General features: G+C 36.6%; 20 protein-coding genes and 3 long non-coding RNA genes across 31 annotated transcripts in view; 8 read left to right on the forward strand and 15 right to left on the reverse strand.

Annotated features, from left to right (window-relative positions):
* Window positions 1-1,080: 1,080 nt before the first annotated feature.
* On the reverse strand, window positions 1,081-2,091 carry LOC109149227 (aspartic proteinase CDR1-like). The gene has a single exon (XM_019296887.1). It carries the CDS (start codon window positions 2,089-2,091, stop codon window positions 1,081-1,083), a length of 1,011 nt encoding a protein of 336 aa, XP_019152432.1.
* Window positions 2,092-7,573: 5,482 nt separating this feature from the next.
* Window positions 7,574-9,014, reverse strand: LOC109149354 (aspartic proteinase CDR1-like). Its single transcript, XM_019297077.1, has one exon. It carries the CDS (start codon window positions 9,011-9,013, stop codon window positions 7,706-7,708), a length of 1,308 nt encoding a protein of 435 aa, XP_019152622.1. The 5' UTR covers window position 9,014; the 3' UTR covers window positions 7,574-7,705.
* Window positions 9,015-11,515: 2,501 nt separating this feature from the next.
* LOC109149228 (aspartic proteinase CDR1-like) lies at window positions 11,516-12,847 on the reverse strand. Its single transcript, XM_019296888.1, has one exon. The coding sequence runs from the start codon at window positions 12,845-12,847 to the stop codon at window positions 11,516-11,518; it is 1,332 nt and encodes a 443-aa protein (XP_019152433.1).
* A 3,218-nt stretch (window positions 12,848-16,065) lies between these two features.
* LOC109149230 (aspartic proteinase CDR1-like) lies at window positions 16,066-17,412 on the reverse strand. The gene has a single exon (XM_019296889.1). It carries the CDS (start codon window positions 17,410-17,412, stop codon window positions 16,066-16,068), a length of 1,347 nt encoding a protein of 448 aa, XP_019152434.1.
* A 2,747-nt stretch (window positions 17,413-20,159) lies between these two features.
* On the reverse strand, window positions 20,160-21,458 carry LOC109149231 (aspartic proteinase CDR1-like). Its single transcript, XM_019296890.1, has one exon. The coding sequence runs from the start codon at window positions 21,456-21,458 to the stop codon at window positions 20,160-20,162; it is 1,299 nt and encodes a 432-aa protein (XP_019152435.1).
* A 1,095-nt stretch (window positions 21,459-22,553) lies between these two features.
* Window positions 22,554-32,035, reverse strand: LOC109149331 (CO(2)-response secreted protease-like). 2 transcript variants are annotated; one of them, XM_019297049.1, is made up of 5 exons: window positions 31,919-32,035; window positions 31,503-31,762; window positions 31,291-31,402; window positions 30,990-31,182; window positions 22,554-22,626 (listed from the first exon to the last, which is right to left on the reverse strand). In XM_019297049.1, exons 1-5 carry the CDS (start codon window positions 31,960-31,962, stop codon window positions 22,579-22,581), a joined length of 657 nt encoding a protein of 218 aa, XP_019152594.1. In that variant the 5' UTR covers window positions 31,963-32,035; the 3' UTR covers window positions 22,554-22,578. The 2 variants fall into 2 exon arrangements, with proteins under 2 accessions (XP_019152594.1, XP_019152593.1); XM_019297048.1 differs by lacking the exon at window positions 22,554-22,626 and having other exon boundaries at window positions 30,634-31,182.
* Window positions 24,998-25,461, forward strand: LOC109149333 (AAA-ATPase At5g57480-like). Its single transcript, XM_019297050.1, has one exon. The coding sequence runs from the start codon at window positions 25,026-25,028 to the stop codon at window positions 25,323-25,325; it is 300 nt and encodes a 99-aa protein (XP_019152595.1). The 5' UTR covers window positions 24,998-25,025; the 3' UTR covers window positions 25,326-25,461.
* Window positions 32,036-40,221: 8,186 nt separating the features above from the next.
* LOC109149232 lies at window positions 40,222-40,899 on the reverse strand. Its single transcript, XM_019296892.1, has one exon. It carries the CDS (start codon window positions 40,897-40,899, stop codon window positions 40,222-40,224), a length of 678 nt encoding a protein of 225 aa, XP_019152437.1.
* A 161-nt stretch (window positions 40,900-41,060) lies between these two features.
* On the reverse strand, window positions 41,061-41,615 carry LOC109149233 (probable aspartic protease At2g35615). Its single transcript, XM_019296893.1, has one exon. It carries the CDS (start codon window positions 41,613-41,615, stop codon window positions 41,145-41,147), a length of 471 nt encoding a protein of 156 aa, XP_019152438.1. The 3' UTR covers window positions 41,061-41,144.
* Window positions 41,616-42,365: 750 nt separating this feature from the next.
* Window positions 42,366-43,394, reverse strand: LOC109149234 (aspartic proteinase CDR1-like). The gene has a single exon (XM_019296894.1). The coding sequence runs from the start codon at window positions 43,392-43,394 to the stop codon at window positions 42,366-42,368; it is 1,029 nt and encodes a 342-aa protein (XP_019152439.1).
* Window positions 43,395-48,142: 4,748 nt separating this feature from the next.
* LOC109149350 lies at window positions 48,143-49,875 on the forward strand. Its single transcript, XR_002048952.1, has 2 exons — window positions 48,143-49,464; window positions 49,583-49,875. It is a non-coding gene; the product is annotated as an uncharacterized LOC109149350 (long non-coding RNA).
* A 3,071-nt stretch (window positions 49,876-52,946) lies between these two features.
* LOC109149118 lies at window positions 52,947-54,573 on the forward strand. The gene has a single exon (XM_019296765.1). The coding sequence runs from the start codon at window positions 52,991-52,993 to the stop codon at window positions 54,443-54,445; it is 1,455 nt and encodes a 484-aa protein (XP_019152310.1). The 5' UTR covers window positions 52,947-52,990; the 3' UTR covers window positions 54,446-54,573.
* Window positions 54,574-62,797: 8,224 nt separating this feature from the next.
* LOC109149165 (CO(2)-response secreted protease-like) lies at window positions 62,798-66,064 on the forward strand. The gene is made up of 9 exons (XM_019296824.1): window positions 62,798-63,032; window positions 63,111-63,391; window positions 63,493-63,604; window positions 63,694-64,198; window positions 64,286-64,386; window positions 64,463-64,705; window positions 64,798-64,912; window positions 65,021-65,231; window positions 65,326-66,064. Exons 1-9 carry the CDS (start codon window positions 62,833-62,835, stop codon window positions 65,880-65,882), a joined length of 2,325 nt encoding a protein of 774 aa, XP_019152369.1. The 5' UTR covers window positions 62,798-62,832; the 3' UTR covers window positions 65,883-66,064.
* Window positions 66,065-67,073: 1,009 nt separating this feature from the next.
* LOC109149792 lies at window positions 67,074-78,818 on the forward strand. The gene is made up of 3 exons (XR_002049006.1): window positions 67,074-67,173; window positions 71,463-71,466; window positions 78,807-78,818. It is a non-coding gene; the product is annotated as an uncharacterized LOC109149792 (long non-coding RNA).
* LOC109149791 (pectin acetylesterase 8-like) lies at window positions 73,149-76,575 on the forward strand. 3 transcript variants are annotated; one of them, XM_019297789.1, is made up of 13 exons: window positions 73,149-73,628; window positions 73,731-73,855; window positions 73,968-74,050; window positions 74,433-74,562; window positions 74,636-74,715; window positions 74,829-74,915; window positions 74,985-75,109; window positions 75,191-75,251; window positions 75,343-75,396; window positions 75,475-75,552; window positions 75,680-75,785; window positions 75,893-76,038; window positions 76,153-76,575. In XM_019297789.1, the coding sequence occupies exons 2-13, from the start codon at window positions 73,732-73,734 to the stop codon at window positions 76,258-76,260; spliced, it is 1,182 nt and encodes a 393-aa protein (XP_019153334.1). In that variant the 5' UTR covers window positions 73,149-73,628; window position 73,731; the 3' UTR covers window positions 76,261-76,575. The 3 variants fall into 3 exon arrangements, with proteins under 3 accessions (XP_019153334.1, XP_019153335.1, XP_019153336.1); XM_019297790.1 differs by having other exon boundaries at window positions 73,232-73,628; window positions 73,721-73,855; XM_019297791.1 differs by having other exon boundaries at window positions 73,232-73,626; window positions 73,728-73,855.
* A 162-nt stretch (window positions 78,819-78,980) lies between the features above and the next one.
* On the forward strand, window positions 78,981-85,904 carry LOC109149822 (pectin acetylesterase 8-like). Of its 2 annotated transcripts, none has more exons than XM_019297830.1 (13): window positions 78,981-79,295; window positions 81,977-82,145; window positions 82,363-82,445; window positions 82,573-82,702; window positions 82,818-82,897; window positions 83,584-83,670; window positions 83,781-83,905; window positions 84,014-84,074; window positions 84,168-84,221; window positions 85,071-85,148; window positions 85,274-85,379; window positions 85,467-85,612; window positions 85,706-85,904. In XM_019297830.1, the coding sequence occupies exons 2-13, from the start codon at window positions 82,022-82,024 to the stop codon at window positions 85,832-85,834; spliced, it is 1,203 nt and encodes a 400-aa protein (XP_019153375.1). In that variant the 5' UTR covers window positions 78,981-79,295; window positions 81,977-82,021; the 3' UTR covers window positions 85,835-85,904. The 2 variants fall into 2 exon arrangements, with proteins under 2 accessions (XP_019153375.1, XP_019153374.1); XM_019297829.1 differs by having other exon boundaries at window positions 81,985-82,145.
* A 602-nt stretch (window positions 85,905-86,506) lies between these two features.
* Window positions 86,507-87,900, reverse strand: LOC109149235 (transcription factor bHLH52-like). Its single transcript, XM_019296895.1, has 3 exons — window positions 87,731-87,900; window positions 86,827-87,622; window positions 86,507-86,674 (listed from the first exon to the last, which is right to left on the reverse strand). The coding sequence occupies exons 2-3, from the start codon at window positions 87,598-87,600 to the stop codon at window positions 86,507-86,509; spliced, it is 942 nt and encodes a 313-aa protein (XP_019152440.1). The 5' UTR covers window positions 87,601-87,622; window positions 87,731-87,900.
* An 11,664-nt stretch (window positions 87,901-99,564) lies between these two features.
* LOC109149821 (rop guanine nucleotide exchange factor 14-like) lies at window positions 99,565-104,100 on the reverse strand. 4 transcript variants are annotated; one of them, XM_019297828.1, is made up of 9 exons: window positions 103,885-104,100; window positions 103,028-103,065; window positions 102,584-102,694; window positions 101,621-102,022; window positions 101,392-101,546; window positions 101,228-101,302; window positions 100,865-101,140; window positions 100,423-100,770; window positions 99,565-100,172 (listed from the first exon to the last, which is right to left on the reverse strand). In XM_019297828.1, the coding sequence occupies exons 3-9, from the start codon at window positions 102,657-102,659 to the stop codon at window positions 99,933-99,935; spliced, it is 1,572 nt and encodes a 523-aa protein (XP_019153373.1). In that variant the 5' UTR covers window positions 102,660-102,694; window positions 103,028-103,065; window positions 103,885-104,100; the 3' UTR covers window positions 99,565-99,932. The 4 variants fall into 4 exon arrangements, with proteins under 4 accessions (XP_019153373.1, XP_019153371.1, XP_019153372.1 ...); XM_019297826.1 differs by having other exon boundaries at window positions 102,963-103,065; XM_019297827.1 differs by having other exon boundaries at window positions 102,584-102,685; window positions 102,945-103,065.
* A 5,704-nt stretch (window positions 104,101-109,804) lies between these two features.
* Window positions 109,805-111,789, reverse strand: LOC109149825. Its single transcript, XR_002049012.1, has 2 exons — window positions 111,027-111,789; window positions 109,805-110,991 (listed from the first exon to the last, which is right to left on the reverse strand). It is a non-coding gene; the product is annotated as an uncharacterized LOC109149825 (long non-coding RNA).
* An 8,858-nt stretch (window positions 111,790-120,647) lies between these two features.
* Window positions 120,648-123,881, reverse strand: LOC109149832 (tryptophan synthase beta chain 2). The gene is made up of 6 exons (XM_019297840.1): window positions 123,669-123,881; window positions 123,002-123,305; window positions 122,700-122,916; window positions 121,707-122,244; window positions 121,503-121,601; window positions 120,648-121,255 (listed from the first exon to the last, which is right to left on the reverse strand). Exons 1-6 carry the CDS (start codon window positions 123,727-123,729, stop codon window positions 120,999-121,001), a joined length of 1,476 nt encoding a protein of 491 aa, XP_019153385.1. The 5' UTR covers window positions 123,730-123,881; the 3' UTR covers window positions 120,648-120,998.
* Window positions 123,882-124,420: 539 nt separating this feature from the next.
* On the reverse strand, window positions 124,421-127,469 carry LOC109149135. 2 transcript variants are annotated; one of them, XM_019296786.1, is made up of 4 exons: window positions 127,207-127,469; window positions 125,722-126,134; window positions 125,413-125,592; window positions 124,421-125,176 (listed from the first exon to the last, which is right to left on the reverse strand). In XM_019296786.1, the coding sequence occupies exons 2-4, from the start codon at window positions 125,965-125,967 to the stop codon at window positions 124,553-124,555; spliced, it is 1,050 nt and encodes a 349-aa protein (XP_019152331.1). In that variant the 5' UTR covers window positions 125,968-126,134; window positions 127,207-127,469; the 3' UTR covers window positions 124,421-124,552. The 2 variants fall into 2 exon arrangements, with proteins under 2 accessions (XP_019152331.1, XP_019152330.1); XM_019296785.1 differs by having other exon boundaries at window positions 125,722-126,005; window positions 127,207-127,468.
* A 6,370-nt stretch (window positions 127,470-133,839) lies between these two features.
* Window positions 133,840-134,736, reverse strand: LOC109149820 (NDR1/HIN1-like protein 12). The gene has a single exon (XM_019297824.1). It carries the CDS (start codon window positions 134,648-134,650, stop codon window positions 134,054-134,056), a length of 597 nt encoding a protein of 198 aa, XP_019153369.1. The 5' UTR covers window positions 134,651-134,736; the 3' UTR covers window positions 133,840-134,053.
* A 5,482-nt stretch (window positions 134,737-140,218) lies between these two features.
* LOC109149819 (long-chain-alcohol oxidase FAO4A) overlaps window positions 140,219-142,733 on the forward strand; it is a 2,783-nt gene continuing 268 nt past the window's right edge. Inside the window, exons 1-4 of the mRNA XM_019297822.1 lie at window positions 140,219-140,441; window positions 140,676-140,945; window positions 141,046-142,494; window positions 142,604-142,733. The exon at window positions 142,604-142,733 is cut by the window's right edge and continues 268 nt beyond it. Coding sequence (XP_019153367.1) covers window positions 140,271-140,441; window positions 140,676-140,945; window positions 141,046-142,494; window positions 142,604-142,733 — 2,020 coding nt within the window. The 5' untranslated portion in view covers window positions 140,219-140,270. The remainder of the gene's footprint in view (window positions 140,442-140,675; window positions 140,946-141,045; window positions 142,495-142,603) is intronic.

Consider the following 142,733-nt stretch of genomic DNA (forward strand, 5'->3'; position numbering starts at 1 on the left):
TGGAAGATGGCTGAAAGATGAAGGAGGGAAAAGAGGTTATGAAAATAACCAACTAACTACTACTTGTGGCTAACTACTTCTTGTGCAAGCATCCATATCATTTAACAATTTCTAAATTGATTATTTAAAAGAGGGAATAAATTCAATCTCATTTAGTGAATTCGTTCCATATATACTAGGTTTTGTAATTTGTAACGACATTCATAAGGCCATTATGGTTGATTCAATAATTTATATATATATATAGAGTTATCAAAACAGGCAATTCAAACTTATTGAGAAGGCCTCGATATGTTTAATCAGTTTTAAGACATGTTGAGTTAGTGTTATATATTCTCTGCTTGGTCCGTTTAATCCATGAGTTACATGGACTAACCCATGTAACCCACGGATTGGCTTATATAACACATCACCTCCTAAATTTTTAAATTTTAATTTTAATATGCAAAATTTTTCTTAAAGTACAAATTTCAAACTCTAACCTCAAGGTTAACTCATCCATATTATAACGAATTCTTCAAACAATACTGGTTAGTTTCATTTTGTATTTTTTTTTTTTCATATATAACTTTTTGACAAACATTATACACACACAATTTATATATAATTAAAATAATCAATTATATATGTTTAAAAATATTAGTTAATGTGATTAATATTACTTTATCTAATTATGAATTAATATAATTGTATAATTAATATATATTACATGAACTACATATTAGATTATATAAAGTCTGTTATATATAATCTGATCTGTATAAACTTATAAACTATATATGTAATAAAATTTAAAAGCCTACAAATCATAAAATTTACATAGCAAAATTCATTGACTAGAATAATTTTTTTTTTTTTCCATTATGGGTTAATTTTACAACATCAATACAATAATATAGCATTAATCTCAATTAAAATGATGTTATAAAACTTGTATAATTAAGGATTACCGTCCAAAACACTATAGGTATTAAAATGTAAACTGAAACAATGCTAAATAGATCAAACTAGCCGAGGCTGCCGAGCTAGATTAGAGCTTAATTAATATTTGGAGCAATCAGTAGGTTTGAAGGTGACCGTCTATGCCTTTAAATCATATCCAACAAGGTAATCTACCTCGGACAGGTTGCCGAAGATGGAGATACTACCTGGAATTATAGTGAAACAAGATATACCTTCTTCTACTTCAAGAAATGATCCTCGAGGTGACAACTCTAAATCGGTGCCGGAGAAATGTGCAACGATTTTTGGCACCTCAATTTTGTCACTAGTCGAGTAGCATAGACCGAATTGGCCTTGAGGATCGTCTATCGGAGTTTTCGGGATCTGTTTCGTCAACTCCGATTTTAAACTTTCGAACGTGTCGGACGGGACCATTGTCAGCGTGGTTCCTGAATCAATGATAATGTTGCCATTGGCCGAGGTTTTTTTAATGCCGGCGCGCCGACCACCAACGTTAGAAGAGACAGATTGCTTCAATGGGAAGCTTTGGTCGCCGACGCTGATGCTTTCTAAGGAGAGATAGTAAAATGTAGATTGCTCAGGATTTATGTCGAAGGGAGTTGAAACGGCACCAGTACCCTTAACAATGGCGTCTTTGCCGAAACTTATATGGCTTTTGGAATCAGGCTGAGAAGACAGACAGTAAGCGAATTTTCCGCCGACATCTTTATCCAATTGTTTAACGATCGAGATGTTGGAGTTTCCGAGACCGACAATGCCGGAGACGTTGCCGGAAAAAGTAACGCTATTTTGGTGGCCGCACCCGAACACCACGTTCTTAAACGAGGAATCGCCGATGGTGAGAGTATCAGTCGCCACGTCACCGACACTTTGAGAATTGTCGCCGTAGGTTAACTGGTACTGGCAAACGTTTCGGTTGGAACATTCGCCGGCGCTAGAGCCGACAAGGGCACAGGCATCTGAGTCACACGAGGCCGTCTTGTACGATTTGCTGTGCTTCGGATCAAACACCGGCAAGCTTTGCGGGAAGCAATCAGTGCATGGTTCGCACTGAGTCCAGGTGACGTCACTGCCGGTATCGGCGATGCCGTAGGTTTCAAACGGCGGCGTACCTATGGAGTACTTCATGATGTATGCTCCCCCATCCGACTTTATATCGGTCTTGAATTTGGCTGAACCGCCGCCGCTGAGGCGACTTTGGATAGAGGCGGCGCGTGATCGAGTGTGGTTATACGCCAGCCGGATCCAATGGAACTGACTGTTGGAAGGGTTGCGATTAGGGTTTGAAAGAGAGTTAGGGTGGATGAGTTCAACCGTGAAACCATTAATGGTTTGAGCATAAAGCAAAGCAAAAACAAACAACACAGCTAAACCCATGGATTTCAACGCCATCGCCAACTAAAGTCTGAAGATTGGGATAGCAAATTAAAGATATTAGTACTACTGTGTTCATTTTATACACGGACATTCAAGCAAGAATTTGGAAAGCAATCTCAGATATTTAGAAATTTACAACATTTTCTAGTAATTTCTCTCTTCAGCTTTAACCATTTTTCAATTATAAAATATGGAATTATTGGAAATTTAATTATTTTCTTGTATTAAAACAACAATGTTGACATCACGAGCAACGATAATATTCTTATTATTTTCTTGTATTAAAACACAAATGTTGACATCACGAGCAACGATAATATTCTTCCAAAAGGAACCCCTCACTTGGTGAGACTGTGACCAGTTGAGCTGCCCATACGGGTCAGCAACAATAATATTGAGTGGGGTGAACATGGGTACGTCTAACAATTATATAAATTAATGAAATTGAAAATACCCGTTGACCTAGTAATTTTAAGAGTAAATACTTAAAATGGTCTCTCGAATATAGCTAAATTCACAAATTGGTCATCGACTTTTAATTTCAACCAATTAAGTCCTTAACTTTGTAATTTTAACACAATTTGGTCATTTGTCTATTTGACCGTTTGTTGACTGCGCATTTTTATGATATATATGTAATTTCATGGTCCATCATCGGTTTTTTAAGGTTCCGGATGCATTTCTAGACCGCACTGTTACATTTGAATCCACTGCCGGTGCTACACCCCATGCCGGAGAGATTATAGCTTTTGATAGATAGATCGCCGAAGTCCCTGGAGTGGCTCTTTGAGAAAGCCGTGACTCCAAGCGATGTAGGCAAGCTAAATCGGCTCGGGATCCCCAAGCAGCAAGCAGAGAAGCACTTCCCCCCTCCGAAACGGCGCTGTCACCTCTAGGAGCGCTTAGGGGTGACCACAGTTCGGTTCGAACCGAACCATGCACTGTTGAACCATAACCGAAATCGAACGGTCCGTACGGTTCTGGTTCCGGTTAAGATTCGAGATGACAAGGAACCGGAACCGCCGGTTCCTGTTCCAAATCGGAAAAAATTAAAAAATTAAAGCTTTTTTTTTTTTTTTAATAAATCTGGTTAGAACCGACGGTTCCAACCGGAACCGGAACCTTTCGATTTGGCCATTTGCAGAACCGGAACCGAACCCGAACCGGAACCGGAACCGCGGTCATGTCTAAGAGCGCTCTCTAAGTTGAACCAACTCGTGATCCCCAAGCAGCAAGCGAAGAAGCACTTCCAGTCCGAAACAACGATGTCACCTCTAAGAGCGTTCTCTTGAGCTTTGCACGTGAAACTACATATATATCCTCAAAGATTGCGGTCAACAAAAGGTCAAATAGATGGAGGACCAAATCGTGACAATATTCCAAAGTTAAGGACTTAATTGGTTGAAATTGAAAGTCGATGACCAATTTGTGAATTTTAGCTATAGTCGATGGACCATTTTGGGTATTTACTCTAATTTTAACTTGGATTGTTTTTATTTATTTATTTATTTTTATTTTCTTTTAACCTGGATTGTTAATGAGTTAAATAACTAAAATGGTCAATAAACAAAAATTAATGGGTTTAAATTGATCAACCCATGTATGAATTGATCAACCTGATAATAATGATGTAAGCTGCATAAATCCTCTCTTTATGTCGCTATATTCAATAAAAGAGCACAATAAGATAAATCAATGGGTCGAGTACAAATTCACTCAAACCAAAAAGGTTAACTTTTGTAACCGTGTAATTGCAAAGTCAACAATCTAACCAATTTGATTATGACTGGCGCAATACTTCTATTACCAATTTGCAAAATATGATTATTGCACCATACATGGTATATGTTAGGTGCATTAAATAATACTGATCTATATATATTTAATACGAGTATCAATGCATAAAATATTAAAATTATTCACAATTAGATATTCTCCAAATTTGCCTTTATTGCTTTGAGTATTAAAAAAAACTATTTAATGGCGTGGAATATATATATATATATATATATATATATATATATATATATATATATATATATATATATATAACGCTATTACGGATTACATCTTAATATTTTTTTTTCATTTGAATCAATTTAAAACTTTTTAAAAAAAATAAAAAGCCTCACATTTATAACACTAAATTTATTAATATTATTCATGTTAGTATTAAAATTATACCTAGGATTTATACCACAGTACAAGATGTCAATGACCATATTAGATGGGTTGCTCCCATTTTTCTTTTTCAAATTTCTTTTATTCATTAGCTACCCTGACTAAGCGGACCCCATATAGCATTAAAAAAAAATCTATATATTAATCAAATATTGTCTCATAAAAAGTTAAAACGAGAAGAGGAATGTAGCATTACTATCATAGATATAAAGCAATTTTTTTTTTTTAGTGTACCTAAAGTTTCCACAATTAACTTAGAGGTTTAAGGATGCTCAATACACAAAGTCAAGGATAGATGACGTTTGAATTTTTTTATTCAAGATCAAAAAGTCAATACCACCACTGAGGATGAATCTCATAATCTCCCATTTAGAAGACCAACTTCATACCACTAGACCACAAAATCATTGATTAATACTAATTTAGTTGACTATTACTTTCAAAATTAATTAATTGGAGAAGGGAATAAAACCAGTCCCACTAATCAATTCATTCGATACATTAGAATTTGAAATTTGCCTTTTCTGCTTTGCGTGACGCCGTTAATGGTTTGAGCAGATAGCAAAGCAAAAACAGACGTCAAAACCACAATTAATTAAATCCATGGATTTAGACGACATCGCCAGGGGAGCTGAAGAAGAATGAATTGAAGATCGATTACTTACAACTCTGTCCAATTTATATATGGACATTCATGCAAGAATTTGGAAAACAATCTCGGCAATTAAACTAATTGTCAATTTAGAATATTTTCTATTATTTTCCTGTTGAGCTTTAACTAATTTCCAATTATAAAACATGGTACGGAGTTTTAAAAATTATATCTAAATATTAACTCATTATCTTCATATATGATTTCTTGTATTAAATATTTTGAATTGGATTCTACCAATTATACAGTCGATTTACCACGCTTTGCCTAGGGCAGCTGGCTCTCTGATCTCATCTGAGTTGATATACTCCTGTATTCGCTCTTTCATACATAATATATTTTGAGTTTTTGACTTTCAAAAAAAAAAAAAAAAAGAACCTTTTTATAAAAAGTTTCACAACTTAATTGAGTATTTATTTCAGAACTAGTATTTATCTCGTGCGATGCACGGGAAATATGTTATAAAAATATACCCTATATGAAGTTTATTCATATGTAAATATTTTATTATTTAATAATTATGTGTGAATTGCTATGATAAAATTATGAACATATATAAATATATTTACAATTAAAATAAGAATTGATATTTAAGGTGGGGGATTACTACAAATCTTAAACTATATTAAAAATTCAGTACATAGTATTTAATATTACAAATTTTTAAGGACTTAGTAAACTACAATAGTACTCTAGAAATCTCAAAGGTCGAAAAAATTTTATCTCTGAAAATTGTAATTCAATTATTACTGTAGTTTACTAAGTTCTTAAAAATTTGTAATATTAAATACTATGTACTAAATTTATAAGATTGACCTCATTAGAATAATCTCAATTGAAGTTTATTTGTGAGTTTTTGAATGGATTGGATAAGGCAAGAGAGATGAAAATGAATTAAGGTTAATTTGAATTTTTATGCACCATGTAATAAGTAAATAAATAAATCTTAACTATTATATAACTATATGGTTTCTTAACTATAATATAACCATATGGTTTGGTGAGCAATTATTGATACAATAATTGCTCACCAAACCATATAGCTATATTATAGTTAAGATTGATTATTTAGAAGAGGGAATAAATTCAGTTTCACTAGTTAATTCATTCCATACTAGGTTTTGTAATTTGTAACGACATTCATAAGGCCATTATTGTTGATTCAAAAATTTATATATCTATATAGAGTTATCAAAACAGGCAATTCAAAGTTATTGAGAAGGGTTCGATATGTTTAATCAGTTTTAAAACATGTTAGGGTAGTGTTATATATTATCTGCTTAGCCCGTTTAATACATGAGTTACATGGACTAACCCATGTAACCCACGAATTGGCGGCAATTTATATCCAACACCACGGCGCGCGTTGCACTATGCGCCCAGATGCAAAACGACGTCGTTTTAATTTTTTTTTTTTTGAAATTTCCCGCCCCAGTGAGTGGCAGTAGTTTTTTCTTTAAAAAAAAAAAAAAACCCCTGTTCAAGAATGTACATAATGTTATACTAGAATACACATAATTGTATACATGAATGTACATAATTATATAACAAAATATACATATTCTTTTTAAAAGATAACACACATAATCTAACATAATACATAATAAACATAAACTTTTAACATAATACACTCAACTATTAACATAATACACACAAATTTTCTGATTCGGATGTACATAATTGTATAAAAAGAATGTACATAATTGTATAAAAAATGTACATAACTGTATGAACCAATACACATAACTGTATGAACAAATACACATAACTGTGTGAACAAATACACATAATCCCAGCAACTTCCTACCGCGCCTCCCAAAACGACCCCAAAACGACGTCGTTTTGGGAGGCGCGCGGCGCACCGTGCTATGTGCGCCGTGGTGTAGGGTATAACGATTGCGAATTGGCTTATATAACACATCACCTCCTAAATTTTTAAATTTTAATATGTAAAATTTCCCTTAAAGTACAAATTTGAACCTCTAACCTCAAGGTTAACTCATCCATATTATAACAAATTCTTCAAACAATACTGGTCAGTTTCATTTTGTATATTTTTTTTGTTCATATATAACTTTAAGACAAATATTATACACACACAATTTATATATAATTAAAATAATCAATTATATATGTTTAAAAATATTAGTTAATGTGATTAATATTACTTTATCTAATTATGAATTAATATATATTACATGAACTACATATTAGATTATATAAAGTCTGTTATATATAATCTGATCTGTATAAACTTATAAACTATATATGTAATAAAATTTAAAAGCCTACAAATCATACAATTTACATAGCAAAATTCATTGACTAGAACTAATTATTATTTTTTCATTATTGGTTAATTTTACAACATCAATACAATAATATAGCATTACTCTCAATTAAAATGATGTTATAAAACTTGTAGAATTAAAGATTACCGTCCAAAACACTATATGTATTAAAATGTAAACTGAAACAATGCTAAATAGATCAAACTAGCCGAGGCTGTCCAGCTATATTAAAGCTTAATTATTAATATTTGGAGCAATCGGTAGGCTTGAAGGTGACAGTCTGCGCCTCTAAATCGTATCCAACAAGGTAATCTACCTCGGACAGGTTACCGAAGATAGAAAGGTCGAAATCTGAGTTTTGAACTAAAGTGAAACAAGAGATACCTTCTTCTATTTCAAGAAATGATCCTCGAGGTGACAACTCTACATCAGCGCCAGAAAAATGTGCAACAATTTTTGGCACCTCAATTTTGTCACTTGTCGAGTAACATAGACCGAATGCGCCTTGAGGATCGTCTATGGGAGTCTCCGGGATCTGTTTCATCAATTCCGATTTCAAACTATCGAACGTATCGGACGGGATGATTGTCAGCGTGGTTCCTGAATCAATGATAATGTTGCCATTCACCGAGGTTTCTTTAATGCCGGCGCGCCGACCACCAACGTTAGAAGAGACAGATTTCTTCAATGGGAAGCTTTGGCCGCCGACGCTGATGCTTTCTAAGGAGAGATAGTAAAATGTAGATTGCGCAGGGCTTACGGAGAAGGGAGTTGAAACGGCACCGGTACCCTTAACAATGGCGTCTTTGCCGAAACTTATATGGCTTTTGGAATCAGGCTGAGAAGACAGACAGTAAGCGAATTTTCCGCCGACATCTTTATCCAATTGTTTAACGATCGAGATGTCGGAGTTTCCGAGACCGACAATGCCGGAGGCGTTGCCGGAGAAAGTACCGCTATTTTGGTGGCCGCACCCGATCACCACGTTCTTAAATGAGGAATCGCCGATGGTGAGAGTATCAGTCGCCACGTCACCGACACTTTGAGAATTGTCGCCGTAGGTTAACTGGTACTGGCAAACGTTTCCGTTGGAACATTCGCCGGCGCTAGAGCCGACAAGTGCACAGGCATCTGAGTCACACGAGGCCGCCTTGTACGATTTGCTGTGCTTCGGATCAAACACCGGCAAGCTTTGCGGGAAGCAATCAGTGCAAGGTTGGCACTGAGTCCAGGTGACGTCACTGCCGGTATCGGCGATGCCGTAGGTTTCAAACGGCGGCGTACCTATGGAGTACTTCATGATGTATCCTCCCCCATCCGATTTTATATCGGTCTTGAATTTGGCTGAACCGCCGCCGCTGAGGCGCCTTTGGATAGAGGCGGCGCGTGAGCGAGTGTGGTTATACGCCAGCCGGATCCAATGGAACTGACTGTTGGAAGGGTTGCGATTAGGGTTTGAAAGAGAGTTAGGGTGGATGAGTTCAACCGTGAAACCATTAATGGTTTGAGCATAAAGCAAAGCAAAAACAAACAACACAGCTAAACCCATGGATTTCAACGCCATCACCAACTGAAGTCTGAAGATTGGGATAGCAAATTAAAGATCTTAGTACTACTGTGTTCATTTTATACACGGACATTCATGCAAGAATTTGGAAAGCAATCTCAGATATTTAGAAATTTACTATATTTTCTATTAATTTCTCTCTTCAGCTTTAACCATTTTTCAATTATAAAATATGGAATTATTAGAAATTTAATTATTTTCTTGTATTAAAACAATAATGTTGACATCACGAGCAACGATAATATTGAGTGGGGTAGACGTGGGTCCGTGTAACAATTATGAAAATTAATGAAATTGAAAATACGTTGACCTAGTAATTTTAACCTGGATTGTTAATGAGTTAAACACGGCTAGAAATTCTGAAATTTACGACCATTTAAAAGTGATCTTAAATCAAATTGAAAGTAAAAAGTGATCGGAAATAGCAATAAAGATTATTCCGAATACTAAAAGTGGTCGAAACAAGACTTTCGACTTGATTAAAGATTACTTTCAGGTGGTCAGAAATTTTATAGTTTTCCGTAGTGGAAATAACTAAAATGGTCAATAAGCAAAAATTAATATAATGGGTTTAAATTGATTAACCCATGTATGAATTGTTCAACCTGACAATAATGATGTACGCTGCATAAATCCTTTTCTTATGTCCCTATTTTCTTATGTCCCTATATTTAATAAAAGAGCACAATGAGGTAAACCAATGGATCAAGTAAAAATTCGCTCAAACTAAGAAGATTAACTTGTAACCGTGTAATTGAAAAGTCAACAATTCTATTACCAAATTGCAAAATATGATAACCATACATGGTATATGTTAGGTGCATTAAATAATATTGATCTATATATTTTTAATACGAGTATGAATGCATAAAATATTAAAATTATTCACAATTAGATATTCTCCAAATTTGCCTTTACTGCTTTGAGTATTAAAAAGAAAAAAACTATTAATGATACGCGGAATATATATAACGCTATTACGGATTACATTTTAATTTTTGGCAAACGTGCATTTCTAGCTGTACTGGTCCATTCTTAATCATGATCAATTGTAAATTATAATAATGCTATTACATCTAAAAATGCTATTGCCGTAATTTTGTTATTTAGTTTAATGCTAGTTTTTTTTTTTTTTTTTTTTTTTTTCATTTACATATTAACAGGCACACCGCTGGCTCTCAGTTTGGCTCTCTCATCTGAGTTGATATACTCGTTGTATTCGCTCTTTCATACATAATATATTTTGAATTTTTGACTTTAAAAAAAAAAAGAACCTTTTTATAAAAAGTCTCACAAATTAATTGAGTATTTATTTCAGAATTGATTATTTAGAAGTTGGGAATAAATTCAGTCTCACTAGTCAATTCATTCCATACTAGGTTTTGTAATTTGTAACGACATTCATAAGGCCATTATTGTTGATTCAAAAATTTATATATTTATATAGAGTTATCAAAACAGGCGATTCAAACTTATTGAGAAGGGCTTAATCAATCATTATTGTGTGGACTCCTCACAACTTGTATGGACCATATTTTGTATATTGTAAAATAATGTACATTGAATATAAAAATAATGTACATTTAGTACAAAAATAATGTACATTGTATTCAGGGGATGTACATTATTTTTATACTGAGTGTACATTATATTGTATAATGTACATTCAGTACAAAAATAATATATATTTAGTATATTAAAAATGTATTTTTTATTATGGTTCACATAACATTGTGTGAACCATGGTCCACACAATAATTTGCCGGGCTCAATATGTTTAATCAGTTTTAAGACATGTTGGGTTAGTGTTATATATTCGCTGCTTGGTCCATTTAACCCATGAGTTACATGGACTAACCCATGTAACCCACGGATTGGCTTATATAACACATCACCTCTTAAATTTTTAAATTTTAATTTTAATATGTAAAATTTTCATTAAAGTACAAATTTGAATCTCTAACCTCTAAGGTTAACTCATCTATATTGTCAGTTTCATTTTGTATTTTTTTTTGTTCATATATACTACGTAACATTTAGACAAACATTAATCACACACAATTTATATATAATTAAAATAGTCAATTATATATGTTTACAAATATTAATTCATATGATTAATATTACTTTACCTAATCATGAATTAATATAATTATATAATTAAAATATATTACATGAACTACATATTAGATTATAATCTGATCTATATAATGTTATAAGCTATATATGTAATAAATTTAAAAGCCTATAAATAATAAAATTTACATAGCAAATTCATTGACTAGAATAATAATTTTTTTTCCATTATGGGTTAATTTTACAACATCAAATCATCAATACAATAGTATAATATAGCATTACTCTCAATTAAAATGACGTTATAAAACTTATAGAGTTAGGGATTACTGTCCAAAATACTATGAGTATTAAAATGTAAACTAAAATAATGCTAAATAGATCAAACTAGCCGAGCTAGATTAAAACTTAATATTTGGAGCAATCAGTAGGCTTGAAAGTAACAGTTTGTGCCGCTAAATCATATCCAACAAGGTAATCTACTTCTGATAGGTTGCCGAAGATGGAGATACCCAACTTTATATCTGAAATTATAGTGAAACAAGAGATACCTTCTTCTACTTCTATAAATAATCCTCGAGGTGACAACTCTACATCGGCGCCAGAGAAATGTGCAACTATTTTTGGCACCTGAATTTTGTCACTTGTCGAGTAGCATAGACCGTATGAGCCTTGAGGATCATCTATCGGAGTTTCCGGGATCTGTTTGGTCAACTCCGATTTCAAACTATCGAACAAATCCGACGGGATGATTGTCAGCGTGGTTCCAGAATCAATGATAATGTTGCCATAGGCCGAGGTTTTCTTAATGCCGGCGCGCCGACGACCACCAACGTTAGAAGAGATAGATTGCTTCAATGGGAAGTTTTTGTCGCCGACGCTGATGCTTTCTAAGGAGAGATGGTAAAATGTAGATTGCGCAGGGCTTATGGAGAAGGGAGTTGAAACGGCACCGGAACCCTTAACTATGGCGTCTTTGCCGAAACTTATATGGCTTTTGGAATCAGGATGATGAGAAGACAGACAGTAAGCGAATTTTCCGCCGATCTCTTTATCCAATTGTTTGACGATCGAGATGTCGGAGTTTCCGAGACCGACAATGCCGGAGGTGTTGCCGAAGAAAGTACCGCTATTTTGGTGGCCGCACCCGAACACCACGTTCTTAAACGAGGCATCGCCGAGGGTGAGAGTATCGGTCGCCACGTTGCCGTCGCTTTGGGAATGGTCGCCGTAGGTTATCTGGTACTGGCAAACGTTTCGGTCGGAACATTTGCCGGCGCTATAGCCGACAAGAGCACAGGCATCTGAGTCGCACGAGACCGTCTTGTACGATTTGCTGTGCTTCGGATCAAATACCGGCAAGCTTTGCGGGAAGCAATCTATGCATGGCTCGCACTGAGTCCAGGTGACGTCACTGCCGGTATCGGCGATGCCGTAGGTTTCAATCGGCGGCGTACCTATGGAGTATTTCATGACGTATCCTCCCCCAGACTCCGACTCTATATCGGCCTTGAATTTAGCTGAACCGCCGCCGCCGAGGCGACTTTGGATAGAGGCGGCGCGTGATCGAGTGTGGTTATACGCCCGCCGGATCCAATGGAACTGACTGTTGAAAGGGTTGCGATTAGGGTTTGAAAGAGAGTTAGGGTGGATGAGTTCTACCGTGAAACCATTAATGGTTTGAGCACAAAGCAAAGCAAAAACAGACAACACAGCTAAACCCATGGATTTCAACGCCATCGCCAACTGAAGTGTGAAGATTGGGATAACAAAGATCTTAGTACTACATACTATATATATGTTACCAGGACTATGTGGTCTAATGGTACCGGGGTTAGACTTCCAAGTGGAAGATTATGAGTTCGAGCCTCAGTGAAAGCGTTATTAGCGAAACATACTATATATGTTCATTTTATACACGGACTTTCATGCAAGAATTTGGAAAGCAATCTCAGATTTCTATAAATTTACAACATTTTCTATTTTATCTATTCAACTTTAATTATTTTTCAATTATAAAAGATGGAATTATTAGAAATTTAATGGGTTTAAATTGATCAACCTGTTAATAATGATGTACATTGCGTAAACCCTCTCTTTATGCCCCTATCCAACAAAAGAGCACAAGTATGCAAACCAATGGGTTGAGTAAAAACCTGCTAAAACCCAAAAAGGTTAACTTGTAATTTTGTGAATTCTGATTGCAAAGTAAATAACCTAACCAACTTGACTATGGTTGACTCATTTCTATTACCAATTTGCCAAATATGATTATTACACCATACATGGTATATGTTAGGTGCATTAAATATTATATTGATCCATTTTTAATACGAGTATCAATGCATAAAATATTAAAATTATTCACAATTAGATATTCTCCAAATTTGCCTTTTCTGCTTTGTGTATTAAAAACAAAACTATTAATGGCGTGGAATATATATATATATATATATATATATATATATATATATATATATATATATATATATATATAAAAGAACAGTTTTAAAGTTGATTCCTTAAATATTTAAATGAAAAACAAAACTAGCATTAAACTAATTAAAAAAATTACGGCAATAACATTTTTAGTTAGATGTAATAGCATTATTATAATTGACCACGATTAAGAATGGACCAGTACGGCTAGAAATTCACGTTTGTCAAAAATTAAGATGTAATCTGTAATAGCGTTATATATATATATATATATATATATATATATATATATATATATATATATATATATATATATATATATATATAAAATAAAAAGTCTCACAATAACACTAAAAATTAGAGTTAATTACACCAGAGATTCCTTGTCTTTTCTGGCAATTCTAAATTTAGTTTCAGACTATTGTTTTTTGCACACTTTTAGTCCTTCTAATGACTATTCCTACTTTTAGCAAAGGTATTTTTGTCTTTTCATATTTTTATTTTGTTATTTTTCGGGTTTCAACCGGTTTAATCAGTTTAGAACTTTAGGTAACCTTTGATTTTTAGTAACTATATTTTTCAACCGGTTTTTAGTAAAGTTCTAAACCAATTAAACCGGTTGAAATAAGAAAAAATAATAAATGAAAAAATATGAATAGACAAAAATGCCCTTACTAAAAATAGAAAAAATTATGAATAGGACTAAAAGTGTCCAGAAAATAATAGTCTGGGATGTTAAATGGCAAAAACGATAGTCTGAGACTAAATTTGGAATTGTCACCAAATACAAGGGATCTATGGTGGAATTAACCCCTAAAAATTATGATGTTATAAACAATTTAGTTAATTGAGTATTATTTTCATAATTAAATCATGGATTAATATTTGATGCACCGTCGATGTATAGATGCTATACACTGGCGGTGAATGAGGAGATAACGCATCATTAAAAATATAAAATCAATATTAACCGGGTCCTTTTTTACAAAATATCTAAGACTTGTAATTTTTTTAGAAAACTCTTTTATTTCTAATTAATAAAATATATCTACTTTTCTAAGCATATTTATTACTTAATTATATATATATATATATATATATATATATATATATATATATATATATATATATATATATATATATCTAATTATTAATCTACATCAGTTTTCCGCCCAAATTTTGTTCTAAATTAATTAAATATTTTATAATTTTTTGTCAAGTAATTAATAAATCTTATTTGGTAAGTAAATGTTTAATGGAAATTAATTAAAAGGTATTAATTGATAATATTGCATGATTATGGTATATACTGTAAATGTATTAATTGGTAATCAGTTTATTGTAGCGTGAATATTATGTATATGGTAATAAGTACTAACAGATGGAAGACGGATTGCAAATGAATATTATGTATGCTATTGCAAATTTATTAATATTCGAAATGTATTGCTTACTTATTTAAGACCAATTATACTAAACATAAATTTACCGTTTCACACCTTTTAATACTACAGATTACTATTCGAAATGGTACAAACTTTTTTAATTTTACCAATTACACTTGATGGTATTGCAAATGTAATTGGTACTGATGGGGTGTGAATCCCGTGGGCTCAGGGCTCAAGAAAAAAAGAGATCAAGTCCAGAAGAAGAAGAGAAGTCCAAGAATAGATATGGGCCAAACCGAGGGGTCGGCTCGACCCAGGAGTCGGCTCGATTCGGAGGTCAGCACGGGTGGACGGTCCGTTTAAACTAGCTGTTAACCCATTTACTACCCAACTAAAAGCCATTAAACTCCATTTATTCCTCATAAGGAACCCTTTAAACACTCTTCCGCCAAGTCAAAATGCAACCCCCACTACACATTATCATTCTTAATGACCCATTTACTTGGCTATTATTCCTCCACCATCAACCTATTTATTATTCCATTGAATCACCCAACGGCTAGCTCTCATTCTTCAAGCTATAAAAAGGAAGAAAGGGAACAAGAGTGGGGATCCATACTCATTCATCTACATGTGGGAGGACTCTCCCAAATACTATTTCTCCCACTCACTATTCTTTCTCCTCTAAGAAGACATATCATTCATACATACAAGCACTCTTCCTACACCACTTTCCCAAGAGAAGGCAATTCACATACACAACAAGAAGACTATCAAGAAGGCTCCATTCGACCACAAAGAAGCATACTCCATCTCTCGGTATCATAAATAGTTTTATTCTTATACAATATCTCTAGATACAAAATAGCCATACAACATGTACGAAGACACCTACAAAATACATAGTGGAGTTAGGCTTGGCACCGCCCAAAAAGGCCTGTGGTTTTCCTTTCGGTTTCCACGTACAAAAAGCATTGAGTTATATTTGTTATACTTATTTTTCTATATAAGCCGCATGTGAAAGGTGAATCCACCGACCAAGGTTGTGTTGGACCTCCCTGGGCCCAAAAACCCTAAAACCAACAAGTACCATCAAGTAGTCTAGCCGAGCTAGATCAGATCAGAGCTTAATTAATATTTGGAGCAATCAGTAGACTTGAAGGTGACAGTCTGTGCCTCTAAATCATATCCAATAAGGTAATCTACCACGGACAGACTGCCAAAGATGAAGGTTTCAAAACCTATATCTGGAATTATAGTGAAACAAGATATACCTTCTTCTACTTCAATATATGATCCTCTAGGCGACAACTCTACATCAGCGCCAGAAAAATGTGCAACTATTTTTGGCACCTCAATTTTGTCAATTGTCGAGTAGCATAGACTGTATTGGCCTTGAGGATCGTCTATCGGAGTCGCCGGGATCTGTTTCGTCAACTCCGATTTCAAATTATCAAATTCATTGGGTGGGATGATTGTTACTCCGGTTCCTGAGTCAATGACAATGTTGCCATTGGCCGAGGTCTTCTTAATGCCGGCGCGCCGACCACCAACGTTAGAAGAGACAGATTTCTTAAATGGGATGCTTTGGTTGCCGATGCTGATGCTTTCTAAGGAGAGATAGTAAAGTGTAGAATTGTAAGGGCCTGCGTCGAAGGGAGTTGAAACGGCACCGGTACCATTAACAATGGCGTCTTTGCCGAAACTTATATGGCTTTTGGAATCAGGCTGGGAAGACAGACAGTACGCGAATTTTCCACCGAAATCTTTATCCAATTGTGTGACGATCGAGCCGTTGGAGTATCCGAGACCGACAACGCCGGTGGCGTTGTGGGTGGCGTTGCCGTAGGAAGTCGCTCTATTTTTGTGGCCGCACCCGAACACCACGTTCTTAAACGAGGCACCGCCGATGGTGAGAGTATCGGTCGCCACGTCGCCGATGCTTTGGGTATTGTCGCCGTAGGTTAACTGGTACTGGCAAACGTTTTCGCCGGAACATTCGCCGGCGCCGGGGCCGCCGTTGGACTTGACAAGAGTACAAGCATCTGAGTCGCACGAGACCGTCTTGTACGATTTGCTGTGCTTCGGGTCAAACAACGGCAAGCTTTGCGAGAAGCAATTAATGCATGGTTCGCACTGAGTCCAGGTGACGTCACTGCCGGTATCGGCGATGCCGTAGATTTCAAACGGCGGCGTACCTAGGGAGTACTTCATCGCGTATCCTCCCCCATACGACTCTATATCGGTCTTGAATTTGGCTGAACCGCCGCCGCCGAGGCTACTTTGGATAGAGGCGGCGCGTGATCGAGTGTGGTTATACGCCTGCCGGATCCAATGGAACTGACTGTTGGAAGGGTTGCGATTAGGGTTTGAAAGAGAGTTAGGGTGGATGAGTTCAACCGTGAAACCATTAATGGTTTGAGCATAAAGCAAAGCAAAAACAGACAACACAGTTAAACCCATGGATTTCAACGCCATCGCCAACTGAAGTGTGAAGATTGGGATAACAATGCAAAGATCTTAGTACTACTATGTTCATTTTATACACGGACATTCATGCAAGAATTTGGAAAGCAATCTCAGATATTTAGAAATTTACAACATTTTAACCAACATGGTTGGCGTGGTGGTTCAGCACCTCGTCCCTTAAACATGAGATTGGGGGTTCGATCCCCATCCATGTGAATGGAGCAAACCATTTGGCTAGTCCCCTACCACTTGGTGTGCTGACCGTAAGGGACGGGGGATTAGTCTTCTGGCTTTCGGCTGGAGGGATACCTTTGAGCAACCAAAAAAAAATTTACAACATTTTCTATTAATTTCTCTCTTAACTTTAACTATTTTTCAATTATTATAAAATATGGAATTATATATTTTTTGAAAGCGATTATTAGAAATTTAATGGGTTTAAAATTAAATTGATCAACTCATGTATAAATTGATCAACCTGGCATGTTAATAATGATGTACATTGCGTAAACCCTCTCTTTATGCCCCAAGTAGGCAAACCAATGGGTAGAGTAAAAATCAGTTCAAAATCAATAAGGTTAACTTGTAACTTTGTGAATTGTGATTGCAAAATCAACAACCTAACCAATTTGATTATGGTTGACCTAATTCTATTACCAATTTGCCAAATATATGATTATTACACCATACATGGTATATTTAGGTGCATTAAATATTGATCCATTTTTAATACGAGTTTCAATGCATTAAATATTAAAATTATTCACAATTAGATCATATTCTCTTTACCTAGACTATGCGATCTAATGGTATTCGGGTTGGACTTTCATTTGGAAGATTATGAGTTTGAACCTCAGTGGACGCGTTATTGGTTCTTTGTGTTTCAGTAGGTTGAGAAAGTATATGAACAGATACTACAATGTTTCAGTAGGTTGAGAAAGTATATGAACAGATACTACAATGTAATAGAGCCAGTAACTTTCAAAAAAAAAAAGATAATATTCTCTTTCCTTTCAAAAAAAATATTCTCCAAATTTGTCTTTTCTGCTTTGCGTATTAAAAAAATTAAATTTATTAATGGCGTGGACTATCCCTATCTCTATCTCTATAACTCCCCCCCCCCCCCCCCCCCCCAACCCAAATTTTCATCCCAAAAATTTAAATTAGTTCAATTCTTTCAATTATGCTATGTTGGTTTTTGGGCCCAGGAAGGTCCAACACAACCGTGGTTGGTAGATTCACCTTTCAAAAATAGAAGGAAAACAATAGCTCTTATCCGTGTGTGTATACTCTTGGCCTGAACTTGCCGTCTCCCTTACATTCTTGAGGAGTCCCCTTTTATAGTGGGTTTCCTCTGATTCATTCAAAAATATACATTTAAGGCCATAAATCGGCTTATTAACTCTAAGGGCCGTTGGGCTGCCGTTACTGGGCCTCCCAACGGCTTGCTGACCGAACTCCTTATTTACAAACAAAGATTCATACATATTTACAAAAATATTTACAAAAATACTAAATCAATTATACAAAATCATTGCCAATTTATCAAATATAATATTATAATAATTAATTTATTTTACATATCCTTTATATACATTATATACATAATACATAATTACAAAAATGCTAAATCAATTATACAAAAATCATTGTCAATTTACCAAATATAATATTATAATAATTAATTTCATCAAATTTTCTAACTTCAATTATGCTACCACTACCACTATATAAATCAAGCATTTCAAGAAACATATTACTACTACTACCAATTTCATATATTTCATTGTATCTCACTGGTTCAGATACATATTCTCCATATAAAATAATCTACATATAATATAATGGCCGGCTCCTACTTTTGTTCCTGATGGCCGTGGGAATGCATCGTTCCAATTATGGGATCGTGAATGCACTGAGTTGTTTGAAAAATCTGCATCAAAATTAAAAAAAAAAAAATTATGTGGGGGTTAGAAATAATTTTTTTATTATATTATGCTTCTTTTAATATATATATATATATATATATATATATATATATATATATATATATATATATATATATATGTATGTATGTATGTATGTATGTATGTATGTATACTATTTTTTTTGATTCATTTTGTACTAATTGAATACTCTTTATTGTTTAGGACGAAATGAATTCATTCCCACCTGAAATGGATGCTATAGTTGACCAACACGTTCTATTTAAGATTCAAGTAAAGTCAGAGAACATATTAAATATGTATGAATCTTTGTTCGTGATGAAACTTTGTTGTGAACAAGGACTTATTTCAAAAGTTCGTGATAGTATGTTGCTAGAGAACCAATTTGAATATCTAAAAATTTAAATTATTATAATTTTAATAGTTTATAGTTTATTACTTTTAAATAATATATGTACTTTTATTCTATAGGGTTCAGATGCATTTTTCACATTACAATTTGGAGTTGAGGTAATTTATCTTTGTAATTTAATAAATTATTTTTATATTTATTCTTCTAACTTCGTAAATATTAGTCAATAAAGAATTATGTACATTTTTTTTAAGGAATTATCTTATGGGGTGAGGTCACCACACCGGTAAAAGAACAACCCCAACAAGATGCTGAAATTGAAATAATTAAAAATTTAAACTTTTTTTTTTCCAACATCAATAGTATATAGCATTACCCTTGATGCTATAAAACTTATTGAATTAGCGACTACATTATTCTAAAACACCAAAGGATTCAAAATGCAAATTAAGTGAGGCTTAAAATTTGGAGCAATCCGCAGGCTTGAAGGTAACCATCATCTCTTCCAAATTATATCCTATATGGTAGTCTACTTGGGATGGACAGCCGAAGATGGATGTTTCCATGTATGTGAATGAAGTTATTGTGAAACAAGAGATACCTTCTTCTACTTCTTCAAACAACCCCCGAGGTGACAATTCTACATGAGCCCCTGAGAAATGTGCAATAATTTTTGGTACTTTAATTTTTTTACTTGTCGAGTAGCATAGCCCGAATAAGCCTTGAGGATCATCTATCGGAGTCTTTCCGGGGATCTGTTTCATCATTTCGGATTTCATACTATCGAACACATCGGGCGGGAGGGTTGTCATCGTCATCCCTGAATCAATGATAATGTTGCCGGGGGTTTCAGGTGGAGATTGCTTGACCGGGAAGTTTTTATCACCGACGCTCATGCTTTCTAAGGAGAGCCAGTAAAATGGAGGTTCTTCGGGGCGTATGGAGATATGAGTTGAAACAGAATCAGGACCGGTAACTATGGCGTCTGGGCCGAAACTTATATAGCTTTTAGAATCAGACTGAGAAGATAGACAGTGAGCGAATTTTCCGCCGATTTCTTCGCTCAAATGCTTCACGATCGAGACGTTAGAGTATCCGAGGCCAACAATGCCGGAGGCGATGCCGTTGGAGAACGTGACGTCATTCCGGTGGCCGCACCCCAGCACCACGTTCTTAAACGAAGCGTCGCCGATGGTGAGAGTATCGGTAACCACGTCGCCGGCGCTTTGGGACTCGTCGCCGTAGCTGACGTCATACTGGCAAACGTTGTCGTCGGAACAATAATGGAAGTCATCGAGATAACACGCATCTGAGTCACACGTGGCCGTCTTGTACGATTTGCTGTGCTTCGGATCAAATATGGGTAGGCTTTGCGGGAAGCAATGGATGCATGGTTCGCACTGAGTCCAGGTGACGTCACTGCCGGTATCGGCGACGCCGTAGGTTTCAAACGGCGGCGTTCCGATGGAGTACTTCATGACGTATCCTCCATCCAAGGGCTTTACGTCAGTCTTGAATTTGAAAGAAGCGTCAACGTTAACTCTGAGGCGACTTTGGATTGAGGCGGCGCGTGGGCGAGTGTTGCTATACGCTTGCCGGATCGGATCAAATTTGTTGTTGGAAGGGTTGCGGTAAGGGTTTGACGGAGAGTTAGGGTGGATGAGTTCAATAGTGAAGCCGTTAATAATTTTTGTAGAAATCAAGGCAAAAACAGACAACATAAAAATCACAGTTAAATCCATGGATTTATACGACATTGCCAAATGAAGTATATATGAAGATTGGAATGACAAAGATATTACAACTTTATACCCATTTTAATTCAGACAATCCTGCAAGAATTTGGAAAATAATGTCGGCCGAATTTAAAATGATTATTAATGGATCAAAAAATCATTTGGCCAAGACACAAAAATTAATGAGTTTTAACCTGTGAACTATATATCTTTCTCAATTCTCACCCCAAAGATCAATGCTCCTAATTGAATCCTATTATCACTCATTTGAAATGGTAACAGATGTGTTACAAACTGCATAGCTAGAATTGAGAATGTTAATTTTATTAATTTTTTTTTTAATAATGCTATTTTACCTTCCTAATTTTATGGCATTATATTGATCTTTTGTCAAGACAATAAATTTTTTATTCAAAATCGTTGTTTTTCTATCCATCTCTCTCCAAAATTATTTCTTTTTTAGTAAATTTTTGTCTACACTTCCGAAAAAAGTCGAAGTGCTCTCCGTTTGTTTTAGTTCATCATAGACTTATTTGTTTGAGTGTTCAAACATTAAGTCGTGAACCATTTTATAAAAATATGTATGTCTATAATTTGAAAACGATTAAAACATATCATTAATGAGTCAAACAAATTAACTTGATCACCTAGACACAAAAATTATAGCTGTAAGCTAAGTGCTCCAGAGTTTTTTTTTTAAAAAAAAAAAAAAAAAGAAAATGTTCCAATTTTTAATCATGGTCAATTATAATTTTTATTTTGGTATTACATCCTAAAAGAAAAAATAATAATACTATTAATGTTAATATTAAATTTTATACCTAGGATTTACCACAGTACAAGAAGTCAATAACCGTATTAATTAGATGAGGATGCTCCCATTTTCGTTCATCCAATTTCTTTTATTCATTAGCTACCCTGAACAAACTGAACCCATATAGCATTAAAAAAAAAGCTACATATTAATCAAATATTGTCTCATAAAAAGTTAAAACCGGAAGAGGAATGTAGCATTACTATCTTAGATATAAAGATTTTTTTTTTTTTGGGTGTACTCAAAGTTTCCACAATTGTTCTGGAGATTTAAGGATGCTCAATCATTGATGTTTAGTTAAGGATGGACGAATTTTTTCACTCAAGATCAGACCAAAGAATCAACACCGTCTTCATTGTGGATCGAATCCATAACCTGCAATTTGAAAGAGTGACTTCGTACCACTAGAACACAAGGCCATTGACTAGTACTAATTTAGTTAAGTATTAATTTCAAAATTAATTAATTTAAAATTAAAAAGGGAATAAAACCAGTCCCACTAATCAATTCGTTCGATACATTAGAATTTGAAATATGAAAAATATTTCTTAAAATTATTAAAATCACTATCTAATGCTCATTCACGGATTGATATTATCTAACTGCCTTTAGAAAGGGGACATTTTTATTTCAATGAACTTTTAATAAATTTATCAGCCCTACCATAAATTATATTATTACGGAGTACAATTTTTGTAAATAGAATTGTATTGCTTTATTACCACTTTGACTAAAGGACTATCATTAAATTTGTATTTGCACCGAAAAGCAATCGCCTCTCAGATTGCTTCGAGAGTTAAAGTTGATTTAACCCCACCAGCATCTGATGCCCTCTCATCAAATTAACGAAGTATTCACATTAATTTAGCACATTTTACAATGAGTTGACTTTAAAATATCATTACAATATTATTATTATTATATTTTGTATAGGGATACTTCCCTAGCACAAAAAATTCTATTAATGTCAGATATTTTTCGATGTAGTTCTAACTAACGTAATAAATAAATGATACGATATCGGTTTTTTAATTTGAATTCTAGAGGCGGCAAGTAGCTCACCTATATGAGAGGTTGTGAGTTCAAGTCTCCGTGAAGATGGTATTGACTCTTTGTATTTCAGTAACTTGAGATGGACATATACATATTGGCATACTGCATTGTAACAGAGTTTGATAGTACTAAAAAAAATTCTAGAAGCGCCTTGATTACAAGCCAGAAACTTGTCCGAGATCACTACGTACCACACATAACAAAATCCCTTCATTATTAGTACAAAGCCATATTTTCCTATTATTTCACTTACTTATATATGCATTAATTTTACAACACCAGTACAATAATAAAATGTTGTAAAACTTATTGAATTAACTAGTACTATATATATATATTCCAACACATGCTCAAACAAATTATGCATGGCTTAAAGGAAGAGGTGTGCAAGTGGTGACTCAATCCCCACCTCAACGACTCTACATGTCCACTCCTTATTCCTTGTCACAAACTTACAATTCACTCAGTTTTCAAGATTTGGCAATACACTGCTGAAATTTTGTGATTTTCCGACCACTCGAAAAATTGGCCACAAAAAGTGATTTTTTTCATTTTTTCGATGGGAGGTCAAAGTGGTCGGCATTTCCGACCACTTTTAATAAGTGGTCGGAAACATTTTGCCAAATTTAATTTTTTAAATTAGAGTTTATTTGCGACCACCTTAGTGGTCGGACTTTCCAACCACGTTTTGGAAGATGGTCGGAAATATTATTTTGGAAGTTTAAATTTGTATACTAATCTTGGAGCAAATTACCAAAATGGTCCCTCGACTATGTCGATTTCACTAATTTCGTTCTACTCATTTTAACTTCGCTAATTGCATCCTTCGACTATCAATTTTTTAACCATTTCGGTTCTCCGGTGACTTAAGGCACCAAACTTCCGGCAAGTATAAGGGTAATGAAGTAATTTGAGTATAATATGTGCTTCTTCTTTCAACATACCTCTGGTGACTTAAGGCACGACCTTCACATGGCGCCCGCTACTGGAGGAGAAGCACGAGTTTCTCCTCCACACCCACCTTCATCGGCTCCTACCTTGATTTTATTAAAAAAGGCCATCGAGATTCCCCGAAAAAATCAAGATCGCCTACGGTGAACCAACTCACGTAGCAGATCTCTGGACTCCCGCGGCTATCCCTGGGAAGCAGTTCCGTTCAAACACCACAGCACATTTGAGACACTTGCCATGGACCTCCCAAAGAAAGGAAGAAATCATGGCTGATATAAAGGATTTTGTAAATGGTGAAGCTTTTTACCAGAGGAAGGAATGAGTTTGAAAAAGGGGTTGCCTTCTGTATAGCCCACCCGACACTACAAAGTCCCGTATGATCGCTGCCATGGCCAATTTCTTGGTCTATGACATCTACGACCTGGAACTCGCCGAGATCCACACCAATTGCGAGCTCCGAAAGCTGATTATGAAGACAAGCTCCAAATCCATCATAGTAATTGAGGATATCGACTGCTCCATCAACCTCGCCAACAAAAACAAAACCAATAATTATGGTAAGACAGGCCAGAACAACACCACTGCCTGCTTCTACTCCTCCACTCCCGATATCAATAACGCCTGTGAGGACTGAGCCACTAACACCATAACTCTCTCCAACATCTTGAACTTCACAGACAGATTGTGGTCTTGCTACGACAACGAGAGGATTTTCGTATTCACCACCAATCATGTCGAGAAACTCGATCCCGCATTGCTGTGCAAGGTGAATGAACAAGCACATCCACATGAGCTACTGTACTTTTCCAGCCCTCAAAATCCTCCTCAAGAACTACCTAGGCTACGACGACGCCAATGTAGAGAACAACCTCTCCAGCGAACTAGAGGATGTGATTGAGGCGGTGGAGATGACGCCGGCGGACATCAACGAGGTGCTGATAAAGAACAGGAGAAACAAGAAGGCAACAATGGGGGAATTAGTGAAGATTTTGAGAGGGAGAGCAGAGATGAACAAGGCAAAGTCCGGGGAGAAGATGAGCGATCATGAAGAAGAGCAAGAGAAGTGTTAACAGTGAACTTCCAATAATATCCCTAAAAAATTGCCGTCTAAGTTGCCTGGGGACCAAAATGGTTAAAAAATTAATAGTCAAAGGGTGTAATTAGCCAAATCAAAATAACTAGGACCAAAAAGGTGAAATCGACATAGTCGAGGGACCATTTTGGTAATTTACTCACTAATCTTGTTTCCCACCACCTCGGTGGTCGGAATCCTTTATTATTATTATTTTTTTATTTTTTTATTGTTGTGGTTCAATGGTATGAAGGTCACATGATTTTTTTATAATTGATTATTTTACTCATACATTTTTTTTAACCGACCACGACGCAGAGAGTTTACTGGTAGATACCAACTCACCATTCTTTCTATGAAAAATAAGATCATGCTGCTCATTCCATATAGATACATGAAATTATTTGTACTGCACGTATTATTTTTATCACAGAATACAAACATTCACATGATATCAGTAGTCTAGGTTTTCTCATGGCGTCCATTCCTGATGGTTGTGCAGCTATTTCGTCTGAGGGAACCGTCTCTAACACTGCTACGGTGTGGTGGATCCCATACTCCCTAAGCTTGTCAGTTGTGGGACTGTAGTGGTCAATGCTTTTCATCAAACATGAAACAAGTGGATATTATAGACCCCAAAACGAAGGGCAAAGGTATGAGAATTATGGTCAACAAGGAAGCCATGAATCAATTCAATTTGGTTCTTCTTGGGAACCCACCTCTGAGTTTTCAAGGGAATCAAGGAAATAGAGGTGGAAACCAAAGGAACCAACCATGGAGAGAAAATTAAGGACAAGGGCAATACAATTAAGGTCATGGGACTAATCAAAATCAACAAGGATCTTTCCAATAATCTTCTCAAGATGTAAGCGTGAAAACTTTCATGAATATGATGATGTCTCAACTCTCAAATGAACATGTTGCAATTTCAAATGGAGGATCTGCAAGCTCAAAGCCAAGGGATAGGGACTCAAGGCTCTCCAAAAGTTTCATCTTCTAGTGGTAGGCTTCACGCTAGCATCGAGAATTCTAGAAATCATGTCAATGCCATCACCACTAGAAGTGAGAATGAAGTCGTTGAAAGGCCCATCTCTACCTACTAATGATCTTGCTTTTGAAGAAGATGTTGAGAAAGATAAAGAAGGGGATTCTAAGGTTGAGGAAGAAGTTGAGAAATTTTTTTAGAGTGAAAATGAAAATGAGCCTCTTATTCATAGAAGCAACTCAAAAGGAAAAGAGCCAATTCAAAAGGGAAGCAATTTAAGCAAGAAGAAAAGGGGCAATGACAAGCAAATAGATGACTCCGTTATTCCCAACAATTTGTTGCTATAGTCCAAAACACAAAACCAATTGAAATGCTTAAAATTTGGAACAATCAGCAGGCTTAAAGGCGACTGCATTCATTTCCAAATCAAAGCCAACAAGGTAGTCTACCTGGGACTTACAACCGAAGACGGATACACCCTCCATATAACTTGGAACTATTGTGAGACAAGAGATACCTTCTTCTACTTGTTTGAATAATCCCCTAGGTGACAACTCTACATCGCCTCCCACGAAATGTGCTACAATTTTCGGCGCATTAATTTTTACACTTGAGAAGCACAACTCGAAAAAGTCTTGAGGATCATCTATCGGAGTCTCCTGGATCTGTTTCATCAATTCCGATTTCATACTATCGAACACATCAGATGGGAGGTGTGTCACTGTCATCCCTGAATCAATTATAATGTTGCCATAGCCGTAGAATTCAAGGGAAGATCGCTGGAGCGGGAAAGTTTTGTTGCCGACGCTCACGCTGTCTAAGACGAGCCAGTAAAATGGTTTCATAGGGGATATGAGGAAGGGAATTGAAACGACATCAGGACCCTTAACTATGGCGTCAGTGCCGAAACTTATATAGCTTTTGGAATCAGATTGAGGAGACAGGCAATGGGCAAATTTTCCACCGATTTCTTTACGCAACTGCTTGATGATCGAGACGTTGGAGTAGCCGAGACCAACAGTGCCAGAAGCCGTGGTATTCGAGATGTAGACTTTATTCCGGTGGCCGCACCCCAGTACAACGTTGTTGAATGAAACATCACCGGTGGTGAGAGTATCAGTAGCAACGTCGCTGACAGTTTGGAAATAGTCGCCGTAGGTCAGATAATACTGGCAAACGTTGTCATTGGAACAGTAAAAGCCGGCATCGAGAGAACAGGTGGTATCCGAATTGTTTCACATGGCCGTCTTGTAGGAATTGCTGTTCTTCGGATCAAATATGGGCAAGCTTTGTGGGAAGCAATCGATGCATGGTTGGCACTGAGTCCAGGTGACGTCGTTGCCGGTATCAACAACGCCATAGGTTTCAAACGGCGGCGTACCGATAGAGTACTTCATCACGTATCCTCCTCCATCCAAGGGTCTGTTAGTCTTGAATTTGGAAGAACCGTCAACTCCTCCGAGGTGACTCTGGATAGAGGCGGCGCGTGATCGACTGTTGTTATACGCCTGCCGGGTCCAATCAAACCTATTGTTGGAAGGGTTGCGATAAGGGTTTGAAGGAGAATTAGGGTGGATGAGTTCAACAGTAAAGCCATTAATGATTTGAGTAGAAAGCAAAGCAAAAACAAACAATTTAAAAAATAAGGTTATTAAATCCATGGATTTAGAAGCTGATGAAGTTTGGAATGACAAACATCTTACAACTATGTCCATTTTATATACCGAATTTAATTATTTTCCTGTATTAATATTAATATAAACATGATGGCATCATGAGTGATGATAATATTCAGTGGTGCAGATGTGAACATGATAAAATTTGTCGAAATTAAATATGCAATGTCTGTCTATAATTTTGAAAGGATTACAACATCTCATTAATGGGTCAAACCAATTAACTCACCAAGGCACAAAAGTTATAGATGTAAATGCTCCATTTTTTAATAATGATCAATTGTAATTTTTATTTTGGCATTACACCCTAATGACAAAAATAATATGAATAAGGGTCAAATAGGCTACTGAACTGCACACCAAAGTGCAATTAAGTCATCGAATTGAACTAAAAAAATGCAATTGGGTCTCTGAACAACACAAAATCATACAATTAGTTCTAAAATGACTTGTTGACCTGGAATTGTGCTAACGTGGCGGTTACCAATTTAAAAAAAATTAAAATATAATTTTAAATAAAATAATTAATTAAAATTTATAATTAAAAACAAAAAAAAAAAAAACAAAAACTACAACTCGTCTACGGCAGTTCCGTCTCCATGGCCAGGAGACGAAGTTTCATATCCCTGGCCATGGAGACGAAGCCTTCGCCTCCGGCCATGGAGACGAAACTGCCGGAGACGATTCGTCTCCATGGCCGGAGACGAAGAGATGGTCTCCTGGCCATGGAGACGAACGTCTTCGTCTCCGGTAGTTCTAGGTTTTTTTTTTTAAAAAAAAAATTAAAATTTTAATTAATTATTTTATTTAAAATAGTATTTAAAAATTATTTTTAAAATTGACAACCGCCATTTCTGGTAAACAAGTTATTTTGAACCTAATTGCATAATTTTGTATTGTTCAATGACCCAATTGCATTGTTTTTTAGTTTGATGGCCTAATTGCACATTGTTGTGCAGTTCAGTGGCCTATTTGACCCTATGTTATTAATAATAATATTAAATTTTATACCTAGGATTTACGACAATACAAGAAGTCACTGACCATATTAAATGGGGTTGCTCCCATTTTTCTTTTTTTAATTTTTGTATGCAGTAGCTATCATGAATAAGCCGACCTTATATAGCATTAAAAAAATTATATATTAATCAAATATAAAATAAATTAATCAAATTAAATATTGTGACATAAAAAGTTAAAATAAGTACAAAGAAATTTGATTTCAATTTTTTAAAATAAAAATCCACGTACAAACTTCACTAGTAGATTACACAGTTTTAAGCAATTTAATACGGAGTACCAATTTATTTGAGTATTAATTTCAGAATTAATTAATTAATTGGAAGAGGGAATAAAATCAGTCCCATTACTCAATTCATTCTATACATTAGAATTTGAAATTTGAAAAATATTTTTTTAAAAGAATGAATTCCATTTTTGGTCTTACTGTTAAAGGGATCATTCTAATTTTAGTCCATCATAATTATTTTTGTCACATTGCGTCCACTATTATTAAAAGTGTTCCAATTTTAGTCCACAAAAAATCTTAAAATGGACTAAAATTGGTACATTTTTAATAAAAGTGGATGCAATGTGACAAAAATAATTATGATGGATTAAAATTGAAAAAGTACCTATAACAATATGACCAAAAATGGAATTCACTCTTTTTAAAATTATTAAAATCACTATCTACTTCTCATTCACAGATTAATATGATCTAAATGCCTTTAGAAAGGGGACATCTTTATTTTAATGAACTTTCAATAAATTTATCAACTCTACTATAAATTATCACAAATTTTTTTATCCTTCCAAATGCTCTGTCGGGTCGGGGTGTGGAGGCCCTTAGGGTTGGGGTTCAGCATTTTTTTGGAAGAATAGAATTGTATTACTTTATTGCCACTTTGCAGATTATCATTAAATTTGGATTTAAACTATCATTTAACTCCACCACTACCTCGTGCGGTCTTATCAAATTAACGAATTATATTTATATAAATATTAGCACATTTTACAATAATAAGTTGACTTTAGGTGTTATTATTTCCTTAAGATATCATTACAATAATTGTCTTGATTTTTTATTTTTGTATTTCTAAAACATTTATTTCCATTATAGAGTCATACATAACCAAACATCAATATTGGTAATCATTCCATTTTCACCTTACTACCAAACATGCAAAATACTTTCACCAAAACTCATACAATTACCAAGTATTTGATTCTCATTCTGATTCCTATTCTCATGTATGTGCGAACCAAACACACCCTAAATTAGTTATTAGTCCGTGTTAATTACTATATATTGTTCCACTAATAAGGAACAAATTAAAATTGAATTAGTTATTAGTCATTGTTAATTACTATTGTTCTACTAAGAAATAATGGGACTGAATTAGTTATTAGTCTATTGAATTAGTTATAAGTCCTTGTTAATTACTATTGTTCTACTAATAAATAATGGGACTGAATTAGTTATTAGTCCTTGTTAAATGTTAATTACTATTGTTCCATTAAAATAAGATCAGACAACCGATTGATCTGAATGACTGATGGAGATATTGCCATGCTATATATATCGGACAAAACAACACTAACAAATTTGTTAAAACAAATTAAAACATATATATAGGCTAATTTTCAGGTGCACTCCATTCTTAAAGTGTGAACGTGTGCACTCATCCGGTGCATTAATTGCGTGCATCCAACTGTCTTAAATAAACGTACATCCTCTTACGACGCACCGGCACACATGTTGCTCGCGGGGCAGTTGCGGGTCTGGGCCGTTGTTTCCGGCAGCACAGACAACGGCAATGCCTTTTTCGGTTGCATGGAAAGATTCAATTGCAATTGGATCGTTTGAAAAATTTGCATAAATGCCTTGGGAGTTTTTCAGCATTAGTAAGGAGATGGATAATATATCCACTCCATCACTAATTGAATCTTCAAAGCTTTTAAGTATTGAAGATCCAGGACACCCGAGGTAATTACATACCTTGTATACAGAGATCCGTGAACTAGGGGACCCACCCCTGGCAGTCCCTGTAGCTTGACCATAGTATGAAATATTTTCAACTCTGGAGCCAGAGGCCGTGGATGCAACATGGCTTCCATGGCCCAAGTTATCCCTTCCCGACAAAAATGGTCTTCCAAAGACATCCTTGTAAAATCTAACTCCTATAATTTTCCTAATAAGAGTCACAAAAAAAGTTTTATGTAAGTTGATACAATATAATGCTAGTTACTCAAATGCAGCCAACCTTGGACATGAAATTAGTTGTCTTCTGGCTTATTACCTATTACAATTGGTATAACTGAAATCAAACCCTTCCTGACATTTTCCCTTCCACCGGGTCGGGATGGGTCCCATTCCATTGTCATTGAAGCTAGGAGATTCAGGCCAGATTCCTAATTAACATACATAGTTTGTAAATCAGCAACGTAACATTATTATTATTATTTAGTAAGGAGTATTAACATTATATATAAAATTCCTGTAATCAAAAACCTGAGTCTATGAATCCAATTATGGTATCTGCTTCATTGGAAGATGATGATTGTTTATCCGTGGTAGAAGGAGAGATTTTTTTATAAGACATAGAATCCAAGAAATCCCAGGAGCGGGTTGTTTGGAGCTGTAAAATTGGATCAGGAAAAACAGATACCACTCCGGGGCTTTGAGCAATTGATCGAGCTTCTTCCGCCGTCAACCTGGCTGAAAACCCACAGAACCCATTTGTGTAGGTGTACACCAATGCTTTACTATTCCTGCAGATCAGATACACATATGTTATTAATATCAGTGAACATGCATAACCATGACAAATTGACAATATATATATATATATATATATATATATATATATATATATATATATATATATATATATATATATATATATATATATTTTAGATTGACCATACCTTTTAAGCAATGAGGTGATGAGTTGAGCTTGATCCTTTCGCATGGCACCATTGCTGGATGGGGCCGCAGCGCCAATATAGACGATGTAAACTTTATTACCATTTTTTTGTAGCGTAGGAGGCTTTGGCTCAGATTCTCCCACACAAGAGCAAAAGAAGATGGCAGACACACACAAAAAGTACCAGGCCCGGATTTTGGGCCGTGCAAGCTGGGCTACTGCACAGGGCCTCAAATTTTAGAGGGGTCCCAAATTTTAGAAGCTCAATATTTTATTTTTACCTAGTTAGTTTAGAAATAAAAATTAAAAGTTTTTAATTAAACCTAAAAGGCTTTATAAAAAAAAAAAAATGATAGGAACATGTATTTATTGAGTTAATACCCAAAATCGTCCTCGACTATAGTGGTTTTTCTCAATTTCGTCCTAAACGACTTTGGTGACCTAATATCATCCCAAACTTTTGTGTTTCGCTCAATTTAGTCCTCCATTTGTTATTCCGTCAAATTGGTGTTAAATTTAGGGACATTTCAGTAATGTCAATATTGATCTCTCTTTACTTTCAACTTGTGAAGTGCGAAATTCCTCTTTCTTGTACGAATTACAGCCAGAATTACTCCCGGACCTGCAAATCAAATTTTATATTCGCAGTTTTAGGAGTAATTCTGGGACTAATTCGTAAAAAAAAAAAGGGATTTCGCAGTTCACATGTCTATGCGTAAAGAGATGCCAATATTAACATTACTTAATTGTCTATTTATTTAACACCAAATGGATAGAATAACAAAGGAGGGACTAAATTGAGCAAAAACACAAAAGTATGGGACGAAATTGAGCGAAACATAAAAGTTTGGGACGATATTAGGTCACCAAAGTCGTTTAGGACGAAATTGAGAAAAACCACTATAGTCGAGGACGATTTTGGGTATTAACTCTGTATTTATTGTATTTTAACTTTGAGGTTAAGGTTCAAAACTTGTGCACACTATTATTATTATTCCATAATATGTCTATTTTTACTTGTGCGTTGCACAGAAAAGATTTGTTATAATCTTTAAATTATAACAACGAATATTATATATATAGTGCAATTAGTGAAATGAGTTGTATCGATTATGTTTTTTTTTTATGTTATCCTTGAATGAATTCGAGCAAATAATTGCCCAATTATCCGTGCAGTGTGCGTGCAATGTGCGTGCGATGCACGAATAATTTTTTTTTGTGTTATATATTTTGATAATAAAATTACGGTATTAATTTTAAATATTTTAATTTTGGTAGGGCCATATTTATTTACTCGAACAGGGCCACAAAAATTTAAATATCGGCCCTACAAAAACACAAACAATAATATCTTCTTCATAGTGTTCTAGCTTGGTACTGCTGCTGACAGATGGTGATAAATTGAGAATGGTTATGAATTTATGATGATGATGATGAGGGAGGAGCTTGAACCAAACAAGTATCCCTATATATAGTCATGAGCTGAGTGTTGAATGAGCTAGGATAACAGAAGGCCAAGAGGTCAGGCATCCACCCCAACACTCCATTCATGCAACAGTAGTGATACCGATTGGTAACGGCGAGATGAATGAGCGACGTCTAATTAAGCAATGAACTGATTTTATGTTAAAACGTGTATCACATATATGGCTTGGGTTGTTAGTGTTGTTTTCTCCAGATTTAGAAATACCATCATCGTAGTGTACACGTACACTCTCGCATAAAATATGGTAGGGATGGCGCAGCTGGATTCCCGGAGGTGGTTGTAAGCGATGGTGGTCCTCCTCCGTTGTATCCGGTGGCGTCTCTCTTTCTCGGGGTTTGCAGCGATAACTCGGTATATCTACTATACGACCATTCGTTAAAATATGTCGATGATTCACTAATTGACGGGTTGCAGGAATAGTCGAATTGAAGCCATACCCAATCGAAAAAGGATGTTATCGAAACGCATTTCAAGTAATTGTAGTAAAACTTGACCTGTTGACCCCTTGGCTTTTCTGGCAATCCGAACATATTGAATTAACTGTCGTTCTGTAAGACCATAATGAAAATGCAATTTTTGTTTTTCTTCTAGGCAAATACAATATTGAGATTTTTTCCCGGAACGCGATTGGTTTCTAAGATCACTTTCAGTCCTAGGCCTTTTAATTATTAGTTAGTCCTAGTAAAGCCCTTAGGCGACCTATTTTTTTGAAACGAGGTCCTCGGTAACGCGACATAAAGACTCCTTAATTCTGATATTCTTATTGAGTAAAGCCCCTTTAACGACGTACATTATTTATATACGTAAGATACATTTTTTAAAAGTACATTTTGAATATACTAAAGGTACATTATTTTATATAATGTATCTTCAGTACAAAAATAATGTATTTTTAATATATTAAAAATATATCTGATGTTCATAGTCCACACAATTATGTGGACCATAGTCCATGCAATAATTTGACCAGTTCTTCTTTTCTCAAAAAGGCGGCATGCTGGTTTATATTTTAATTTGGACTCAAATTTCCCATTTTGGGCCAACCCAGTTTTTTAAAATCTCTTCTTCCAATTTTTATAAAATCTCCTTTCACCATTTTGTATTGGGGCTTCATATTTTTAATTTGAGATGGGTTTTATGCATATAATCAAATTAACTGCATAATATTATAAATTTAATTAAGGCCAAAATCATCATTTAATATTACCGTAGACCTAAATTGACACAACCATCCTCAAAGAAGACCAATCTCAATATTAACTCATGTGAATAGCAAACAAATTAAGCTTCAATCCCAACTGAAGGTCCAAATTACGGCTAAAAAAATTGTACTTAGAATTATCATAACACTTTGATTTTTAATATTTTTTTTTATACATAACAATACATGAAACTTTGAGTTGATGTATTATTGATCCATACAAAATTTTCTAGCTAAACTCACTGTATGTATAAAGTATCACCTTGTTTTTACTAGGCCACAAAGTGATGAAGGTCACGTCCTAATATAATCTTTTAATTTTTGAATTCGAAGAAATAAAATTATTGAAGAATTAGCTATCCATAAGGCCAAAACTACGTTTTAGTTGTAATGATTTTTTTTTTTTTTTGTTAATTAGCTAGGAAAGAACTCTAATTTATTTATTTTTTTGAAAATAAAGTAGAAGATCTCGAAAGGAAAATTTGTAGAGTGCAAATCAGTAAATTTAGCTTGAATACAGTCAGGAGTGTCTAGAGAGTTCTTAGTTTGTGACTTTGAGAAAGGCAAGATGTAGAGCTACCGTGTGAGTGAAGAGTGGATATGATTCTGGAAACTTAGCTATATTATAATGTGTATGTCAAATTTCTTGAACATATATATATATATATATATATATATATATATATATATATATATATATATATATATATATATATATATATATATATATATATATATATATATATATATATATATATATATAGTTTCGTTCTGGTGCAAATGGCGCGCCCAAGTGCGAAAATCTAAGTGCATATATAGTTATAACTAGGTGCATCTAGGTGAAAGTAGGTACACCTGATCAATGAATGTTAACAAGACAAAATTACATGCACTTGTATGTGAAGTAGGTACACTTGTAATTGAGAGTCGAACTTTTGACATTTTAATCTAATGTTAAAATAAATGACTAAAAGGGTAAAACATGATTCTTGTACTTAAAGTGTAACACCTCACTTTTCTTAATCTAGATTCTCGAACACTTAGCTTAATAAGATAAGCTAAGCACGAAATAAACAAAAGATTCAAGGACTTAAAGCTAATTTAAACCAACCAATGGGTGTTACCGCCACAATCAGCACTCGAGGTGACTGCACTGGCTAAAAAAGAAAGAAAACTAACAGTCAAACTTCATTGAAAATTTAAACATGGGGTACGACCCCGGTGTTCAACACCAACAAAACGGAAATCTAAGAATCCATAAGTAACAAAGTCTAACAACAATACAACACTAGTCAAAACATCAAAAGAAGATAACTAGGCCCTAAAAGCTCATCTGTGCACTAATTACTCTCGTGCGCGCTCAACAACTGGGCCCACCTGAAAGGGGTTACAAAACAATTTGAGAATAAACCAGTTAGCAAATTAATTCTAAGTATAAACCACTCATGTAAAGTACTATAGAATATAGATTTTGAAAAGCATTTGGCAAGCACACATAACTCAAGTACTTTCAACACTTGGACAATAACTCAACAACTCAAAATCAAATATATATGCTTGCAACCTAGTCAACATATAAATCAACGTACACAATAGTCATGCTTAACAAACACGAGTAAACATAGCTCAATATATACTCAAGCCTTCAAGCCCATCAATGAACAATAACAAGGTATATAACTCAACATGATCTAGATGCAACACATGTAAAACAGGTGAAAGGAAAAGCCAAAAAGAAATAAGCTCGTCGGGTAGTATCCAACATTCCAACTTAGTAACGCATGAATATCGATCAAGTTACTCACAATGGACCGCAATGTCCAAATCTTTCTCAAACTTTCATTCTTTCACTTTTCCTTCCGAAATGACATAGTCCTAACGGGCCTCCAAAATCAATTTACCTCACTATATATATATATATATATATATATATATATATATATATATATATATATATATATATATATATATATATATATATGCCTCATGCCACAACTTTTCTTATGCATACTCATGCACAAATAATCTCAATCAACTCCTCTTTCTCACAACTTTGGAAATCAAATATCATGCAACTCTCAATGCAAAATAAATAATGATTTTTCAAAATAGATATAGGGTTTGAAAATAGTTTAAGGCTTCACTTGAGCGTTTACTGTACTCGATCTTTAAAAGTGGCAAAATGCACTTCTCAAATGCAAAGTTTGTAAAACAGTGACTTATGCAAAAACTCTCAATAATCTCAACAATTCTACTATTTATGAGCCAAGCAATTGTATATATGTGTATTCATTAAATATATTAGAACCCTTTGCAACAAAAATACTTGGTTACTATTTAAAAAAGGTTTAGTAACAATTATAATAAATCACTTATATTACATTGTATTCATATACTGTGAGATACATAGTTAAATTTAACTTATGTATGAACTTCTCATATATAATCTTAAATTGATATATTTTCAAATATTTATTTAATTATAAACATTGGGCATTAACTTATTCGCGCAATGCGCGTGTAGAACTAGTAATATATATAAGAGGCAATTGCATATACTACAAGTCATTTCGATTAATATATTATTACAAGATTTTATGTAAAATATTTAATATAAATAGCATTCTCTTATATCATTGGAGATGTTCATGCATTCAATTTTCAATTTATTTAATTTTTATATTTGATAAAATTAATTATTGAATTGAAATGCCTACATATAATTTAATTTGGTAAAATTAATTAATCGACTTGATTAACTAAAATTCACAAAGAAGTATGGTGGTTTGGGTTTTAAGGAGCTTAGGGCTTTTAATCTTGCTATGTTGGGAAAACAGGCATAGCGTTTTCTAACAAATCCAGGAATGCTTGCAGCAAAAATTTATAAAGCAAGGTATTACCCTACAACTAGTTTGACTGATGCTACTATTGGGAATTGCCCAAGTTATTGTTGGAGGAGTATTATGGCGGCACATGCAGTGGTAGTCTCTGGGGTGCGTAGGAGAATTGGAAATGGACAAACAACTTTGGTATGGGGACACCCGTGGCTACCAGATAACCCAAACCCTTTAATCCAAACAGAGATGCCAGAAGAATTAAGAGAGGCACGGGTCGCGGGTTTGATTGATTTACAAACACATACATGGAATTCACATATTTTAACTGGTCTGTTTATTCCTGAAGATGTGAACCGGATAAGTATGATCCCTATTAGTCCTGACTATGAGATCATACACTGTGAAGAATGCCTATAGGCGTATTGTTGGGGACTATGAGAATAATCTAGCTGTGTTTGATAAATGGATTTTAATGTGGAAATTAAAAGTCTCTCCCAAGTGGAAGATGTTTTTGTGGAGAGCCATTTGTGATATTCTACCCACAACCACTAATTTGATTATTAAAAGGGTTGAAGTGGATCCAATATGCCCAATGTGTGCTTTAGATCATGAAGTTGTGTTACATGCTTTAGTGCTCTATGAATATTCTACACTTGTTTGGAATATAACACAATTGCCTATCACTAATATTATTGCAGATTCTTTTACAACATGGCTAAAAGGGGCTTTGGCGGTCTTAACGGATGAGCAAACCCGGTTGATGGTAGCCGTGTTATATCATATTTGGAGGACCCGCAACTCAGCCGTATGGAAGGGGTCTATGATGTGGCCTGCCGATGTTGGCAGAGTGGCAGCCGCAACTTTCCAGGCCTACGGCACTGCCCAGTACCGCCAGACACAGCCGGCTCCGGCTTCGGCGCCACCCACCAAAACGGATGGCGGAAGACCATGACACGGGCGAGGCCACGTACGGTATAATACTTGTTGCGCCGAACGGCTCTTTTGTGGTAGCAAAGAATGGCAAATTACCCGTTTGTTTCTAACCACTTATGGCTGAGGCACAAGTATATAAGGAGGCACTATCTTGGCAGCTTGAACAGAACGACACATCAGTAAGTCTACTCACTGATTGCATGGTATTGGCTACAACTATGCGGCACCATGACACACCAATTCATTCGTATGTTGGGGTCACAATTGATCAATGCAGAACACTTACGTCTTTGTTTAGTCGTATTTCGTTAAATTATGTTTCTAGACAGGTTAATTTACATGCGCATACTTTAACTTCGTTAGCTTTTACACAGGATTAAGCTATGTACTGTGATTCTATCCCTCCTAACGCTATTACGACTTTGATTCATTAATACAATCGCCAGATTGGCTTTCAAAAAAAAACTAAAATTCACATAAAAAGTAGTTGATTGATGTAACATAGAGTGCATGTGTGTTTTGTCTTCTTAGAATTGAGGGTTGTGATACGCATTATATAATAACTAGTATTTTTTTATGCGCGATGCGCAAAAAATAGGTGCACAATATTAATACATTACATTAAAATTTTAGAATTTATTTAGATTTTAGATATTTAAGTTATTCTAAATAATAATAATAATAATAATGTAAATCATTTTTATAAATTTGATACTTATATTTTATGTAATAATTAACATATAACTCAAATATACAATGTTTATATATTATTATTAATGAAGAAAATAAGAAAATATATGGTGGATGCATGTGCATGGTAAGAATAGTGGAAAAGATAACGGAAGTTATAACGGTAGGGGTATGTTTGTCCAAAATATCATCCGCGAACAGTAAGTGAGTTATTGGTGGTGCATGACGGACTACACGCACCCCATGCAACATCCCCATTCCCATGTACTTCTCTATTAGAATACTCAGGCCTTCCACAACTAAAAGAAAAAGATAAGGGGACAACGGGTCCCCTTGCCTCAATCCCCGTCCCGGATTAATAGGCCCTAGCTGCCGCTGCTTGTATAAGACATGATACTTTACTGTTCTGACTATTCCCATTATTATATCAATCCAACGCCTGGCAAACCCCAACTTATCCATCATCGCATCCAGAAAGCCCCACTCAACACGGTCGTAGGCTTTACTCATATCCACTTTCAGCACCACTACTCCTTCCTTCCCCTGCTGCATCTTCCTCCTTAAATAGTGATTGGCATCATACGCTAACATAATGTTGTCTGTTATTAGCCGCCCTGGCACAAAGGCACTCTGAGCTGGCGAGATAATACCATCCAAGAGATGTTTCATCCTATTCGCGCACACCTTCGCGGCAATCTTGTACACCACATTACATAACGCTATTGGTCTTAGATCCTTCATAGTTTCCGGAACGTGTTTCTTCGGGACTAGCACTATGTAAGTATCATTCACTGATGGGAGTTCTACTGTGGTTATAAACCCCTTGCAAAAAGCTGTTACTGCCTCCCCCACAATATCCCAATAATGCTGAAAAAATCCAGGCCCCAACCCATCTGGTCCCGGAGACTTGTCTGGGTGCATCTGAAACACCGCTTTTCGCACCTCCTCTGCTGTCACCTGGCGCAAAAGCTTTGCATTATCCTGTGCTCCAATTTTGACCCCCACACGGTCCAAAATTTCATTCATATCCCCTTGGTCTGCCTCAAACAATGTCTAAAAATAACCTTGCATTACCCGGCCTATTTCATCCGTACCCTCCACCCAGTTCCCATCTTCATCCTTCAGCCTGGTTACCCTATTCCTTCTCCTCCTTGATTTTACTGAATTATGGAAATACCTACTATTGCAATCTCCCCCTTGTACCAGTGTTCTTTCGCTCTCTGTTTCCAAAAATAATGCTGCTGCTCTAACACAGCTATATAATCCCTTTCGGCTTGCTCATATGCTGCCACACTACCTTGGTCATACCGTGATTGCAACCTCTCCAACCTTAACTTGCACTGGTCTATTCGTCTCTTGAAGTCCCTGTTATAAGACTTCCCCCATCTCCAGATGTCACGGCCACAGATTTCAATTCTATGTAACACATCCTGCCCTCTAGTTCGTTCCCAGCTGTGAGCTACAATTTCACGACACCTATCCTCCCTGAGCCACATATTATCAAAGAGAAACCGTTTCCGACGCACACCATTTACCGCAACTATCGGAGTTAGAAGCAACGGAATGTGATCACTATAAACACAAGGTAAGGAACACGACGTAGTCTCTGCAAACATAGTCCTCCAGTCCTCAGTCACGAGAATCCGGTCTAGCTTTTCCTCCGCCATATTACTCCTTCCCCGTGAGCGGACCCATGTATACTGGTATCCAGAAAACGGCATATCCTGAAGCCCACAATCCGCCACTGCATCCCCAAACCCCGTAATACACCAGGGCGGGTGGGGTGCTCGGCTCCTCTTTTCACTTTGATGCAATAAATCGTTGAAGTCACCCATTATAACCCACGGCTCTGTACTTTGCCCAGCCAAATTCCGCAACATCTGCCAGGCCTCTCTCCTCTGTGCCCTTCCAGAAAACCCATAATACCCCGTAAACTGCCACCCCGGACCTCCCGCCTCAAGCTCTAGCCTAATTGATAATATAGCGCAACATTACTACTCTTAATTAAAATGATGTTATAAAACTTATTCAATTAATGACTACTATAGTCCAAAACACAAAACCAACTGAATTGAAATGCTCAAAATTTGGAACAATCAGCAGGCTTAAAGGCGACTGCATTCATTTCCAAATCAAGGCCAACAAGGTAGTCTACCTGGGACTTAATACCGAAGACGGATACACCCTCCATATAACTTGGAACTATTGTGAGACAAGAGATACCTTCTTCTACTTGTTCGAATAATCTCCGAGGTGACAACTCTACATCCCCTCCCACGAAATGTGCTACAATTTTGGGCACTTTAATTTTTACACTTGAGAAGCACAACCCGAAAAAGCCTTGAGGATCATCTATCGGAGTCTCCTGGATCTGTTTCATCAATTCCGATTTCATACTATCGAACACATCAGATGGGAGGTGTGTCACTGTCATCCCTGAATCAATTATAATGTTGCCATAGCTGTAGAATTCAAGGGAAGATCGCTGGAGCGGGAAAGTTTTGTTGCCGACGCTCACGCTGTCTAAGACGAGCCAGTAAAATGGTTTCATAGGGGATATGAGGAAGGGAATTGAAACGACATCAGGACCCTTAACTATGGCGTCAATGCCGAAACTTATATAGGGATATTAGGTTTGGTTAGTTCAAGCCTCTCATCATCATTATCAATTTATCATCAGCAATACCAATTAAGAACAATATGAAGTAGATATTCTTTGTGTTTTTTTTTTTTTTTTTTTTTTTTTGTGTATCTGTTTTCTTTATTTATTATAAATCAAAGTATATATATATATATATATATATATATATATATATATATATATATATATATATATATATACTTTGTAATCTTGTACAGAAGGTGTGAAATGAAATAAAGCAATATACATTCCTCATTTCATCATTTTCTTCTCTCTATTTTGTTGTTCTTCGCGAGCTAAAGGTCTGCAAATAAACTTGCAACACAACATAAATAATTTTTTTAATCATTATTTATTGTTCATTTACGGATTAATATTATATATGTGTCATTAAAAAAAGAAATTATTTGCCAAGGATCTTGTGGTACCAAGTTGCTTCTCTATGTGGGAGGTATTGGGGTGGTGACATTTGACAAAATAGCTTGTATATGTGGGTATTCTCTTCCTTTATAATAAAGCAAAAGGAAATTATTCCAAACTCAAATTTTAATTTGCAAAGGGTTTAATTCGGCCAAAATTGAACAAACATGCATCAAATATTTTCTGTAAGACTTATTAAATTAAAGCTACAGTCCAGTTATAACACAAGGAATTGAAATGTTAAAATTTGGAGCAATCAGCTGCAGGCTTGAAGCTGACTGCATTTATTTCCAAATCAAATCCAACTAGGTAGTCTACCTGAGATGGAGAGCCTAAGATGGATGTACCCATCGAATAATATGGAACTATAGTGAGACAAGATACACCTTCTTCTACTTCTTCGAATAATCCCCGAGGAGATAATTCTACATCGCCTCCCGAAAAATGTGCAACAACTTTTGGCAACTTAATACCACTTTTCATTGCCGTGGCCGAGTAACATAACTGGAAAAAGCCTTGAGGATCATCTATCGGAGTGTGATCGATGTGTTTCATAAATTCCGATTTCATACCATCGAACACATTGGGCGGCAGGAATGTCACTGTCGTCCCTGAATCAATGATAATGTTGCCGGCATCTTCCGGACGAACCTCGAGCGGAAAGTTTTTATTGCCCACACTCATGCTGTCTAAAACGAGCCAGTAAAATGGATCTCCGGTGGTTATGGTCAAGGGAATTATAACAGTATCAGGACCCGTAACTATGGCGTCAGTGCCGAAACTTATATAGCTTTTAGAATCGGATTGAGGAGAGAAGCAGTGAGCAAATTTTCCACCAATTTGTTCACGCAATTGCTTGATGATCGAGGCGTTAGAGTAGCCGAGACCAACAATGCCAGAGGCAGTGGTGTTTGAGAATTTGGCTTTATTCTGGTGGCCGCACCCCAGCAAAACGTTCTTGAAGGAAGCGTCGCCGATGGTGAGAGTATCAGTAGCAACGTCGCCGAGGGTTCGGGAATAGTCGTTGTAGATCACGTCGTACCGGCAAACATTGTCGTTAGAACAGTAAAAGACGTAATCGAGAGAACAGTTGATACTCGAATCATTGCACATGGCCGTCTTGTACGATTTGCTGTGTTTCGGATCAAATATGGGCAAGCTTTGTGGGAAGCAATGGATGCATGGTTCGCACTGAGTCCAGGTGACGTCGCTGCCGGTATCGATAAGGCCGTAGGTTTCAAACGGCGGCGTACCAATGGCGTACTCCATTCAAGGGTTTTATGAAAGTCTTGAATTTGGAAGAACCGTCGATAGAGGCGGCGCGTGGGTTATGCGTTTGCCGGATCCAATCAAACCGGTTGTTGGAAGGGTTGCGATATGGGTTTGAAGGAGAATTAGGGTGGATGAGTTCAACAGTGAAGCCATCAATGGTTTGAGTAGAAAGCAAAGCAAAAACAAACAGCGTAAAAAATAAGGTTAAATCCATGGATTTAGAAGCTGATGAAGTTTGGAATGACAAACATCTTACAACTATGTCCATTTTATATAAACATGATGGCATCATGAGTGGTGATAATATTGAGTGGTACAGATGTTAACATGATAAAGTTTGTCCAAATTAAATATGCAATATCTGTCTATAATTTTTAAAGGATTACAATAGATCATTAATGGGTCAAACAAATTAACTCACCAAAACACAAAATTATAGATGTAAATGCTCCATTTTTTAATAATGGTCAATTAAATCATTTTTATTTTGGTATTACACCCTAATGACAAAATAATAATACTATTAATGATTATATTAAATTTTATACCTAGAATTTACAGTACAAGAAGTCAATGACCATATTAGACTATCATTTAACTCAGCCAGGCCACTACCTCGTGCGGTCTCATCAAATTAACGAATTATATTTACATAAATATTAGCACATTTTAAATAAGTTGACTTTAGGTGTTATTATTTGCTTAAGATATCATTACAAATTTACAATTTAAAAGGTGATTGCATATACTATGATCGAGTTCCATTGATATAATATAATAATAAGAGTTAAACAACGATTTGGTCCCTCAATTATTAGCGAATTGTCAATGTAGTCTCTCAATCGCTTATTTATCGATTTGACCCCCGAAAATAATTGTTTTTAGTTGATTTAGTCCCTTCGACCGTAGTCCGTCAACAAGCCGGCAATAGCTCCGATATACCATGGACAATTTGGTCTTTTCACTTCTATTTGGAACAAAAACACCTCCGGTGTGTATTATATTTCTTGATTTGAGTCTGGTACACATATTATATATGTACCGTATACTATATTATATAATAATATTTTTTTTGCTTTTTTAAAAATGAATGAGAAATCCTGAGGTCCATCATTTTCTTCCTTTCGGCGGCGATGTTTGATGGCGAACATCGGCGACGTTGAGGGGCATCGTGCGGCGCCTTTAGGCCGCTAATGGCGGAGTTGTTGTCGAATCGGCGGCAGACCGTTTCATCGGCGTTATAGTACTTTGACCGGCGATTGAGTAGTTTTGACTGGCAGATTTGGCACATTGGACGCGATTCCCATAGAGTGTGTTTTTTTAAACTTTTTTTTTGAGAACTTACATATCAATAAGTATCGCATTTTGATGGGAAAATATTCACTTAACATCTCAAATTGAAAATATGAAGGCCCAATACAAAATGGTGGGAGGAAATTTTAAAGAAACTGGGTCGACCCAAAATGAGAAATTTAAGCTTAAATTAAAATATAAACCAGCAGGCCAATCGTTATACCCTACACCACGGCGCATATAGCACTGTGCGCCGCGCGCCTTCCAAAACGACATCGTTTTGGGAGGCGCGGTAGAAAGTTGCTGGGATTATGTGTATTTGTTCACACAGTTATGTGTATTTGTTCATACAGTTATGTGTATTGGTTCATACAGTTATGTACATTTTTTATACAATTATGTACATTCTTTTTATACAATTATGTACATCCGAATCAGAAAATTTATGTGTATTATGTTAATAATTGATGTGTTTTATGTTAAAAGTTTATGTTTATTATGTATTATGTTAGATTATGTGTATTATCTTTTAAAAAGAGTATGTATATTTTGTTATATAATTATGTACATTCATGTATACAATTATGTGTATTCTAGTATAACATTATGTACATTCTTGAACAACGGGTTTTTTTTAAAGAAAAAACTACTGCCATTCACTGGGGCGGGAAATTTCAAAAAATAAATAAATAAATAAAACGACGTCGTTTTGCATCTGAGCGCATAGTGCAACGTGCGCCGTGGTGTAGGATATAAATTGCCCCAGCAGGCCCTTTTTTGAAAAAGAACTGGGTCTGGGCCATTTTTTCAGACCCGGCCCAGATTTACCCCTTATCAGCTTCATCTCCATTAAGCTGCGGCACCGAGAAAGAGAGAGACGCCGCCGGATCCGACGGTGCACCATCGCTTACAAGTTACAACAACCGCCGGGAATCCAGCTGCGCCACCCCTACCATATTTTATGCCAGAATGTGTGTAAACTACAATACGATGATGGCATTTCTAAATCTGGAGAAAACAACACTAACAACACAAACCATATCTGTGCTAACACGTTTTACCATATGGAATTAGCAACCAAAATCAGTTGCTTGCTTAATGGCTTAATGCAAAAGCTCTTATCCATCCGGCTGTTGCGCTTCTTCACGGTTATACGTCGCTCATTCCGTCGTTATCCATCGGTATAGGTAATAGAGACAGCAACTCGATCACACAATACAAATCCTCAGGCCATGATTTTGACATGAAAGAATATAAATTTTACCTTTAAATATTGTATAATAGCCCACAAACCACGTAAAAAGAGTCAACCACAAATAATAGAATGTTGACAAGAATTGAATTCATAACCTCTAGGGTGGTGTTTGGTTCACGGAATGTTAGATTACCTTAGGGAATGTTAGATTACTGGGGATGTTAGATTCCTGTGTTTGGTTTAAAACTAAGATATGTAAATAAGACAACGGTAATAAGATAAATTGATTAAAACGTCCAAAGCCCAACATTAGTAATAAGACAAGGGAATGTGAGATTACCTAATAAATTGGAGGGTATCTCACATTCCCTTCCAATCGCTAAAAACTTAATGCGGAGGTTATCTGACATTACCTGGAAAAGTTACATAACGTGAACCAAACATGAGAATATTATATTATCAAGCAAATATAACCTTGGTTATCTTATATAACCTGAACCAAACGCTCCCTAAGTACGTGAATCATATTCCACATACTTGATTTTCTATGTTTTTTACATCAAATTAGAATGTTAGACGGACTCATTGATATGAATTTATATAGATACTAGTTGCCACACGTGCGTTGCGCGAATAATCTGATGCTCGATGTGTATTTTTAAATTAAATAGGACCAAATCCTCGTAATCCAAAAAGACTCATTCTAACCCAAAAAGACAATGATAACATGCATATATAGTTTATCATCTACATTGAATATATATTGTAAATTAAGTGTATCATTTCATTAATGTCAATGCGTGATTCTAATTAATTGACCAAAGTTAATATTAAATTTTATATTAATTTTTTAATACATTCTAACATATTCATAGTATAAAAATGAAGATAAAATTATTAGATTGACATAAAGGTAAAATTACATAAGTCTTATATAAAGCAATTATTTTATAGTGTAAGGGGATATTATATTTACATGTAAACCTTCAAAAAGTGAATCAAACTTGATTGACCAATTATATGATTATTTATATACATTGACTATAAGTATTAAGTCAGTACATAAAATTTTTATTGACATACTGACAATTTTAATTAGTTTTACAACAATGATACCTAATAACTTTCTTAAATAATGTAAATCTATTTTTATGATAATTCACAAATTAACAATAAATTCAATTTCATTTCTTACTTTAATATAAACTCATAAAATTACCAAATATTTAGAGAATATAAATAATAATTGCAATGTTCAACAAAAAAAATAATAATAAATAATAAATAATAATAATAATAATAATAACAATAACAATAACAATAACAATAACGGGCATGCATCTAGGTGGAGAGTTGAAAGTCAAATAATAAATTAGAAATTAATTGTCTTTAACTCCCAAATTTGCCCTTATGCTTGTAAAAGAAATTTGTGATGGTATATATATTGATTTCATGTTACTCCCTCTGTTAGAGTATTAACAAGGTTGAGGATAAATTGGAAAAATAAAATGTAAAAGAATAAGAGCATAATTGAAAAAGATTTTATGATTAAAAAGAAAAAGAAGAAGGTATAACTAATTACAACAAACAAATACACCAACACATATTTTCAAAAAAAAAAAATACACCAACACATTTTAATTCCGGTTATAACCTTATATTATTACTAACATTGGCTCTTATATAATTTATATTTATTATTTATATATTATTAGTAGATAGTGAAATTATTATTATTATTATTAAGACAATCATCTCATTACAAATAAAAAAATAAAAAATAAAAAAATATCAACAAATTTAGCATCAGATAGATCAATATTAAATATGTACAAATTTCATTGTTTTACTAACATAAATTTATTGAAATGAAGTATGAAAACAATAGGTAAATGACACAAGAATTTTTACTTAGAAATTGGCTTGAAAGGGAAATACACCAGGATTTGATATGGTATTACCTAAATTACACATCTTTATTGCCATTCTTTCATCAATGATATATAAGATTAAAAAAAAAAAAAAAAAACTAATAAGTTCAAACTTTGTTACATAAAATTACAAATCTTCTTGTTATTCTTCCATCTTTGATATGAATTTCGACACAACAAGCCACCACCACCACTGCTGCATCAATGGAGTGTTGGGATAAGCTAAGCAATTTCCAACTTTGGGTCGCCCTCTTGGCCCTCTGCTATATTCTACCTCAGCTCATTCAACAAACTTGTTCAGCTATATATAGGGATGCTTCTTTGGTTGAATTGAAGCCCCTCATCATCATCATCATCATCCTAATCACTATGAAGATGATAAAGTTTACATGGTCGCGCTGCGGCCCCATCCGCCAATGGCGCCATGCCAAAGGATCAAGCTCAGCTCATCACCACATTTCTCGCCGTCGAAAGAGGGATTGCCGTAGTTTGCGCAGCAGCAAACGCTGGCCCATCCCCCGTACCCTGTGGAACGAGACACCGTGGATATTCACCGTCTGGTTGCCGCCTCCACCATCCACCGCTATTTCCAGTCGCAAGTCATCTTTGGCGACAACACAGTCATCAAGGTATGTAGTCAACACAAACAACCTTAAACCAAATTCTGCGAAACAATGTATGTATTTCAATGGTTATAGCTAAAAGTCAGTGAAAATTTGCAGTACTATATATATATATGTTAATGTGGTGTTAATTTGTTTCAGGGATTGTTTGCCTGAGACGTTAAACCCTGTTAAGGCTAGTGGGAAAATTATTCTGAGCCAAACTAATATGTATGAGTCTAAGTATTCCTTAATTAAATGTATGTTGAGAATTCATAATAGAATTATATTAAAAAAAAAAAAAAAAAGTAATTTTAAATGGCAAATGCATGATGTTTACCGGGTTGAATATAGATAACTGAAGATTTGGTGGCCTCCTCTTCAGTAATAGTTGATCCAAGAAATTCACCGAAATTTAGGGAAATCATTCTTTTTTATTTGGACACTATGAAAATTATACCTAAGCCGCCTGTGCGTATGACTTCTGTTTGTCTAACCAATAAGGGTATCCTCAATAGTTGAATTTTACCCCAAATTTTTGTGGGTTTCAACATCCACCTCAAAATCTCCCCTTCCCATTTGTGAAAAACTTGACAAAGAAAATTATACTATTTCAAAATCTTCCTAAATTTTTGGAGTAAAATCCCCAACTATTGATGATGCCCTTATTGGTTAGACAAACAGAAGTCATACGCGCAGATGGTTTAGATATAATTTTCATAGTCTCCAGACAAAAAAGACTGATTTTCTTAAATTTGGGTGAATTTCTTGGATCAACTATTACTGAAGAGGAGGCCACCCAAATCTTCAGTTATCTATATTCAACCCGGTAAACATCATGCATTTGCCATTTAAAATTACTTTTTTTTTTTTTTAATATAATTCTATTATGAATTCTCAACATACATTTAATTAATTTTTGTGAATTAAGGAATCTTGTTGCAAGAACTCTCCCCACAATAACAGTAATCGGGTCTAAACCAGCCCCGGTACTAATAGACTTCTCATCGCGGGGACCCTCTCTTGCTAGCGTAAATCTTCTTAAAGTATGTTAATTATCTCCAGTTTATGCATGACACCTACGGGCAAACAAACAACATTGGATGCATGGATGATTTTTTTTATTTTTTATTTTTTATTTTTTGGTTTTTTGGCGTATTGCAGCCAGACATTTCTGCACCCGGCGTTGATATTTTGACTGAAACTCAAGTTTCAGTGTTTCTGTCATCAGATCTGCACTTATGACCACAGATAACAACCACAACGTACAATTTTTTTTTTTCTTTTAATTTTTCTGTGTATAACACCCTGTATGTGGACTAGTGGAAAGTATAGAGTTAGAAGCCCAATTGTTATGGCTGTGTAAGGGAGTTAGATTGCTAGACATGTGAACTGATTCAAAACGTACGTCCAAAAGACATGTTAAACATCAATGAATATATCTTTGTTGAAAGATGTATGGATCATCATATGTACCGTTAAAATGCATTAATAAATCAATAAGAAAACAAACTGCAATTAACCACGTTAAATTTCTTTATTTTGTAACCTTGAGTATTAGAAATTAAAAGGAAAAGCCGCACACATGAAACAAGAGAAAATTTCAATTTTGGTCACATGACTATAGGGGCATTGTTAATTTCGGCACCTGACTTTCAAAAGTGTCAATTTAGTATCTTGACTATGTAATTTTTGTCAATTTTGGACACTCCGGTCGAATTGGCGGTCAAATTTGGCCGGAAAAATTTAATCAAACATTTAGTATATAAACTGAGGGGCAAAATTGTCTTTTGATCCTTTCTAGACTAAATGTTGGATTAAATTTTTCCGGCCAAATTTGACCGTCAATTTGGCCAAAGTGATCAAAATTGACAAAAATTACATAGTCAAGGTACTAAATTGACACTTTTAAAAGAAGTGTTGAAATTAACAATGCCCCTATAATCATGTGACCAAAATTGAAATTTTCTCTATGAAACAATTATGAGCAAGGAACACTTATATATACTATATAAAATAGAAGAGCTCATAAGTGAATTAATAGATTCCATAATTAGTAGCAAATTGTCTAACACTAGGATTATTCAATTAGCAATCAACAGTAAATTAAATTAAACTATTGCATGATTGATAAGAGAAAACTTTAAGAAAGAGATCAGAAAAGTGTTCACATTCTTTCCCACCATATATAAACCACGGCGCAACACAATTCTCTCAGTGGAGTGCAAGGATAAGCCCTTTCCCATTTTGGGTATTGAATAAAAATTATATGCAGATCAGAGAGCACTTGCATGCCAGAAAGAAATGCACCAAAATAGTAACTTTAGGGTGTGTTTGGAAACCCGGAACCATATTTCTGCCCACGTCTTAATTTATGTATGCAAGAAGCTAAGCTATGCAACAAAATCAGTTCCTTTGATTATATTAAGGCTTTGAGTACGGTTCTGATCAAAATAATCGCTCACCACGGTTATATGTCGCTCGCTAATTTCCAACTTTGGGCGGATTCCCTCTTGGCCCCAACTGGTAGCTCATTTAACAAAAACTTGTGCACTTTCATCACTTCACCTCACTATATATACCATCAGAGAGTTGCTCATTTAACCACCCAAGACGTCTGATTATAAGAGCTTCTTCATATATACCATCAGAGAGTTGCTTTAGCACCACAGTCTCTCAACTCATTATTCTTTGTCGGCCCAAAATTAATCAAGTAGTCTGATTTACATATTTGTTCCAATCTTTTTAAATGTAAAAACACATTAAAATGAAGGAAATTTAAATTAAATTTCTTAAAATTACGGAGGGACATGGTGCTGAATTAAAGTGAAAGCAAAGGGCAGCTGCAAATTAAGACAATGGCATGCAGGCATGCAGCATATAACGATTTAACTTGTAAAATTTTTATTTTTTTTTTAAATACATATATATAGACTCTATGCAAGTCCAGGACGCCACCCCCACGTTCAAACGCGTCTGCTTCGCCAACCTTAATGGTTGACTTTTATATGCTACTCTACCTCCATTCATTTCAATTCTTTCAAACTTTCAACCAAATTTAACTAATTTAAAATGAATTTTTCCTTTAAAATTATTATTTTTTAAAAATATTATATGCACAATATCTTTGATTTGCCAAAGTGTTCAGTGTATTGTTAAAATCACTATCTACTGCTCATTCACGGATTGATATTATATATTGAGAGACTCACTTTTTTTTTTTTTTTTTTTTTTTTTGCGAGTGGAGTCAGAATTATATTGCTGTGAATTCAGATATATGAGAATCTGAACCTTCTGTTATTATTTTATTGATGGAGAATTGGAGATGCCTGCCACTTTAGCATTTAAAATTGCCCAATCAGCGCATTCCAATATTGTTTGGGTTTTTTAGTGTCTGACTTATATATTCTATTGAGCACTGCCAGTCTGAAGATGTGTAAATCGAGGGCATCCATACTACAATATTAGTATATGAATACACTTGTATTTCTGCACTCCAATAAATAAATTGTTGGATTTTTGGTTGAAAGGTAAAAGCCTCGAAACCACAAGCTTCAATTTCTGTGCATATGCAGGATTTGTTTGCTAACCACGAGGCTTCGTGACCTGTATATATTCAATCTTATAATGTGCTGTCTTTCATCATCCCACAAATGCCGCCGTCTTGAAAGGACAGAGAGTAAATATACACTCAGTACTTTAAAAGATGCTTTTACCTTTTAAATTGACCACATTTTAATTATAGATTTAGGGGTTCGAGTAAAATTTAATTTGAAAAAATATGTGTACGGACTACTAAAAGGAATCACAGATTGTTTAAAATGGGAGTATAAAATTTAAATTTTCAGTTTTACTCATCATTTTAACATCAATTTAATATCAAAGCTAACGGATGACCACTTTAGAAAAATTAAAAGTCAAATGACCAATTTGAGAAAAATACATAGTCGAAGGATCATTTTGAAAATTAACTCTAATAATAATAATAATAAGTATGCGCATTTTAGACTTTATACTACTTATTCCCTTTCAATTCACATGTATACCAAACATTGGAATTAAAATTCCTAGTAATTCTATTCCTGTAAATTAAACACTGAAATTTAAAATCTCACTTTATTCCCAGTAATTATTCATCACCCATAAAATTGTAATTTCTTTCCCACATAATTCCATCATTCTAAGGCTCTAACCAAGCACCCCGTTATATGTGATGCAAAGCAATTTAGTATAAGTAATATTATCTTTATTTTTAGATACATGATATAGAATGAGGTAGCATTATTAGCATTAGCATGGTTGGGTTAAAGTCACATTATATTAACTATATCTTGAAAGTCTAAATTGTATGGAAAGCTCACGCCAAAGTGTTAAGTGTATTGTTCAAAGAAACGTGGGGAACGCACTAAAAGCGTCGCAGTTTGCTTCAGTGCGTGCCTAATTTCCCCCACTTTCCGTAGCTTTTCAACTTTGAATAAAATATATTACCAACAAAACAACGTCTTATGATCTTATCACCTTTGTACTATTCTGAAACTCATCGAATTGTTTTGTTTTGTGACAAACAATACAATGGCCTTTAACAATGCCAAGCTCGCCAAGAAGCCACTTCTCTCTTTACATTCCGGCCTCTCCACCACCCTTTTCTTCGTCGTCCTTTTCACCGTCCCGGCGCTTTTCCTCCTCCGCACCCCCACCATCTCCTTCTGCACCGGCAACTCTTCTTCCAAAACCACGCCCTGGTCCGGCGATCTCCGCGCCGTTGACTTCTCATGGAACCGCCTAGAATTCTCCGGCGGGAAACCCCCATTGAAGGCTCTCAAGATCGCGGTTTTCTCTAGGAAGTGGCCGACCAGTGCCACGCCGGGCGGCATGGAGCGTCACGCTCACACGCTGCATACGGCGCTAGCCCGCCGCGGCCACGAGGTGCACGTCTTCAGTTCTCCACCGCTGGAAACCGGCACGCCGCCGGCCACAACCAGCCCTTCTCCGGTCATTCACTGGCACGACGGGGAACCGGGGCGGTGGCGATACAACAAAGCGTGGGAACAGTTTGAGGAAGAGAACCGGAAGGCGGCGTTCGACGTAATCCACTCGGAAAGCGTGGCGTTGCCCCACCACGTCGCCGCCGGCATCCCCAATCTCGCCGTGTCGTGGCACGGAATCGCCTTAGAGAGCGTCCAGTCCGCCATTTTTCAAGATTTAATTCGCCCCCAGAACGAACCAATCTCCCCTGCTTTTAACCAAACCCTTCAAACCATGATCCCCAAAGTCCTCAACGAAATCAGATTCTTCAACAATTACGCCCACCATATCGCCATCAGCGACAGCTGCGGCGAAATGCTCAGAGACGTGTACCAAATCCCGACCAAAAGAGTCCACGTCATCGTCAACGGAGTCAACGAGGATGATTTCCGTACTGACCCAACGTTAGGCCGCGAATTCCGGTCCAAGATCGGAATCCCAAAAGATTCAAATTTGGTCCTCGGAATCGCCGGCAGACTAGTCAAAGACAAAGGCCACCCCATTCTTTACGAGGCCTTCTCCAAACTAATCCAAAAACACCCCGACATATACCTCGTCGTCGCAGGTTCAGGGCCATGGGAACAGAGATACAAGGAATTGGGGCCGCAGGTGGTCGTTCTAGGCTCAATGCACCCATCGGAGCTGCGCGCATTCTACAACGGAATCGATATCTTTGTCAACCCAACGCTCAGGCCACAGGGGCTCGATCTTACGTTAATGGAGGCGATGATGAGCGGAAAACCGGTAATGGCGTCGAGGTTTCCTAGTATCAAAGGTACAATCGTTGTTGAAGATGAGTTTGGGTTCATGTTTTCTCCGAATGTGGAGTCGTTGGTGGAGGCGCTGGAAACGGCGGTGGCTGAAGGTCCGGCGAGGCTAGCGAGGAGAGGAAAGGCGTGCAAGGAATATGCATCTTCCATGTTCACTGCCACTAAAATGGCTTTGGCTTATGAGAGATTGTTTATTTGTATCAAGAATCAGACATTTTGTAACTATCCTTAGATAATTCTTTCTTTATATTCTTCTCATTTTCCTTTTGATTTCAAAGATGGAATTGCATAATCAGTAACAATTTAGGGGTCAAAATTAAGATTTTTCCTTGTAATTATTAGTAAAATTGAGTTTGGTGATGTTTGTCACGTACTGAAATTAGTATATAAAACTTTTAAAGTATTACCATTCTCTTAAAATATTATCATATAAAATATTGTCAACTCAAAGTTTCAGGTAATATTATGTATATAAAGAACAATATTAAAAATCAAAGTATTATGATTGATGGGGTACGGGCCTAATGGGCCTAGGGCCTGAAGAAGAAGGAAGATAGGAAGGGGCGAAGAATGGGCCCACAAAAGATCGGCCCCAACAAAAGGAAATGAAAGTCCAGAGATAGCCATAAACGTATCCAGGAGGCTGGCGCGAGCAGACAGTCGGTACGAGCAAGAGGTCGGCTCAGCAAGATAGCTGTTGGCATTCAAGAAGTCCCTTTAAGGCTCGGTCAAACAGGCCGTTGGGAGGCCCAGTAACAGCTGCCCAACGGCCTCTAGGTTTAATAAGCCACATTATGACACTTGAATATGTACATTTGAATTAACAAGGGTGACCACCTAAAAAAAGGGGCCCTTGAAGAATGCAAAGAGGCCAGCCAAGTGAGACTGCTCAAAGAATATACAAGAAATATACAGAACATTATAGCCATTTCCTTTGCAAGTCCCATAGCTTTGTTTGAAAGGTGAATCCACCAATCACAGTTGTGTTGGACCTTCCTGAGACCAAAAATCCTAAAACCAACAATGATAATGTTACAATTTTTTAGAGGTAGTTTTGACCTTCAATAGAGATTGAAGGTTATTTATTTTGCTATTCAAATAAAACTTTTTAACATCGGTTATTTAAGACATATAGCATCGGTCTTTAATGCATATAATCAACTGTGTGAGAAATAACTTAAAATTACAAATTCAAACATTATCTAAATGATAAAATATGACATCACTTGTAACTTAAATTCTCACCAAATTAAATTACATAATTTAGATCATAATATTGTACAGTTAATTTGATTATACGTATAAAAAACCATCTCAAATTTAAAATACAAAGCCCAATACAAAATGGTGGAACGAGATTTTCAGAAACTGAGTCGGCCCAAAATGAAAAAATTAAGCACAAATTAAAATATAAACCAACAACCGCCCGCCTGGAACCCATCCGGCAAATTATGCTGTGCATCCGTATGCACCATGCATGGTGCATACGGATGCAAAAACAACGTCGTTTTATTAAAAACGCGCGTCTCTTCTTTAAAAAAAAAATTCATGTTTGATTCCCAGCAACAACATATGAACTAAAATTCCATAATCGATGAACTATAATTCCAAAATTTATGAACTAAAATTCCAGAATCTAATCTATAAACTAAAAATTTCAGAATGAATGAACTAAAATTCCAGAATCTATAACTAAAATTTCAGAATTGATGAATTATAATTCCAGAATCAATGAACTAAAATTCTATAATCTATGAACTAAAATTCCAGAATGAATGAACAATATAATGTTGTTGCTGGGAATCCAACTTGATTTTTTTTTTTTTAAGGGAAGATGCGCGTTTTTAATAAAACGACGTCATTTTTGCATCCGTATGCACCATGCATAGTGCATACAAATGCACAGCATAACTACTCAACCCATCCCTACCATATTTTATGCCAGAGTGTGTGCAAACTACAGTCATGGTATTTCCAAAACTGGAGAAAACAACACTAACAACATAAACCATATCTCTTCTACACGTTTTAACATATGGAATTAGCAACCAAATGAATTGCTTGCTTAATGCAAAAGCTCTTATCCATCCGGTTGATGCGCATCTTCACCGCAAATTATGCTGTACATGGTGCACACGGTTGCAAAAACGACGTCGTTTTGACTAAAAACGCGCGTCCCACTTAAAAAAAAAAAAATTCATGTTCGATTTCCGGCAATTGTATTTTTTGTGCATAATTTGAATTATATATCCACAAATTCATAACTATATATCCACAAATTTATAACTATATATCCACAGTAAATGAATAATACAAAATTCAGAATGAATGAACTAAATATCCACAATGAATAAACTAAAAATCCACAATGAATGAACTAAATATCCACAATGAATGAACTAAAAATTTACAATGAATGAACAACATAATGTTGTGGAGGGAAATCGAAATTGAATTTTTTAAAAAAAAAAATGAGACGCGCGTTTTTAGTCAAAACGACATCGTTTTGCAACCGTATGCACCATACATGGTGCACACCACGGTTGCACAACATAACTATTGCATCTTCGCGGTTATACGTCGCTCATTAATCATTTAGTCGTTATCGATCGGTGTAGGTAATAGAGACAGCACCTCGATCACACAATACAAAACCTCAGGCCATCATATTCATGATGAGAACTGATTGTATTATATTTTCTGAACTTGATTACAATGAGATCAGATGATGTGAATATATAGAATAGAGAGTCACAGTGTGACAATGATAAGAAGTAGAGAGTCACAGTGTGACAAGGATAAGAAGTTCTAAACAGACTCATATACATAGAGTCCTAATACTCCCCCTCAAGCACAGTGTATACTAGTAACCTGTAGCTTGTCCCTTAAGGAAGAAAATCTAGGTCCAGGCAGAGCTTTGGTGAAGATATCAGCAAGTTGATCTTTTGTGGAGATGAAGTTGACTTGGATATCGCCCGAAGCTACTCGATCACGAACAAAATGATAATCAATCTCCACATGCTTGGTGCGCGCATGAAAGATTGGATTGGCACTCATATATGTAGCTCCTAGATTATCACACCATAATTTTGGAATGGAAATACCCGGAATCTGTATCTCACGCAATAATGACATAATCCATAGAACCTCAGCACAAACATCTGCAAGAGCTTTGTATTCAGCCTCAGTGGATGACCTGGCAACAGTTCTCTGTTTCTTGCAAACCCATGATATAAGATTACTCCCCAAGAAAACAGCAAAACCACTCGTGGATTTTCGATCGTCAGGACAACCAGCCCAATCAGAATCAGAGAAAGCATGAATGTCTCTAGATGAGCACCGTCGTATGCGTAAACCATGATAAACTGTTCCCTTAACATACCTGAGTACCCGTTTGAGCTGCTCCCAGTGTGATATGGTGGGGGCATGCATATGCTGTCATAACTAATTAACTGCAAAGGATAGGTCAGGCCGTGCGACAGTGAGATATTGCAGTGCTCCAGCTAGACTCCTATACTGTGTGGGATCATCATATAGATCTGAATTGAAGGGGACAGTTTTCGAGACAGAGATAGGTGTAGAAAGGGGTTTGCATTCAGACATTCCAGCCCGTTTTAAAATATCATTCATATACCGTTGTTGAGATAAAATAATTCCATTGTCACTCTTAACTGTTTCAATACCCAGAAAAAAATTTGGTTCACCAAGATCTCTGATTTTGAATGTAGCAGACAGTTTGGACAAGAGCTGAGACATAATACCTTGATCACTTCCCATTACAAGAATGTCATCCACGTACACCAATAGATAAACCAAATCAGAGTCTTTAGAGTAATAGAACAGAGAGACATCTGTCTTGGATGCTTGAAAGCCAACCGATAGTAAGAACGTATGTAGTCGATTAAACCAAGCTCTGGGAGCTTGTTTTAACCCATACAGAGATCTTTTTAACAAACAAACATGATTCGGGAAGTTAGCATCAATATAACCAGGGGGTTGCTTCATATAAACTGTTTCAGCCAGATTACCATTCAGAAAAGCATTATGAACATCTAGCTGTTTGATAGACCACCCAGATGATAAAGCTAGAGATAGAAGGAGTCTTACAGTCGTAGGCTTTACCACTGGACTAAAAGTGTCGAAGAAGTCCTGACCTGGAACCTGATTAAAACCTTTCGCAGCCAGCCTGGCTTTATGCCTTTCAATAGCACCATCAGCCTTTCTCTTCGTACGAAACACCCATTTACAGCCAATAATATTCATACCTGCAGTGGGTGGAACTAGAGACCATGTGTGGTTATGCAGGAGAGCATTGAATTCTTGGTCCATGGCTTCACGCCACTCAGGATATTTGACAGCTTGAGAGTAACATGTGGGTTCCGTGGGATGCACTTGAGCTGCTAGAGCAAAAAGAGGAGCATCTGCGTTGCTGCGAGTGGCCATAGAGTGAGTACGGACATTGGGCCTGATGGACCGCCCACGTGGACGGCCTCGCCGGCGAGCAACAGGCTCCACAGGATCACCCGACGAGGCAGCCTGTCCAGGAACCACGGCTGGTTCGAATGAAGCAGGTAGCGGCGGTTCTGGCAGCTCATCATTGGACACGGCAGGAATAGGTGTGCTGTGACTGAGAACAGATTCCGCCCAAGGTCCAGAAAACGGAGTAGATAGATCCTGCAAAGAAGTTTTAGTAGCAAAGGGGAAAACTTCTTCATCAAATCTGACATGCCTGCATGTGTAAATCTTATTAGTATGTAAGTCCATGCATCTGTACCCCCTAAAGGACTCAGGATAACCTAGGAAGACACATGGAGAAGACCTGTATGACATCTTATGACGATTATATGGTCGAAGATGAGGGTAGCATAAACACCCAAAGACACGAAGAAAAAGATAGGAAGGAGGGGATTTATGTAACAGGAGATGAGGACTGGAGTTATTTAATACAGAAGATGGCATTCTGTTAATTAAATAGACAGCAGTCTCAAAGGCAAAATCCCAAAATTTCAAAGGAACAGAGGCATGAGCTAGAAGAGTCAGACCAGTTTCAACAATGTGACGATGTTTTCGTTCAACACGACCATTCTGTTCATGTGTATAGGCACAGGATTGTCTATGTTGAATTCCTAATTGAACAAACAAAGAATGCAACTTTTTGTACTCAGCACCTAAATCAGACTGAATGGCCTTTATTTTGCAATTAAAGGACCGTTCAACAAGAGTACGAAATTTATCAAAGATGACATAAAGATCAGACTTTAATTTCATAGGAAAGAACCATGTATAACGGGAATAGTCATCCACAAAGATCACAAAATAATGGAAGCCAGAAGTAGATAAAGTGGGCGCAGGACCCCAAATGTCTGTGTAAATAAGATCTAGGACTTGAGAACTAGAGGAAGCAACACGGGGGAGGGGAAAACGGGCAGATTTGCCTAATTGACACGCATTGCATAAAGAATTATGACAACGAATATTATCACGAGACCCACTAACCAAACAAGAACGAAGTATATGGCTAAGAACACGGTTATGAGGATGACCTAGACGATTGTGCCAAGTGGAAGCCGAGGCACGAGCGGAAATAAACGCTGACGGAGACGAATTAGGTAATGAAAGTGTGTATAGTCCCCCCGAACTATTGCCCCGAAGAAGTATTTCCTTGGTATTGATATCTTTTACAACAAAAAATGAGGGGTGAAACTCAAAAAAGACTTTATTATCGGATGCAAACTTCTGAACAGATAATAAAGAATTAGACAAACGCGGAACGTGAAGTATATCAGACAATGTAAATGATCTAGAAGGGGTATTAAAAGAGGCATGGCCAACATGACTAATAGATAAACCCATACCGTCACCGACACGTAAAGTGTCATTACCAGTGTACTTCTCCGATGTAGAAAGAGCAGCGACGTTCGGAGTTGCATGATTTGTGGCTCCAGTGTCCGGAACCCAAGTATGAGAATTTAACGAGGTTTTAGCAACTAAACCATTCTGAAACACCAAATTAGCCTGAGAACCCGGAGCCCCTGAATATCGCCGAAAACAGTTGACTCCCGTGTGACCGAAACTTTTGCAGATTTGACACGGATCATTATAGCGCCAAAAACAATTGGCTCCCGTGTGACCAAAACGTTTACAAATTTGACACGGATCATCATAGCGCCAAAAACAATTGGCTCCCGTGTGACCAAAACGTTTACAAATTTGACACGGATCATCATAGCGCCAAAAACAATTGACTCCTGTGTGGCCGAAACCTTTACAGATTTGACACGGATCATCGAAGCCACGTTGTTGACCTCCACGGTAATTAAGGTTGCCATCGCAGCGCTGCATCTTCTTAATTTTATGAATCACAAAACCCTAGCTAACTGATACCAGATGAGAACTGATTGTATTATATTTTCTGAACTTGATTACAATGAGATCAGATGATGTGAATATATAGAATAAAGAGTCACAGTGTGACAATGATAAGAAGTAGAGAGTCACAGTGTGACAAGGATAAGAAGTTCTAAACAGACTCATATACATAGAGTCCTAATATTCATATACACACCTTTCTACTAACTTGACCCAAAAAATAACGACGACTATGAAAATCAAACATGTTTTGATATTAATCCATGTTAAAAAAGCATTTTTTTTTATGGTTGCATTTACTTCATTTTTAACATATTTGCTACATGTTTTCATTTCTTATATTCACATCAATCGATTTATGTAATTAGCTGTCACTTTTTAGTAGTTATTAAGATGTGTTTATATCAATTGAAGGAGATCAGATAATATATATGACTGTTATTAACATTATATATTAACAAAACAAAACATAATAATTTTGAATTAAAAATAAATATTAATAAAGTTACATCCTTCAAAATTTGAACTTTAAATATGGGAGATCATGAGATCGAACCTCAATCGAGGCGTTGTTGACTCTTTGTGCTTCATTAGGGTGAGAAAGTATGTTTGAACATATACTACTGTTGGTTTTAGGGTTTTTGGGCTCATGGAAGTCCAACACAACCTTAGTTGGTGGATTATATTCACCTTTCAAAAATAGAAGTAGAAGAATGATAGTCTGCAAGACATATACTTGGCCTGTTCTCACCGTCCCCCTTTACATTCTTGAGGAGCCCCTTTTATAGTGGGTCACCTTGGAATCATTTAAAAGTTTACATTTAAGGCGATAAATTGACTCATTAACTCTAAGGGCCGTTGGGCTGCCGTTACTGAGCCTCCCAACGGCTTGTTGACCGGACCTCTTAATAGGCATTTTAAATGCTAACGGCTACCCTCGGGCTGACCTCGTACTCGTGTCGACCTCTCGCTCGCGCTGACCCCTCGGTTTGGCCCATATCTCTTTTGTGCCTCTCTTCTTCTGGGCTTGATCCCTTCTCTTCTTGGGCCCTAAGCCCACGGGGTTCACACCCCATCAACTACAATGTAATAGAGTCAGTAGCTTTCAAAAAGAGGAAAAAAAAACACATTGTTCAAAATTTGACATGGAAGAATATAAATTTTACCTTTAAATCTTATGTAATAGCCCACAAACCACAAATCAAATAATGTTAACAATAATTGAATTTGTTACCTTTAGTTAAGAGAATCATGTTCCACCTTTTTTTTTTGAATGCTACTAGCTTTATTACATTGTAGTATCTGTTCATATACTTTCTCAACCTACTGAAACACAAAGAGCTAATAACACCTCCATTGAGGCTCGAACTCACAACCTTCCAAATGGAAGTCCAACCCGGGTACCATTGGACCACATAGTCCTGGTGAATCATGTTCCACCTAATTGATTATCTTTTTTTTTTTTTAAATAAAAATTAAATTAGAATGTTAGGCAGACTCATTGTTCTGAATATATATATATATATATATATATATATATATATATATATATATATATATATATATATATATGGAATTATTATTATTATTATTATTAAGACAAACATCTAATTACCAAAAAAAAAAAAAAATCAACAAATTTAGCATTAGATCGATCAATATAAAATATCTACAAATTTCATTGTTTTACTAACATAAATTTATTGAAATGAAGTATGAAAACAATAGGTAAATGACACAATTGAATTTTTACTTAGAAATTGGCTTGAAAGGGACATACATACACCAGGATTTGATAATGTATTACCTAAATTACAAATCTTTATTGACATTCTTTGATCAATGATATATAAGAATTCTTTATTGATTCTTTATGTTTCAGTAGGTTAAGAAAGTATATGAGCAGATATTACATTGTAATAGAGCCAGTAACATTCAAAAAAAATATATAAGATCATAATTAAACAAAAAAAAAAAAAGAAATAAGTTCACAATTTGTTACATTAAATTACAAATATGTTTGTTATTCTTCCATCTATGATACGAATTTTGACACTACAAACCACCACCACCACTGCTGCATCATATCAATGGAGTGTTGGGATAAGCTTAAGCAATTTCCTCTTGCCCCTCAGCTCATTCAACAAACCTCACCTCACTATATATAGGGATGCTTCTTCAATCCCCTCCCTCATCATCATCATCATAATCATTATCAATTTATCATCGATCATCAATAGCTAGAACACTATGAAGAAGATATTATTGTTTGTGTTTTTGTGTGTGTCTGCCGTCTTGTTTTGCTCTTGTGTCGGAGAATCTGAGCCAGAGCCTCCTACGCAAAAACAAAATGGTAAAGTTTACATTGTCTATATGGGCGCTGCAGCCCCATCCAGCAATGGCGCCATGCGAAAGGATCAAGCTCAGCTCATCACCTCATTGACGAAAAGGTCAATCTAAAAACTATATATATTGTCATCATTAATTATGTTCACTGATATTAATAACATATGTGTATCTATCTGCAGGAATAGGAAGGCATTGGTGTACACCTACACAAATGGGTTCTGTGGGTTTTCAGCCCGGTTGACGGCGGAAGAAGCTACATCAATCGCTCAACACCCCGGAGTGGTGTCTGTGTTTCCTGATCCCATTTTGCACCTCCAAACAACCCGCTCCTGGGATTTCCTGGATTCCATTTCTTATAAAAAAATCTCTCCCACTAGCCTCCCCAGATCAACATCAACTAGAGCCGCTCAACCATTGTCTTCCAGTGAAACAGATACCATAATAGGCATCTTGGACACAGGTTTTTCATTTCATTTCATTTCTTCGTCCAATAAATTTTTTTTTATCACAATATACAATACTAAATAACAATGTTGTTGATGTATAAACTATATATGTTAGGAATATGGCCTGAATCTCATAGCTTCAATGACGACGGCATGGGACCCATCCCGGCCCGATGGAAGGGAGAGTGCCAGAAAAGCGATGATTTCAACTCTTCCAACTGCAACAGGTAATTAATACGGAGTAATTTAAAGCCCTCCGAATGGTTTCACTCATCTTGTCCCATAAAAAATAAACTTTTGTTGTGACCCTTATCAGGAAAATAATTGGGGCACGATATTACCCGGATGCTTTGGACGTCCCGTCATGCAGAGACAATGTAGGACATGGAAGCCACGTGGCATCCACAGCAGCAGGATCGCTAGTTGATGACGCGTCATACTACGGTCATGCCAGAGGAACAGCCAGGGGTGGGTCCCCTACTTCGCGAATTGCCATGTACCGAGTTTGCGACTTTTTCGGATGCGAAGGATCTGCGATCTTGAAAGCCTTCGACGATGGTATTAAGGATGGCGTGGACGTGTTGTCGCTGTCGTTGGGCGGACGTAGTGGACTCAAACCCGATTTCTCCACCGATGTTATCGCCATCGGCGCGTTCCACGCCGTCGAGAGAGGCATCGTCGTTGTCTGCGCCGCCGGAAACTCTGGACCAGACCGCGGTAGTGTCGTCAACGAAGCTCCCTGGATTTTCACCGTCGCCGCCTCCACCATCGACCGCGATTTCCAGTCACAAATCGTCTTGGGTGACACCACAGTCATCAAGGTACTCATACTCAACACTTACAACAACCTTAAACCAAATCATACATGTCGTATCCTAATTGCCTTAGCTTGTCTGTGTGGAGTACAGGGCGGGGGAATTTATATCGGAAAACTGAAGAAAAGGCCAGTGCATCCATTGGCGACTGGGGCATTGGTTAAATCGGAGAATGCTACTGAAAGCGAAGCCAGGTAATATAATAGTGAAATTGGTAGTACTATATATATGTATATACATTACTGACAGATTAAGGTTGGTTAATTTCAGGGATTGTTTACCACTCTCATTAGACCCTAAGAAGGCAAAGGGGAAGATTATTCTGTGTGAAACCCAGGACCGGACTTCTTACATTAGCGATAGGATAAATGAGGTGAAAAATGCGGGCGGGGTTGCAATAATACTCATATTGGATAACCCCTTTCCTTTCGCGTTGAAATTTGGTGGTTTTCCCGGATCCATAATCCTACAAAAGGAAGCCAATCAAATTTTTAGCTACATCAGCTCAACCAAGTAAAACATGCTATCATTTAACATTTAACATTAAATTCTTTGTATTTGGATACTAGCTTGATCAATATTTAATTTAATTTTTGTGAATTAAGGAATCCCATGGCGACCATCCTCCCAACAGTGACAGTGACAGGAAGTAAACCCGCACCCACAGTAGCAATCTTCTCATCAAGAGGACCATCGCTTTCAAGCGTGAATCTCCTCAAGGTATGTTACTTAGTTTCCTTTGGTACGGTGCCAATAGACAAACAAATTAAACAACATAGAATGCATATATGATGTTTTTTTTTTTTTTGTTGAATTGGGGAATGGCAGCCGGACATTTGTGCCCCTGGGGTTGACATTCTGGCAACGTGGCCTGACATTGATGGGGAAGAAATTATTCCTGTCAAGAGTCATCCAGGTTACAACCTAGAATCTGGGACTTCCATGGCTTGTCCGCATATCTCAGGTATTGTTGCTACAGTGAAAGCACAAAACCCAAATTTCAGTGTTTCTGCGATCAGATCAGCTGTTATGACCACAGGTAACGTAACAACCACAATGTACTATATTTGCTTTTTATTTTAATTTGTCTGTGTATATATAACACCTTGTATGTGTCCCCACTTCCGATCCAGCCACCCAGACAAACAATTTGAATGCGCCTATAACGACAACAGATGGAGAAATTGCCACGCCGTATGACATTGGCGCCGGAGAATTAAACCCCACAGCAGCATTAAATCCAGGGCTGGTGTACGAAACTGAGATTGCAGATTACCTGCACTTCCTTTGTGCAACAGGCTACAATACATCTCAAATTCGGCTCATCTCCTCAACTGTCCCCAAGGGCTTCAAGTGCCCCAAGAAGTTGACACAAGACGTGATCTCCGCCATGAACTACCCATCCATTGCAGTCTCCAATCTAAAGAAAGGTGAGGCTAAGACAATTACAAGAACTGTAAGCAATGTCGGGCCCGAAGAATCAGTGTACACTGCAACAATTGAAGCAATGGCAGACTTTAAGGTCACTGTAACACCAAATAAGTTGGTGTTTACAAAACAAGAAAAGAAGCTAAGCTATACTGTGAACTTTACAGCTTCATCATCCCTTGAGACAGACACATTTGGGTCAATTACATGGACTAGTGGAAAGTATAGGGTTAGAAGTCCAATCGTTATAAGTGTTGAGTAAGGCCGGGAGTACATGTATCAGTTAAGGGACATATTATTGCTAAACATGTGAACTGATTCCTAAAGTTCAAATTAAAAGACATGTTACATATCAATGAATAGATCTTTGTTGAAAGATGTATGGATCATAATATGTCAAAATACATGAATAATCAATAAGAAAAAACTATCCAAGTTTCTTTATTTTGTAACCTTGAGTATTAAAAAGGAAAAGAAGCACACATGAAACAATTATGAGCAAGGGACACTTATATACTATAAAATAGAATAGCTCATAAGTGAATTAATGAATTCCATATAAATCATCCGAGATAGAGATGACAATATGAACTAGATCCATATGTTATTGTGCTTGAAATAACATTGTATGATCTTATATAAGGGGATGTACCCGATCACCTTCCATGTAATGTAGTGGGCTGGGTTGAGCTGACACATGCCCATATTATTAGCTTTTATGTCATTTTTTAAAATTTTATTATTTTGTATTAAGGAGTATTACTTTTTAGTTAGAAAGCTGGCACATGCCCATATTAGTAGCTTTTATCTCATTTTTAAAATTTTTATTATTTTGTATTATTACTTTTTATTTACACTTGTAACATAAAAATGTATTTGTTTCTTTTAATTTATATAGAAGATAAATAACATGATTAGCAGCAAATTGTCAAACACCAACATTATTCAATTAACAATTAACAATCAACAATAAACTATTACATTATTGCCTCAGATCAATGGTCCTCTGCTAGATGATTCAACTAACACAAACTTAATTATTGAAAAGATTTAATTGTAGGTCTAATACAAAACGATTTAATGCATATAGTCAACTGTGTGAGAAATAGCTTAAAATTGCAAATTCAAATATGATCCAAACTATAAGGTATGTCATCACTTGTAAATTAAATCCTCACAAAAACTAAATTGCATTTTTTAAATCATAATATTATGCAATTAACTTGATTATCTCAAATTAAAATACGGAGTATGAAGGCCCAATACAAAATGATGGAAGGAGATTTGAAGAAACTGGATTGGGCCCAAATTAGAAAATTGAGCCCAGATTAAAATATAAACCAGCAAAAAAGAACTGGGTCTGGACCATATTTCAGACCCGGCCCATCTTTACCCCTTATCACTTATCAGCTTCATCTCCATTCAACTAAACAATTACGGAGTAAAACCTATCTACTGCGGCACCGAGTGAGACGCCGCCGGATCCGACGGAGGAGGAGCACCATCGGTTATACGTCGCGGTCGCTCATTTCGTCGTTAACGGTAGGTGTAGGGTTGCGTGGGGTGTTGGGATAAGATACGCAATTTCCATCTTTGCGTGGATACCCGGCCCCTTGAATTGGCCTCTGCTATCCTAGCTCATTCAACAAACCTCAGCTCATTACTATATATAGGGACACTTCTTTGCTTCAATTCAAGCCCCTCACTCATCATCATCATCATTATTATTATCAATTTATCATCATCAGCAGCAATACCAAGTTGTGTACATGAAAATTATTAAAGAAATGAAAAACATGTATGTGTCTAGGAGCCCTATTATGGTATCTGCGTCATTGGTTCTTTCCATGCTGTGGACAGAGGCATCGCGGTTGTCTAAGCCACCGAAAATACTTTTGTGAGACAAATGATACCTTCTTCTACTTGTTTGAATAATCTCCGAGGTGATAACACTATTTCGCCTCCTAAAAAATGTGTAATAATTATTAGTACTTTAACTTTTACCCCATGATTTGCAACAATATGAAGATATTCTTTGTGTTTTTCTGTGTCTACTCTTCTTTTACTCTTGTCTCGCAGAATCTGAGCTACGAATGAAAAAAATATAATGATAAAGTTTACATCGTCTATATGGAATCCACTAATGGTGCCAGGCCAAAGGATCAAGCAAACACAATTGCTTTGTAATGGGCCAACAATAACTCATAAGCCAAGACCCAAATTGGTCCATACGGCCCAATTAATGCAATTTTAAAAGGCCACACCATTCAGCCCATTCAAAATTCTGAACAAGGCAAGCCCAAGTTCAAATATTAATATAAGTTAAAAATTTAAATATTAAAAGTTTAATTTAAACTATCAAATTCTAGTTTAGTATTAAGTATTAAAATTTTTATAAGGTCATCAATTTTTTATAATCTTAAACGAGCATGTTCGTAAACATTATTAAAATGAACATTAATAAGTTTGTTTAATACTAATAAACAAACGCTTATCGAATATGAACACAAATAGTACAGTTTACCCAAATTTGCTAACATCCCATATAATATATTATATGCATAAAAACCATCTCAAATTATAAATATTAAGGCCCAATACAAAATGATGGAAGGAGATTTTAAGAAACTGGGTCGGCCCAAAATTGAAAAACTGAGCCCAGATTAAAATATAAACCAGCAGGCCCTTTAAAATAAAAAGAACTGGGTCTGGACCATTTTCCAGACCCAGCCCATATATATGAAATTGTAATTCAAAATATATAATTGTTTCAATAAATGTTATTCCTTATATCATTATTGGATTTATTGCCACAGAAAAAAAAAAAAAAAAAAAAAAAAAAAAAAAAACAAAACAAAAACAAAAAATATATGACAGAGTACTGTACTATATTGTAATTTGTAAATGTATCTTGTTGTAGTCCAGGCACTGTATGGGATAATATGCATGCATCATTTTCAATTATATATTATATTATTCATCCTAAAATCAACAATGTTTTGGAATTACTATGTTATTTAAGTGTAAAAAGTTCTATTTAGGCAATCCTAATTAAGTTTGTTAGACTATTGATTTGTACACACAAGATTCCAACTTTCAAGTCTCACTCCTATAAGATTGGTATATTGATTTTATTAATTGTCCCCGATCAGTTATGAAAAACTTAACTTAGACTGATTTACCTCATTATGGTGATCAAACTTCCCTGGTTCATGTGTTCTGTTATCTATGTATAGGAGTTTGAAAGTTCTAAGCCAATATAAATGGTTCGGGTGTGGAAAGACTTCTAATTCTTAAGTGAACATTCTAGACGGTCTCAAACATAATGCACTACTATGAATAATTTCACACATAAAATTCAACTTAACAAGAAATTATTATAATTCCTAACTTATGCAATTCTAAAGGCGTAAATTCGCGTAACTATAAAATATAATGCTATGCTAGTGAACAACCATGCATAATATTCAATTAAAATGAGCCATAAATATAATCCAATTATTATTCAAACTAATATTTGTCTCGTGCGATGCACGAAAAATATATTATAAAAATATACCCTATATGAGGTTTATTCATATATAAAAATTTTGTTATTTAATAATTATTATGTGTGAATTCCTATGATAAAATTATGAACATAAATATATTTACAATTAAAATAATATTTAAGGTGGGTGATTACTACAAATCTTAAACTATATTACAAATTTAGTACATAGTATTTATTATTACAAATTTTTAAAAACTTAATAAACTACAATAGTAATTGAATTACAATTTTAGAGTCACCACGGATTAAAATTTTTAAACCTTTGAGATTTCTAACTTTAGATGTAGCAACATATAATTGACATTTAAATCCCAAACAATTGAGCACAAATTAAAATATAAACCAACAACCGCCCGCCTGGAACCCATCCCTACCATATTTTATGCAAACTACAATCATGGTATTTCTAAATCTGGAGAAAACAACACTAACAACATAAACCATATCTCTTCTACACGTCTTAACATATGGAATTAGCAACCAAAATCAGTTCCTTAATGCAAAAGCTCTTATCCATCCGGCTGTTGCGCATCTTCACGGTTATACGTCGCTCATTAATCAACAAACTTGTTCAGCTATATATAGGGATGCTTCTTTGGTTGAATTGAAGCCCCTCATCATCATCCTAATCATTATATTATCAATTTATCATCATCACCATTCAGCAGCAATACCAAGCTGTTTTTCCTGATCCAATTTTGCACCTCCAAACAACCCGCTCTTGGGATTTTCTGAATTCCATTTCTTATTAAAAAATCTCTCCTTTCGTCGGACTACACTCAACCATTATCTTTCAATGAAGCAGATAGGGAGGGATTAGAAATCTGGCCTTATAGATAATGGTCGATGGATACTTGAGGTGTGGCCGGGAAGGGAAAGTGGAGGAGCTCTACCAACTGTAACACGTAATAAGCGGAAGGTGAGCTAGTTTCATGCCCAAGGTTACATTTGAGTAGCTAGCAGTTTATCAATTTACATTAATTTTTGTTGTGACTCTTAGGAAATTAATTGGGACTAGATTTTATTATGACGTATTTGGAGTGACATTTTTGTTGACTAGGGACACGTTAGGCCACGGAAGCCACGTTGTGTCCATGACCGCTGGTTCAGTAGTTAAAAACGTGCCACAATGTTATTTCACCATAACGTTGCACCATAGTATGACACTATTTTTTTTTTTTTTTTTGAAACGATAGTATGACACGATTTTAATTACTGAAATAGCCGTCGTTGACACAACATGACTTCCATGGCCTAACGTGTCCCTTGTTGACAAAAATGGCACTCCAAGGCATCGTAGTAAAATCTAGCCCCAATTAATTTCCTAATAAGAGTCCCAACAAAGATTTATATAAGTTGCTAGCTAAGCTACTCAAATACACTGAACCTTGGACATGAAACTAGCTTGTCTTCTCGCTTATTACCTGTTACAATTGGTAGAGTTCAAATCATACCCTTCCTCGCACTTTCCTTCCCGGCCACATATCAACTACTCATCAACCATTAAATATATGCTATTGATGAGCTTGCAAGATATACATGTATTTTTCAATTGTTAGATATCAATACGTACGTGAAATTAGTAGAATATTATACATTGTTGACCAGATGGAAGTGGTGTGAATTTGTTTCGATCAGTGACGATCTACCATGGCCATTAGACCCTTGGAAGGCATGAGGTAAAATTATTATATGCAAAACTCGCACTCCATGTTATTACTTTAGTCAAAGACAATAGAAAATTGTGCTAGCGGCTGACAATTAATACTATACCTTTAGCACCCATTAGCACCTCTCATTGTCTCTGACTAAAGTAATAATCTGGAATGCGGATTTCGCAAACAATAATTTTATCCTATGCCTTCCAAGTGTACTAGTGGGTACCAAAGATATAGTATTAATTGTCAAATGATGTTTTATCTAGTTAAGTTGAGGTAACTAAAAATCTAGTTACCTTCCTGTTCTGTTATTGTGGAGCTTGGAAACACACCAAAGCTGTAGATAAATAGCCTATAGGAGTGGGTGCCAAAAGTATAGTATTCATCACTGTCAACCAAGAAGATAGGCTATTTGCCTACAACTTTGATGTGTTTCCAGGCTCCACAGATTTGGCATTTAACATATATATGAAATTGTAATTCAAAATATATAATTGTTTCAATAAATGTTATTCCAATTCCTTATATCATTATTGTCCAGGCACTGTATGGGATAATATGCATGCATCATTTTCAATTATATATTATATTATTCATCCTAAAATCAACAATGTTTTGGAATTATTGAGAGTAATGTGGATGAGATGTTCACATGACATTTCTTATGTATGTCTTGTAATGTTTGTTTTCTTTTTCGACCGTAATTAAGAGTGAATAGATGGGCCAACAGAAATTTAATAATGCTATGATATACACATATAACATGCATGGGTCCAACACGCCATTATCCAGTTCCAGACTCACAAAATACTTTTTATTTTTTTTTTAATAACTATTGGTTGAAAAGTTGATTATATATAGCAATTATTTATGATTAATTATAAGCTATTGATGTTACAAGAAAAATCAAATTATTAAAATTCTTGTGTATTTAAGTTGTAATTAATTATTAGTTTATTACATTGTTAAATCTGTTGAAAGTATTTTTTTAAAATTTTATTGTAGTATAATAAATAATGTATAAATTTGTTTAAAATAGAATAGTAGCAAATTTGAAATTAAATATATAAATAGATATATGTTGAAGCTAATAAACACTAATATAAACTATTAAATACATAATTTTTATTATTAATTTGAACTTTTAAATTGATAGATTGATGTATAAATTAAAATAGGAGAAGTAATAACCATTTGGGACAATCCACCCAACCCCAACAGTTATGCATGGTTTAGGGGGGTGTTATGCAGTGGAACTGTGCCCACCTTGCAAAATAGACACAGTTATAAACAGTAGATTAATAATTTAAATATAGTAAATTTATAATTTTTAAACTGTACGATTGCAAAGAGAGAAATGTCATTAACAACCAGTAAAAAATAAAAATAATAAAAATTAATTAGAACGGCAACAAAAACGACACCGTTGTGCAATTGTGCCACCTTGTAAGTGGGCACGTGTTCACAGCATAATTTGCGTGGTTTAGGTGGGCATGTGCTTCGTACTGTTGCGTGTAGTGCGGGGATAAGAAAAGAAATTAAGAAATACAACTATCTATCTATGAAGAAATGTAGAATGAAACATCTAACCTACAAAACTAGTGTCTCAAATGGATCCACTCAGACACTTGACCAGTTGACCATTGTCTACTCGGTGGCTCACAGCTCACTTCACTACTCATGGTACTAAATTACTTGTGTGCCCCTGATTGTGATTGGTAAGGTTCACTTAACGGCACAATTCTAACAAAGTGGGTTGGATAGTTGGTTATGTAATTATAAAATTTTATATTTAATTTATATATAGTGAGAGATGTTTTATTTATTTATTTATTTTAGCTTGAAACAATTAGCTATTGTATTTTAAGTTAGTTAATCTCAAACTAGTTAGAGCTACTTTGAATAGTGACTGTGTGCTATCTCATTGAAAAAAAAATGTGGTGAGCAGCTTGAATAATTTTCAATCTTATTTTTACATAATAGCAGGCATATCATTCATAAAATATAAATTCGCACTAAACAATCTCGCACAATAAATTTAATAAAAAATGTATTGACAAAAATTAAACTCTTAATCTTCAAGTATGATAATATAGTGTGATTAGTGGCCAGATAACTGAGAGAATTCACATTAATTCATTACACTAATACTATTATTGTGACCGATCACAAATTGTGAGATTAGAAAACGGAATAAATTTGAAATCATTGACTGATTAATTAAGCATGTGTGATTGTAATACGGTCCGACCAACCACCTAAATCCTAATCCTCCTTAAATTTAATGCACAACGCGTAGAACGATAAGATTCAAAATGGGGTTGTACAGGCTTCCAGCTAATACCACCCGGGTCGGGTCTCATCATATCCAACATCCTAGATTCCCAGCATGTCTGTTCTGCTCTTCACTTCATTCAACTTTTAAAAAAATAAAACGAATCGGTGCTTGAATTTATCTATCCGCCATCCCAAAAAAGTCAAAAAATTTTGTCGGTTGCCCTTAAAGTTTCCATCTTTTGAAAGAAAAAAAAAGTTGTGTCACTATACGTGTGCATTCTTTTACATGTATTACTTCATTATTATTAACTTTAAGCTAAATTTCACGAGAGAATGCAATCCTCTTTTCCGTTAATAAAAAGTGATTCTTGAAAGCACTTTGTCCTCGTCACTTCTCACAGAAGAAAAGCTGGTTCAGTGGTTCGTATCCTGCTGGAAACCTCCAAGACTAAGGATACTAAACCCGAGTAACTAAGTTTCCCCAGAATTTAGCTTCCGTGTCTTTATTGCCATCATACAGGTAATGTGTTACTCTCTGCTCTCTCTTCTCCTTCCTATTTAATTCAAAAAAAAAAAAAAAAATTATTGGGTTGATTGAGTTTGGTATGTTAGAAAATTGCAGTATGGAGAATTTGGGAGTGCAAAAATGGGTGGTGTATGGGTTGGCGTTTTTCATGATTCTTTTGAGAACAGAAGGCTTCTTTGTCGATATCACTTATGTTCAGAGTGCTGTGGCAAAAGGAGCAGGTCAAACTCAAACTCTCTACTCAAACAATTACAGATTTTATTATTTTTTTAAAACTTATTTATTTATTCAAGAAAAAAGTTTTAATCTTTTGATGCAATGATGGTTTTGCAGTATGTCTGGATGGAAGTCCACCAGCCTACCATTTTGACAGAGGATCTGGAGAAGGAATTAACAATTGGTTAATCCATTTTGAGGTTTACACTCACTTTCTTATTAATATCTTTACACTCATATTCTCAGGACTTGTAAGATTGAGTAGGGGTAATTGTTTATATTATATGCAGATTAGATTAAAGTTTCTTGGAAGTGCTATGAAACTATGGGATTCTTTTGGTTTTGGATATATATTCCATTTTCAAAATCTTTACTGTTCTTTAGGATTATGAAAATTAGAGCTAAATTTCCTTTACAGAAATTGTGATATTGAAAAGATTAGGCATTTATAAGACAGAAACAAACAAAGAACTTAGCTTGCTCAGTTCTTTGAATGTGTCACAACTAACAGTGTTCATTAAGTACTGGAGCTTTCCCACTTTACACTCAAAACAAGTTTTCATGTTTGGTTTCGGGTTTCAGGGAGGAGCGTGGTGCAATAATGTCACTACTTGCCTTGCTCGTAAGGATACTCGGTTGGGGTCTTCAACGAAAATGGTAAAGCAGGTTGCTTTTTCAGGGCTCCTGGGTAACCATCCCAAGAGAAATCCGGGTAATTTTTCATTCTTCATCTACACACTTCTTCTTATGGTGTTGTCCTAATTCATCATATTCCAAACTTTCAGACTTCTACACCTGGAACCGAATCAAGGTTAGGTATTGTGATGGATCATCGTTTACTGGCGATGTTGAGGCAGTAAACCCGGTATGCATTTGTGCAATAAATGATACTTCTAGCAATCGTCTTTCTTTTGATGAGTTAGAATTCAAGATAGTTACAGATTCCTACCGATAATTTATGATATATTATACTGCCAGAAAACCAATCTTCACTTCAGAGGTGCAAGAGTGTTTGTCGCTGTTATAGAAGACTTATTAGCCAAAGGAATGAAGAATGCAAAAAATGTACAGTCTCTCGCTCGCTCTCTTTCACATGAGTACAGCTATCTCATTAACAAAAATGTTTCAATGTAGGCTATTATTTCTGGATGTTCTGCCGGAGGATTGACTTCAATATTGCATTGTGACAAGTTTAAAACTCTCCTCCCAGCGAGTACTAAAGTGAAATGTCTTGCAGATGCGGGTTACTTCATTAACGCGTAAGATTTCTCATGAAACATGTGTGTTTTTCTATGATTCTGTGCTGCTAATAATGTTGGTCCTTTTTTTTTTTTTCATAGGATGGATGTTTCTCAAGCGGCACATATTGAACAGTTCTACAATGATGTTGTTACAACGCATGTATGCTTAATCATTTCTGCGATTTTATTTAGCTGGTTCCTGCATTGAATTACGGAAGTTAGAAAGGAATTTGATATGTATCGTTTTTCAGGGGTCAGCCAAGAATTTGCCTACTTCGTGTACATCAAAGATGAAGCCGGGATTGGTAAGAGTAGTCATTTCTGGATTTCGTTAACCCCGGTTTGTAGTGCATCTAATACCAATACACCTTATTGTTTTGCAGTGTTTTTTCCCGCAAAATATGGCACCAACTATTCAGACGCCTCTGTTCCTAGTCAATTCAGCTTATGATTCCTGGCAGGTCGAAATGTTTCTGAATTTTATATGTTAAGCAATTCGCTGTTTCAGTCCTATGTTATTGCTATCAATAAGAAATAATTAATTGTTATTTCTTTCGGCTTTCTGACTTGGAATTGTTCGATTTTCAGGTAAAGAACATCTTGGCTCCCGGGGTAGCTGATCCCCACGGGACATGGCATAGCTGCAAGCTTGACATATTGAAATGCTCTGATAGTCAGCTTGGCATAATGCAAGGTTAATTACTCCTATGCTGCTCGTGAAGCCTTAAATTAACTATCATTATTTGTTGGTTTTTTATCGAATGACCAAATTTACACTCAGACATTTTGAGTCGTTTCCAGGTTTCAGGATGGAGTTCCTGAAGGCATTAGGTGCAGTAGCGAATTCTCCGTCGAGAGGATTCTTCATCAACTCCTGCTACGCCCACTGTCAGACCGAGGTCCAGGAGACATGGCTCAGGGACGACTCTCCCGTGTTGGCTGGCACGGTAACCTCGACATCTGCTAACCTTTTTCCTTAAATTTCCCATCGAATTTCTTTCACTGTCTGCACCCTACGGTTGCAATTAACTGATTGCTCGAAAAACTTCGATCTGCTGCAGAGCATTGCCAAAGCGGTTGGAGACTGGTACTATGACAGAAGCCCGTTCCAGAAGATCGATTGCCCTTATCCTTGTGACAAATCATGCCACAATCGCGTATTCGAATAAGCGTTCTTCGGGAACCTTTTACTCCAAGTTGTGAAGATTCCCAGAAGGAGAAATCAGAAATGGGAAAGTGTTTGTTGATGATGATGATGATATATGTCAAGTGTTCAGAATAAAGGAATCACACCATTGCAGAGGTATCTTGGTGTTTTGTCTCTAAGGCTCAAATTTGTACCTTAATAACTGTAATTGAGTAGTACTTGTTTTCAATGGTATCCTGCCTACAAGTTAGGAGATTGGGATACAATGAAGAGGAAAATGTTATTTGTAATTTTTAATTGCACGAAAATAATATAATGGCCTTACTATTTTAGAAAAGTGGTATTGAGTATTTATTTATTTATTTTGATAGGAGGATATTTGGATAAAGAAAATTGTTCCAACAAGACAGACAGGATAACATGAATTTCATTATCAACTTTAAAATTTCAACTTAGATCTATCCTCAACTTTCTGATAGATGCATGCATATATGCTGTATGAGTATGATCGCTTTATTTTATTGAGAGAAGGGCCCCCCAACTCCCAATTTCTTAATTACTTATGTTTTACAAAACAAACCACGTAAAATGCTACAATTTTCTGACATTTATATTATTATCGCCAAAAAAAAAAAAAAGAAAAAAAAAAAAGAGGAGGAGTGGACCTACCCGGCTTAGGGATTTCTCAACCAACTCTTTTATTTCTCACAAAGCTGGCCTAGTGACGTTATAGGTCTTTGATAATATTATATTTAAAACTTGTCAATTTCATCCACATATGAATTTAATTTGATCTTTAATATAATATGTCAATCAAAACTTGACATCACGTATTAAAAGACAATTTTTTTTAGATCATAATAAAAGACTTGGACCATAGATACATTATCTATATGGTGTCATTGAAAATCTTTTTATTTAGATTTTGTGACAAATTTATATAATAATGAATAATATTAATCACAGAATTATTCAGTTATTGAATAAAGACTCTCTCTTGCCATATTCAGTGTATAGTCTTCAATCATATTCTTCAATCTTTGGTCCTTCCTTATTAACCCTTTCTCATCTACTTATGGCCTGCAGCTTCAATTCCACTATAAATATTTAAAAAAAATAAAAATAAAAAAATTCCACAGATCTTTCAATTTTAATTTATTATTTGCAGTATTATTATGCATGCATCATGCAATTATTTGTGTATCCACTTGATTTTATATTTAGAGCAAAGCTCAAATAAGCTCTCAAATTATTTAACAAAATTAAAGTCAATTACACTTTTGAATTACAAAAAACTTTATACTTCGTTGATCCTTTTACTTAATTAATGAACGGTTGAGTTAACGTTTATCTTTTCACTATCCTATCAGATTAAGTTGTGATGGTCTAAAAATGAAGAAATTTCACCTTTTTCTGGGCATATAATAATTTTGCATCCATTTGGTGCCACGTATATCCACATGCAGTCTAAAGGATGATGGATTGAGCATTATTAAATTCTAGCTATCTAACCAACAATCCATATGTATAGCACTTTACAGATAATAATGAAATACCAAACCTTGTGGAAGATCACGGACATCAACTTAGGTTCTTCCAACTGTACGTGTCGGTTTGCCCGTTTAGGATTATATGACAGACATATACACACATCCTGCATGTTGGATTTTCTCCTCTTCACCTAATTCTTTACCATGTTTTCTTTTCATCCCAATCAGCTGACACTTTATACCTTTTTCTTTTCATCCCAATCAGACACTTTATACCTTTTTATATATATAGAGATAATACCAATTAGGGTTCTCCGATCCGAGTATATATACATATTAATCGTGCACGTTTAGTGCTAAACTTTCAAGATAATTACTCTTTCAATTTTTTAAATTTTAACCAGTTAACTTTGTCATTACTTTAACTAATGGAAGGATCACTACTGATTAAATTTAAAAGTTGAAGGACCACTAAGATTTTACAATTGCCCAACTCAAAATCAACCGGATGGAAGAGCTGAAATTATTAATGTTTTTCGATTGGAAATTTGAGACACATAACTTGTAGCCAATCAAATATAATGTGATCAGTGTCTATTCATTATGTCTCTAGATTAGTGAATAAGTTCACTCATGCATGATGTGGTTAGAGTTGCTCGTTCTTCTATTGGTCTTACTATTTGGTTAATTAGATTATGTTCCTCCTTGTATTGAAATTTTGATTTAATAAAGTTTTGAATTTCCCTTTATATATATATATATATATATATATATATATATATATATATATTATTTTGGTTCAAATGAGAATAGAGCTTCCCGTGCAGTCGGTGTGATTTACATCATTAGATATGCATAAATACATTACACACCAAAAAAAAATGCACCACACATAATGGTATATTTTCGAACACTTGTGTGGTACATACCTAATAGTGTAAACCGCACCGACCGGCGACCGCACAGGAATCTAACCTATATATATATATATATATATATATATATATATATATATATATATATATATATATATAATGTGATTAAGAATTGAGAAGATGAGAGTGAAACAAGGAGGGAGAGAGACAAAACAGACATCATATCGTTGGTAAGACTGTAAAAGAACGTAACAAGCTAAGGATATCATCAGTTAGTTTGGATATATATATGTATATGTATATATATAGTCCGTGTAAAACTGATCGACTTAGCTAGCTTGTTCGATCCAACCCTGCCTCCCCGGCCCACACGAATTCAATCGATCGCTTCATCTATCATTAATGACGCCACCACGTACACATTACGTAACTTTCCTTCCTACCCACCAATATAATGCTCTTACTCGATCCGCCATGGCAGCCTTTCATTTCGATCTCTCCATCTCCAAAATTATATTATTCAATAATAATTCTCTCTTCACTTTTCTGCCAACATCTCCTCTTACACCTGCAGCACCCTACCACGTGTCTAGCTTCAATTCTTGTCGCCGTCAGCCGCACTCGTTTCTTGAATCTCCGATCACTGCACCGCCGTCGGTCTCGCTCGCAGTCCGGCACAACAAGCTAAGAAGGTCAGTTACGTTGCATTAGATGTTAGTGGATCGGATTTATATGTAATTAAAGGCTTATATAATCTTAGGTTGTGTTTAATTTGGTTGGAATATGAGAATTAGAATCAGAATTAGAATTAAATACTTAATCATTAGAATGAGTTTTGTGAATGTATTTTTGCATGTTAAGTACTTGGGTGGAATTTGGATGATATTGATGTTTGGTTATGTATGATCTTATACTTGAAATAAAAGTTTTAAATTAAAAATACAAAAATAACCAGAATATTAATCTTAAGAGTGAAAATTGAGTGAGTAGGCAATGCGGTGCGGTGAGGATGCAACAAAATAAGTAGGTGATGAAATAAGTTGGGGTAAGACTTGAATTACTGGAATGATACATGATTTAAATTAGGTAATGAATTTTGTAATTATAAGAGTAATCAAATCCTATACCGTTGTTTTAAAAAAGTTGTGAACCAAATAATGCGTATAACTCCTATTTTCATTCCTTGTACCTAACTCCATGAACCAAACACATTCTTAGTTTTTTATTTTTTTATTTTTTTTATTTTTTTTTATTGAGTACTATTGACTATATTACAAGGTAATATCTGTTCTATACTTTATTTATTACAAAAGTTAATACCCTACCACCGGAGTTCAATCCTGTGAGCTTCCTTCAAAAAGAGCCACAGAGATGCTATCTGAGCACACCCTTAGTTTTGAAACAAAATTTTTAATTTGTTCGTTCTAAGCACTATATATGTTGTTCTAAGGAATTTTGTTTTCGTGTTGGTTTGGCTGCCTGAATCTTTACGTGTTAGTAGTTCGCTATAAGTAATCATGAATTAAATGTGTTCATTATTAAATGATTTTAATGCTCTTTCTCTATCCCAAATGATGGTACATCATATTATAAATATCTTTGTTTATATTTTGTTAGACAAAAATTACTCTTTTCTATTATAACTTCTATTATATAATAATGTTTGTTATTTTCATGTTTACCGAATCAAAATATTTTTTTACCAATTAAAAAACATGATTCTTGGTTTGTTACATTTCATTTCATTTGTTAAATATGGTATATTTTAAATTTTTATGACGAACTATATCCATAGAAATTTTATTAATTGTATATAATTCTTTTTAAATTTAAAATGCATCAACACAAGTATTTTTGAATCTCTAAAATATAGTTAAAATATAAGAAGGTGGTGTGTTTAGTTTAATCTAAAAGATGAAATAAGTTAATATTACTATTTTTATTTACTGGCATAGAAATAAAAACCTTATAGGATTAACATTTTATAATATATAGGATTTCAACCTTATTTATAAATCATTTTAAACCATATCCAATAAAATTATACATATTGGAGAAAGTCCTTTATATTGGGCGTTAAATTCCACACTCCCGCTAGCAGTATAGTATAATATTCGGTATACAAGATTTCCTACATATAAAATTACATAGTTTTTGTTGTTAATAAAAATAAAATACTATTACAAGTTCGACCCAATAAAAGCAGTTGTCTATTGATCTTTTTTATTTAAGCCGGTAAGCTATGGACAACTTAAATTACTTTACCTCATTGTGATCTTTTGTCGGCTAGGGTCACAAGGCGAAATTTACCATGTGTACACTCTCATCAAGTAGTGGCTATAGATTTCTCTCGTCATATAAAAATAAAATATTATTTTAGTCACTTTTTTTTTTTTATCATATATTGTAACAAAAACATAACTTGTAACAACCAAAAAGTAGTAAAAATATTTAAGTTTAATTAATTATTATATGCGTAACATTTTTTTCCACAATTAAAAACAAAAATGTCATTTTCTCTGATATGACATTTTTCATAATAAAATGTTTCCGTGTATGAAAAAGATGACCAGCAAAAGCTAAGCCACCGCAATTTAATTATTTTTGTCGCTATAGAGTATAGTCAAATCCAACAAAATATTCCACGCAATTATTTCTAATAAAATTTACTATTTATGAAAACGATGGGTGAAACTAGATTTGGTATTGTAGTTTATTCAATTCTTTTTATTTCCATAGTTTTTTTTGGTTACCTTATATATATATATATATATATATATATATATATATATATATATATATATATATATATATAGATTATTTGCAACAATGATGTCTAAATTAAAAAATTTACGGTTTATATGTATATTTTACTCAAAAATCTAAAATATTTATCGTACTGAAATTACTCCATAATATTTATACATGTAGTATTATTATTGTAGGTGTGTTTTTTTGGTATTTGACTCTTGGTATATAGACTATTTATTAATTTCCATAAAGTTTATCAATTTATGGGTGGTTTTCATTTCGTATAGGAAAGGAAAAATCGCGTGCTTTTAATAACTTCTATTGATGGATGGAAGTTTTCCAAAAATAAAAAACAATTCAAGCATCTAATGCTTTTAGTAAAATCTTTGAATTCAATTAATTCCTCATAAATAAAAAAAAAAATATTTTTTTGCCAAACACCTTGTGGTCTGGCACCTTTGTGGCTCATTTGAGGAAAAAAAAACTATAGGATTGAACCCAAATACCATTTTGTAATAGAGTCAATAGTACTTTAAAAAGTTAAATATATATTTTTTTTGTTGTATTTAATTAGGATTTCAATTAGTATCATGTAATTTTTATTTAAAAAAAATTATATATATGTATCAGTTGCATTGGGTCAGACAAAGGAGTGTGTTGATTTGCGATGGAAGGAAGAAGAATGCAGCTATGGCTGGTATGTGTGTTATCCTTTTCGCTGATTCTTGTCGCAGTTGAAGGGTTGTTTGTCAACATTACAATTCTCAAAAGCGCCGTGAAAACAGGAGCTGGTAAGAGCGGTTTACTATGAGGACAATTTTCAGTTAAGTTTAAGAGTGGTCTATTGGACTTCTTGATTTGCGTTGATTATCTATCAACAATTTAAGTCGATTTACTTGTGATCCTGAGTCTTGAAATCGGGCTTCATCACATTGATTAAGTTGGAATACAAATAGACTTTAAATGTTTTAACAGATTTTTGTTTCTTAATGAGTTGATGTTTTGTAGTTTGTTTGGATGGGAGCCCACCGGCTTATCATCTCGACAGAGGCATTGATAATGGTATCAACAATTGGCTAATCCAATTAGAGGTTGGTTTAAACTTTCAATTGTTCTCACACCCTGCTCGCTTTATATTATAATAATATTAAAAGAATCAAATTAAAATACTCTATTATTATTTTGAGTGTAGATAATTTTAAAAGTTGTTATTAACAGGGTGGAGGATGGTGCCATAACATTACAAATTGCCTTGCTCGAAAGAAGACTCGTTTAGGATCCTCCAAGGAAATGGCTTCACCACTAGCTTTCTCTGCGATTTTGCACAACAAACCTGAATTTAACCCAGGTAGAAAAAAAAAAAAAAAAAAAAAAACTATGGTTAATATATGGTTTTGTTTCTCACATCCTTTTTCTTCTTTTTCGAGAGATTAAGAACAATCGAACTTCATTAAAATTTCTAGATTTCCACACATGGAATAGAGTCAAAATCAAATATTGCGATGGTGCATCTTTTACCGGTGATGTTGAGAAAGTCGACCCGGTTAGTTATATTGATACTTTCTTCTTTTAATTGGACCCAGAGACGGAGGCAGTATGGGGGCAGCTGCCCCCACTCCCCACCCTACCCCTTTATATATATGTATGTATATATCGACATATATAGCTTTAAATGTTGTATAAAATATATATTTATGTTCAAAATACTAATTGTTAGAGTAGTTTAGTTGATAGAACTTTAAATTTACATTTGAAAAATGTATGATCATAAGTTCAAATCTCATTAAAAACATTTTTCCTTATCTTCACTTATTTATTTTTTTAGCCTACTTTTATGAATCATTCAATTAACAAATTAAAATCTTTTTTAGTCTACTTTCTATGAATCATTTAATTAATGTAGTATACAAGTTTATATTATACTTCATTGTATTCAAATTATTTTATTTAATTGATTATGTTTCATATTTTATCATAAATATTTTTACATTTTTACCTCACTCAAGTATATTTTTGACTCCGACTCTAACTATCGTTTAATATATCAAAAACATGCTATTGTAATTTATAATATATTTTATATTTTAATCTTATTATGACTGTGTGATATTTGTCATTGATATTCTAACGTCATTTAAACTTCGCCCCCAGTCAAATATTTTTCTGGCTCCGTCCCTGATTGGACCTATTATATTGTACTCATGGGAGAGAGCATATTGTTGTTTTCAGGCTACCAATCTTCACTTCCGAGGTGCAAGGATTTTCCCGGCCGTCATCAATGACTTGTTGGCAAAGGGAATGAAGAATGCCAAAAATGTAACAATTTATTGATTGAGCACTTTAATTTCCACCCTTCATTTCTTCTATAATGCCACAAAAATGGCATTTTCATGGCGGCTGAATCACAAATCAAACTGTCTTTGTAGGCTATTCTATCCGGATGCTCAGCTGGGGGATTGGCTACAATCTTACACTGCGATAAATTCAAAGAGCTTTTACCAAAGACTGCTAAAGTAAAATGCTTTTCGGATGCCGGTTATTTTGTTAATGTGTAAGACTTCTTACACATTATATAATACTTCTCGGGAATTTCGAGTACCAAGTTTGTAAATTTTTTTTTTTTTTTTGTTAGTAAAGGTTTTTTTTTTTGGTTTTACAGGAAAGCCATTTCAGGAAAACCAGTTTTTGAAGAGTACTATAATGATATTGTTAATTTACATGTGAGCATCTTTAATTCTTCAATATTTTTGCAAGTAGATTTTGTCTTTTATTTATTTTTATTTTTATATTAATTTAAACTTGGTTAATTTTAGGGATCTGCTCAGCATTTGCCCAGATCATGCATCGCAAAGCTAAAACCAAGCTTGGTAAGATACATGTACACACAGGGCGGACCCAGATTTTTTTTTCAGTGGACGAAATATTAAAACAAAAGGGATAGCTTAAAAAAATAAACACTTGCTCTACTATTTAGGCTAACTTATTTTATGTTAATATTAGCTATTTTCTTTTATTTATACTAAACCTTGTACTATATATATACATACAAAGGTTATAAATAGGGTGGGGGTGAGGGTGGAGTGAGTGGGGGCAGCTGTCCCCACTGTAGGTCCGCCACTGCACACACATACATAGTATATATGAAAAGTTCTGCAATATTGTCTCGTGTCTTATATTTGGTCGTGTTGTACCAAAAAACAAGACATGCTACCGCTGTACTGGCGGATATTATAAAAGTTAGAGAAAATTTCAATTTTGGTCACATGACTATAAGGGCATTGTTAATTTCAGCACCTGACTTTCAAAAGTGTCAATTTAATACCTTGACTATGTAATTTTTGTCAATTTTGGTCACTCTGGCCGAATTGACGGTCAAATTTGGCCAGAAAATTTTAATCAAATATTTAGTCTATAATCTGAGGGGCAAAATCGTCTTTTGATCATTTCTAGACTAAATGTTGGATTAAATTTTTCCGGCCAAATTTGACTGTCAATTTGGCCAGAGTGACCAAAATTGACAAAAATTACATAGTCAAGGTACTAAATTAACACTTTTAAAAGTCAAGTGTTGAAATTAACAATGCCCATATAATCGTGTGACCAAAATTGAAATTTTCTCTAGAAGTTATAACACACCGACACTTTGGTTGTGTGTGTGTATATAAACATATATAATTTTAATTTTATTGATGTTGATAAATTTAAAAATTTTGCAGTGTTTCTTCCCTCAAAATGTGGTTTCAGACATTAAGACACCACTGTTCCTAATAAATTCAGCCTATGATCATTGGCAGGTTTGAATAATGTAACTCAAAATGTTGTAAAATATTCTTATTTTAATTTCATGATCAGATAATTATGGACAACTTATAAATTTATTGATTTTTATTAATTTTCAATAATAAAAACAAAACTTCAGGTTAGAAATGCCTTGATTCCTGCCGTCGCCGATCCCTCCGGGGAGTGGAACAAGTGCAAGGCCGACATAGTTAATTGTCTGCCTAACCAACTCAAAACTCTCCAAGGTAGTTAATTCTCGTTATTTCCTCGTAACACTTTTTTTTTTTTTTTCTTGTATTTCTGGGATGAAATTAATCGAGTCAAATCTGTAGAGTATAGGTTGGAGTTTTTAAAAGCATTCAACGGATTAGAACCTTCCAAGGAAAGAGGGTACTTTATCGACTCTTGCTATCTACACTGTCAGACTGAACTGCAGATGTTTTGGCACATGCATAATTCTACGAGGTTGTCTAACAAGGTAGTTAACCAACTAACACGTATTACAGTTATTTAATCATTGTCACGTGCCGAATCACTAATGTTAGTTGTTATATGAATGGCGGCGGTGCAGACGGTGGCGCAAGCGGCGGCGGATTGGTTTTTCAACAGAGATTTGTTTCGGAAGATAGATTGCCCTTATCCCTGCAACAAAAGTTGCACCAAAACGGCCACTTTATTATTGGACGACCGTGATCTATGATCCAATATAATCATATTTTCTTCATAATTTTATACAAACATATAGAAGGAAAAGTAGTGCTACAAATAAATGGGGGAATAATATTTTCTAAATTGAAAAGGAAATAGGAAAATGGGTATAGGGAAACTAGATAGACAACAGTGGAATAGATTATACAGGTTTTTGAGTATATAGCTTTGTACTGTGTAATTTCATTTCATGCATCATTTCAATATATTCCAAATTCTCAATCTTCAAATAAATAATCACAAATATAGAATAAAAAAAAAGAATATAATACACCCACAATCAATACTGTTCAAGAATGTACATTAGTTAAACTCTCTGTCTTGTGATCCTGAATATTAAAAAAAATGTTATTCATATCAAATAATGTACTAAATCTAACAATTCAAATTCAGTACTTATAAATTAATTGATTTTACTAATAATTGACAAACAAAATTGGATCCAATTAACAAACAACACTTGCCCATTCCTGGTAAAAGAGGAATTTACAAGATCCCTATTACAGAACAAATGGAAAAAGCAAAACCGTACTTTCTATATAAAAGGAAACTACGTTAGCAAACTATAAAATGTGCAACATACAAGAAAATTAAATTTTTAAAAAAAAACACAGACACACACAAGAAATTGCGTTAGCTTCCTAAATTGGAGTTTGATGTTGTATCAAGACTTGTTGGCTTGATAAAGTTGATAGAGTTCATGGCCATTTGGCAGTGAGTGAACGAACTCTTCTGGAACCAAACACTTGTCATTTGAGTACAACTTTTCTTGAATCAACGATGACCCAACAAGACTCTCAAGTTCTTCATTCATAAATGTCTCCCCAGTTTCCTGAAATATTATGAATGCACAATATAACTGTCAAGGCATATGATTAATATGGATAATTGGGATGTTAATGATCATTAAGAGGGGAACTCAAGCATTGTAACATCTAATAATTAATCGATTAATAATCTTGTTCACAAAAGACTGAAATTTACCTGTGATGAGTGGTGGCAGGATTGAAGCACCGAAAGTTGAGTTTGCATGAACTTAATGTACTTGTAAGCGGCCTGAAACATCTCGGCGGTGTTCATCTTCTGGCCGCCGGGGATGAGCTTCCCCAGCTCCTGCGTCTTCTCCGTGATCCTCCGCCTCCTCTCCCTCGCCGCGATGCTCTGAGCCGACAGCGTCTTGGCGCTGCAGTTTCCGTTATCGTTCTTCTTCACCGCCACCTCACTCTCAGCGCAACCACAATACGCGGGAATGGGAGCGGCCGGGAGCTCCGGGAACATAGGCAGAACGCTTTCTGAAGACGGCGGCGGCGGCGGCGGCGGAGGAGGAGGATTCAAGTCTTGGAGCAGAGGAGGGTTGGGAATGAAGACGCCAAAACAATTCTGCGTAATCTCCGGGAAATGGTCGTGGTAGAGCTTCTGGCGTTTCGGGTGGGTCTGGAACTCCACTTCTTGCGGAATGGAGTATTCCGGCGGCGGCGGCGGCGGCGGAGAAACGTAGTTGTCGGAAAAAATGAACTCGCCGGAGTTGAAAACAGGATCAAAAGGAGACACCGCCGACTCCGGGAGAACAAAAGCGTGGTTGTTCAACCCGAAAAGAAGCTCAGCCGCCGGAGCTTCAAGCTGATCATCATCCACCATTTGAGGCTGCGCGAAGAAAGGCGGCGACGCCATAACAGCAGAACCGTCCAAGGTTTCGCAAAAGTTAAGGTGCTGATCATGAACAGTTCCCCAGTTGGAGCAATAGCTTAAACTCGCCATTTCAAGAATCTTTCAACTTCTTCTGAAAATGATCGATAACCAAAATATGAAAAAAATACAGTTAGTGTAATAAGCAGACAAAAAAATGGATATATAATTGACAGATACATATAGAGAGAGAGAGCGATACCTGCGACAGAAGATACTATGTTGTCTTTAAGAATCCTAGATATGATAAAATGTTGTTGAATGACAGTAGACAAAAAAGTGAAGAAGCTTCTATTCAAGATTCTACAGTTGCTTAGCTAATGCCTATTTTACAGAGAGAGAGAGAGAGAAAGACGTGGGAAGTTACAGAGAGAGAAGGAGAGCAGTTATAATTTTCAGGAGTAACTAACTCCCCTAATTATGAGGGTATTATTTCACCAATTAATCCATCATCTTTCTTTCAAGGCTATATTTAACCCTAAACTTTTGATATTGTTAATTCAATTCCACCATAGATCGGGAATTAATAATTTCTAATGGTTGTTGTTACTTCCACTCATAAATAAATTATGGGTAAATGTTCTTTTTTTTGCCATAAATTTTTAGTGCACAAATTATACAAGCTAAGTACAACAATTATCATATTCCATTTTTCAATAAAAAATAGTAGAAGTACTCCATGGAGTATAACTTTCCGTGTCCCACCAAGTCTCAAATTTTATTAGAAGTAAGAAATGGGAGTAAAAAATGAAAGTATCTGTAAAATTACTTTTTTCTCTATGATAGATAAAAGAAAGAAAAATACAATTGCAAAAAAATGTTTTTTAACTTTTTTTTTGGTCAAAAGTTAATAATATTTTGCCTTATTTTCTTTATTTTTGTAATACATAATTATGACCAATTAAATTATTTTAAGTAAATTAAAAGTCTAAAAGACGCAAGGACATTAAAATGGGAGTAACTAACCTATGGACTAAACACAAATAATCAATAGTAAAGGGGTGAGAAATATAAATTTTTTGCAATTAGCATGGACATACTGTAATTTATGGTGAATTTAGGGGTTTCTTTTAATCCTTCGAGCGTTATGGCCCATTTTCCTGGGCAAATGGCGGCTACATATTATCCCAAACCGTTACTTCTTCCAGATTTTATCCTATTTATTTTTATTTATTGATTGAATTTTGGCACATTTTATTTATTTCTTTGCTCGCAAAAGACGAAATTCTCTCGTGAGTCTTGTCCTCGCCTCTCATACTTCAGCCCAATAAAATTCATTAGGTGGAATGATCAGTGGTAGGGAATATCCCGACCGACTTAAGCTCCACCACGACCGATTTTGCCTTTGTCTTTTTCTTCTGATCTTTGCAGGTAGCAGGTCGGGCTTTTTCATGAAGACCCCGGTCGGGAACGGCCGGAAGTTGCCCGAACGCTGGTGTCGATCACCGAGCGGTAGCCCTTTGACGAGAGAGCTGGCGAAAGGACGCGAAAGGACGCGTGGCGGCTCTTCATGATGACAGACAGGGCACCCGGGAGGGTGACACGTGGTGGCTACGTGGAAGACATGCCGAGCGGCCGGAATCCTGTCCCCGGCACAGCGGCTATAAATACCCACAGTAGCTACAGTGTAGGGGACTTTTGGACGATCGATAGGTTGTTGTTAGAGAATCCCGACCGCAGTCAGTCGGTACTCAGAGCAACCAAGTAGATTGTACTTAGGGCCTCTATTGTGATCAATAAAGTCATTTACTTGCTTTAATTGGTCTCGTGTTATTACATATTGCTTACGTATAATTAGCAGTATCATTTTGGCGCCGTCCGTGGGGATCCGTGCAAGAAACCAACGTCTTGACGAGCACCCGATCTCTATATCAACATGTATCCGTGGGCACACAACAACTTTGCCGACGACCAGGCGGATGCGGCGAGCTCCTCCGACCACTATGCTACCCAACAGCAGGGTCAGACGATGGACCTCAACCTCAACCTCTCACCACCGCATCCGTCAAATGCATACCCGGCCACCCAGCAACCGGTGAATTACATACAACCGGGATACCCAACACCCGGTCTGCCATACCAGCAGCAGCCGATGATGTATCCCGCCCAGTATCCGTACCCGGTCCCACCTCCGCCATACGGGTATTGGCCAGGCCAACCGATGTGCTACACTTCCCCGGTTGGTTATCCACCATATACGCCTGCTTACACAGCTCCAGCCGCCGCCCCTCCAGTACAACCGACCGCACAGGTAGAGCCGCAGCGTCAGTCCGCGTCCCGGGCTCGACGCTCGGCTCATTCGCGGTTGGGGTCGGGGGGAGCTGATGCGATGGAGGCACCAGCTCAGGCCGTCCAAGCGGAGGATCCTGAAGAAGTTGCCCGAGCGGTGGCTTTTGATCGTCTTCGACCGGAGATGCGCCAGCGTTTGGGACCCCAAGACCCGAACCGCGGGCAAGAAGACGTACAGATGCAGGAGGCTAGCCAGGAGGCTTCATCTGGGTATAGCGGGTCGAGATCTCACCGACGGCGACGCGCTCGGGATACAGCCCAAGCCGCTCAAGCCGCCGAGCTCAACGAAACCCGAGGATTACTCTATAACCTCCAGGCGGAAGTTGCGCAGCTCAGGAATGCGTACCCTGCAACGCCCCCGGTCAACCAATCGACCCTGCACCAGACGCCTTTCACAGCAGCGGTAATGGCCCAGGCGTACCCGCTTGACTTAAAGGTCTCTGGGGAGAAGAGTTATGACGGACGGGCGGATCCTGAGGCCCACGTGAATGATTTTTTCAGCAACATGATGCTGAAGGGCGTTTCGGACGCCGTGATGTGCAGGGCCTTCTACTCGACCCTCACCGGTCGGGCGGCAGAGTGGTTCCGTACCCTGCAACCGGGGTCGATCGATAAATTTGAGACCCTGGCGATCAAATTTGTGAGGAAGTTCATTACTTCTAAAGTGGTGAGGAAGTCCTACATGTATCTCGAGAAGGCCAAGCAATTAGAAGGGGAAAGCTTGACCGATTTCCTCATCAAATGGAAAGCAGCGGTCGGGGAGGTCGAGCCTATGGACGATGCGACCGCCACCCACATGCTTCACATATCTCTCCGGGCGGGACATTTGTATCAGGACTTCATCCTACACCCCTCGACCAGTTACGAGGAGGCCCTTCGGAGGGTCACAGACTATGCCAACGCCGGCGAGGCGAATGCCGTAAAGCGCTTGCAGGAGGTCGGCTCTTCGTCCCATAAACCGGCCGGCCGGGCGGAGCATCGGTCAGGAGATGACAATCCCCGATCCCGCACCAGGCCTGGCGAGTTTACGGCCTTGAACCGATCCGCAGCGGAGGCCATGCAGTACGCCCAGTCCTGCAATCTCATCAAACTCCCCCATCCCGATCGAGACGGCCCTGACAAGAGTAAGCACTGTGCTTACCATCGATGTGCTGGGCATGATACCGAGGAGTGTGCCCACTTACGCCAATTGTTGGAAGATTTGCTTAACAGGGGGAAATTGGACAAGTGTGTGGGGAAGAGAGAGGACAACAAGAGGAACACCGAGCGGAGGGATCATAGACGTTCCCATCACCGCTCTGATCGATCTGGGCAAGACAGAAGGGACGATCGACGGGATGATCGTCATGATGACCGACGAGACCCCGACCCTCCGTCTGGTAGCCGCCCGTCCGGAAAGCCTACCATCCACGTCATTTTTGGTGGACTGGAGGATGCTTCCCGACCGCGGACTAATTGCCCGGTCGCTATAGTGGATTCCCGGGGAACCGGGAAGAGGCAGAAGATGGAACCCATAACCTTCACCCTCGAGGACCAACCTACCAGCAGCGACCACGGCATGGAGGCGCTCGTGGTCACGATTGACGTTAAGGGGACAGACGTCCAGAGGGTTGTGGTTGACACGGGCAGCAGTGTGAACGTCTTATACTTGGACGTGTTTGAGAAGCTTGGCCTCGACAGGAAGGAGCTGACTCCGGTCGGTGTACCACTGTCAGGATTTACCGGGGCTCTTATTTACCCCGAAGGAAAAATAACGCTCCCGGTCGAGATCGGCACACCTCCAAAGTCGATCCAAACGGAGCTGGAATTTGTTGTGGTCAACCTCCACTGCGTCCACAACATTATCTTGGGCCGACCCGCCATCATGAAGATTGGTGGGATAATTTCTATGCCCCACCTGTGCATGAAATTCCCCACCCCTAACGGGGTCGGCGTGGTCCGGGGCGATGTCCAATCCGCCCGGAAGTGTTACACCCGAGCGGTCAATAGACGTGACTCCGGTCCATCTTCCCGGGTGAACACCATAGCCAAGGAGGAGGCTAAGGAACGGAAGGAGCAGCCTGAGCCTTCCGAAGAAATAGAAGAAGTTCCCCTATCCGAGGACCGCCCGGATAGGAAGATCAAGATTGGTCGAGCCCTCACCCCCGAGATCCGAGCGGAAGTTCTGGCCGTGCTCCGGGAGTATGCTGATATCTTCGCATGGGGGCCCGAAGATATGCCTGGGATCGATCGATCGGTCATCTGTCATAAGTTAGCCGTCGATCCCGCAGCAAAGCCGGTCGTGCAGAAGACACGACACCTTTCTTCCGACCGCCGCGAATTTGTCAGAGAAGAGGTCAAAAAGATGGCGGCGATCGAGCACATCCGTCCGGTAGTCTATCCCGAGTGGGTGGCAAATATCGTTCTTGTTCCTAAGCCCCCAGCATGGAGGATGTGCATCGACTTCACGGACCTCAACAAAGCCTGCCCGCTCGACCCGTATCCTCTACCGAGCATTCACCAGATGGTCGACGAGACCGCCGGGGCCGAGTTAATGAGCTTCATGGATGCCTTTAAGGGGTACCATCAGATCATGATGCACCATGAAGACGAGAGCAAGACAGCCTTCGTGACCCCGGATGGGCTGTATTGTTACCGAGTGATGCCGTTCGGCCTCCGGAACGCAGGAGCCACCTACCAGAGGATGGTCAACATGCTCTTTGCCGATCTATTGGGCCGAACGATGGAAGCTTACATCGATGACATGCTGGTCAAGAGTCGGGACCGATCCGACCACACTCGGGACCTCCATGAGTGTTTCCAGATCATGAGGAAATACCAGTTGCGGCTGAACCCGACCAAGTGCACGTTCGCGGTTCAGACCGGCAAGTTCCTCGGTTATATGATGACCAAGAGAGGAATCGAGCCTAACCCGGCCAAAGTAAAAGCGATTCTGGACATGCAGCCACCTTCCACCGTTCGGGAGGTCCAGCAATTGACCGGTCGGTTGGCAGCCCTCAGCCGGTTCCTCTCCAAGCTAGCCGAGCGCGCTTTACCTTTCTTCAAGGTATTGCGGAAGGTTAATGGATTCGTCTGGGACGAAGAGTGCCGAGCGGCTTTTGATGAGCTGAAGGAATATCTCATGTCACCGATCGTGCTCTCAAAGCCCGAGCTCGGAGAAGAGTTAGACGTGTACCTCGCCGTGTCCGATCGCGCAGTAAGCGCAGTGTTGTGCCGAACCGATCCGGAAGGGGTCCAGCGACCGGTGTACTATGTAAGCCACGCGCTACATGGTCCCGAGCTCCGGTACTCCCGGCTAGAGAAGGTCGTCTGCGCCTTATACATTGCCGCGAAGAAGCTGGCTCCCTACTTCCAAGGTCGAGCAATTCGCGTGTTGACCGATCAGCCGATCGGGCCAGTCCTCCGAACTGCTTCATCGTCAGGTCGCCTAGTCAAATGGGCGTTAATGTTGACCCAATACGCGATCGAATACCGACCGAGACCGGCTATTAAAGGTCAAGCTCTTGCGGACTTCTTGGTCGAGTGCACCGCCCGGGATACCCGACCTCCGGAGGTCGCGGATCCCGAGGCTGAGTGGTGGTCGCTGGCTACAGATGGGTCAAGTAGCAAGAAAGGGGCAGGAGGAGGAGTGGTGGTCACGAGCCCGGAAGGATTCAAGGTCTATTTTGCTCTCATGTACCAGTTCCACCCGACCAACAACGAAGCCGAGTACGAAGCGTTCGTTAACGGCTTACAGTGCGCTCGGGACTTGGGGGCTGAATACATCCGGGCTCAAACCGATTCCGCGTTCGTGGTTGGACAAGTTCTCGGAGACTATGAAGTCAATGGAGAGCGTCTGCAGCTTTACCGAGATCTTGCCATGGAGAAGCTTGCTCAGTTCCGGGGGTATACCGTCCGACACATACCCCGATTGGATAATGCCGACGCAGATATTTTATCTAAATTGGCTCAAGATGCCCCGGAACACATGTCGAAGATAGCTCGGATTTTGGTGATCCCGAGACACAGCATTCATCGCCTACCGGTCAATCCCATCCAACCAGTAGAAGACAATTGGATCACCGATCTAAAGGAGTACCTCGAGCACGGTCGCCTCCCAGACGACCCGCAACGTGCTCGGAAGGCCAAGCTGAGAGCCCCAAGGTTCCAAGTCTTGGACGGTCGTCTATATAGGCGATCGTATGGAGGCCCCCTCATGCGTTGCTTAACCGCATTTGAGGCCGATTTAGTTATGAAGGAACTGCATTCGGGAATTTGCTCTTCACATCAAGGAGGCCGATCCCTGGCCCGTCGTATCATGCTGATCGGGTACTATTGGCCGTCCCTCCAGCTAGACTGTGAAAAGTTAGCTCGGGAATGTGAGACGTGTCAATTGTACGCCCGGATGCCTGGACGACCGGCAACCTTCTATCAGCCGGTCACGACCGCAATTCCCTTCGCTAGGTGGGGAGTAGACATCTTGGGCCCCTTCCCTCAGCTCTCCGGTCGGAGAAAGTTTGTGATTGTCGCCATCGATTACTTCTCCAAGTGGATAGAAGCTGAGCCCTTAGCCACGATCACCTCTCAGCAATGTGCTCGTTTTCTTTGGCGAAATGTGGTTTCCCGCTTTGGCGTGCCCGTGCACCTCATCAGCGACAATGGCCGCCAATTCGTAAGCCAATACTTCCAGAACTTTTTGGCCACGATCGGGAAGACTCACGTCCGGTCGTCGGTGGCTTACCCGCAGGGAAACGGTCAAGTGGAAAATGCAAACCGGACGATTCTGGAAGGTCTGAAAAAGAAGCTGCATTCGGCTGGTCGTAGTTGGGCCGATGAGTTGCCATATGTCTTATGGACTTATCGGACGACCCCGAGGGAAGCTACTTTGGAGACCCCTTTCGCCCTGGTTTACGGAGCTGAAGCCCGACTCACGATCGAGGCTTGGATCCCGACCGATCGAGAAAGAACCTACAATGCCGAGGAGAATGAACATGCTATGGCGGTGGATCTCGATGGGGTCGAAGAAAAAAGAGAGCTAGCCGCTCGGCGTATAGCCGAGTATCAGAAGCGCGTTAAGAGTTCTAAAGATGTTCGGGTCAACCCTCGTTATTTTCAGGTTGGAGATTATGTTCTACGACGAAGGGAGGCCAGTCAACCTTTGGAGGGCGGAAAGCTAGCTCAAAATTGGGAAGGGCCGTATATCATCAGTGCGGTTATACGCCCGGGTACATACCGACTGGAGACGACAACTGGTCGGGTAATCGAGGGGACTTGGAATTCCGAGCACCTCGTTATGTTTAGGCATTAAGCCTATTTTTTGTAATTTTTGACGAAGTGGGGGCTTGACCTGCGAGTAGGTCCCGGTCGTCGGTTGTAATTAAGCTTTATAATTGTAAATACTCGTTTACCGCCTGCGAGCGGGAATGTTTTAATGTATATACGATCGGTGTTTGCTCGACCGCTTGCATGCGGCGGCCCGGTCGGTTATTTTCTTTACCTTCAGTGCACGCAGATCAATCTATCTTCAAGCTATACCGACCGAGCGAATCTATCGACCGGTCAGATGCGCTCCACATCGGCGGACATTCGAGTCACGCCATTGATCAGGGAAGCCAGGGGCTCTCAGCATAATTCCCCGATCCGTCCAACTTCTGTCCACTATCGCACCCACTCGTGCCTCGAGGGCACAATAGTGTGGGGGCTGGGATAAATGGAGTGTTGATAGGCCCATATCGCTCGGTATATCCTGACCGTGGGGCTTACTTCCTTTTGAAAAATTCGTCAAGACCTGGAGACCGGGTAAACTTGGTCGGGTAGGTCAATATTATGACGAATCCACTTCCAAAAATCGTCAAGGCCGGGAGATCGGGTAAACTCGGTCGGATTGGCCAATTTTATGACGAAACATCAGATGTGCGACCAAGCCATAAGGCCCTGAGGTCGGGCGTTAGCAGGGTCGAAGCAGTGCAAGACTAGGCCATAAGGCCGCGAGGTCGAGCATTAAGGATCAGCATTTACACGACTAAAGATAAAAATGTGAAAAGAAAGAACGAACAACACGAGTTAAACAAAAGAGAAATTTTATTCATCATCAAAAGGTGCCCGGTACAAATTCGGGACCGGGCTCCCGGTCAGTAGTCCTTTAAAAAAAAAGAAGAAGAAGAAAAAAAGCCTACTCTACTTCTTCGTTTCCCGAGCCCCAGCAGCCGTTTCCTTCCCGCTCGGGGTGGCCGCAGATGTTCCACCGGGCTCAGCCGCTCTTTCTTTCGGAGCAAAGGGAGAGGGGCCAGGGTCAGCTAGGTCGGGAGGAAGGGCAGACAGTACGAGTTGGAGGTCGTCGCCTTCGAGGGCTTCCCCCAACCGTTTCTGAGCCTTTTCTAACATCTTCCTTTGGCCGGCCTTGAAGGCCCACCGACCAAAGGAGAGAATCAGGTCCTCCCCGACCTTGGTCCTCCGAGCAGCTGTGAGGAAGGCCGAGCCGATCTGATCGTCCTTGAAGGCCGAATGGGCCAGCTCTTCCGGGCTCTCCAGGCGGGTCTTCAATTCCTTGTTCTCGCCGATCGCCCGCTGGGCGACCTTCTCTGCAAGGGCCCGGTCTTCCTCGCTCTTCTTCAAGGCCTTCTGGACTTTCTCCAGCTCGGCCTGAACGTCCTTCACCTCCTGAAGACGCCGGGCGGCCATCTTCTTGTGCCGGTCGGCTTCCTCGGCCAGCATTGCCCGACCTTGCAGGAGCTGAGCCGCTCGGGAAATCTGCAAATACAAAAGGATGTTCGAGATTAGCCCGAACGGGGGCACTTGCATAAGAAAATGAAAGCCACTGGGAGGAAGCTTACCTCGGCCAGGTCGTGGCCAATCCTCTCGGCCACCTGGGTCGGGGACATCTTCCCCAGATCCTCCTTGGCTGGCCCGGCGTTGCCGATCCGGGCCAGTATGGACATATTGTCCTTTTCTCTCCCGACCGAGGGGCTCGGGCTACGTTGCTCCCGGCGGCGCTTAATACCGCCCACCTCCCTCACGCCCTGCTCGGGCACTTTCTCTTTTTCCCGGGCGACTTCCACCCGAGTGATCAGGACGTCAGAGGGCTCGACGATAAAGCCCTCGCCCGTCGTCACGGTCGAGGTACTTAGTGGTCGGGCCAAGGGAATCTCCTTTTCCCCGGCGGGCTTCGCCTTCGCCTTCTTCTTGCCACCAAGGGAGATCTTGGCGGGCGGGGGAAGGGGGGCCTTTTCATCACCGAATTCTGCCATAGCTGCAAACAAAGAGATCAAGTTAGTGTGATCGAGGCATAAAGTTAAGTCGGGAGGGTTAGCTTGAGTTAAAACCTTTCTTCGTTCGCCTCGACGGTTTGGCGACCGTCACGCCCATCGGCACGGGCAGGTATTTCTCCTGTAGCTCGTATGTAGGGGGCGGGAGTTTAGCCGCCTCGAGACTCTCAGCCGTTCGGAAGATGGTATACTCGTGCAGCTCGCTCGAGATCCGACTGACCGTCTCCCTGAGCGCTTGCGTCTCGTCCGGCACCACTTGTTTCCGAAAGTGGGTGCTCCAAGCGCGGTCAACCGGGAGGATCCAGGGGTCGTATTTGAGGGAGAAAATCCTATTCTTCCACCCCCTGTTGTTCCCGGGCAGGCCTCTGATTGCGCACATGTTGGCTCGGGACTGGAGCATCAAGAACCCGCCCCCGTAGCTGCCCGGGAGAACTTTGACTTGGTAGATGAAGTTGAACAGCTCCATCGTACAGGCGGCCTCATGCCGAGCGCATATCTGCGGAAAGCAGGCGATGATCCGATGCGAGTTGGGGCAGATCTGGGCCGGGACGACCCGGTAATAGGCCAAGAAGGCGTTCAGGAGGGGGGTAAAGGGAATGGCGATCGGGGCCATCAGGGAGTCGTAGTGCATCCCGATCCACTTGCCCCGATGACGATCGATGACGTTCCCTAACTTCCGGCTCGTGTCGAACTCTACCCGACCCCCGAGCTTCTCGGCAATCCTGACTGCCTCACCTTTGGTCAGCCGGCTCATTTGCTGTTCGACGTTCTCGCTGTTCAAGAATTCGAACTCTACGACTGCTGGTGCGGCCGGCCCAGCAGCGTCTTCCTCAGCCAGCTCGGGTGTACTTTCCCGGGCGCCTCGCCGTTGAACGGCGTCCGGGTGGTCCCCAACCACCCGGATGGGCGTTTCCCTAACGCCTTCGGTCGGAGATCCTTGTCTCCCCGACGTGGTTCCTTCTTCTTCTTCTTCTTCGCCGGAGCTCCCCGATCCGCTTGAGCTAGAGCTCGACGACCCGGATGAGCTGGACGACGTGTCTTGTGCGGCGGCCTGCTCGGGGGCTGGCGACGGTCGGTAGATAGCTTCGGGGGAGTAGGACATGATGTCCACCTCCTCGTCGCTGAGATGCTCGACCCCCTCGTCATAATCCGCGATCGAGGCATTCTGACTGTCAGAATCCGTCATTTCGATCTACCTAAAGGTCGGTCGGGGTTAGTAGAGGACTTAAAGTGTCCGGGACAGTTAGTTGACCTAGAAGTTCTACCTAAAATGGAAGCATAAAGAAAAGAGAAGGCTTGAGAACTTACCGAATGACGGAACTTCGCGGATGAAAGCTTGAAAGTCCTTGCTCGACTGCCTTGCAAAGGTGCTCTGCTCGGGACTCTCTGAGGGTACCGATTGAAGCAAAAGAGTGAGGAAAGTTCAAATGAGGGCCTCAAGGGCCTATTTATAGGAGGGCATTTAGGCGGGAAAAGAGTCCACTTGCGTGACACGACTGGCACTGACTCCGAGGCGACGGTTGCAGTCGCAGAGGCCGGCAGTGGCCGACACGTTGCGAGGAAGGGAATGACAGCTGGCAGGTCGGCTTGGTGGCTGACGGTTCGGCTTCTTCATCCCGTCCCGTTTTTTCCCGAGGGATCAAAAAGACCCGGGCTTGGGGGCTTTTGGTAGGGAATATCCCGACCGACTTAAGCTCCACCACGACCGACTTTGCCTTTGTCTTTTTCTTCTGATCTTTGCAGGTAGCAGGTCGGGCTTTTTCATGAAGACCCCGGTCGGGAACGGCCGGAAGTTGCCCGAACGCTGGTGTCGATCACCGAGCGGTAGCCCTTTGACGAGAGAGCTGGCGAAAGGACGCGTGGCGGCTCTTCATGATGACAGACAGGGCACCCGGGAGGGTGACACGTGGTGGCTACGTGGAAGACATGCCGAGCGGCCGGAATCCTGTCCCCGGCACAGCGGCTATAAATACCCACAGTAGCTACAGTGTAGGGGACTTTTGGACGATCGATAGGTTGTTGTTAGAGAATCCCGACCGCAGTCAGTCGGTACTCAGAGCAACCAAGTAGATTGTACTTAGGGCCTCTATTGTGATCAATAAAGTCATTTACTTGCTTTAATTGGTCTCGTGTTATTACATATTGCTTACGTATAATTAGCAGTATCAATCAGCTTATCATATTGAATGTAACTTGCATTCACTTCTAGATTTAGCTCGAATTTCTTTAATTTTTTTGTTTTATTGTTCCCAAAAGTTTAAATCCCTAACTCTAATGGCTTCACACACCCCGGTTAGACAGAGTATTTGGGAGAATGTAAATCATGGTAATTCAGTTGAATACAGAGGTTAGACTTTTGCTTACTGCGCACAAGGAATCCCCTTTACTGCTGCTGGTGAGACCCGATCGCGGGTCATTGTTCCCAAATTTCACCCCTGCAACCAACTGAACTGCCCATGCGGGCTATAATTCAATTTATTCATACAACTAATGGATGGGAATATTTTATTGAAATATAAAGTGGATGTAGCTGGACTAAAAACGTAATTGAAGTAGTTGGCGAGGATAGCCTATTTTACATGGTATTTTCAACAGAGTTGAAAATGTTGTATACCCTCCTCCTCCCCCTCAGGCCTCATCATCATAACTTTGGAATAATGGAACCCTACATGAGCCACGGTGCAAAAATATGGCAACTAATTTTAGTATAATTTACTTACAAAATTACTTAGATCTTAACCTTCCAAATTAAAAGTAAAAAAGAAAATAATAACATATATTATGTTCTTCTTCAATTTTTTTTTTTTTATTATGAAGCCATATAGCCATTGGCATGCAAGAGAAGATCAGAGAAGAGAGAGTTCGATCAGATCAGAAGAGACAAGTTCCGAAATCAGGAGCTTCATTCATCATATCCACTACAGATGAGTGCCTCAGACCTTCACTGTGGACAGTCCAGTCCGACATTCCCGGGAAATGGTATGCGACTGCAGGGGAGTTCGGGTTGATCAGTATATCTTCCTGCATTATTTCCCCGATTCTCGTGAGTACGCTGTACGCCAGGCTCCCGAGAATCCGGGAGTATGCTTCCACGATTGAATGCCCGATGTCCTGCATGCATGCACGAACAAACGTATCTAAGGACTACACATCGATGATAATGCAATTACGTACCTACTGCCACTACTGGAAATTATGGAATTTCCGACCACCTGAAAGTGATCTTAAATCAAGTCGAAAGCCTTATTCCGATCCAGAAAAATCTTTGTTGCTATTTCCGACCACTTTTTGCTTTCGACTTGATTTAAGATTACTTTCAGGTGGTTGGAAATTTCATAATTTCCAGTAGTGTGCTACTCACTTTGCTGTGTTGGATCTTCATGTTGTCGACGAATGTGTGTGGGAGGTTCGGGTATCTGATTTTGATCTGCAGCAAAAGAGCTTCGGCTTTGTTCCGTAAATGCTCCATTCTGTCCACCTCGGCTGATGGATCTTTCATGAACGACCACGTTGACCGGGGAGGAGGCCCGTTTTCTGCTTGATCTTGGATTCTCTCTTTCCACATCAGAATCGAAGTTTCCAACTTGTTTATCACCTCCAGAGCAGTATTCTCGGATTTCAGCTTCAGGGAATTGAACATGTCCACCGATGATGATGGCTCTGTCGTCAAAATCTTGTACAGTTCGTCTCCAAGGCATAACTTACTCGTCTGTATGTAATAGTGAAAACGAAACGGTGGAATAAAGTTTCTGAATGGTTATTTCACGGGGGAAAATAACTATAGCAAGAGAGAGGTGACTTGCCTTGGGTAGTGAATCCGTGATGATTGATGGAACGGGCATTTCGTACAACACATTCTCGTTGATCGCGGTGGCCGCTTTGAATATTTGATTCACCAATTTACCGTTGTCCAGAAGTTTCTTTCTTTCAGCATCAGATAGACCGCTTTGTGGAATCTGGGTAATAGGAACATACCACCTTTTGCTCTGGCCAACGCTTTTACCACTTTGGCCACCATCTTCACGGCTACCAACTTCAGCATACCAGAACTCAGAATTATCCATTGAATCCAAGGTATCCTATCGTCCAAACACACGAGAAAAACGGTTGTCAATTTGGTGATAGGTAAATTGTTTTAACTTTGTTGGAGTAAACAGACCACCTACAATAAGCATCGAATCCAACTTCTGGAGAGCTGGAAGATTCATATGGATGTCTTGACGAACTTGTGATGTCATTATCTTCTCAAACAAGAAATAGAATCTCGGAATCAGTACATCGTTGTTGTTTTTAATGTAACGTAACCGAACAAATTTCAAGAAATACATACCTCGAATGTAATCCCATTGGCGCCACTCTGCTTTGCAGGAACCAACTCAACCATATATTTGGTCGGGGAAAGCAACCAATCCATTTCCATTTGCCATTTCCGTTTGTTGTCCTCAGAAAGTGGCTCCAATTTCATCATATCGCCAAAGACAGTCACTGTAGATCAATATATATACAATATTATCCACATATCAATATTGTTTTTAATGTGTGTAACAGTGTAAGTATACCCGAAAGATTTGTTATAGCATTCGACAATGCTAATGCAGTGGAAACGCCCTTGCTTCCTCCCGTCATATCCTCCCCGAGCAACAACTTTGAAAATTCTTCTTTCATTTTATCCACTTCCGAACACCCAGTTCTATAGCCCGAGTCTTGCCTGTCCCAGGAATGTTGAGGGCTTTCCGAGGATTCCCACTTGTCACTGTTGTCAGCTCCCGGATCATCTGTCTTTGCTTCTGTCCAATGCGAAGAGAATGATCCAAGCCCGGTATTGCTTGAAACGCTGCTTGAGTCATCATCAAACAAAGAGTCTTCTGTAACGCTTTTATCACCTCTGCTACTTGGGCTTCCATTTTCATGGGACTGGCTTTGCTCGATGCAGCTTTCAAGACCGTCGTAAGTTGTAACTCCTGAAAGTTTCAATTTTTAGTCTACCCGAAGATATAAAATCAATAAAAAGACAAAACTAACAACGTTACTGTTCCATAATTGCAACCATAGTTACAATTCTAGGAGGTGGTAGTCCAAAGAAAATCGAAACATGAAAAACGTGAATTAACCTATCAGTGTGCAAGTGAATCTGAACAGGAGGAATGCCAAAACAAGAGACGAAAAGCATTTCAAAATACGAGTCCCATAGATAACGACTTCTCAATAATTCAAGGCCCACTAGTAATTCATTGCCTGTGCATCAATAGAGTAGAATAGTAGATAGCACTGCACAGATGAGATTTATGCGGTCCCATACCATCTTGAAAACTTGTCACGCATAAAAGCCTTCAGGCTCACGATTACAGAATGACATTAATATTACTGCAGTCATAGTGAGATAAACGTGACTGACTTAAATGTGCCATGGTCAATAAAAACCTGTGGTGCCACCTGCTAATGGTGGGGCTGCTTATTTAAGATAGAGCTAACTTTGCCATCGAAAGAAAAAAGGAAAAAAAAAATGGAACAAAAGTGCTTACCGTTTTGGTCATCAAAGTCAACACTCATCTCTCGTTCTCTTGAACAACAAGATATTCTGTTTCGCATCACTACCATCTTTCCACTTAAGCAGCAATGGCACGCTACAATGTCTTAAAATATAAACCAACAGTAAAATGTCAACAAAAAGAAAAATAGCAAATGGATGCCCTTTTACAATAATTGTTAAACATGTAGAGAATTGTCAATGCCCACCAAAAGTTTAGACTTTAGACCCACTGGCAAAAGAATCACTTTTCTTTTTGGTTTAAAAGTAAAAGTTTATGAGGATAAACTTTGAAAAGAGGCAAATGCATGAACATAAACATAAACAAACCAAAAAGAAAATTGGTGAAAATGTACATAAATATTGGTGCTAACAAAATTTTGATGCCTTTGTGTAAGTCACTTGTTGCTCTCAGGTGCCCCTTTTTGCATAATAGTACCTGATTGGCCCCCTTCCCGAGTCCTCACTCCTCAGCCACTGTGCCAAAAGGAATATTGCAAACAATATTAGTATTAACAATAAGATGGCCCATACCCCATTAGCTTCAAGATTTCATAAACTAAGGAAGAAGTTCCAATAACTCAGCATTGAGACTCCAAGTTGTATCAGAGCCAAATGACCAGAAAAAAAGTATAAAACAAATAAATCTGAGCCCAGGGCAATCAGTACCACTTCTACTCTACCTCTTGAAAAAATGGAGTCAGGACAAAATTTTCATTACCATTTACCAGTAAAGCTTAGAAAGTGGCAAAGAAAAAGTTAACAAAAGTGTCAGGAAAAAAATAGACATTTTAATAATTTCATGGGAATTTACAGAGAGAGGCAAATATATAAATAAAATTTATTTTTAAAAACAAAAAAACCCAGGACAAGAGGAAAGAATCTATCTTTTTTTTTTTGTTTGTTTGTTTGGTCGTTCTACAAATTTACCTCAATCTGGATTTCACTTTCTTCTTTTATGTTCATTTTTATTTCTGGGTGTTCATAGATTTCAATGATCATACCCGGGCCCCAAGGCCTGATGTGCCTTCAATAAGATTGGATATGGATGAGGCAGTGCCATTTCTAAAAAGATTAGACAAAATTGAGAGAGAAAACATGGTTTAAGGAACAAAACAAAAAGAAAACACGAAACACCACATAACAATTACGTAAAATCCGAAATCCAAAGATTAGAGATGGCAATTCCGGATCAAAACAATGCAGTTTCGTTGAGGAAAGAAATGATGATGAAGAAATGAACATAAAATTTACAGGGAAAAGAAGAATTGAGAAATGGGGGAATTGCAGACCGACCTGGATGGGGAGCTCTAAAATCTTGAATCATCAACGCATGCACCTTGGAGGGTTGGGAGGGGGGGTGGGGGTGGTCTGGTGATTACGGTTGAAGGTGAAAGTATGGGGGGGCAGCGGCCAGAGAAGATGGCTCCGAAATTAAATACGACATTATATCATGGATATAAGGAAAAGAAAAACCAAACATGAAGAATGCGTGTCTTCAATTCAATTATAATATTCTCATCTCATCTCAATTCTCAAGGAATAACTGGCACTAGGGACTGTCGCGTGTCTCCTACTACTATATATATTTCTCACTACTCATTAATGTTATCATTTTTAATTATTTAAGTAACGCCCTATAAATATTACATCTTTAAAATTTTTCTATGGTATACTGTCAATAATATCAAATATAATTATGTATGGAATTTATGAATGTATTAAATAATATTAGTGATGGGATAATTATGGATAGATCCGAGGCGAACTGGACCTGAAGCACCAAACCCGGGCAAGCAACCCGGCCTCGATGAGCTTGCACCTTCCGTGGGGTCGGCCACCCCAGGCCGACCTCATGAGGTCGGGCGCTCTTTTGACGGCTGCTTGGCCGAGCCCTGTGCTCGGCCAAGAGACATGGTCCACGCGTAGAGCGAGTCATGTGGCGACAATTGCGGCACTCCCGCGTCTTCCGGAGCTGTTGGGGCGATATGGAGTATAAAAGCATTTCTTAGTGTCCTAATCAAGCATCTCTTGTCTTAAACTCATACTTGTCTTGTTATTACACATTATGTACCTCTATAATAACATTTTATATTCAATTAATACAATATCAGTCCCGTGACTATATTCGTACCAATATTCGTACCCCTATTATCGTTTCAATCATTTACTTGTCACATTTATTTATCTATTCCGGTTAATTAATCCGGACCCCGTTTAATTAATTCCATCAATTAGTATCAATGCTCGTGATACCCGGTGTTGGGACTAATGAGAAATAGTCATTCAATACAGCATAGGCCCAATATTGAACATAACGAGAAAGATGATTTTGTGTAACCTAAAAACGAAGCCCGCCCGACACAAAGTGGAGGTCTGGCTAAAGACACATGATCGAGTCATGTATCAACAACATAACTTAGAGTGGTCGTGCCACTATAGAAATAGTGGTGCAATTGGCTGAGGGGAAAGACAACAGCCACCAATGTGTTATAAATAAGTTTGGGTGAGGACCTAAGTGATAATTCAAATATTTGCACAACTATGTTGCTAGTTGGGCCTTGCAACACTAGTAAAAGTTTGGACTTTTCTTTATACAACGGATAGAGAAAGTATATTGAACAGATACAACATTGTAATAGAGTTGATAATATTTTAAAAAATAATAATTAATACATGCACTCCAAATCTAAAACTTAAAACAAATATAACAAAAGATAATCTACATGTTGTACTTAGTACTATCATCGTTGTTAATTAAGTGTTTAATCCTAACACTCCTGGTCAAAAGTTGACACTTAATACACCAATAATAATAATAATAATAATAATAATAATAATAATAATAATAATAGGCAATGTACTTGGTATTATTGTACCAACACGATACACTAACTTTTCCTTCATTTTTTTTTTAAATGAAGACTTAGAAAGTCAAATCTAGTGTCTTATCGATGTGCATTCTAGACGTGATTTTAGCTACTAATTTAGTATTTTTTTTTTTGTCACATTTTACCTATCATATTTACTATTCATGGGTCAAATCAACTATTTATTCTTTGCTTCTTTTTTTTTTTAATATTTTGTAATTATTTTTAAAATTTAATTTTTGTGTTTAATATTATTTTTATTATAGCTTCTAAATATATACTCCATCTAGCTCATTTTATTTGTCTTATTTATTATTTATTGGTCGAACTAACTCTTTATTCTTTATTTATTTTTTTAATTATTTTTAAATTTGATTTTTTTGGTGTTTAATAGTACTATTAATGTAGTTTCTAAATATATAAATTTTATATATTAATACTAAACTTAATATTATGAAAAAGTAAACTAAAAATAACCGACAGTCAAGCCTCGTTAACCAAACCTGACACATAAAATGGGACGAATTGAGTACATTTTATATACTAATACTACACTTAATATTATGAAAAATTAAATTAAAAATAACTTCAGTCAAAACATCCTTAAATTAACTGAACCAAACACATAAAATGAGATGAAAGGAGTATAATGAAATATAATTATGCATTTGCTATCAATTATAACTTTTAGTGTAGCGTTAAATGTTTGATCTTGACAATTGAAATTAAACCAAATTATGTATACTTTTGATATTGTGATAAATGTTTCATCCTAATAATCTTGATATTATTCAATTATCATTTATAAATTAATTGGTTTTATTACATATTAATCTTCTTATTATAATAAACTAGTATTTTCACCCGTGCGATGCACGGAATGGAAATGTGGTAATATATTAAGAATATTTAAATCGATAAAGAGTTAATTTCACCAGAAGGTCGCTTATCTTTCCTGACAATTCCAAATTTAATCTTAGATTATAGTTATTAATTATTACGATTTATTCTATGTTATAATTCTTAGAATATAATTTTAACCCAGAATTATTGTATGAATAGGAAAGTAGAAATCAACATATTTTAGTAGGAAGAGAGATTTTTTAGGTATTGGGCGGAAAGTTAAAATTGCAGGATTTTGTTTTTATATATAGTATAGAAGTATAGATGTATAGATAGATAGATTACAATAGGAATTGTATTACAGTATTTTATAATATTAGTATAGAATTTTAACCTAGAATTATTGTACGAATAGGAAAGTAGAAATCAACATATTTTATTAGGAAGAGAGATTTATTAGGAATTGGGCGGAAAGTTAAAATTGCAGGATTTTGTTTTTATATATAGTATAGATGTATAGATAGATAGATTACAATAGGAATTGTATTACAGTATTTTATAATATTAGAATAGAATTTTAACCCATAATTATTGTACGAATAGGAAAGTAGAAATTAACATATTTTATTAGGAAGAGAGATTTTTTAGGAATTGGGCGGGAAGTTAAAATTGCAGGATTTTGTTTTTATATATAGTATAGATTGTGTAATTAGTTAAATTTTGTGCACTATTTTTTATTTTAAATAATTATCACTTTTATGAAATATGCTTTTATTTTTAGAAATCATCATTATAAAATTTAATTATGTATTATTTATTTCAAATTTTAAATAAATATATTTTAAAGTAATGATTAATATTATATCGGGTTGACCATCAAGAGGTGTAATTTAATCAATCATTATTGTATGGACCATGGTCCACACAAGTTGTATAGACCATATTTTGTCTACTATAAAATAATGTACATTCAATATAAAAATAATGTACATTCAGTACAAAAATAATGTATATTGTATACAGGGGATATACATTATTTTTGTTCTGAGTGTACATTATATTATATAATGTACATTCAGTACAAAAATAATGTACATTTAGTATATTAGAAATGTACTTTTTGTTATGGTCCACATAACATTATGTGAACCATGGTCCATACAATAATTTGCCTAATTTAATAGCGTGTTACATATAGAGGTAGTAATGTATTACGGAGTACATAATATGACACAAGATTTTGTACAAATGATTTGAGGCAAATCTTATTACCAAAATAGTAATTATGTTTGATCAATTGTATACTCTCTTTTTTTTTTTTGTTGTTGCTTTCTATATTCATTAATATATAACAATTAACAAACCTCATAGTGAATTACTCAAAATAAACTCGCATTAATATGTATTAATTTATATATACAAAATTTTATATATGTGCACTAAGAATTACTTCAATATGGTGGATACCAAATCCTACTTAAGATTGCAAGTAGGATATGGTTATTAATGGCGATGAATTAACTCATAGTAAATTAACAACAAGACTTGTATATATGCCTAAAAGGGAATGATGGATATATTAGACCCACTCTAAAATTTTTAGCCTGAGAGGTGTGACCAGACTTAAAGTGAAATATGCGGATCAAGGATCGATTTTGGGATGGGCTTTAAACTCCTAAGTTGTTCTGTACTGTGTATTATCCTTAGACTTCCTTGATCCAGTTACTTTCTTGGATCAGTCCATATGTGTATTACTGTGTATTATCTTTATACCATCCATCACTAGGCATGAGCTCAAATAATGTACTACTTAAGAGACTCGGGATCAATCAAAGGATGCCCAAAGAAGCAGGGGTCGCATGAATTCTTAATCATAGGGTCGACATGAAGCGAGGTTAGCCATGGGGTTCTAGGGCCAGCTTCCGGGGTTGACCCACTTGAACAACCAAGTCTCATAGAGGTGCCCTATTTGTATAGAGGTTGTTAAGGAGCTAGTATAAATAGTTAAGTTATTATATAGTTTATGACATTCTTTGTCATGTTCTAATACTATACTGTTCTTGTAATATTTGAACAATTCAATAGCAATTAATTATGTGGTATCTAGAATACAATTTCTTTTATGAGCTATCTACTAACTTTATTGTGGCAATTTTTATAAAGGAAAAATATAATTATTCCATATCTATCAGTAATGTAGTAATTAATAAATTACCACCATGCCGGCTGGATTAACTACAAATTAAAGGATAATTTAAATGGAAGTGAAGCAAGGAGAGAAAAGGAGTTGCCACCTATTCCACCATCATAGTTGCTGCACATTATAGTTCCTTCAAATCCCCATGCGGCCACCGCAAGTTCTCGAACTCGGATCCTTAAGAACTAAGAAGAAGATGTTACCATAGAAACTTGCAAAGAAAAAAGAAAAAAAAAAAATCACAGAAACAGTTGGATATTGACTGCGTGCCTAGGTTGTAACAGTGTTTTCCCACCACAAGCAAAATGGGCGCCGGAGGAAAGGGGGAAATGTCTGGCTGTCGGTCGGTCCTGTCGGGATATGGAACAGATCGAGGGTCGTACCCATCATTGCTGGCTGCCACTCACGCTAAGTTATGGGCGTTGGAAATTATATATATTTTTTGGAATTATTTTTTTTTAGACTATAAAGTGTTCTATACAGACTTTAACTGTATAAGACACCTTTAAACTCGTATTATATTTAAATTAATTCTCTTTCGTGCACCAGACCAATCTAATTAAGGGGTAAAGTGTTTGTCAGATTAATTTTTTAATTAGGGGGAAATTTGACATCTCATCGCCACTCATACCAACCAAACTAGTTATATTTTTTGGATTGTTAAGAAGGCAGGCAATGCCATAATAGTGCGGTCTGTTGTGTCGCCATCTTCATTTTCCGATTTGGCATTTTTCCCCGTTGCTTTTGCTACGAATTGAAACAAATGGCATATGTATGTGCGCACAAGGAAAAAGTTGCATACGATGAATGCCACACACCCCCCCCCCCCCCCCCCCCCCCCCCTCCTTTTTCTGTCCCTATGCTCTGTACTGTATAATGGGCTAATAATTCCCCCTAGCATGGGTATGGAGGTACTAGTCTAGTAGCTTGCTAGTTGCCATGCAGTCCGATCTCCCTATACATGCCCATGTTGTGCTACTGACACCACACTTGAAAAAAGTACCTTAAATCATGTGTTGGTTTGATGATTATACATGACATTTAATTTAATTGTTACTCATGATTGATTTGATAGAGTGTTACGTATTTTACAATGACTTAACTGGTTTGTTTTTTCTTTTTTATGTATACTATATGTATGATATAAATGGTGAAATCACTATATATTCAATAATTTAGTCCACATAAGCAAATCAATTGAGATCAGAAGCCAATCAGTAATAAAAGAAGCAGCAGCCAGCCCACAAGGCTTATCAAAACAAATGCCAGAAACAGAAAGAAAGAAAATATCTGTGAGGGAATTGTAAAAGTTGTAAGCAACTGCATTATATTATATTAATGAAGTAATCATTGAGTCTAATAAGATTAGTCACACAATGTTGAATCCTGTACAAGTTGCATAACGTAAGAACTAAGATCTGTACAGAATATGGATATGTCAATTACAGGGCTGCCATGAAAGCAAGGCTTTTGACAAGATTCCAAAATGCAGAACTTGATCATGTCAGAGAATAATAAGCTTCTTATCAACTAGATTGCACCTTCTGCTCGGTTGGAACCTGACTTTTCTTGAGAGAATGTCACAGATCGAACCCCAGTGATACTAGAAAACCCACCTGCATCTACTGAGACAATCAGAGAAAATAATGGAGACAGCACACAGATGATTACTCTTTTGTTGTTTGTGAGCTTGAACAGAGATTGAAATGGAAGCTCAAGCTGATGGTATAAGATGTAAAGGGGAAGAGTCGAAGACTCGTGGAATACAATCTGATAGCAAGCCCTGCATCTTGTTGATTGTGCTACAAAAACTTGAGACTTCATATAAGGAAACAAATTCATTCCAAAATCTAAAACTAGCTATGAAACCAATATTATCATGGCCCAGAACAGTGCAATGTTGCAAACAGTATCAGCAGGTCTGAAAATGAATCACTTTCTACCAATAGTTAACAATCATGCATTCTCTTTCACAGGCTGACTTGCAGAGATTGCTTGCTTATCAAAAGACACTAAAAACTAAAACCTTTCATCTAAAAACATCATAAAACCTCAACACACAGCTCTCAGGGTACATCCAACTGGAAAATGTCTTATAAATATGATGTCCCTGTCAGTAATGCACCCTCTCTCAGCATCTACATTCAAGTATTCAACTAAAGCACTCTGTGACCATACAGATAAGGCCCAGGTGTCATGAAAGGACCAATAGAAACACGGAAGGCACCAAAGTAGGACACAAATCAGGAAAGTTCTCTCTTTCTGATATGATTAAGCCTTTACTGGATAACTTTTATTCTTATGGGATTTATTCTATATGCTCATTAATTTTATTTTATTTTTTTTTAAAGGAAACCCGGAAACATGCAACAAGATCAAATCTTTTTTTCATTCTCCAAATACTGTAATCCAACTCCAACTCAGATTCAACTGGAGCAGCAGTTAGACTTGGGATTGGGGGCATATATGCAGAAAATCATTCAACAAAGAAAGCTTCTTATTAGACTCTGTATCTTTTATGTTTCCACTAATTTTAATTAACTAATGTCTAATCCATGAGAAAAAAGAAGCTGTTCACCTGTATGTGTTTCACCAACTTTATGGCTCTGCTATCACATTCGCCGAGTAAGGAAGAGAACATATCTTATATTTATGAATACAAAAGAAAAATCCCGACACAATATTAGCAAAAATGCTTGATAACTATAAACAACGCTAAGCTGAATCCCGTTTTCTTACATTTATGTGAATTAAAATGAGCAAACAAACAAGTCCCTGTTTTAAAATTACTTACAGTATAACAATTCCAGCTGTAATCTCCAGTGAAGCAAATTGACTATACATAAATGCAAGATCTAGAGAAGCGACTAAACGCGGAGCTTACCAGCCATTTAGATCCAGAGAAAACCATGCTCATTTCTACAAATAAATACTGTAAATAAATAAATAAACAAACAGAACGGTTATAAATTCAGCAAATCCAAACCTAAGAGATAAGACGAGTCCAATACGTAGTTGACTCGCGCGTACAGGATTCGAGAGACAACAAACAATTCACCGCGGGCTCCGATTCAGTTGATGCAAGGCGGGAGCTAAATTCGCCGGAGACGACGACGCAACCGTGCTCGCTCAGCCGCCGGCGCGGCGATAGTTCCCGACCTGCACCAAGCGAATTAGAGACCGCCGCAAACACACGACAACGTATTCGCCTTCACAGATCTGGAAGTCTAGAGAGAGAAAGGGGAGAGAGAGAGAGAAGGCTATGTATAGGGGCTAGGTAGGGAGAGGAGAGAGGGTAGGAGGAGTGGGTAACAGAGGAGGGTATTTATAGGGAGGACAGGCTAATGCGATTGCGACGCGTGGACGGCTGGACCGACGGGGCAGCGACGTTACCAGATGACGAAGATGAAGATGGGCGTTGAAAGTTGAAAAACTTGAGATTGAGGCGATTTTTAGGCTGTGGATTACAATATGCCCTTGGATTTCGGGAATATTTACAGAGATTGCCATTCAACACTGGAAAGCTACAGCCATTTCACGTGTACACGTGCACCTCACCTGTGGCAGTAACGTCTTCTCCCACTTTATATTACTTAACACTTGATTAATTATTATTATTATTATTATTATTATTATTATATAATTACTAGTATTTGCGCACGTACGTTGCACGAAATGAATTTGTTATAATATTTTAAAAATACTTAAATTTATATACAATTGTATAAATTATAACATCAAATATTATATAATATAATTAAAAAATTGAGTTGAACTTATTATTATTATTATTATTATTATTATTATTATTATATAATTAAAGTCACAAATAAAATTAAGATTTAATACATGTAACATTATTCACATTAGTGATAAGGGTCAAATAGGCCCTCCAACTATATACCAAAGTGTAATTAGCCCCTTAACTAAAAAAACCTTCAATTAAACCCTTAAACTTGTTAAAATTATGCAATTAATATATTTGACTTATAATAGTATGTTGCCTTCAAGTCACTTGCCACGTAAGTTCCACGTAAGATGTCATGTCAATTAATATTCTAAGGTTATATATTTTAAAGTAAATTAATTATATTATAAAAAAATTAATTTAAAAAAAAAAGGTCATGGCAGGCTGGCAGCCAGCCGCCATGGACTATGAGAAGCCAGCAAGCTTCTCCGTCCAGATTTGGATGGAGAAGCTTGCTGGCTTCTCAAACGGAAAAGTCATGGCTTCTCTTCTCCGTACATGGAGAAGCCAGTGAGCTTCTCCATCCAGATTTGGACGGAGAAGCTTGTTGGCTTCTCCATGATCGGAAAAGAGAAGCCAGCGAGCTTCTCTGTTTAAATGAACGGACGGACGTAATAGTCCATTGAACAGACGAATCCGGAGCCGACAATTACAAACGGATGAATCTGTTTGAACGGAGAAGTCGGACGGAAGAACGGAGCAGTCGAACGGAACGGACGAATTTATCCGCCGCCGGCAACTAAGAACAGACGAATCCGGCGACATCGACGAATCCCGTGACTTTTAAGTTTTTTTTTTTTTAATTACTTTTATTTTATGTTTTTTAATTAAAAAAATGCTAAATGAAATGCCATGTAAATGCCAAGCAAGCAAAGTTAACTTGTTATTTTTTGGTAACTTGTTAAAAATGGTAATTGCATATTTTAAACAAGTTTAAGGGTTTAATTGAAGGTTTGTATAGTTGAAGGGGTTAATTGCACTTTGGTATATAGTTGAATGGTGTATTTGACCCTTATCCCTTTACATTATAATAATGTGTATATATTATCATTCTAACTTGATAGAAAAATTTTAAAAACGGTTAAAAAGTATATAAAGTTTCAATTCACTAAATTCTTAAAAATAAAATTATGTATTTTAGTCATAATGTCAATAACTCCATCATATTTGAAGTCGAGGCCGGATTTCACTCCCACCAAGAATAGTTGGGTAGTTGGCCTTTTCCTTACACTGTAATAATTATAGAGAGTCCATTTGGGATTCAGTCGGCATCTACAGGTTTTCAAATCATTTTCTCATACTCCAATTAAAAGTTAATACCATCTAGAGTCTTCCGAGTATTATAATTTTGTCACGTTTAATTTTAAATTTTCAAATTACCATTCATGGTCCTTCAACTTTTAAATTGTTACCATCCATGGTCTAAGTGAACAACCACCCATGGTCTTTAAACTATCAAATTTTAACCACTTATGGTCCTTCCAAGTAGGCCGCGGCTAGTTAAATTTTAAAAGTTGAAGGACCATGGGTGGTAATTTGAAAATTTATGACTAAAAATGACAAAATCACTATACTCGGAGGATTCTAGATGGTATTAACTCCTCCATTTAATTATACAGAAAACACAACTTTAAAATTTTGAAAGTTTGGTGAAAGCTTAGAATGGCCAAACACAAACCAAAGTGCGACTGTACTTTGTGATGCTAACACTACAGTCCAAATCAGTAAGACAAGTGCCCAATAAATAAATAAATATATATATATATATATATATATATATATATATATATATAAATTTTAAAAATAAACAAAAAATTGACCACATATTTCCTCAATTAGGATACACTAAAACGATCCCGCACGGCAAAGCTAATCATGTTCATACCGAACAGCTGCATTATCAGGATTTAAACTTGAAATCTCTCATTAAGACAAAAAAGACTAGTGTCATTTCATCCACATCTTAGGGCCGGGACTAGTCAACATATAAGGTGCCACCCTGGAAACACAGTGATGAGTCAGTTTTGCAAGAAGAAAGAAGAAGCTCGTTGGCCTATATATTACTATATACTATACACATGCCAGCTCAGATCAGATCAGACTTGTATATAATTGTACTACAATCAATCTTGTTTTTACATCCGAAATTCTTATTTCTGTGGTAGAATAATTTGTGCACTCTGATACATGGTGAATATAATATAAAAGCCGACAGGGAATGGAAACAAATGTATTTTTACTGTTGTGGGAGCCGAGGAAAGGGTAAGTGGAATGATAGATCATCGTCTTGTAACGCATATACATATATATATGTTTGCATATATTCTAATCTCCAACTAGAAGAAGTTTGTCGGAAAGCTGGCGAACGTCATTTTGAACTTTGTATTGTTTTTTGTTTATTAAATGGTGGTAACAAATGGACTGCTACTTTACTAAATGTTAATTGCTACGTTTGATTTGGCCCTTGGTTTCTAGTGTATATATGTCATTTTTAGTCATCCAAACTTTCACTATTTTATTTATCTTATAGGCTCCAAATTCATCATTCTTCCTAAAACATTACTCCATTTGTTGGATACTTGGATTGCGTTTAATCATTCAACTAACTCTATCTATAGTATATTCAAACATAAAATATCATAGAAATAGCCCTGGTCAAGTTATATGGTTTGGTATGAACTTTAGTAGAAGGCTGAAATCAATTCTCATTTTTGACGGGAAGAAGTAATTCTCATTTGAACTGTTCCTATATATAGACACATTTTTTTAAAATTTATTTTCTTCTTTTTTCCTACTTTTAAAAAAATGTTGCTCTTTTTTTTTTTTTTTTTTTTTTGTTCCCTATATATAAAAGAATAAAAATTTTCAAAATTTGAATTTAGAGTCAAAATTTTTGTAACAACCCATTATCACTAGTGGAGCCCATTAAGCTCGTGCTTCAATACATTGAATTGATATATACAAATTTACAAAGTCAATATGAGTATAACATGTAGTGCTTACAAATAATGAACAACATTCATGTTCATTTTAATTAGTTTGTTTTCTTATTTATTCATCAAGTGAATAAAGCAAAAATGAATTTTAAAAGAATACAAAATGCATCGATAATGAACCCAGTTCATCTAATATTATATATATATATATATATATATATATATATATATATATATATATATGTGTGTGTGTGTGTGTGTGTGTGTGTGTGTGTGTGTGTGTGTAATATGTTGAAAGGACTATACATTAAATCATAAGATATAATTTAAATATATATATATTTTTATATCGACCATTGCCATTCCTTTTATGTAGGTACGTTATTGTTTTGAACAATTAAATTCCATGTAAAAAACAAAACAAAACAAAAAAAAAAACAAACAAACAAACAAACAAACAAACAAAAAAAACAAAACAAAAAATGGACATGAGATTTTCTTAAAATAAAAAAAGCCCCAAAATAAATGCAATTCTAACGCTAAAATTATTTTATAAAATTTGATTCACAAAAACAAACATTAAAAATTGAAACAAAAACATTCTCAAAAAAAAAAAAATGAAACAAAAACGTTACTTGAAGAAATGAGATACGTAGGCCACGTCCTATTCCATGCATTAAATGTAATGCCATTCTTCATCAGCCAGCTGCCAGCCGACTGGATTGGCCGATTATGACAACGACATAATACCAATCTCGTTTAGCAACCATTAAAAAAAAAAAAAATTATAGTATAAAACAAAAACAAAAACAAAAACAAAAGCCATTACGCTCCCGCAATATGAACTGGATGCGCCCTCCCTCCTCCATTTGAGATTCATTTTTCTGATAAAATTCAACTCCTTGCAAAAAGATTTTTATTTTTCTATAACATCATCCTTGTTTTTTCAAAAACTCGACCAAAAATTATTAGTGGGAGTGCTCTTATCTCAACATACAACATCAATATCGTGACTATCATCATTACTTAGAAACTAGTCTAAATTCAACATGAATTGTGCCTACAAAATTTCACTCCTACTAAGAAAAAGTCTAGTCCTGAGCAAACCTCCAACTTTACAATTGTATTAGTAATCCATTTACTAAAATTGTCCAAAGCTAATGGGATTTATTGGTTGGTTTTGCTTTTATGAGGAAAAAAAAAAAACAAAAATAAAAACAAAAAGGGATGGGTAACCCCACCCAAGTTGATCTGATTGACTTGGTAATCACAATATTTAAAATTTCTTTCATGATATATAACTATCTATTAACATTGTTGGTTTGAATGAGTCAGTTATAGGCAATTATATACTTCCTTGTAATCTAAGATCACAAGGCAAACTTAACACAACACTATATATTATAATAAGTTTCATGATTTTTTTTTATATTAGTCGAGCTCTTATTCATAAGTTTTATTTATTACGAATTAATTCATATCTATATTTTAAAGTAGTTGTGGGGAAAAAAATGAGAAAAGAGTATAAATTAAAGTACGAATTACTTCCTTAATTGGTGGATACACGTAGCAAATAAAAAAAAGGGAAAAATCAGTTCCATCTTTATCAATAGCTTGCATCCAAATCTATCAAGTTGATTAATTAATTTATACCAACTTAAAAGTACCTTTCTTTGTTGCTTAGAGCACTAAGCTTTTGTGTATATGTTAAATAATCTGACTAGTTCGATCAACACGATACTATAAAGTGAACATTACCTCATCTAAAGCAAACTATAATTTATTCTAAATGAATCACAAAAACAAAAATATTATTTAAAAAAATAGCAATAACACACCACCACCACCCCCCCCCCCTATTGCTCCTTATTATACAAGTTTATCCTACTTGAAAATTATTCAATATACCAAAGCGTGATGGGTGTGCGGGTTTCGACCAATATGGTGTAGAGGTAGCTACTAACTTTGTACATAGTTTTGGACAATCTTTCATGGACTTCTCTTGTGTTAGAATGAACATTGTTTTAGAGCAATGAAATTTGAAACAGACTCCCTTGTTATCATTCAGAAATTAAAATACGAGAAGGTACTAATGAGAAAACTCCTTACTTTAATATTCTCGCTGCCATATATGCTACGTTGTGTATGGATAGAATTTGAGTCGTTATACATATATTTTGAGAGAAATTAATAAGTGTGTTGATTATATAACATCGGTTACATAATTCTTCCCCTCATAAGCTGCATGCATGTTTTTATGATTTCTCGAAGGGATTGGTTCACTACTTCTTAGTAACATAGTAAGAGTTGTTTAATTTAGGTTTTTATATATTGCGTGTGTCTATATATAAAGAGAGAGAGTCTAGTTGACTAATGTTAATAGAGTTCATTGTTAAGGCAAGGTGAGAGCAGGAAGAATACTCATCTTTGTTTGTTCCCATCCTTACTTGCAACCCTATCCCACTCTCCTTCCCTAACTACCCGTCCTTATCAAGGAATATAAAAAAATTTGCCATCCCGCCTCCGCGGTGCATGTTTAGAAATTTTTGGAATCTCGACCTACCCATAGTCAATCTCATAATCAAACTAGTAATTTATTACAAATTTTAATATTTAAATAAAAATATTCAAATATTAAATTCTTAATTCAAACTACCAAATTCAAATTTAGTCTAATATTAAGTCTTCAATTCTTGACATTATCAAAATTATATGTGTGCACGAACATTGATGAGGACTAGGACAAGATGGTGCAAGGAGGGGTATGTATTCATGTCTCCCGTCTCCAGTTCGTGACGATTAATGGATATACTTCCCCATCCCCATTCACGTTCTCCAATTTGATACATGCATGCATATCTAATATCCATGTCTATGTTGAAATGAGGATTGAGGATCCTTGTAGGACTAGAAGAAATTAACATCTCTAAACTAACTTACTTGTAATCCAATTTTTTCTTTCTGGTGTATAGCATATAGTATCTCCATACTTTCATATTCGGCGCATGTCGTACCCACGAACTAATAATATGTCTATTTTGCAGTTGTATTACCCATCCATTAAAAACTATTTTAGATTATATATTGTGTTTAATTTAATTTTTTTTTTATCAAATATAACCCACACCTAATTTAATAAGACAAAATTTGAAAATTGTCCAAAATTTTCCTCAATCTATTTTGAGTTTTTACAATTTAAGAATGATTTAATCCGCCAAATTGTCTCTGTAACAACAACATCAATGCAACAACAAAACATAATACTAAAAAGCATTAATATTTGATATGAATAATGAATCGTTGGATCTCCCTCCCCCTAATCCAACCTAACTTCCCCTTTCAAGATTTGTTGCCATGATTGTCGACACTGCGTGGCATTGATGATGACACCACACACCCTCCAATTCTACCCCTTCCAACTTAAATACTCCTTCACTCAAATATTTATTAAAAAAAATCCAAAAAGTTAAAAATCTCTTCCATAAATATATAATATCACATTTGGAAATAGTAAAGTTTTCTTCATATATCCTTATTTGATTGGAATAAGAAAAGTAAATAAGTCTTGTTTCTATATTAATATGAGCATATCACATTAGTGATATATATCAAGTGAGTTGTACCTTACTTGTCTGGTTCCAGTGGCGGATCCAGAAAAATGGTTGAGTGAGGGCGAAATTCAAATAATAAAAAAATATTTATAAGTTTATAACAAAATGTTAAATATCAAGACCTTCTGCGAAACATTAAAACAAAATGGATAACTTAAAAAAAAAAAAAAACAAAAAAACAAAAAAAAACAAAAAAACACTTAAGAAGTTAGCTATAGATATTGTTAGATATGAGCGAACAATAAAACACATCAAAATTTTATAAAAATACTTATAACAAAATATGAAACATAATTAATTTGATAAAATAATTCTAATAGAAAACACATTATAAATTACACATCTCATTATAGCCATAAAAACTACGTTCAAATAGCTATAAAAAGTGTGTTAAAGCCATAAGGATTACAAAAGATTCAAAATAGCTTACATAGGATTCAAATCTGCGTCAATCCTTAAGCAAACACACATAGTTTACCATCTAGGTTAACTCATTTTTTGTTAACTTTTGCTGTTTTCTTTTACTTATACTAAAACTGTGTACTATATATACAAATATATATATATATATATATATATATATATATATACACAAAGGTTATATATGGGGTGGGGGTGGGGTGAGTGGGGGCAGCTGCCCTCACTGTCCCTATGCTAGGTCCGCCCCTGTCTGGTTCAAACCCACATGAGTTAACATTAATGTTGGTTGTGATAGTCCAACCCACATTTTTAAAATACAAGCCAGGGTTTTTACCAAAAAAAAAAAAAAGGCTAGGGCAAGTTCACGTTAATTTGTTAAAATATTTAAATTCTCACATTAGGAGAGAGGGCAACAAATGTACTGACTGGCTCGCGAATATCAGTCAAGTTTTGGATTGGGGGACTCACATCTTGGACAACGCCCCGAATGCTTTGGAAGACCTCCTGGTTGTGCTTGGTAGCCCCGCCCACATTAGATGGAAGCAATTTTTATATTGTGAATCATAGTCCACCATGTGAATATACGGTAGACACTGTATAATATAATTAACTGCAAAAAGATTGAATACTATTACTGTCAAGATCCAAACCTCGAATAATACCTAGTACCTACTGAACCAGTTAGCTAAGAAGTTACTCAACACAACCTTGTATATAGAAACCTTTGTGCCGACTCAAACATAGAAACACAAGGATGCAATAGTTATGCTGTGCAACCGAATGTACCATGCGCATGGTGCATACAGTTCAAAACGACGTCGTTTTGATTAAAAACGCGCGTCCCACTTTAAAAAAAAAAAATCAGGTTCGACTCTCAGCAATAGCATTATTGTGGATATATAGTTATGAAATTGTGGATATATAGTTATGAAATTGTGGTTATATAGTTATGAATTTATGGATATTTAGTTCATTCATTGTGGATATTTAGTTCAATCATATATTGTGGATATTTAGTTCATTCATTCATTCATTGTGGATTTTTACTTCATTCATTCATTCATTGTGGATTTTTACTTCATTCATTCATTCATTGTGGATTTTTACTTCATTCATTCACTGTGGATATATAGTTATGAAATTGTGGATATATAGTTATGAAATTGTGGTTATATAGTTATGAATTTCTGGATATATAAAAATGCTATTGCCGGGAATCGAACCTGATTTCTTCTTTAAGTGGGACGCACGTTTTTTTAACCAAAACGGCGCCGTTTTGCAACCGTATGCACCTTGCAAGGTGCATTCGGTTGCACAGCATAATTTGCGCACAAGGATGTGTTTGGGCCTAGCATGTGGACTAGACTCGTGCTAGTTCATGTGAACCTAACCCACATAGCTCCCTATACCACATCAACCCAAGTAAAAAGAAAGAATAAATGTAGTATGACTCTTACAACCACAGATCAAACTAGAACTAGAACACATCATATTGAGAATTCCTATGCCCCCTGTCCACATTTAGACAATTAAACACAAAACATGTGTTAATCCGATGAGGATTGAGACAGATTATTGTTCTGTCCAGCCAACCGACCAAACATAAGCATGTGAGGCTAAGGAAATTAAAACAGTAGGCAGCAGTAGTCAAACGTTACAAAACATTATTGCCTTATTAGAGTACGTATGAAAAGCACATGGTTGTTGATGTTGTTGGTGGCTCCACTTCAGCTGCATTGTCTGGTAATTCGCCTTAGCTTCTTGATTGCTTGGTTCTGGTTCAGATCAAGACACTGGTTGGGGAATTTCGGCCAGCGAGGCTTTTATTTTCTCGTCTGAATATGCCAAATCAACCATACCGCCTTGCAGATACTTCTCGTAGGATGACAGATCAAAATGGCCGTGCCCACACATCGCCATCAGGATGACTTTCGATTCCCCAGTCTCTCTGCAGTTGAGTGCTTCCCTTATGGCAGCCGCTATGGCATGAGTTGGTTCTGGTGCTGGTATCAGCCCCTCAGACCGAGCAAATTTTATGGCACCTATAACACCATTCAATATATCAAACATTAAGGTTTATCACTACGTCAAAAGCTATAGTTAATAACGAGCACAACTTTATTTCCTTATAATGTCACATTTTCGAGAGTCAGGGTGCTAGGCTTGGCCCTTCAGCCTCCGCCCAACAATCCCCTAGCCACCTAGTGCTGGACTTGGCCTTTCACGGGCCTCTGCACAACAAGTTTATTGAAACACTGGAAATGCATATGTTCTTAAGGAAAACGTTACCTTGGAAGCATTCAGTCTGAGGAATTGAAATTGCTTCCATGAAACCCAATTCATATACGTGTGAAATCAATGGAGCCATGCCATGGTATCGCAGTCCTCCTGAAATACGAGTCGGGTTTATACAACAAGCTAAGGGTATTATAGAGATAAAAAGTAGAAAAGAAGGCTTCAAATAACTATTTCACAACGCCAACAAAGCCTCACCGGCATGAATAGGATCAGGAACGAAGTTGTGTCCCAGCGTATGCATCTTCATCAGAGGAGTCATCCCTGCCGTATCCCCATAATCATATGCATATACACCTTTAGTCAAGGAAGGGCAGGCCGAAGGCTCGACTGCCCTAAAAACAGGATTGAGTTTTCCCTTAAGCTTCTCCCGAAGAAATGGAAAGGCGAGTCCAGCAAAATTAGATCCACCTCCTGTACATCCAATGATCACATCGGGAGTCTCCCCCAAAGCCTCCATTTGCTTTATACACTCCTCGCCAATAACTGTCTGGTGTAACAGAACATGATTCAGAACGCTCCCCAAGCAATACTTAGTATCAGCATTTGCAGCTGCAACCTCCACTGCCTCCGAAATAGCTATTCCCAAACTCCCGGGACTCGATGGATCCCCTTTGAGGATAGTCCTACCAGCCTCAGTCAGAGTAGAAGGCGAAGGGTGCACTTTGGCACCCCACGTTTGCATCATCAATCGCCTATATGGCTTTTGATCAAACGAAGCACGCACTTGCCATACCTGTGCATAAATGCACGTATTACACAAAAAAATGTTAACAATGTTTGGTAAAATATTTATCTTCTCAGTCAATTTTGGCTTATTTGACCACTATTAGCTGTTTGTCTTAGTTAAAAAATCAATATAAGTGTATGGTCAATCAGCTTTTTGTAACTCCAAAATGCTAAAAAGCTACTCAAAGCAACTTTTTCAATTAGCTTTTCGAGAAAAGAAATTATACCAAACAGCTAATTTATCAAACACTTTTCTACAATCAGCTAATGTTATTAACTAGTCATACCCTCTAACAGCTATCAGTTAACAGCCATTTACCAAACAGGGCCAATATCATTCTTCTGAAGTTTTTAGGCAATTACAAGATTTTGTTTGCGAGTTTGCAATTCAGAGAGGCTAAGAAAACCATTTGACCGAATGAAAAATAAAGCCGTTAAAGCAACAATAGAGCAATGGCTTACTTCACAGTTGAGACCAAATAAGCTGCACGCAAATGACAGTGCGCTCCCCCATTGCCCAGCACCAGTCTCGGTGACAATATTCTTGACACCTTGTTGTGCATTGTACCAGACCTGAGGAACAGCGCTGTTTGGTTTATGGGACCCAGCCGGGCTCGTGCCTTCATACTTGTAATATATTCTTGCAGGTGTATCAAGCAGTTTCTCCAGCCGCTTCGCTCTACATTTAACTACGTATCATCAACCATTCCCAAACACAGTACAAATATACAAAATCCCACGATAGGCAAAGAAACAAAAGAAACCTGATCAGGGGGGTCGGGCGCCAAAGCCTATAAACGTCTAAGACCTCCTCGGGTATCTGAATAAAGGGATCATTGCTAGTCTCTTGTTTGATCAACTCATCAGCAAAAAGAGGAGACAAATCCTCGGGTTTCGCGGGTTCGAAGGTCTTGGGATGGAGAGGAGGAGGGGGTTTAACCGGGAGATCAGCAATCAAATTGTACCACTGATTAGGGATTTCAATTGCCTGTGCTCTACAGCTAAATGCAAACTTCAAATGTTTGGGTTTTGCCTTTACTTCAAAATGCTTACCCCATTTACCATTACCTGAAGATGAGAATAATCATAAACTCAACTTTTTTTAATCTGAAATTTTTTCTGGCAAACTAGACCTAATCACAGATTCACAGCAGTTGAAATAGTTAACCTAAAATCAATGCAAGAAATGTTGTTTGGGCAGAGGAAAAGATTCAATCTTTGAATCTAAACCAGGAAAATTAAGATTAATTGGCACTAAAAACAGTAAAGCACCCAACTGCAATTCAAGATTCTTATATATACACACTCCACAAAGGTTACCAAAAACACAATACCATTCATTCATACAAGAAAGTAATACTAGAAAAGGAATTCCTAAAACCCAAAAAAAAAAAAAAAAAAAAAAAAAAAAAAAAAAAAAAAAAAAAAAACCTTTGAAATGGTGAAGTTTTGGACGAACATCAGCAGGCAGGAGAAGAGAATATTGAGCCATCTTTCCTGAAACAGCTTGAGAGAGAATTTGGTCTGCCACCGTTTCAGTATACAAAATCCAGTGGGAAAACCTTTCTTCACTGAAACCAACTATACATTTGTAATCTAACAACGTTAATAAATTTTAGTTCTTAGTCGTCCCGCCCCAGTCAACTTTGGATTGGCAGATGCTGATGGTCAAATAACATGTCAGTAGAAAATAAAAGTATAGAAGGGAAGTACATCTAGAAATCTAGAATTATTCCTAAGATAAAAATCATTTCTTTGATCACAACAAATTGAGAATTTAATGGGAATAGTCAAATAGAGAAACTGCCAACACATTTGTAAAGTCCGATGATATTTTTAAATTAATTTTTTTGTTTTTATTTGGTCAAATGTAGTTTACAAAATTGTCGTTTTCAACATTAAATACGACAAAAAGTGACACCTACCCACCATGTGTCAACATTTTCAAATAATAATGGAGCAAATTGATGTGCCAACATTTTCTGAAAATAATAATGGAGCAAATTGATCCGACGACTTGTATTTACAAAGTTACATGTTCTATGCCCGCATATGAAGCTCGGTTGTGGTAAAGTTTGAAAAGAATAATTAAAGATCGAGTCCATTAACAACAGTTAGAACATATAATATCGGTAAGATTTTCTCTGGTCACTCAAAAATAATAATAACAGGGTAGTAAAATAAATAATAAAAAGAAAAATTCCATAGAGAAACAAGTTTGCATTGGCACATTATCATATCAAACTCACAAAACTTTTGGGGAAGTGAAAAAGTTATGATTATATTACATTTTGAGAGGGGGAATTAAAGATGGATCATGCAAACAGTCCGAAGAGGAAGCTCATTGTTGTGCCGGAGAAGTTGTGTGCCAGGGGAGACAACATACGGGCAACCTTTGGCAATGTCGGATATGTTAAGGTGCCGAGAATGAACCAGTTGAAGCTGAGGAGAGCAACTGCCTCACTTGCAGGGTGGTTGTTAATGGAGGAGAAGAACTGGACCACGCTCCTCAACGAAATGGCGACCACCGTGAAAAGGGCGGCCACGAGGGGCACGCAAGGCTCGGCTGCACTCCACACCGTGGTTCCAACCACCACTGATAACACTGCACTGAAAACACTCCTAGAAAGCGCGGTTTCTCTTCTTTGGGATTGGAGGTAGTAAGTTGTGTCCAAATCTGCTGGCTTTAGAGGTTGTTTGGTGTCTTTAGCTGCTATGGTTGGTTTGTTCTCGTCTTCCCAAGCATTAGCTCGGGAGATTTCTTGGTATGTTTTGGCGGTTTTAGCTCTGTTTGGCCTCCGGGACAAGGTTGCTGCGGATTCTTTGGTGTAATTCGTGGTTTGGTTGTGGAGGTTGCTGGTGTCAACCTGTTCGGGGCTCCATCGAGCTTTGCCTCGAGCCTCCTTTAGCTGTTGGTTTTCCTCCTTTAGACCCTGAAGCTATTAAAACAAACATTTTTTTTAGTACTACCGACTCTGTTACAATGTAGTATCTGTTCATAACTACTTTCTCAACCTACTGAAGCACAAAGAGTCAATACCGCCCCATTGAGGCTTGAACCTATGACAGAGCCACTTCGTGTGGCTAGACCACAAGGTCATTGGCACGGGGCAGCATATATAGTTCAATGGAGAAATTAAAAACATTTCAAAAGACAACATATACAGAAACCAACCTCGTCCTCCAGTTGTTCAATTTTGATGATAGCCTCATTGTGTTCATCTTCGAGTTCCCTCAACATCAGCCCCATCAACTTGTGTTCTTTGATAGCCACGCGTAGTTGTTTCTCCACTCCCTTCTTGTCCCAGACCAAATTCTCCAACTCTCTCTGCATTTCTTCGAGATGCATTTTAAGCTGCACATATACACATTACATTACTCTTACATTAGCATCTGGCAATTCAACATCATGACACCAGAATATATACCAGACAAATCTTGGTCGAAACTCGAAAGCAAATAATTAACAAATAAAAATTCTCACCAGCTTTTCGTTTTGTAGAGCATTCAACACTCGCATAGGCAGAAACGGAATTGCTATTATCCAAGTTGTTAGCTTCCAAAGTATGCTAACATTGAGGCAGATAGCATTTCTCAGAAGCTCCATCCAGGTCAGAAGGGCGATGCATAAGCTTCTCACACCGAATGAGACTGATTGCTTGATCACTGAAAAAGGCTTCACCAGTACTACGAAGATAATAGTGCTCATCAGTTCGACTAACCATTCCATCTACTAGTTATCATCCACCAACTGTCACACCTTCACATCTTCATACAAGTCAAAAACAAACATCTTAATTCAACCTCGACAGCCATTTTCAACCAAAAATGTAACTCGTGCCCATAAAGCTCCATCATCTTTAATAATGGGTTTAACTTTAACCCCCACCCCAGCTGCTGCAATTTACATTTAGAAAAGAACTTCAGACAAAGACGACTGACTTAGGAAATGTGAACCGGGAGGGCCAAGAGATAGTATAGATTCCTCGCTATATCTCCCTTCTATATAAGTGATAAGTTGCTCAAACGCAACATCAACGGGTATTGGAGGTAGTCATTATTGGAGTGGGATATGGATAGAGATAAACAATATAATCTACCTTTGTATCATAGTAAAGGGCTAGCCAGCCAGTCTAGCTAAGTTATAAAACAATCTCACCCTACTATTAATCGCTACCCATTCTACTACTTTCATAAGCTGTGTTGAAAATCTAATTGGTTTCAAGCCCGGGAGAGACAAATTGTAGCGTAAACACCACATCTTTGAGTTATTTGTGCTTCAATTAACCACTACAAATGGCAGATGTTTCCTTAATACCTTATACTAACATATAATGGTGGAAACCTATATAGGTGTCAAATAGGGTGGTTTAATTTGTAGATACATTGAAAGTTCCATGATTTGGATCAAACAGATCTGAGATAAAGTATGCTTGTTTCAATCCAAAACGAAGATTTATGTCTTCTATGACTCGATATAATTATATAAATCACACACACACACATATTCATGGCGTCCATTAAAGACAGTGTGAAAGCATCTTTAATTTCTTCTGTCATTGCCCCGACAAAAATTGCAGAGACCTGCTAAGATAAACCTATTGCCTCGTGTAAACTCTTATATGTTTTGAATGAGGTTGTGTATCCTAGGACTGGCAACATCCCCACAATGTAACACTAAATCTATATCTATGCAACTATCCAGAACCATAAGATTCCAAGTTCGACCTCCAAATTCAAAACCTTAATCTGAATATCCACAAATTATTACTCCTACTCGTGAAAGAGGAAAGATCCTGGAGATCAATTTGAAAAACCTAATTCTTAATCAATCACCAAATTAAGGTAAACAGATACCAATCCAATGCAAAACAGACATGTAAAACTTCATTTTCCGGGAACAGAAGTGTACACAGACGTATATATAAAAGCAAATACATACAGACAGAGAGAGATAGAGAGATTTTACATTAGTGAGCTGAAGCGGGAGGGAGGGATGGCGGAGGCGAAAGCGAGTGATGAAGATGCGAGGGAGTGATGGTGAAGAAGAAGACGACGGAGATGAAGGTGACGACATGTCAGAGAACTGGAGATGGCATGGCACGAGAGCGACACGTTAACAGTTGGGGAGCCACGTGGGAGCGACACGTTATCGGCAACTTTGATTGCCCTGGTGGTCGAAGATGAGGATTATCCACAACTTTTTTGACTGCTGACGTCACACTCTCAAGTCTTAACCTCCCCACACCGCCGTACACGCAACTTCAATTTCTTGTCCTTAAATAAAACAATACTCGCCTCGGAATCGGAAGGGTTCACAAGGTTATATTAGTGTCATTTACATGTTTTTTATCAATATATAGGGCTTGTTTGGTTAGTCGCGGATCCCGCCAAATCTTGACGGATTCGTCATTTTCAACGTTTTGACTTTGATCAAAATGCTAAAAACAGTATTTAGCAAATGGCAGTTTAGAGCAGCAGATTTGCTCCAAACCGCCAAATACCAACACGCTACAAGTAGCAGCATTTATCTTTCCCCAAAACACCCCTATATTATTATAAATAAAAAAAAAATTGTAACTGTATTTAGAGCTATTAAGGCTCCTTAATTACAGGAGCCATTTTGGCTCTTTAATCTCAAAAAGAGAAGTGATGCTCTCTTATATAGAGGAGCTCATTTGAGCTCCTCTTCCTGAGTTACCGATGTGGGATCAAAAAATGATCCCACGTCTGTAACTCTACTTTGTGTTTTTTTTTCTTACATTTTTATTTTATATATAAATATATAAATTTCTTTTTGTATAATAATAATAATAATAATAATAATAATTATTATTATTATTATTATTATTATTATTATTATGTATAACTTTTAGGTCATTTTACATGTTAACTGCTAATTTAAAACGCTAATTTTACCAAACACTTTTTTACAAACCGCTGACACAATTCGTTAGTCAAACACGCTAACACAATCCGCTATTTGCTAGCCGCTAACACAATCCGCTACCGCTAACCGTTAACCGCTGATTGCCAAACAAAGTCATATTGTCAGCTTTTTATTTTTTAGTACTATTGATTCTGTAACAATGCAGTATCTGTTTATAACTATTTTCTCAATTTATTAGAACACAAAAAGTCAATATCGCCTCTAACCTCTCATATAAGAGAGCAATTTGGTATACTAAACTACAATGTCATTTACAACAATATTATCAACTTAAATACGTTTTTTATTAAATCACTCAAGTTATATAAACTATATACTTCTGCAAATAAGAAATTCAACTTAAATCTTGTTACAAGAAACAAGTTGTAAATAAAACTTTTCATCTATTCAAATTATTCACTGATCACTCAAGCAACGTTGTCCGTCCATAAAACCGGTTAACGAGAGGATCCATGATGAGGTTAAGATCACGATTGAAAAGAATATGAATATGGATATATAATTTAAAAATTACCAAAACTAGAAAAGGATTGTCGAGTATATATATAGTATGTGACATTTTTGGTCAATGTCCAATATGGGCTACTCCGTATTAAGTTAGTCTTCCCATAACATTGGAATTAACTTGTCTGGTAAATTAAAGGCCACATTTAAAACTACGGTCCAACCAAATTTGCATTAATTATATGCTAACGTGTGATTGGTAACAATTCTATACTTAGTCCATTCTTCAGCTACTGGTCTATGTAACCATATGACAATTATTATTTTTTTATTCGCATGTAACATCTTAAATTCTAGGAAAATTGCTTGATTAGGACTAAATTGTATGTAAATATTACGTAAATAAGATGGTATAAACATCTTCTTACTTAATAAAAATATTCTAGACGGGAAGTGCACTTTGCCTAGCCCATATGCTGACGCGTGATTGATTGCAATTCTGTAGGCAAATTATATCGTGCATCAGGACGCACAATGGATTCAAAACGATGTCGTTTTGTGTCTTTTTTTTTTTTTTTTTTTTAGAAATTTCGTAAAAAAATTTCGTTTCCGTTTCTACTTTTAATTTAGTATATAATTGTATAATAGAATATATGTAATTTTTTTTAAATGATAATACGCATAATCTAACATAATACATAATGCACATAAACTCTTAATATAATACATATAAACTCTTAACATAATATACATAAACTCTTATTATAATACACAAAAACTCTTAATTAACTCTTAACAAAAATATCTCATGTTTCGAATGTACATAATTGTATAATATAGTGTACATAATTGTATAATAGAATTAATTTCACTTTTGGTCCCATGACTTTTGAGTTCTTATCACTTTTGGTGCACAACTTTAAATTTTTTCAATTTTGGTGCCTAACTTTGTTATTTTTATCAGTTTAGGTCCTTCTAGCCAAATTGACGGTAAAATATTTCCAGATTTTATATTTTAGGGGCAAAATCGTCATCCCATGGAAAGATCTTCAATATTTAAACAAAAGAAAAATCATATTAAGAGGAAAAGAAGAGTTTGCCAATGGTCGAAACTATAAATTCCATAGATCTGTCTGGTTTCTGCCCATCTTCCCCATTATTCTCATCATCAAACACCTATAGATATGATTTTACGGTGATTTTGTTTAGATATTGAAGATGTTTCCTTGGGATGACGATTTTATCCCTAACAATATAAAATCCAACAACATTTCACTGTCAATTTGGCCGAAAGGACCAAAATTGATAAAAATAACAAAGTTAGGCACCAAAATTAAAAAAATTTAAAGTTGTGCACCAAAAGTGATAGAACATCAAAAGTCGTGGGACCAAAAGTGAAATTAATTCTTGTATAATATAATACACATAAACTCTTAACATAATACGCATGTCAACTCCCTACACAACTTAACAAAACGACGTCATTTTGGGTAGAACGGGATGCACAATGCATTGTGTGCCTTGGTGCACCATATAACAATTGAATTCTGTACTAGTTTATCCTCCATATGGCATAAACATCTTCAACGTTTATTGCTCTACTAGTTTTTTACGCGCACTACGCGATTGGGATAATGCCCAATGTTTTTCTTTAGTAAGTACTTTAAAGTATATCAAGGCAATATTATATTGAATAATTGAATGTTGAATTTGTGTTTTAAATAGGTAATTTTAAGTTTACAAATGCAAGATAATATAGTCAAGATTGATTATAATTGTCAATAAAATAATTGTATATGTATTTTGAAACCAAATACGGGACATAAGGGAGAGCAAATAAAAATTAGGGCATAAAATATTAAATATCTACTAATATTGAAGAGATAACCGCTGATTGCCAAACAAGGACATTGCGAAATAGTTTTCCATTTCAATTTGTTGTGTGATTTGAATACTCTTTTTGTAAATAAATCTCCTAAGTAGTTAATATGATTGACTTAATTATATATTTTTTTTATTTTTTTTAATTTTTTTTAAAAATTATTATTATTATTATTATTATCATTATTATTGTTATTAAATATATGTATACCCTTGATATAATTTTTTTCAAATATCTGTTTTACAACCGTTGATATAATTCGCTACTCAAATTCGCTAACTGTTGATTGTCAAACAAGGACATTGCGAGGCAGTTCTCACTTCAATTTGTTGTGTGATTTGAATACTCTCTTTGTCAACAAATTTCCCAAATAGTTAATATAATTGACTTTATTAATTATATTTTTTAAATTTTGTCATGGTATTAATAAAATACTTTGGTAAATAAATATATAGCATTAACAAATTTCCCAAATAGTTAATATAATTGACTTTATTAATTATATTTTTTAAATTTTGTCATGGTATTAATAAAATACTTTGGTAAATAAATATATAGCATTATTTTGTATTATAACCTGATATTTAATTAAAAAAATAGTGCACAAAAAAAATAATAGACAATGTAGTGAATATAATCAATTGATGAATTTGAATGTAAAGAATTTTTACATTGGAGAAATATAAAGACAATATAACTAATAAAAGTATTTCTCTTAATTAATTTATTGATAAGGAATAATTTTTTTTTTAATAAAGACATTGTAGGTACAATTTAGCGAATATAATCAATTGTTAAATTTGAATGTAAAGAATTTTTATATTGGAGAAAAATAAAGACAATAGAATTAATGAAATTATTTCTCTTATTTAATTTATTGATAATGAATAATTTTTTTTGAATAAAGACATTATAGACACATAATTCAAAATTAAAGAAATGCATATGTATTATTTTTTGTTGTAGCTACTAAATTATTATTTTTAATTTAGTAAGAGTAAAATAGAGTACTAATTATGAAAATTTTGATTGGGATGAGATTCGAACCTAAGACCTTTGTTATTGAAATCAATGAGTAAGTTAACGGTGAGCTAATAGAAACTAACGGAGAAAATAATATTTAACGGAAAAGTTAACGGATAATCATATAATTAAGGATAAATTAGTAAATCTTAAGAAAAAATTAAAATCTGATCAAATCTGAGCCATTCATTTGATTTAAAAATTTGACTGCCATTTTTTCTACCCATTATAGGCCTAAAACTCTTGGGCTCTTATTAGTATAGTAGATATTTTTTAAATTTTTTCATGGTATTAATAAAATACTTGGTAAATAAATATATAGCATTATTTTGTATTATTATAACTTTGATATTTAATTAGAAAAATAGTGCACAAAAAAGATAATAGACAATGTAGTGAATATAATCAATTGATAAATTTGAATGTAAAAATTTTTACATTTGAGAAAAATAAAGACAATATAACTAATGAAAATATTTCTCTTAATTAATTTATTGATAATTAATAATTTTTTTCACTGAATTAAGACATTGTAAGGATAATGTAGCGAATATAATCAATTAATAAATTTGAATATAAAGAATTTTTATATTTTAGAAAAATAAAGACAATATAACTAATACAATTATTTCTCTTATTTAATTTATTGATAATGAATAATTTTTTTTTGAATAAAAGCACTGTGGACACATAATTCTAAATTAAAGAAATGCATATCTATAATTTTTTGTTGTAGCTACTAAATTATTATTTATATAATTTAATAAGAGTAAAATAGAGTACTAATTATGCCAACTTTGATTGGGATGAGGTTCGAACCTAAGACCTTTTTTTTTTTTTTTTTTTTTTTTATTGAAATCAATGAGTAAGTTAACGGTGAACTAATGGCAATTCTTAAAATTTTAACGGAATTAGTAACGGTGTGTGGGTGTTTTAGGAAATTTTAGTGTAAAATTTAAATCTTATCAATCTTTTAATCAATCTGAGCCATTCATTTGATTAAAATCTGTGACCGCCATTTTTTCTACCCATTATAGGCCTAACTCTCTTGGGCTCTTATTAGTATATATATAAGTTTTAGTGTAAAATTTAAATCTTATCAATCTTTTAATCAATCTGAGCCATTCATTTGATTAAAATCTGTGACCGCCATTTTTTCTACCCATTATAGGCCTAACTCTCTTGGGCTCTTATTAGTATAGTAGATAGTAGATGTAACAATATGAAATTATTTTTTTATTGGCACGCAACATCTAAAATTTAAAAAAAAAAATAAAAAATTGCTTAATTAAGACAAATTCATATAACTTATCTATAGACACAAATTTTTGTGTAGATTAAATGATAAGTTGTATTACAAATTACATTGCTTCATTTTACCAGGACTATGTGGTCCAATGGTACCCGGGTTGGACTTCCATTTGGAAGATTATGAGTTCAAGCCTCAGTGGAGGCGTTATTGGTTCTTTGTGTTTCAGTAGGTTGAGAAAGTATATGAACAGATACTACAATGTAATAGAGCCAGTAACTTTCAAAAAAAAAAAAAAAAACATTGCTTCATTTTTGTTTTCTCTGCAAATAACATCTGGTAGTAGCACATGTGAATTGTGTAAGTGTGGTGTTATCATGATATATGAACAGGTATTTTAGTAATTACTCCGTAATTGATATAAGGAAAGAATTTTGAAGTTAAAGTGGTGTACGTGTTCTTCCTTCATGTCTAAGGTCAGAATTAACCAACTTTTTCCTTCTCTTTGCTTCTATTATATTATATTCCTTGTATATCTTTTCACATAATCTTCCCAAAACCCAAACCAACATGCATGGATGGCACAGTGCTTCAAAAATCACCATTCTACACTCGAGTATAATCGAGTTAAACCAAATACAAATACTTAATACTCAAAACTCAAAACTCAAAACTTGACTTGATTTAAAAAATTGAAGTTGGTCTTATTGAGTTCTAATTTTTTAAATCGACTCAATTCAAGCTTGAGCTCATATCAAGCTCCTCTGAATATGCTCAATAAATATTTTTAATTTTTTTTACACAAAGAACTATATTGACAAGCATTTTACAATCAAATATTATAACAGAAATCAATATCATATCTCTATTATAAACATGTTATTATAAATAAATATAGATGTATTACATTTAAAAAAAAAATAAATGAACACACCAATTCTTTGAGCCAAGTATTCAGATATAGAGTACTTGAATTCGACTCGACCTATTACTACTTAAACTATTGAACATTCAATAGTTCAAGTAACATAATCAAATTCGAATATTCATTTTACACTAAGAATTTGATATACATGAGAAGCAACAGAACTGCAGCAATATAATGCTGGTTACAAAAACATCACCATATATATTGTACACTCCAAGTTCCAATTCAACAAAAAATAAGAAGAAAAAAAAAACCAAGAAAATGGTGGAATTAATATTTATTAATTTCTCCGGTCCATCCATGAGAAATGGAGATCGATCAAAAAATGAAGAACTGTAATCTACCTAGACTTAGTGTTGCACTTTGGGTAAATGGTGGTTCCATCAACAGGAAGTTTAAGTCTGCAATCAAGGTGCAACCAAAACCTGACAGAACCGATGACCCACACGCGCCACCGCGTCCGCGTGTTCCCTTTCAGCTCGAACGTCACGTTGCTGTTCTTCAACCCGGCCTCCACCCTCTCCCCTTCCTCCGGCGTCAGCGGTATCGGCGACGACTCCACCTGGTAATACAGCTCCGTGGAGCTGTTCTTGGGGACCTCGAAAGGGTCGGCGTTGAGGTACGCCACTTTGACGCCGTGGAAGCTGAGCGCGTAGCTGGTCTTGTAGAAGTACGCGCGGGCCCTCGCGTTGTCGTTCTCGGCCTTGATCACGATGGAGATCTTCACGGTGAGGAGGCTGACCATGTCGTAGTAGAGGGTGTCGATGCGGGCGTTGGCCACGCTCATTTGCGGCACTTTTGGACGCGCCACCATGTAGCCGATGAAGACTACGATTCCGGTGATGATGACGACGACGGTCAGGACGGCGCAGATTATGGCCAGACACCACACCAAGGGGTTGGTGCGCCGCCGGGGACCCAGCGTGGGCTTTTTCATCGCCGGCCGGAGAATCTATCGCTGGAATTGGGTGGGTGGGTGGGTGTTTAGTATGATTTGGTAGTATGGTTTACTACAGTTTATGATGGAATGAAAGAGAAGAGTTGAATTAGATGAGAATTGTTGAGTATGTAATATATATAAACATAAATTAAATGTGTAATCTATCTATTAGTTTAGATTTTTAATTGAGATGGAACACATATTTCAATTTGATATGAGAGTTATGTCAAAGGTCATGAGTTAACTATCAACTTAGATTTTTAGTTGAAATGAACAGATCATTCAATTAGAATGAGGTACTTAGCTCCATTCGGTGGGAAAGGTTAGACGGTATCTTCTTTTCCCATGCACAAAGCCACCATATATTACTCATATTCTATTAATTACTTACACACATATAAAGAAGGTTAGAGAGAGAGGGAGAGAGGAATTGAAGGGAGAATATTCACCTGTATTAATTTGTATAATTGAATATATTATATTGTTGACTCATGCATGCACGCAATGGATCAATGGAACCCAAATTAAATTAAATAATTAAATAACTCAAAAGTGACATTTTTGTGAGTTGTGACTCTCTAAAATAAGAGGCTCGAACATTGGCTAAGATACTGGGCCAGGTATTAGATTATTAAGCCAATTAAACAGTTATACAATCTATCCATCAATTATAATAATAATACAATCTAAGTTGAAAAAGTAATTATGAACTAATATTACATTATACAGAGTAACAAAGTCAATAGTACTAAAAAAAAATAAAAATAATACATAGTAATAAATTACACACTTGTAAGTAAGGTATGGAGTGGCAATCGTGTTTTTTCTTTTCCAAAACTATAAGTAGAATATATTGGAGTATGGGTTGTCCATCTGGGTAAATTACACTGTGGACTATATATAATAAGTTAGTCAACTGATACATATTCAATTTTAGTATATTATATATTTAATTTTAATATATTATAAATTTGTTTTTAGATAGTAAACTAATTAAAATGAATATATATTAAAATATATTGAATCTATTAAAAATAAACATGGATGTCAGCAATTTATAGTATAATAACAATCATTCCATATGGCTTTGGTGTATTGTTGGGCCTATAGGCTATAGCTAATCCAAAATTGTCGGCAAATTATGTTGTGCATCTGTATGCACCATGCATGTTGCATACGAATGCAAAAACGACGTCGTTTTAATAAAACGCGCGTCTTCCCTTAAAAAAAAAAAAATCAAGTTCGATTCCCAGTAACAACATATGAACTAAAATTTCATAATCGATGATTTATAATTCCATAATCGATGAACTATAATTCCATAATCGATGAACTATAATTCCATAATCTAATCTATGAATTAAAAATTCCAGAATGAATGAACTAAAATTCCATAATCTATAAACTAAAATTTCAGAATCGATGAACTACAATTCCATAATCGATGAACTATAATTCCATAATCAATGAACTATAATTCCATAATCTATTAACTAAAATTCCAGAATGAATGAACAATATAATGTTGTTGCTGGGAATCGAACTTGAATTTTTTTTAAAGGGGAGACGCGCGTTTTTTAATAAAACAACGTCGTTTTGGCATCCGTATGCACCATGCATGGTGCATACGGATGCACATCATAACGATTGAAAATTGTCGTAGACAAGTGGATCCAGGCAAATTATTGTATGGACCATGGTCCACACAATGTTATGTGGACCATAATAAAATGTAAATTTTTAATATACTAAATGTACATTATTTTTGTACTGAATGTACATTATAAAATATAATGTACACTCAGAACAAAAATAATGTACATCCCCTGAATATAATGTACATTATTTTTGTATTGAATGTACATTATTTTTGTACTAAATGTACATTATTTTACCGTAGACAAAATATGGTCCACACAACTTGTGTGGACCATGGTCCATACAATAATGATTGGTGGATCCACATTTGAGAAACTCATTTGGGCCTTTGATACAATGGGTTGCATATATTGATGTATATCCCAAGTCCTAAGACAATCGTTATGCCATGGAACCGTGTTCACCATTCATGGTGAACACGGTCCCAATAGTGTTAGTGCATCGTTATTTTTTTTTTCTTAATTAATCGCGTGATTTTTCTTCTTTATTTTCACATTTCGCGATTTCACTTTAATTTGAGGTGAGCAATTATTTCGGACATTCATAAATTATGAATCTATGCCTGCACATTCACTTTGGAACCATGCCTACACATTCCCGTCCGAAACTATGGCTGCTCCTCTGTAGCGCAAGCTTCTTCAACATTCATAAATTATGAATTTTCTGTTATGAGAATATGAATTTACAGTAAATTCATAATCTCATAACATAAAATTCATAATTTAATAAATGTTTTTCTTTTATGCAATTATGAATTTTCTGTTATGAGATTATGAATTTACAGTACATTCATAATCTCATAACAGAAAATTCATAATCTGACCAAATGTGCGCCGTTAACACCACATTAGAAATTATTATTATTATTTTTTACATAAAAACAGCGTCGTTTGAACCCGTGTTCACCATTCACGTTTTCAGGACATAATTTACCCCTAACACACATTACGCTGTTTGCTTAATTAATCTCTTTTTTTAAGGACTTAATTAAGCTCTTTGATTGCATTATGCAACCATCGTTTGCAGGTCGATGGTAACTTTATTGTTTGAAATTTCACTGGAATTTAAAATGTGGGTTGTCAAAAATTTAATAACATGTGACCACAGGTCTTAATCAATTTTTGAATTTTATTAAATCAAAATAAATTGTTAATGTATGTAGTTATATATTTAAAAAATTTAAAAGACATTCAGCTAAATATATTAAAACCCATTTGACCCTTTCCTTTTATTTTTTGTGGCCCAAACTCCCAAGGGTTGCAATTTGCAAACCGTCTAATCACCAAAAATGATTTTGGACATTAAAAAAAATGTACTCGTATTACCTTTGATGGAAGTAAAGAGCCCAAATGCCACACATTGTAAAAGCTCAATTGTCCTCTTCTCTGCCGCAACCTTAGCCATCCACGTGAAACTGGCAAATTATTGGCTCCACACGACTGTGTGGACTACGATCAAAATGATATCAAAGAATTTTATAAATTAAAATAATGTATATTATAAATTATAATAATGTATTTTATGTGTTAGAATAATGTACTTTTATGTATTAGAATAATGTATATTATGTGTTAAAAATAATTAAATTTTTAAAGTAAGATAATGTACTTTATGAGTTATAATAATGTACATTACAAATTATAAAAATTTATGTTACAATAAATCACTTGAAAATAAATTTGTATAAAACAACATCGTTTTTTAATCGTGGTCCACACAATAACAATTGCGTGAAACTTCTCATTTTACATCGTTTTATTTCGTTTGTGGTCGGGATAATTTCTGCTTTGTGTTTCTTAATTATTTGTATAGTTTGAAAATTATAAATAAAATGCAGAGTTTCACGTTAAAAAAATTAAAAAGAAAATATGAAATTATCGGATGTCCCCGAAGGGACATATCACATATGTGTGGCTATAATAAGTTTAAAAATTCTACTCAAGTTTTTTTTTTTTTTTTTTTTTTTTTTTTTTTTTTATAAATATAATTATTAGTCAAATGTGAACTAACTAAATATTGATACACAAGGAGGTGAAATTAAGAAGTGAATGTAGCATTACTTTTTGGGTAGTAAATGGCATCACGTTTAAAAACAAATGATGACGGTAATTGATCTGATGTCAATAATATTGTAGTCTAGTGACATAAAATGACTTTTTAAATGGGAAATTATGAACTTCAGTGAGAACGGTATTGACTTTTTGTACTTTTCTAGATTGAGCAAATAGTTATGAACAAATACTACAGTGTAACAAAGCCTGTAATACTAAAAACCCCTCTAACTATTATATTGATAACCTGCATATACTGGTTTATCTCAATTCAAATGTGTAATAAGTCAATTTATTCTCGAATACGTAATGACTGTTCGACGGAGTGTTAAACAACACGTGCCTATTCAATTCATTGGCCTACCTAATCAAATCGCTACTAGAAGACAGTAACGTCCATTGATGTGTTTTATAATTTTCCATGTCGTTTTGTAGCATTCCACGAGAGAGACCGAGCGAAGTAGACAATTCATGATTTCGTTAATTACTTTTTATAATTTCAATATTAATACTTTTTCTTTTATAAGTTATTTTCCACTATCCCATCAGCAGAAGCAGAGACGCAACATCTTTTCCATCTCCTTCCAGATGTGGTATGGTTTTCAAAACCAATCCATACTAGTTTTCGTAGCCAGAAAACATGGTTTCTGGCTGTGGAAACCAGTTGGTTTCCGTTCTGGTTTTGCTCACGGAAACCAGACTGCACAAAAAGTCTTTAGTGAGACTCGATTTCATAACCTCCCACATGGGAGAGGTTACTACATGCCAACTGATCATAAATTAATCAAAATTCACAATATAAAATTAACCTTCGCAACATATGCGGCCATGACCGACGGAAAAATCAATTGCAAGTTGCCATTATATTTTTGTATGGTAGCGTTGCCGCCGACATAAAAATAATGATTAATTTTCAGTTTATGGATAAAGAGAACGTGCATGTAAAAATGACTTTGTGTATACCGTGGCACCACACCACACCACTTTCTTCTCTCAATTCCATTACGCAAGTTATTGCAGAAGTTTTGATGATAGAATTTTTCTAGTATTCCGCACACTACAATTACGTATATTATACAAATTTTTCTTTAGAAAAATAAAACATGAGTTATGGTATACAAACATTTATTCTTAATTAAGTGGAACTAAGAAGGTCCTAACTCCCAATTAAGGTTTGTACAATATAATTCAAATAATTTTAACTAAAAAATATAGATATACACAACATCTCTTTCTGCCTATCTGGATTGCTGAGACTGCATGCAGTAACAGCCTGAGAGCTACGTAAGATATATGAACCATATATTTATCCCTTCCCAATTACAGAATTTTGTTTCTTGCTACAGGTAATTACAGAGAAATTAAAAATCAAACTCTATAAAATATTTATTTATTTTAGTTTTTTAAATAATCATAATTCTTTACAAGGTAGTATCTGTTCTATACCTTATCAAACATTTTCAGCCCAAAGAATCTAAGTCCAACCACAGGGGTTCGAACATATGATCATCCATTTGAAATGATAATCAAAATGTCATCACAGTACATGGTAGTTGTATATAAAGATAATAAATGATGTGGTTTCTGGCCCTATGGTCTACAAGTTTTCAAAATGTTTGTATATTAGTGTTTGTCCCATAAGGTTAACTATAGAGAAACTTTCATCTAAGTGGATGGGTAAATCTAGTTCTAAGTAATTAATAACTTGCAAACTAAAGGAGAAGTAAAGGTCATTAGGAAGAGTCGGTGTGACAGGCTAGATCGACAAAATATTTGTCAGAATTGAATTAAAATGTTGTGGCTAACTTTAACCCTTTAAGCATGAGATATCATGCATCGTGGTCCATAAATACCTGGACAAAGCTTACAATTCTTGCATGCAGAATTAATATTCACTTCACAGAAAAATGGAGAACAATACCGCTACCAAAACACTGTCTCCTTCACAGATGGAGACTCTGAGTGCTTTATGCAATACCTTTCTGCCCGCCATTAATGAAGCTCTTCCAGAAACCACAGATGCATCTGTCACTAATTTCTTCCAAACTTCAGCCGCCTCCACCGGAACTCCCCACCAGGTAAGAATTTGGATACGCTAGAATTATATCACTGCTGGACCACCTGAAAGTGATCTTAAAGTGGTGGGAAATAGCAACAAAGGTATTTCCGGATATCAAAAGTGGTCGGAACAAGGCTTTCGACTTGATTTAAGATCACTTTCAGGTGGTAGGAAATTCCATATATAATTTCCAATACTGTATATCTGTGTCGTGTTGATCGATCTTTAATTATTTCAACTAAATAATCTCCAGGTGGCGTGGGTTATAAACCAGAGAATGAAACATCCTAAGCTGAATTCATTGCTGCTGCTGCTATGGTTTCTGTCAACGAGGATTGGAACATTGTTACTGTGTGGAAAGGGAAGCTTGTCAACCCAGTTTCCCTTTTTGCTACGCTTCCCTGAGATTTCTCAGAAGAAGAGAGAACGTATAGTTCATTCATGGGCCACCAGCAGTCTGCAATTCATCAGAAATTTTTTCACGGCCATGAAAGCTTTGGTTCTCCTCGTATTCTTCACTTCGGTATGTTCTGTGGGACAGCCCGGATTCATGTCCTTACATTTTTTACCACCATTGATGTCCAATACAAGCAGGCGGCTGATAATAAATTTATCGTTTTCAGGTTGATGATAAGGGGGATAACCCAAGTTGGAAAGCAATAGGGTATTGTGGTCCCGACCCTTCCATTTCTGAAAAACAAAAGAAACAGAAGCATCACGATCATGAAGATGATATCGAAGAATTGCTGTTTGGACCTCTGTACAAAGGAATCATTGATCTGAATCTACCAGAAGAACATGTCTTCAACAGGCTGACGAAACTAGGTTGTTCCGTCGCAAAACCGAAGCCCCCGGGGCCGTCTTTCGTCATCGAGTGCGATGCGGTGGTGGTCGGCTCCGGATGCGGCGGCGGGGTTATTTCCGGCGTTCTTGCCACCGCCGGCTATAAAGTTCTCGTCTTGGAGAAAGGGAACTATTATGCGAGAACCAATCTGTCGCTCCTTGAAGGGCCTTCTATGGATAAAATGTTCTTAGGCGGGGGACTGTTAATGACGAAGGATTTGGATATGGTGCTCCTCGCCGGCTCCACCGTGGGCGGCGGCTCAGCCGTGAACTGGTCCGCTTCTATCAAAACTCCGCCGTATGTTCTCCGGGAATGGTGCGAAGTCCACGGGCTTGAGTTATTCGGAAGCGACGTTTACCAGAAGGCCATGGACACTGTTTGTGGGAAAATGGGAGTACAACGTGAATGCGAGGACGAGAGTTTTCAAAACATGGTTTTGAGAAAAGGTTGTCGGGAATTAGGTTATCCGGTCGTGAACATCCCGCAAAACGCGCCGTCCGATCACTACTGCGGGTGGTGCACCTTCGGCTGCAAAGACGGCCGGAAAAAAGGCACGGCGGAGACCTGGCTCGTCGACCTTGTCAAATCCGGCAACGGCGCAATCCTCCCGGAATGCGAAGCTCTGCAAGTAATCCACGAGAGAAACAAAGCTAAGGGAGTTATGTTCACTTTCCAACGCGACGGAGTGAAGCAAACGGCTGTGATCAAATCGAAGGTGACAGTTATCGCCGGCGGCGCCCTCACCACTCCGTCGTTGCTGATAAACAGCGGCCTGAAAAACAAGAACATCGGCCGCAACTTACACCTCCACCCTGTAGTGTTCGCGTGGGGGCATTTTCCGGACACGCCGGGAGAGAACAAGAAGAGCTACGAAGGGGCGATAATGTCGGCGATGTCTACCGTCGTCTTAAACGTTAACGGAACAGGGTACGGCGCGGTGATACAGACGCCGGCGTTACACCCGGGTTTGTTCTCCGCCCTAATGCCATGGAATTCCGGGCAAGAATTCAAGATGAGGATGAGTAGATACGCAAGAACCGCCCACATCTTCGCGCTGGCGAGGGATAAGGGCTCAGGGGAGGCGTTCTCGCCGACCTCAGTAACCTACGACCTTGACAAAACCGACGAGGAGAATCTCCAGAGAGGGCTCGAGAAGCTGTTGAGGATACTGGCGGCCGCCGGGGCCGAGGAGATTGGATGCAATCACGGCACAGGACTAACCCTCAAGGTGATCCATGCAACTAATAACTTTTGAGTTTATATGAGACAAACTCATATTCCTAATTCATATAAGATAGACTCATATTCCTAATCCCTATGAGACAAACTGAATGCAGGTGAAGGATGCGAGCAGGGAAGAGTTTGAGAGGTTTGTGAAGGAAGAGAGTTCACAGAGTCTAAGAAAACACCCGAATCTGAAAGCTTCGGCGCACCAGATGGGGAGCTGCAGAATGGGAGTTGATCCTA

Source organism: Ipomoea nil, unplaced genomic scaffold (assembly GCF_001879475.1).
Source record: "Ipomoea nil cultivar Tokyo-kokei standard unplaced genomic scaffold, Asagao_1.1 scaffold2159, whole genome shotgun sequence".
Taxonomy (NCBI): Eukaryota; Viridiplantae; Streptophyta; class Magnoliopsida; order Solanales; family Convolvulaceae; genus Ipomoea; species Ipomoea nil.

Bases quoted from the DNA above. Each gene is read 5' to 3' on its own strand.
- LOC109149822 (XM_019297830.1), top strand. From the start codon at position 82,022: ATGGAAGGAAGAAGAATGCAGCTATGGCTGGTATGTGTGTTATCCTTT. The intron at 82,703-82,817 runs GTAGAAAAAAAA...TAAAATTTCTAG, and splicing joins CAAACCTGAATTTAACCCAG to ATTTCCACACATGGAATAGA. The intron at 84,075-84,167 runs GTGAGCATCTTT...GGTTAATTTTAG, and splicing joins ATGATATTGTTAATTTACAT to GGATCTGCTCAGCATTTGCC.
- LOC109149331 (XM_019297048.1), bottom strand. From the start codon at position 31,962: ATGCGAAAGGATCAAGCTCAACTCATCACCTCATTGCTTAAAAG. The intron at 31,763-31,918 runs GTATGGTCAATC...TCTGATCTGCAG, and splicing joins ATCACCTCATTGCTTAAAAG to GAATAGTAAAGCATTGGTGT. The intron at 31,403-31,502 runs GTTTTTGATTAC...TATGTTAATTAG, and splicing joins AATTGGATTCATAGACTCAG to GAATCTGGCCTGAATCTCCT.
- LOC109149832 (XM_019297840.1), bottom strand. From the start codon at position 123,729: ATGGCTCAATATTCTCTTCTCCTGCCTGCTGATGTTCGTCCAAAACTT. The intron at 123,306-123,668 runs GTTTTTTTTTTT...TCTCATCTTCAG, and splicing joins AAAACTTCACCATTTCAAAG to GTAATGGTAAATGGGGTAAG. The intron at 122,917-123,001 runs GTTTCTTTTGTT...AGTTAAATGTAG, and splicing joins CGCCCGACCCCCCTGATCAG to AGCGAAGCGGCTGGAGAAAC.
- LOC109149821 (XM_019297828.1), bottom strand. From the start codon at position 102,659: ATGGTAGTGATGCGAAACAGAATATCTTGTTGTTCAAGAGAACGAGAG. The intron at 101,547-101,620 runs GTATACTTACAC...ATTGATCTACAG, and splicing joins TGCTATAACAAATCTTTCGG to TGACTGTCTTTGGCGATATG. The intron at 101,141-101,227 runs GTAGGTGGTCTG...TTTGGACGATAG, and splicing joins AGTTGGATTCGATGCTTATT to GATACCTTGGATTCAATGGA.
- LOC109149227 (XM_019296887.1), bottom strand. From the start codon at position 2,091: ATGAAGTACTCCATAGGTACGCCGCCGTTTGAAACCTACGGCATCGCC.
- LOC109149333 (XM_019297050.1), top strand. From the start codon at position 25,026: ATGAACAAGCACATCCACATGAGCTACTGTACTTTTCCAGCCCTCAAA.
- LOC109149235 (XM_019296895.1), bottom strand. From the start codon at position 87,600: ATGGCGAGTTTAAGCTATTGCTCCAACTGGGGAACTGTTCATGATCAG. The intron at 86,675-86,826 runs GTAAATTTCAGT...ATAATATTTCAG, and splicing joins CCTGCCACCACTCATCACAG to GAAACTGGGGAGACATTTAT.
- LOC109149820 (XM_019297824.1), bottom strand. From the start codon at position 134,650: ATGAAAAAGCCCACGCTGGGTCCCCGGCGGCGCACCAACCCCTTGGTG.
- LOC109149354 (XM_019297077.1), bottom strand. From the start codon at position 9,013: ATGGGTTTAGCTGTGTTGTTTGTTTTTGCTTTGCTTTATGCTCAAACC.
- LOC109149230 (XM_019296889.1), bottom strand. From the start codon at position 17,412: ATGGCGTTGAAATCCATGGGTTTAACTGTGTTGTCTGTTTTTGCTTTG.
- LOC109149165 (XM_019296824.1), top strand. From the start codon at position 62,833: ATGAAGAAGATATTATTGTTTGTGTTTTTGTGTGTGTCTGCCGTCTTG. The intron at 64,387-64,462 runs GTAATATAATAG...GGTTAATTTCAG, and splicing joins GCTACTGAAAGCGAAGCCAG to GGATTGTTTACCACTCTCAT. The intron at 64,913-65,020 runs GTATGTTACTTA...GGGGAATGGCAG, and splicing joins CAAGCGTGAATCTCCTCAAG to CCGGACATTTGTGCCCCTGG.
- LOC109149228 (XM_019296888.1), bottom strand. From the start codon at position 12,847: ATGGCGTTGAAATCCATGGGTTTAGCTGTGTTGTCTGTTTTTGCTTTG.
- LOC109149791 (XM_019297789.1), top strand. From the start codon at position 73,732: ATGGAGAATTTGGGAGTGCAAAAATGGGTGGTGTATGGGTTGGCGTTT. The intron at 74,563-74,635 runs GTAATTTTTCAT...CCAAACTTTCAG, and splicing joins CCATCCCAAGAGAAATCCGG to ACTTCTACACCTGGAACCGA. The intron at 75,553-75,679 runs GTCGAAATGTTT...TTCGATTTTCAG, and splicing joins CAGCTTATGATTCCTGGCAG to GTAAAGAACATCTTGGCTCC.
- LOC109149232 (XM_019296892.1), bottom strand. From the start codon at position 40,899: ATGGGTGACTTCAACGATTTATTGCATCAAAGTGAAAAGAGGAGCCGA.
- LOC109149234 (XM_019296894.1), bottom strand. From the start codon at position 43,394: ATGGAGTACGCCATTGGTACGCCGCCGTTTGAAACCTACGGCCTTATC.
- LOC109149233 (XM_019296893.1), bottom strand. From the start codon at position 41,615: ATGAAACCATTTTACTGGCTCGTCTTAGACAGCGTGAGCGTCGGCAAC.
- LOC109149118 (XM_019296765.1), top strand. From the start codon at position 52,991: ATGGCCTTTAACAATGCCAAGCTCGCCAAGAAGCCACTTCTCTCTTTA.
- LOC109149135 (XM_019296786.1), bottom strand. From the start codon at position 125,967: ATGGAATGGTTAGTCGAACTGATGAGCACTATTATCTTCGTAGTACTG. The intron at 125,593-125,721 runs GTGAGAATTTTT...GTATATGTGCAG, and splicing joins CTCTACAAAACGAAAAGCTG to CTTAAAATGCATCTCGAAGA. The intron at 125,177-125,412 runs GTTGGTTTCTGT...TTGTTTTAATAG, and splicing joins TTGAACAACTGGAGGACGAG to CTTCAGGGTCTAAAGGAGGA.
- LOC109149231 (XM_019296890.1), bottom strand. From the start codon at position 21,458: ATGTCGTATAAATCCATGGATTTAACTGTGATTTTTATGTTGTCTGTT.